This window comes from Pseudophryne corroboree, chromosome 4, assembly GCF_028390025.1.
Source record: "Pseudophryne corroboree isolate aPseCor3 chromosome 4, aPseCor3.hap2, whole genome shotgun sequence".
NCBI lineage: Eukaryota > Metazoa > Chordata > Amphibia > Anura > Myobatrachidae > Pseudophryne > Pseudophryne corroboree.
The window spans coordinates 847743600-847878461 of NC_086447.1; the positions used below are offsets into that span (position 1 = coordinate 847743600).

The 134862-nt window shown below is 46.7% G+C and overlaps 1 protein-coding gene across 5 annotated transcripts; it reads left to right on the top strand.

The window, feature by feature from the left end:
• The first annotated feature begins 17234 nt into the window (after positions 1-17234).
• On the top strand, positions 17235-121604 carry RTN4 (reticulon 4). Of its 5 annotated transcripts, XM_063918636.1 has the most exons (9): positions 17235-17862; positions 38645-38701; positions 39591-41768; positions 105564-105771; positions 113553-113691; positions 117762-117831; positions 119046-119092; positions 119181-119239; positions 120516-121604. In XM_063918636.1, exons 1-9 carry the CDS (start codon positions 17478-17480, stop codon positions 120556-120558), a joined length of 3186 nt encoding a protein of 1061 aa, XP_063774706.1. In that variant the 5' UTR covers positions 17235-17477; the 3' UTR covers positions 120559-121604. The 5 variants fall into 5 exon arrangements, with proteins under 5 accessions (XP_063774706.1, XP_063774707.1, XP_063774708.1 ...); XM_063918637.1 differs by lacking the exon at positions 39591-41768 and having other exon boundaries at positions 17254-17862; XM_063918638.1 differs by lacking the exons at positions 38645-38701; positions 39591-41768 and having other exon boundaries at positions 17256-17862.
• Positions 121605-134862: the final 13258 nt, after the last annotated feature.

A 134862-nucleotide genomic window follows, 5' to 3' on the forward strand; every position in this document is an offset into this window, starting at 1 on the left:
GTGTGGCACTCCCCCAGCCCCCCGAACAGTGGCCAGGTCTCCTGTAGCCGGTCCGCTGCCCTCCTCCCAGCCAGCCTCTTACGAGTGAAGTGGGTGGAAACGGTGGCCGATGAGGGTATTCACACTGTATTGCATCATTGTAGCCAAACCCCTGCTGTACAATGCTGGTTATCTAGGCACTGCATAGCATTGGGGGGCACAGCCACACACCGAGCACGCCCACATACCACCCCGTGACTGAATCCACGCCCCCCCCCCCCCCCCCGTCCGCACCAGCTCCTGATGTGCCGACCTGGCTACCAGGAAGTCAGCAATTGTGCATTGCAGCTGCATAGGGGAACGCAGTCACAGCCTCAAACACTCCCCCAAAATGATTGTGATACACCTGAGTTTTTGCCTCCACTCCCATTATCTCCCCCAAGAAGGCCCTTATTCACTGTGTGAATAAATCCTCTCTGCGACTGCTATCACAAGACCGCCTGTAATCGCTCATCTGTGGAAAAAAATCAGGATTACATACATCTCTGAATCAGGCCTGAAGATTGGAGGTTAAAAATATATCATAATTCCAATATTTTTTTATCAATTAATAATTATATACAGGACAGCGCTACCACTAGGCAGTTGCCTAAAGCGCAAAGATATAGAGGACACCTAAACCCTGGATGAGTGACATCATAAATAAACAGCGAGAGGTGACTTTGAGATATTCCTGTCTGGCTTACTCCTGAAACTTCATATTCTAAGTATGAAGAATTGTAACTTTTTACTGGTAGAGTCGTTCACCTGGATTCTGCTGAAATGGACTGAAAATATGCAGCAGAGAAGATGACTCACTGGTTGTCTGCCGCACCTCTATCTGAATACCAGAGCGTTTTCTTGACTTTGTTTGGTTTATATTGATGCTTGCATAAAAATAACAAAGCGTTCAGACATTTTCAATATTCCTTAACGAATAAAAATAACATGAATAACTGTGAAATAAAAGTAAAAAAACACCAATATACGCGTGTAGCACAACAGCTTGTACAAATAAATCAAACATATACATAAGGGGTGTGTATCATTAGGTCGACTAGAATTCGACAGTTACTAGGTCGACCCCATATGGTCGACACACAATAGGTCGACAGGGTCAGAAGGTCAACAGGATCAATAGGTCGACATGTAAAAGGTGGACACAAAAGGTTGGCAGATACAAAAAGTCGACAGTCAAAAGTCTGACATGGAAATGGTCAACACAGAAAAGGTCAAACAGTTGTTTTTGGACGGGTGTCATTTTCTATGTTAAAGCAGTGTGACCCCAATTAGTGTATTGCTTTGCCTGCAACGCTTTGGGCAAGGTGCCTCGCTCCTCTACTGCTGTGCCCGCCACAGGTTACTATTCCCAGTTGAAGTCTATGTGCATGGTATATGATGAAAAAGAGTTGAAAATAAAGATAAAAATTAAATTTGTGGACCACTGTCATGTCGACCATCTGCACCTGTCGACCTAATTAAAGTCGACATAACTTAATGTCGCCCATATGGGGTCAGTCTATTGACTATCAATCTAACATTCGGAACCCATACATAGTATGGCATTTCTGCACAATAATTCCCCAACTGCATAGACAATGTCTATCAAATATAGGCTGACCAACTTGCTGCCTGGCTCCTCTGACATCTCCACTATCATCATGGGTGATTTCAGTATTGCTAATGATAGTCCAAAATCTGCTGCTTATGCCTCCAAATTATTCTCTCTAACCTCCTCTCTCGGCCTCTCCCAATGGACTGACTCATCAGGAGGGCCACTGCCTTGATCTAGTATTCACCAGACTATGCTCAGTTTCTGAATTCACTAATACCACTTTCCTTCTCTCGGATCACAACCTTATCACCTGCTTGCTCTCCTCCATTACTTCAAACTCAGTGTCACTGAAGTCCTCCAACCCTCCTCAAACCCAAAGAAATATTAACGCAATTAATTTTCAAGAACTTTCCACCTCACTCCAAAAACTGCTTTCACCTATTTCTGCATTCACTTCATATCACACCTAAATCAGACTCTAGAAATAGCCCTTGACCAAGTGGCTCCAGCTACCCATCACACTCCACGTAGGCCTAGATGTCAACCGTGGCACTCTAAATTAACAAGGCACCTACAAAAACTGTCACATAAAGTTGAATGCCAGTGGCTTAAATCTCATATTTCAAGTGACTTCCTCACATAAAAGACTGTCTAAACACTCTTATCGTAATGCCATGGACACTGCCAAACAAACATATTACCAAACTCTCAGCTTTGCTCAAGCCTCTAACCCAAATGACTTTTTAATACATTCAAATCACTTCTCAACCCTCCCTCATCCAACCCACCAGCCACTATCAAGGCCTACTCAATTCCCTACCTAAACCCTCTGGCACTTTCTCTTCATTTGATCCCACAAATTAAGATGAAGTATCAACACTCTTCTTATCCTGCTACTCTACTACCTCTCCTCTTGATCCTATACCCTCACAAATAAATAAATCTCTGTCTCCTATGCTCATCCCAAACTTAACTAACATCTGCAATCTCTCTCTCTCTCTCTCTCTCTCTCTCTCTCTCTCTACTGGTATCTTTCTTTCACTGTTCAAGCATGTCGTGATTACTCCCTTGACTCTCCAAGCTACTTGAGAAACTTTCACCTCACATACTTTCTTAACTCACACAACTTATTGGACCCACATCAGTCAGGCTTTCGTTCCCAACACTTCACAGAGACAGCACCGACTAAAGTAGTGAATGATCTGGTCACTGCGATGTCTAAAGGCCATTACTCCTTATTCTTCTAGATCTCTCTGCTGCTTTTGACACTGTTGACCACTCTCTTCTCATACAAACACTACAATCCCTAGGTCTTCAGGACACAGCCTTTTCTTGGTTCTCATCCCACCTACCTAATCGCTCTTTCAGTGTCCGCTTCTCTGAATCCACCTTCTCTTCGCTACCTCTTTCAGTTGAAGTTCCGCAAGGCTTATTCTTAGGTCCTCTGCTTTTCTCAATCTATACCTCAACTTTTGGTAAACTAATCAGCTCTTTTGTGTTTCAGTATCATCAGTATGCAGATGATACTCAAATTTACCTATCCTCCCCTGCTTTGTCTCTATCTGTATTGGTCCATGTCACTGAATGCCTTTCTGCTGTTTCATCTTGGATGTCATCTCGCCACCTCAAACTTAATAGTTCCAAAATAGTTCTATCACTGTTGAGAACTCAACAATCAATCCTACCCCACAAGCTTGCTGCCTAGGTGTCTTCCTTGACTCTGAACTGTCCTTTGTTCCCCACTTTCAATCTGTCTCAAAATAATGTTACATGCATCTAAGAAACATATCCAAAATATGACCATAACTGTACCTTACACAAGAAACTGCAAAAACTCTAATCCATGTTCTCATTATCTCCCACATCATTTATTGCAATTATCTTCTTACTGGTCTTACCAAAAAGAGACTCGCACCACTACAATCCATTCTGCGAGGCTAATCGGCAGACCCACTATGTCAGTCCCTCCATTGGTTACTTGTATTCTACCATATTCAATATAAAATACTTTTACTCACACACAAGGCCATTAACCAAAATACACCTATGTACATCTCTTCATGTATCTCAAAAAATATCTCCCAACCCAACTTCTTCGCACTTCACAAGATCTAGGTCTCTCATCCATACTCATTACTTACTCCCATGCACGATTGCAGGACTTTCTTCGGGTTGCACCCACTCTGTGGAATGCCCTACCACACACAATAAGACTCTCCTCTAGTCTCCAAAGTTCAAACCTTCAAGCGTTTCCTGAAAACTAAACTATTCAAACAAGCTTATCAAATTCCAGAACCGCTCACATAACCTTCATAAGCTTTCCTATCCAATTATATCCCCACTGTACACATGTCTTCCACATATTTTCTCTTTCTTCACTTTCCCATCCTCCTGACCCTGGTTCATCATTGCTATGATGTGATATCATGCATCCCACCGAGAACCTTTGCAATCTGGTGGACAACTATGCACCTATCCTTGTGTATCAATGCCTATTTTCCTATAGATTGTAAGCTAGCGAACAGGGTCTTCCTACCTCTATGACTGTTTGTTTTTATCCAGGCTTGTTTTATCATTGTGTCCAATTGTAAAACGCAACAGAATTTGCTGCGCTATATAAGTAACTGTTAATAAATAAATACTAAATACTGTAGCTTGTCCACTACTCCCACATACAGTTTATCTATAAATGACTGCATCATTGTTAATAGACATGCTTACATATGCAGTGCATACATGTCAGCAGGATCAGGCTCATTCCATAGCTGTGATAGCACTGACATTCTTTCCATAGCGAACCCGACATATGAATAGCTCAGAATGGCAGCTCATCCAACAACAAATGGCTTTGTACAAACATTATTCTACTTCCAAACAAGCGACATCTTTGTGTCAGTCAGCTATGATAATATTTAAATTGATATACTGTCTAGAGACCATGTTCTATAATAAGAATGCGTGAGGAACAGAATGACATATACATGTTGTACAAATCAGATTTCTTTTGTTATCAGGGCTGGGGAAGCTACTGTTTCTATGATATAATTATATAGCCTGGGGATTCTGTTTCCAGGCAGTGGGAGATGGAGATATTGACAATATTGCATACAAGAAATCCTGCAAAGCATTCCGGGAGGAAGTTGTACGATCTGTGTGTCATATCACTATACAATATTTTTATACCCAGTGCTGAGTTCTTTCTTTAATAGTGCTTTAATGCAGATGTTTCTTCACCAACTTGGGCTAAAAGTACTATAGAAATATCATCATCATCATCATCATCATCATTTAAGTCCTGCACATATGGGGGCTTTTAATTCCAGATGCAGTTGTCTTAGAGGCAAGATGTTTATTGCTCAAAAAGACCCTTACAGATATTGCTTGTGGGTTTCTGTTATGCACACCAGTGCCAGCAGGAAAGTACTGGTGTCAGAACTGTTATGCACTCCAGTGTCTGCAGGAATGTACTGGTGTTTGAACTGTTATGCAAAACAGATGGACTCACAGACAAACTGGGGGATATGACATAACGTACACAGAAGGTGATAGGGTAACAAAATACACACAAAGTGAACAGAGAAGCCCAGAGGCTAAGGAACTGGGTATCTCCCTTGTATTAGAACTGCTAAGATGGAAAAAGCAAGATGTTGTGTTTTAATACGTAGAGTACCCGAAATGCTGTTGCTAAGGGCAACAGCAAAACCCTAAAGGGTTACCAACGGGTGTGGCAGTAAACTCCTTGGTCAGAGATGGAATGATAGACACAAGGAGAATCTCCACAATCCTAATTCTCACTTGCAGTGCACAGGTTTTAGCTTACTGCCACTAAACTGACCCCTGACACCTAGCACAGTGAGACAGGATTAGACAGGCAAGTCTTAGAATACAGCCGCAAACTTGCTAAGTTCACAGAGTAGTAACAGAACCCCAGCAAGCTAAACGACTGACTCCAGTCTTACTGCTAGGTCTGGATTGGCAGAGTGTAATACCAAATTCCCAGGCCTATTTGCAGTAAGCAACAAACAAATACAAAGCTACACAGTACTGGCTAACGTTCATGAACTGACTAACCAACAAAGATTCAGCAGCATCTGCTTACCCTGAAAAGAGGCCTTATAAAGCAGGTGCTGTCCACGCCCCACTCAGACCTCACAGACTGTGAGCACAAAAACCAGCACCGGATCCCCTGCCGTGCACAGAGCCTATAACCACTGCACAGCAAAAGACCCGAACCGGAGTATCAGCTGCGCTCAGGTTACTCCACTAGCACTTGTCTCCCGGTTGCCATGACGACGTGGCAGCACAGGGCAGGAGACCCTAACAGTACCCCCCCTCTGACGAGGGGTCAAAGAACCCCTACCACCGGGTTTATCGGGGAACTGCGAGAAGAAAGAGCGTATCAGTCTGGGGGCATGAAGATCACAACTGCGCACCCACGACCGCTCCTCCGGGCCATACCCCTTCCAGTGCACCAAAAATGACAGCCGACCCCGAACCACCTTGGAGTCAAGAATCCTTTCAACAACAAACTCCCTCTGGCCACGTATCAGAAGAGGGGAAGGTCTTCCACTGGAAGAAGGATTACTAATCGCCCGTTTTAAAAGGGAACAATGAAATGTTTTATTGATACCCAAAGAACGGGGCAGATCTAACTGAAATGCCACCGGATTGATAACCCTGGTGATCTTATAAGGGCCGATGAACCGGGGCCCTAACTTATGAGATGGCTGTCTCAACTTCAAATTCTTGGTAGACAACCAGACGAAGTCTCCTAATTTGAAGCTGCAGGGTCTTTTCCGCTTATCAAAAACCCTTTTGGTCACTAATGACACAGACACAAGGGCTTTCTTCACTTTCCGCCAAATACCTCTAAGGACCGAAACCACAGAGGAACCACCAGGCGTGGAGTCCAGGGGGTCAAAAGAATTGGCCTTAGGATGATGCCCATACACACAAAGGAAGGGAGAGATCCCTGTAGCAGAGTGAGCCGCGTTGTTATAGGCAAACTCCGCCATGGACAGATGAGCAACCCAGTCAGTCTGACACTTGGAGACATAACACCTGAGGAACTGCTCCAAGGACTGGTTCACCCTTTCAGTCTGCCCATTAGACTGCGGATGGTAGCCTGACGACAAGCTGACAGAAATCTGGAGATCGGAACAAAATGCCCTCCAGAATTTGGCCACAAACTGGGATCCGCGGTCAGAGACCACATCAAGTGGCAACCCGTGGAGACGCACAACATGCAGCATAAATAATTCAGACAGGCGTCTGGCTGATGGCAGCCCAACCAGTGGAACGAAGTGCGCCATCTTCGAAAACCTGTCAACGACAACCCAGATGGCTGTCATCCCCGAGGATTTGGGCAAGTCCACCACAAAATCCATTGAAATGTGGGTCCATGGCTTAGATGGGATAGAGAGTGGATGTAATGGGCCAACAGGAACCCCTCTAGGAGTCTTATTTCGGGCACAGATGTCACATGCCCGAACCCACTGATCCACATCCTTAGCCACCGAGGGCCACCACACCGCCCTAGATAGCAACTCCCGAGTTCTGGCAATACCCGGGTGACCTGCCGACTTCTTGGCATGGAATTCCAGGAACACTCGCTGTCTTAACCTAGGAGGCACAAACAAAAGACCTACCGGAAGGTCTGGAGGAGCCTGCTCCTGTGCTCTAAGGACTAATGATAAGAGGTCCTGGGTAATGCCCACTTTAATACATGATGGGGAAACAATGGGCAACGGCTCCTCGGTGGTCTCCTGGATTGGAGCAAAACTCCGCGAGAGCGCATCAGCCTTGATGTTTTTTGACCCAGGGCGATATGTTATCAAAAAATTAAAGCGAGCAAAAAACAAAGCCCATCGTGCCTGCCTGGCATTGAGACGCTTCGCTGACTCTAAATATGCCAGATTCTTATGGTCAGTGAGAATTGAGACCACAAACTTAGCCCCCTCAAGCCAGTGTCTCCACTCCTCGAGTGCATCCTTAATAGCCAACAATTCCCGGTTACCCACGTCATAATTCATCTCGGCAGGCGAAAATTTACGGGAAAAGTAAGCACAGGGATGAAGGCGATTATCAGACACTCCCATCTGAGAAAGCACTGCCCCAATACCCATCTCAGAGGCATCCACCTCCACCACAAAAGGACGCTCTGGATCTGGGTGTCGCAGCACCTTGGCCGAAACAAATGCCCTTTTGAGACGGGCAAAAGCCGCTTTAGCCTCACAAGACCAGTGAGCAACATCCGCCCCTTTCTTAGTGAGTGCCACCAAGGGCGCCACTATAGACGAAAATCCAGCGATAAATCGTCTATAAAAATTCGCAAAGCCCAGGAAACGCTGAAGCGCCTTCAAACTAGTGGGCTGCACCCAATCCAGGACTGCCTGTACCTTGGAACCCTCCATTTGGAAACCTTCTGGGGAGATAATATATCCTAGAAATGCGATTTGCTGAACTTCAAATTCGCACTTCTCCAGCTTCGCCCCAAGCCGGTGGTCTCTGAGTTTCTGGAGGACTAAGCGTACATGCTTCCGATGTTCCTCCAGGGAATGGGAGAAGATTAGGATGTCATCTAAGTATACAACTAAGAATCTATCCAAATATTCCCTGAGCACATCATTCATGAAATCCTGGAAGACTGCCGGGGCATTACAGAGCCCAAAAGGCATCACCAAATATTCATAATGCCCTGAGTGGGTATTAAAGGCAGTCTTCCATTCATCCCCCTCTCTTATTCGGATTAGATTGTACGCACCGCGTAGGTCAATCTTAGAAAAAATGGTGGCAGTACGAAGCTGGTCAAACAAGACCGAAATGAGAGGCAGTGGGTATGAGTTTTTAATCGTGATACGGTTCAATTCCCTGAAGTCGATGCAGGGTCGCAACGAACCGTCCTTTTTACCCACGAAGAAGAACCCCGACCCAACTGGAGACTGTGAAGGTCTGATAAATCCCTTAGCCAAGTTCTCCTGAATGTACTCTGCCATAGCCTGAGTCTCAGGACGTGACAGGGAGTACAACCTGCTCTTGGGAAGCTTAGCATTTGGCAACAAATCAATGGCACAGTCATAGGGGCGATGGGGAGGTAGTACCTCTGCAACTTTTTTGGAGAACACGTCCGCAAAATCTGCATAACACCCTGGCAATCCTGGCAAACTTAGCTGCGAGAGCCTGACTGGAAGGCTCAAGCAACTCCTGAAACAATCAGTACCCCAACTAAGAATCTCCCCAGAGACCCAGTCAAATTGAGGATTGTGGGCCCTTAACCAGGGTAACCCCAACACCAATGGGGCAAAAGTACAGACAGTCACATAAAAGGACAATTTTTCAGAGTGTGTGGCTCCAATAAACAAATAAATCTGGCTAGTGCAAGAGGTAATTTTACCTTGGGATAATGGTTCCCCGTTTAACCCACAAATCTCAATTTCCGATGCCAAGGGTACTAAGGGAACAGAGTGTTTCAGGGCGAATTGGCGGTCCATAAAAACCCCGTCGGCCCCACTGTCCACAAAGGCCTCAGTCTTGACAGTTTGACCGAGGATCTTCAAGGTCACCGGAATGATAAAAGTCTTCTTGGGAAATTCTGACTTCTGGCCTGACAGGATATTTCCCATCACCCTCAGGCCCTGAAGTTTTCCGGCTTTTCTGGGCATGATACTACCACATGACCTTTATTCCCACAGTACAAACACAACCCCTGCTGTCTCCTCCGCGTCTTCTCACGCGAGGAGAGGCGGGTAGCCCCAATCTGCATAGGCTCCTCAGAAAATTCCTCAGAGTCTGAGGTTCCCTTGGGAAGGAAGGAAATCTCAGTCTCCCTTTCAAGCCTACGCTCTCTCAGCCGTCTATCCACCCGGATGGATAACTGCATGAGCTGATCCAAGCTATCAGGCAAGGGATATTGTACCAGTTGGTCCTTTATCTGGTTAGAAAGACCTCTTCGGTACTGGTGTCTCAGGGCTGGGTCATTCCACTGGGTATCATGGGCCAACCTCCGAAACTCCGTACAGTAAACCTCAACTGGCCTTCGCCCTTGCTTAAGGATCGAAATCTGAGCCTCGGCTGAGGCCGTCTTGTCAGGGTCATCATACAACATGCCCAGTGCCGTAAAAAAAGCATCAACACTTTTAAGCGACGGACAGTCAGGCTGCAACCCATATGCCCAGACCTGTGGGTCTCCTTGTAGCAAGGAAATCACTATGCCCACCCGCTGAATCTCCGACCCAGAAGACTGAGGCCTAAGCCGGAAGTATAGCTTGCAGCTCTCCTTGAAACAAAAGAACTGCGAGCGATCTCCAGAAAAACGATCCGGGAGATTTACTTTCGGCTCCTTAACCCCTGCAGGTGCTGCTGCTGCGGGAGCTCCGCCAGCAGCCTGGGAGGTGTGCATTTTAATGGACAAATCATTAAATTGTCGAGTCAGGACCTGCACCTGATCGACCACCTGTTGCAACATATTTTGAGGGGTATGCTCCATATTCCCACAAAATTTCAACAGGAGTATTAGGCTGCTGAATATGTTATGCACACCAGTGCCAGCAGGAAAGTACTGGTGTCAGAACTGTTATGCACTCCAGTGTCTGCAGGAATGTACTGGTGTTTGAACTGTTATGCAAAACAGATGGACTCACAGACAAACTGGGGGATATGACATAACGTACACAGAAGGTGATAGGGAAACAAAATACACACAAAGTGAACAGAGAAGCCCAGAGGCTAAGGAACTGGGTATCTCCCTTGTATTAGAACTGCTAAGATGGAAAAAGCAAGATGTTGTGTTTTAATACGTAGAGTACCCGAAATGCTGTTGCTAAGGGCAACAGCAAAACCCTAAAGGGTTACCAACGGGTGTGGCAGTAAACTCCTTGGTCAGAGATGGAATGATAGACACAAGGAGAATCTCCACAATCCTAATTCTCACTTGCAGTGCACAAGTTTTAGCTTACTGCCACTAAACTGACCCCTGACACCTAGCACAGTGAGACAGGATTAGACAGGCAAGTCTTAGAATACAGCCGCAAACTTGCTAAGTTCACAGAGTAGTAACAGAACCCCAGCAAGCTAAACGACGGACTCCAGTCTTACTGCTAGGTCTGGATTGGCAGAGTGTAATACCAAATTCCCAGGCCTATTTGCAGTAAGCAACAAACAAATACAAAGCTACACAGTACTGGCTAACGTTCATGAACTGACTAACCAACAAAGATTCAGCAGCATCTGCTTACCCTGAAAAGAGGCCTTATAAAGCAGGTGCTGTCCACGCCCCACTCAGACCTCACAGACTGTGAGCACAAAAACCAGCACCGGATCCCCTGCCGTGCACAGAGCCTATAACCACTGCACAGCAAAAGACCCGAACCGGAGTATCAGCTGCGCTCAGGTTACTCCACTAGCACTTGTCTCCCGGTTGCCATGACGACGTGGCAGCACAGGGCAGGAGACCCTAACAGTTTCGCAGCTTACAGATGTTCAGCAGAAATACAATCATTCTAGATGTCACATAAGATATACACACTCAGGGTTTGCAGGTTTTTATCCTGTTACAATACATGATACCACAGGGGGTAAGTCCACCTTGTAGTTTTTATTTTGTTCTTTATTTTATTTGAACATAGTCCTGCAGTGATGTAGTGCAGGGGTGCTGGGAGCAGAACTCCCAGTCACCAGCGGCAGTTTATACACTACCCCTGGTGCAGTGCGCTGAGGTTTAACTAGTGCTACACTGGGAGCCGGGTAACCCGGGCACACGTCCCCGGTGCAGTGCACACGCCCCCTACTGCTTGTCTTTTTTCAGCACTTGGCGTACTGAGAGCTGGCACTCCCTGTCTCCCAATGTGTGGCCAGTCAGCTTTGCTGTTCTGTAATGCTGGGGCGCTAAACTCCGGTCCCCAGCGTTTGGCACACAGACACTCCACTGCCTAGCCATGGCCAGCAGCTGGCATGGAGCGATGGGGATTTCGCTCTTGGGGTGCTGGGGAGCCTGCATTGGACTGGGATCCGGCCAAAATTGCTCCCATGTTTTCCATCCCGTCCCATCTCCTCCGGTCCTTGTCTCCAAATGCTTGATGTCAAATTGCCCATCTGTATCCCTTTCCTTTTGGCACCCTCCCCCCATCCTTCAAATAAAACTCGGTCGCCAACATTCTAAAGAGCACCTACATTGACCCCTCCTTTTATTACCCTCACATCTCTTTCCTCCTCTATGACACCAAGCTCGTTGAGCAAAGGTGTACAGCTGCCTCACCTTCCGCCTCTCCACCCATTCCCTTCTTAGCCTTCTCCAAGCTGGTTTTCAGTCACTTCACTCCTCTGAACCTGCCCTCACCAAGGACACTAATGACCTCCTAACGGCTAATTCCAAAGACCACTTCTTTATTGTAATACTCTTCCATATAACAACCGCATTGACAATATCTGTATTTGTTGTGGGCACAGGATTGGGACCACAGGAAGGGGTGGGTGGAATTGGAGGATATGAAATTAGGTGAACAATGACACTTCTACTGAATCAGTACTACCTTCAAGATACTGAGAGGAAGTAGAACAGAATAATACTAAGCAAGGTTCTGGTGTGCTACCCAGCAATAGTAGTAACACTACTGTGGCCTAGAATACAGTATATAAATCTGGATGGCTGGTGCTCTGTGTTGTGGTGGGGTCCAATTAGGGGCAAGGTTTTGGCCACAAGACAACCTCACGCCAAATTTTGGTGTACCATGGGTATGTGCGCTCTCGATACCCGCGGTATCCAATAAAAAAAATTGTTTGCGGGTTTTTAGTAACCAATATCCCCATGGGGCGAGATAAAAGGAAATATACAAATGAAAATACACTCCTGGCAGGCAAGATTATACCTAATGGTAGTTTTAGTTTTTAATGAGAGAACTATAATTAAACATTAAAATACTCATACAGGCAATCAAAATCCCATTATTTTTCTTTCATAGCTTTTTAAAGTATACTTTCAGGTTCGATTTAAACAAATCATCTGCCTTAAGTTGATAATGCTAACTGAACCCACTTTTTTTTGCACCCAAAAAAATATTACATATGTAGTAAAGGAATGTATAATGGGGGTCATTCCGAGTTGTTCGCTCGCTAGCTGCTTTTAGCAGCATTGCACACGCTAAGCCGCCGCCCTCTGGGAGTGTATCTTATCTTAGCAGAATTGCGAACGAAAGATTAGCAGAATTGCGAATAGAAATTTCTTAGCAGTTTCTGAGTAGCTCCAGACTTACTCAGCCCTTGCGACCAGCTCAGTCCTTTTCGTTCCTGGTTTGACGTCACAAACACACCCAGCGTTTGCCCAGCCACTCCCCCGTTTCTCCAGCCACTCCTGCGTTTTGCAACTCGAACGCCTGCGTTTTTCCGCACACTCCCATAAAACGGCCAGTTTCCGCCCAGAAACACCCACTTCCTGTCAATCACACTACGATCAGCACAGCGATGAAAAAGCTTCATTATGCCGTGAGTAGAATACGTAACTTTTGTGTAAAATAACTAAGCGCATGCGCTCTGCGAACCTTGCGCATGCGCAGTAAGCGACTAATCGTATTATAGCGAAAATCGGCAACAAGCGAACAACTCGGAATGACCCCCAATGAACTCTTGGAGTCAGGCAAAATTGATCAAACATTTTTTTTTACTGGAATCTCAATATTTTGATTGACAAAGGGTTCAAAAATGTCAAAGTGATTAGGCACTGATATGTGAATTCTTTTCCGGGTACATCTCAGAAAAAAAACAGAGCATCAGTAGTGGCATTTCCCAGCTATTTTTTTAAACTTTGACTCCTATATCTCAAAAACTGTGAGGCCTAGATAAGGACAAAATTGACATGGGTTAGTAGCTATGCTGTAGTATCAAGTGTACAAAGTATCATGAAAATATGAGTTGGTGGTTGTCATGCCTGGGTGAACTGACATGGAATGACCCGGCCATTTATCAGTCTTTATCCATCTCCACTTTATCACATTTTAAAGCTTAATAAATTTGGGCCAATGTTCTACACATTGGCATTTATTTTCTTTATCCACCCGCTCATGATATCCCCATTCTGGAGTCAACCATAAGGTGTTCTATGAATAGAGTCTACACCAAAAACCTCTAGACTATCGATTGGGACGGTCAAAACTAAAGATACCTTTATGGGCTTCACATCATCCAACACTTGTCACAACTGAGGGCCTGAGCTGACGGGAGGCAGCCTCAGTTGTAGGGGCTGAGATGTAACGGAACCTGGGAGGTTGTATCAGACCCCTAGACATGTAAGTAACATGTAGAATAACTGCCCGAAGGCGTGACCACGACAACCAGGATAAAAGTCAATGATGTTTATTATGACAAACTCCGTAACACAGCAGCAGTAAAAGGAAACATAAAAGTCAACAGAGGATAAATACAATTCCTGGGTACTACAGGGTGGCAAGGGCCACAGGCACTGGTAGTGTGAGACAGTTCTTATAATCTTCTAGTTGGAAAGTCCTTACCAGGCCTGACTGTAGCAATGGAGAGAACCCAGGATTGTACCAGCTGATGTTCCAGGAAAGGCTGGGCTGCTGAAGGTAAAACGGCTGCTGTGGATACTGGCTGGAACCAGACTGTTGTTGGTACGGAGTGGATACTGGCTGGAACCAGTTAAATAATAAATGAACTTGAGAGCGATGAAATAATAATGAAGTTTGGAGTTTGAGAGCGGTGAAATAATAATACCGGTGGAGAGTGGTAAACTGCAGAAAAGGACACCGGCCCTTTAAGAGAAGCTATACACTGCTGGAAGCTGGGCTGGAAGCAGGTGATTGTTTGAGAGCGGTGAAATAATAATACCGGTGGAGAGTGGTAAACTGCAGAAAGGACACCGGCCCTTTAAGAGAAGCTGTACACTGCTGGAAGCTGGGCTGGAAGCAGGTGATTGTTGTAACTGGAAACAGGTGAGTCCAGAATGGATCGGAGAGTCAGGCTACACCGCAGATGGAATGCTGGTGCGGGTCTCTATAGCAGAAGTCTGGAGACAGGAGCTGGAACCTGGAAGACAACCACAGGAGAGAGACAAACTGGAACTAGGTTAGACAACCAAAGCACTGACGCCTTCCTTGCTCAGGCACAGCATACTTATACCTGCAGCAAGGAAGGGGTTGGCTAGGCAATTATGCAAATCAACAATACAGACAGCAGATTGGTGGAAATAATCAGATGACAAAATCCAAGATGGCTGCGCCCATGCAGACACTTGGAGGGAAGTTTGGTTTGTAATCCATGTGAGAATTGAAACAGTAATGGCGACGCCGGCCACAGGAGACAGGAGACGCCAGACTGACAAGCGCACATTTAACCACGCGGGCACAGCGGAGGCCGCGGCTGATGAAATCACCACTCTGACATTCTGCATGTGGAAACTCAGGAACAGCGGGATCCGGTCCTGGAACGCTGAGCCAGCCTTAGGAGGCATCTGAAGGGTAAGTAATGGCGTCCAGATACCCGGATCGTGACAACACTATTGTGACTGGGGTACGCTTTTCCATTTCACCTTAGATGTTAAATATACTTTTATATGCTCCCTTCGTTCCACAATCACAGTGAGTGGCCCATTTGATACCACGGGGATACTTAACACATAAGTATATGATCGGAGATAATGGGCCGAATGTAATGGGTTGCGAGATGACATCGCAAGGGAAAAAGGGATCTGCATGAGAAGCACCTAAAGTTGAAATTCCATGCAAAGGAAAAAGCCTATGACAGGAATGTATATAATTACTGCATTATATCTGTTTATGCCTGAATAGGTTTGCCTAATTGATCTGTATTATTGATGCAATATTGTGGGTGTATCTTAGAAGGGAGCGCCTGGAACAATTGATACACAATTTCTTTGTGTTATTGCTCACTGGGGTGTGGGAAGCGCCCCACAAGTGTACTAATTGTTAAGGCAGACCCCATTTTGCACACCAGAAAAAATAAAAAATAAATTCTCGGGTGCATAGTTGCTGACCGTGGGGAAGGGGTAGGGAAGTGGAGCACAGGAATGAGAAGAGAGGAGAGAGGAATGAGGATGAGGGGGAGCTCTACAATGTATATAATGGGCTCTGTCAGGCATAATGTGTGTAAGAGGCTCTACCAGAAATAATGTATATAAGGGGCTTTACCAGGCATACTGTGTGTAAGGGAGCTCTACCAGAGATAATGTATATAAGGGGTCACTCACTCCCAGCTGCTCCATAAAGTTCCTTACAGGTACAAGTGACCCGTCTAAGGTGGCCATAAATTAGGGGCGCCAAACTCAGATTTTATCTTTCCCCCTCAACTGAAAAACGTTTTGACGCCTGTTACCCATCCAACCAGACTACACCATACTATGGTCACTGTTACTACTGATCCTGTTACATATAGTCCACTTCCTTTATTCCTAACTTACTGACTGATCCAGGCATGGCGTGACCTGCTGGCACACTGTCAGGATCAGTGAGGCACCCACAAAAATGTCACAGTAAGAATGGCAAAAATCTGGACATGTGAGCTATAGTAATGGCCAGTGGCGGCTTCTACCTCGGGGCTTCAGGGAGGCTACCGTTGCCCACAGCGTGCCTAAGCAGCACTGTGAGTGAAGGGGAAACAAAACTGAGACTTGCGCGTGTGCACAAGCCCCTGGCTGCAGCCCTGGCTTAGAAACACATTACAGATAGCAGTGTATGTGCACAATCTCCCCCGTGGCTACCAGGGACTGCATCGGCTGCAGCCACTAGAAGCATATTAGAGTAGGCAGAAAGGCAGGGAGGTGGCTTCCCAGCAGATAGAGCAGTACTTCCAAAGGAAAGCCGCTGCAATTACTGGGGGCTCACTATTGGTGGTGTAATTTTACTGGTGGAATTGTGCTGCCACTGGGTATAGCAAATAAAAGGTGGCCACTCAGGGTGCACAGGTGTGTGCACCAAAGCAACCTAGAAGTCGAAAATTCCCCCCATCAAATAAAGGGAGCTACAATTCATATAATATAAACAATACATATATGACACTTCTATTGCTGCCACTGGTAATGGCTAACTTTGTTTTTTTCTTGTTAAAAAAGGAGAGTAAATTGATCATTGTATGGCGCTACAGAACCCTTGTGGTGCCTTATAAACAGGCTGAACTTGCTATTGCACTACATATGATCACACATACGTTATCATTGGCTTTAATAATTGAGGGGCTCAGTGGGTAAGAGGCACATGCTACATATACATGAATTTTTTTTTTTTTTGCTGCCATCAAGTAGCTTTTGCATATCTAGTTGAAATGGGGCCCATGCTACTTTGTTGCAAGAGCCTCTTTCCCACTGAGCCCCCCAGTTGTCACTCATCATATAAACTGTAAACTGCTGGCACACACAAAGCAATGGCTTCTTTTCACAAGCACTGAGCACATGAGCCTAGCAGCAGCAACACATCAGCTGAGCTCACTCTCTTTGAACCCCAGCAATGGAAAGCAGCAAGGCTCCAAGAGCAAGAGGCTAGCTGCACCGCCTGTCTTTCGAATACACTGAGGCGTAGCAGACCATGTCGGTGTCCATGGCAACCACCATTTCTCCTCAGCCTCAATCTCTGATTGGTCAGTGATCCCCCCCAGATCCCACCCCCGTAACCTTCCAGGTCTCCTATTGGCAGGCAGGGCTGTCAGGTAGCAGGCGCCCGGCGCTGTGGCTGGTTGTCTCCTCTCCTGCGAGGAGGGGAGAAGCATCGCCGCCGCCGCCATGATTGCTGCTCCTGGCAGAGCCTGAGTCACCAGGGCGTGCCTCCCTCATCATCCTGTATTGTTATCGGCGCTCTCCTCAGACGGGTGGCGCACTTCTTCTCCCCGGCAGCCGGCATCCCACCACCACACGCAGCTCCCGCCGGTCCCTCAGCAACCGACAGCCGCCATGGAGGACCAATCCTCGCTTGTCTCATCCAGCCGCGCCGGCCAGGATGCTCCCGAGACGCCGGAGGAGGAGCACTACGGGCGGCGGTGGACTGATATGGACGACGTGCTGGACCTGACCGGGGGAGCCGGACAGTTCTCTCATCACCCCACCTTCTCCATCTCCCCACCGGTCAAGCCCGCGGAGGAGGACGACGAGGAGGACCGGAGGAGCTACTCAGACAGCCTGGAGCCGTCACCGGAGGACGAGGAGCCCGACAGCATCGGCAGCAGCGTGCGTGTCGCACCGGCCATCACCCCCAGCGCGCCCCTGGCACCGGCCATAACCCCCAGCGCGCCTGAGGAAGAGCCCCACCGGCCGGCCGCACCGTCATCCGGCTCAGTGGGTAAGTGAGGGGCAGGCGCCCACCCTGGTGAAGGTCACGTCCCTCTCATGGGCACTGTGAGGGGGCCCCATATATATATATAATTGTGTGTATTATTTTGTACATATATATATAATATACACCCCCCTCCCCAAGTGTGCTGCCATCTATACCCCCCCCCTCCCCTCTTCCCAGTCAGCTCCAGGGTGCCAGAGGCGAGGTCATTGCATGCACAGATGTGGGAAGGCAATGGCCAGATGTACTTATTAAATGCCTTAACATAAGGGTAGGCCACAGTTGTGCTGGTAGGCATGCTGGGATTTGTGGTTGCCTAGCAGCTGGAGTGCCACACGTTGCCTACACGTGCTATAACGTTGCGCAGGACTCATAATCAGATGTGCTAAGCCTTGGAGAGAGATAAAGTACCAGCCAATCAGCTCCTAACTTCCATGTTACAGGCTGTGTTGGAAAAATGATAGTTGTGAGCTGTTTGGCTGGTACTTTCTCTCTCCACTTTATCACACTGCAAGTCTTAGTACATCTCCCCCTTCAGTCTTGGAGTGGATGCTCTCCATTTGTTTCACATTATAGTTAATACCTATTTTCCAAATAGGGTATTGCGCTGCTGAACCTGTATGACAGCCTGCTAAGTGGAAAGCACATGTTAGACTCCTAATGTAAAATAAACCTATATATTGATGGGTTTGCAGATCAGAGACTAGTAGAGCACAATTGGGTGAATATTCACATACGGAGCTGATTAGGGGTCAGACGTAGGAGATGGCAGCGAGGGTGGTAATTGAAATGCGAGGAGTCGGAAATCAGAATATAGCTGGCTTATGCCATGAGGCAGGAACCAGATGTGTCTGCATGCCCCTCCTGCTCTCCAACATGTCTGCCTTACTGCAATGGACGTTCTGTCTGAGCTCCATCCTTGCAGAACGCTGGCAGCCCACATCTGCCCTGTGCCAAGTACCTGGCGGCCATGTTTCTATAATGGGTGGTATGTGGCCAGTGAGTGTGCATAATAGATATCGCGGGGTGGGGTCTGATGTGAGCCAGCTGCTGGGAGAAACCTGATTCATTGCTGAGGAAGTGTCGGCTGTGACAGGCTCCCTCATCCCTTCTGTTTGTTCATCTGTTTCATCATTATACTCCAGTAGGTGTCTGTGACCTACACATTTATTATTTTTATTTTGGATAGTGTAATATTTGGGTTAATATCCGGTATGGTTTTTAAGTTGCACAATAATTCTGCAACACTACAGTAATTCAGTGGCATGGGGAAATACTGGTTACAATGCACATCATAAACGACAAAGTTGTGTTTTTCCCTTTTTAAAAGCTAGTACCTAGCAGAATATGAGAAAATGCAGTTTGGTCATAGCTATGTAGTTGATAAGTTCCACTGAGAAAGTAATTAACGCTTGAACCATGTGTATTTGGAGCTGGTAACATTCCCACGCCACTTTTTTTTTTTTTTTTTGCAAGCTTTTACCATTATAAATGGGCGAGTATTAAATTTGGAGTAAGCCTGCGTTGCCATAAGTGATGGGGAAGTAACTTGACTCAATAGTATTATGCATCGACAGAAGGTAAATATAGGCGGTACCCGTTACACAGAGCGCCACACAAACCAACAGACTAATTGAATACGTATTGGATATATAAAACTCAATAATCCCTTTTATACGTGGAACAATTCTTTTACAGAATGTCTTCTTCTACTCCCGTACCATCAGCACATGGGGAGAAAACAGATGATACAACATGTGTGGTACAGTAATTTTAATCACACATATAGACACAATGAATACAAATAGTATAAAACATAGAACAGTGAAATCCTGAGTGCTATTGGTTCTGTGAAAAGACTGCACAATTACCAGAAAGGTATGAGAACCGGTGGAAAACAGTTCTCAACCAAAGCTCTTTAATATATCACCAGTCTGGTCTTCCCGGGTGGACGATCTGGGATAAGTTTCTGGCAAAGGTCCGGTCCCCCACGTCTCCAAAGCAGAAGTTCCGGTATGCACTGTTCATGTAGAAGAAGACATTCTTGGAAAGAATTGTTCCACGTATAAAAGGGATGTATTATTGAGTTTTATATATCCAATACGTATTCAATTAGTCTGTTGGTTTGTGTGGCGCTCTGTGTAACGGGTACCGCCTATATTTACCTTCTGTCTATACCAAGTGTACCGGAGAGACACTTTCAATAGGTATTTTGTTTATAGAGCAGCCTACTCTGCGCAGATTGTCTCAACATCACTTAGAGTTCTTCTTGTATAAAGTATTATGCATCGGTGCACAGTGTTTGAGGTGTGTACACACGGTGTGATTTTTCTTAAGATTTTGACACTATTGTCAAAATCGTAAGAAAGTATAGTGCATATCTCACCATGTGTATATAGTGTTCACTCTAGGATTTTTTTAGGGCAGGGTGCTGATCACGGGGAGGGCACATTTTTCATTCGTGAGGGCACATTTTTCATTCGTGAGGGCACATTTTTAAGTTAGAAGGGCCAAATCAGGTACATACTATAATGCTTGGTGCTCCCATTCCTATAGGTGAAAGCATGGACAGTGCGCGCCGGAGGCGTGCAGCAAAAATTTAGGGGAGTTGTTTCGTGGGGAAGGGGCGTGACCACATAATAGTACCAAATCACATTATACCACACAATAGTGCTGCTTATACACATTGCACCAGGTAGAACCTCCTATACACACTGCGCCAGGTAGAGCACGTTATACATATTGCGCCAGATAGAGCACGTTATACACATTGCACCAGGTAGAACCTCCTATACACACTGCGGCAGGTAGAGCACGTTATACATATTGCGCCAGGTAGAGCACGTTATACACATTGCACCAGGTAGAACCTCCTATACACACTGCGCCAGGTAGAGCACGTTATACATATTGCGCCAGATAGAGCACGTTATACACATTGCACTAGGTAGAACCTCCTATACACACTGCGCCAGGTAGAGCACGTTATACATATTGCGCCAGGTAGAGCACGTTATACACATTGCGCCAGGTAGAGCACGTTATACACATTGCACCAGGTAGAGCACGTTATACACATTGCACCAGGTAGAACCTCCTATACACACTGCGCCAGGTAGAGCACGTTATACATATTGCGCCAGATAGAGCACGTTATACACATTGCACCAGGTAGAACCTCCTATACACACTGCGGCAGGTAGAGCACTGAGGCACACTGCACCAGGGAGAGAACATTGAGGCACACTGCACTAGGGAGAGAACACTGAGGCACACTGCACTAGGGAGAGAACGCTGAGGCACACTGCACTAGGGAGAGAACACTGAGGCACACTGCACTAGGGAGAGAACACTGAGGCACACTGCACCAGGGAGAGAACACTGAGGCACATTGCACCAGGGAGAGAACACTGAGGCACATTGCACCAGGGAGAGAACACTGAGGCACACTGTAACAGGGAGAGAACACTAGGAGGAAGGGGAGGACGGGCACAGGGCAGATGCAGAGCGGCACTCACAGTTGCGGAGGAAAGCGCTGTGCCGGGTCAGCGGGGTCGGTCTCTTGATGCTGACGGCGGAGCCCAGGTCAGCGCGCAGCGCCATGGTGAGGGGGAATCAAACCATGCCGGAGGACTGGCGGGAGACACCGCAGGCTCTGATTGGCTGCTCCTCCCCACTGCACGCTGGCCCTGTCTCCGCCTTCAGCTGAGAGCTATCAGCGCGGCGGGGGGGAGAAGTGCCAGCGCGGCGGGGGGGAGAAGTGCCAGCGCGGCGGGGGGGAGAAGTGCCAGCGCGGCAGGGGAAAGAAGTGACAGCGCGGCGGGGGAAAGAAGTGACAGCGCGGCGGGGGGAGAAGAGCAGTCCTTAGCAGGGCGGGCACAAACGGGCAGGGCGGCATTCTGTCACTCAAAAAAGGGGCAGGGCGCAGCGCCCTGCAAAAGAAGCTTAGAGTGAACACTATGTATAGTCCTTGCGATGCCGATTGCACGGTCCCGGGGGATTGGCATCCGAAGGACAAATAGACTGTAGATGCAGCCCAACATTGACTATATTGGGCCGGCCCCGTCGAATAGTCAATGTCGGGCATACGGCGCATCGCGCCATGTGTACACGCCTTTAGATTACAGCTGTGATGGTAAAATACAGAGAGTACTTGCTCTTACTGGATGACTCTTCAGTACAGCGCGTTTCTCTGCAGTATCTTGATGAAGTTCTGTAGGGTCCAGCAATAGTGAATTGTAAATGAAAATGAATAATATTATTATTAATTTTATTTTTCACCGTGCATACAAGGGCCGCAATGTAATGAAGTCAAAGTTTGGTGGCTGTGCGGTGTGCTGGCCGAGCTCTGACCTTTCTCTTTTTTTTTTTTTTTTTTAAAGGGATAATCCTGTACAAGAATAAATCATGCCAGGTAAATGATTGCCCCTTATTAAAAAAAAAACAAAAAAAACAAAGTCAGAGTTTCACCATCATCCTGCTCGGACTTCATTACATCCTGCCCGGGGTTATCTATGTGTGTGTGTGTGTTATGAGAGGAAAAAAATAAATGTATTTAATTTTTTGGCTACACATACACCTTCGAATAGCCGCAGACATACACCTGTCTGCTCACAGACTGTTTTGTTGTGCCTGTTCGTTTAGATGGGTTTAGCAGCTTTGCATAGCTAGACCCCGTTCTTTTGGGTGTGACAAGTACGATAATTAATATGCGCCCAAATAGAGCAACAATTTTGAAAAAATATATACATTGGGGTCAATTCTATTCTCCGACAGTTGAATAGCGCCGGGAATTAGCTCCCGACGCTATTCAATTCAGCTCCAGTTAAGTCGACGATGGCCCGTTCTCGCCGACTAAACAGGTTGAATTGTAGGGAGAACGGGCATTCTCCGGCGCGAGGCTGATTCCCGACAGAATCAGCCTTGCGCCAGCCGCGCGGCAGCGCTTTTGTCTGGTTTCTTCTCACATCCTCCGGGGGTGAGAGGAGAATTCCCGATAATTGGTGTCACTTGGCGTTGTATTGAATAGTGACGGGTTCTACAGTAACTCCCGGCGCTATTCAACTGTTGCTGAATAGAATTGACCCCATTGTCTTGAATTCATTTTATTTGTGTCAAATGTAGGACTCTTGGATATGTTGTTTTTCAGTTGATGTTTGTGTTTTGTTTGTTGGTAGAGTTCTTTGTGTGGAGAGGTCATCCATCCTGTCTGGACCACCTCTCTCTACACCTGCTGTACAAGTTACCATTTGTTGTTAATTACATATGAAATGTTGATATTCTGGTTCAGTGTGAAGTCTGGAAGGCACAGGAGAGTTACCAGTTAGTTTGCTGTATTGGTTTTGACCAAGTTTGATGTGACAAGATGGTCAGCGTCCTGGCCGGACAGAGAGCAGAATCATCGGCTGTGATGTGGTGGAAGTGTGTGTGGCCGCTTTCCATCTCTGTCCTGGTATTCTGTTACGTCCTGTTGGCCTTTTGAGAGGCATGAATTGCAATCTATGCTTCCAACTGCGTGGCTACACAGTAATCACCACTCTGGTGAGTAATTGGGATACAGCTGGCAGAGGTTTCAGCAATGAAACCGTTATTAACAGTTGTTATTTATATAGCACACACATATGACGCAGTGTTTTTTACTGAGAATATTTGCCCATTCACATCAGTCCCTAATCCAGTGGAACATTTCATCTGTTCCTTGCTGCGTGTGTGTGTTTGTGTGTGCGCACGCACGTCCGTCCGTCCGCCCGCCCATGAATTTTTGTTTAATCCAGTTAACCTACATGCATTTTTTTTGCATTGTGGGAGGAAACTGGAGTACCTGGAGGAAGCAAACATGGGGAGAACATAAAAACTCCCCACAAGGACTTGGTTGGATTCCACCCCAGGATTTCAGTGCTGTGGGGCAGTAATGCCAACTATTACACTAGCCGTGCTACCATACGCTATTTGGAACAAGGATTCTCGGTCTTGTTTTTACCCAGTAGTTAGTTCAGATGCAAGGGAGGGTTCTACCTGTTGAAGACTTCAAAATACTGTAAGTTACAGGTCTGTATCAAGTATTTGTAGACTTTATTTGAGGGGTGGGGGGGGGGGATTTCAATTGCGGGTGAAGGGAGAGAGTCTCCACTGCTGCGGTGGTTAAATGCCAACAACGGCACGGCATCTCGCTCCCCTCTTCCAGCCGAATCCTCCCGTAATTGAATTCCCCAACAGTTGTCTTTGCTTGATTGGAGTGTAAATGGTGCAGGATATACAGGTTGAGTATCCCATATCCAAATATTCCGAAATACGGAATATTCCGAAATACTGACTTTTTTGAGTGAGATTGAGATAGTGAAACCTTTGTTTTCTGATGGCTAAATGTACACAAACTTTGTTTAATACACAAAGTTATTAAAAATATTGTATTAAATGATCTTCAGGCTGTGTGTATAAGGTGTATATGAAACATAAATGAATTGTGTGAATGTACACACACTTTGTTTAATGCACAAAGTTATAAAAAATATTGGCTAAAATGACCTTCAGGCTGTGTGTATAAGGTGTATATGTAACATAAATGCATTCTGTGCTTAGATTTAGGTCCCATCACCATGATATCTCATTATGGTATGCAATTATTCCAAAATACGGAAAAATCCCATATCCAAAATACCTCTGGTCCCAAGCATTTTGGATAAGGGAGACTCAACCTGTACTTGGTATACATTTGCACACACTAAGGGGTACTTTGCAAATATTTACTGTTAAAACTGGGTACAAGATAAAAGAAAGTTGAGGTACTCTAAAATAGAACATGCAGCCGTTTCTTTGTAGGCCTTCTGGTAATTCATACAGCAAAACATGACTGCTGGGGAAAATGGATATTCTGTGTTCTGGCAAATAGACCTGTTTTACCTTAACAAGGCATCTAGCTTTGGATCACTGTAGTCATTGGCTCCTGTCCCGTAGCAGCATTGTTGTGGCTGCCGCAGGACTGACAGTACACGAGCACAGCATCATTTCCTGCATTCAGCTGTGACTTGCACTTAAATTGCAGCACCTTGTGATGTACAGTATATCGGCTTTCTGGTTATGTGTAACAGAATCTAGCGCGTCTCACCAAATTAATTGGATGCAGTTTCCATGGGAACGTTCCCATGATCAAGATGCTCGTGTTGCACATGTGTAATATTGGCTGAACTTTGTAAACCCCAGCATCTATACTCTAGGTGCCTCTGTTCGTCTTGGTAATCTCTTACTGGATTGTGTGTTCTTGTATTTTATCAGTTAATGCAGATATAAAAAAAATTCCACACCTCATTTAAGGGTCAATAATCACACTAGCCGAATGGGGTTTCTGAAAGTGGTACATTTATTATTTTCCCTTTTTTAAATAAGGTGCACTGCATGTAAACTAGTTTGTAGTGCCATGAAGTGACAGATTAATGGGGCACAGTATGTTTCTGCTACACAGCCTGAGAGCCATACACGAGGGGGGCTGTACTGGATGAGGTCTGTCCATATCTCCGGGAATATAACTGCTCATAGGCTAATAGCAGTCTACTTCTAATGGTATTTACCAACATGTCTGGTTATGTCCCTTTCCTCTTTTTTATAGAGCAATTGCTGGACTTGTAGTACTTTTGGTGCCATGCTCTGCTTACGGGTCTGCAATAGTAAATTAAACCATAGATAAATATCAATGAGATGCAGTTAAAATACCGGTTCTCGGGATCCCGGCGTTGAGGAGACCGACGCCGAAATCTCAACAGCCATGAAATACCGCCGAATGGAATCCCGACCTCTGCAGGGTATTCCCACTCGGTGGGTCCATGCCACCAACCGAGTGGGAATAGAACCTGTGGTGAGCCACTGGGCCAGAAGCGCAGCGAGCCCGCGAGGGGACTCTCTTCCTGGATTCCGACCGACGGAATGCCACTGTCGGTATACTGACAGTACGAAATAGAAATCTACAACCTTCTAATGAGTGATTTTATATTCAGTATAAATCTTAGAACTTTGGGGGACATACAACTCAGAGATGGACATTTCTTGTCTTTACACCAAGGTCATAGCCTTGTAATGGCCTGAACTAACAATTCCGTTGGTGCAGGATATCTGTAGATCTAGAAAATTCTATATTTTTGAGTTGCAGAGATCAGATTTAATTTTCCATTATTGTTGTATCCAGTAAATCCTTTCTTTACCATAAGATTACCCCATTTCCCCCATCTCCCTTTCAAGGCTGCAATCTTCCCGATTGACCAGCAGGCCTCCGGCTCTCCCCTGGGTTAATGGATTGCCGTGTCTATTGTGAAACAGTTGAGTTTTTGGGTACATGTTTAAAATGACGACCTCTCTGGTTTCCTGTTCCCGGTGTACGTACAGACGCTATGCACATTATCCAGGAAAGCTATCAAGTGCAACGCAGGATGCTGAAGTGCTGCAGGATCTCCTTTCATTCTTATTAGGCTGGGGACTGACAAGTGTCTTGTGTTTTAGTTACACAGTACATATTTAGCACTTTTTCTTTGAACAGAAGGTAAAGTTATAAAGAAGAAAGTAGCCTGGACTCTAGCATTGGATTTTAATACTAATTATAATCAATTTCATTTTTTTTTTTTCCTCCCCCTAACCGAAGGTCCATTAAACCAAAAATACAGCTCAAACTTTTGCGGTAAAGGAGACGTTTGTCAAATGCATAATGTTTGCTTGTATTTATTTTACTCCAAGTTCTTTTCCTTATTAGCCAGCCAGGCACATAATTGTTCCCTGCAGTGTCCTTGGAAAGGGTGGTGTCATTGGAAGGTTGCCCTTTTGGCTGTAGAAACACGGCATTCATAGTAAATGATTGGGAGTGATGGAGAAATGTTCAGCTGAGCACAGGGGCTACTCGAGTGCATCTGCCCTAACTACTACTGTGTCTCGTCAAGGGAGCGAGTGACTTTCACTGATGTAGAGTTACTAGTTTCAGATGTGTTCATATTACAGTATAGAATATTAGGATTGTTGGAGTGCAGTTGCCACAAACGGTGTAAACGGCAAAGTAGGAACATTAGGGTGGATATATAATAAAGGTGGCGATTGCCCTGATCCTGGGAGGTTACAATCTTACTTACTTGCGTTTATTTTGGGGCAGCGGGATATCTGTGCAAGGCGAGTGTAGAGTGAGTAAGCTTCAAGAGAACAGGTGGGTGGATAGATTGTTTAGTGCCTGAGAGAATCTAATTTGGCATGGTAGGGAATCCCATGAGTAATAAGTAATGGTAAAGGAGGATATAAGGATGGAATTCAATTGTTTGTGGCAGCTGTCAGTGCCAGGCGACTGATAAAGACATTCAATTGTTGCTCCGTTGGGGTGCTCACAGCTGCTGGCATTTCTGCCCACAGCCCCCTGTTTTTGCGAGAAGAAATGTGTGAAAAGTGGCCTGTTTGGGAACACTTTTTGCATCACGCCCAGCACTTTACACGGCTAAACCTGGCACTGCAGGACGAGATCAGTGTGTTGAATAGCACCCCCTGATATCCCTTTAGACAGGAGATCGGGCGTGTATAAACAATTGAACTGCCTCCTTTGAGTGAATTAGGGTGGGAGGTTTGAGATGTAGAAAAGGGTGGTGGTCACGACTTTCTAAATGAGGAGGAGCATCTATAATTGGAATCTGGAGTTTATGGGGAGCCAGTAAGAAGGAGTACACTAGACCAGTGGTTCTCCATTTTCCCAACAGGTCATGTTTTGAGGATTTCTGTCTGTGGGAGCAGGTCTGATAATTACTGATCCAACAAAATAGATTAACTTGCCTGTGCATGATTAAAGAAATCCACAAAACATGAGCAGCAATCACAAATTTTTTTAGCAGAATCTGAGATTATCCCCCCCCAAGTTTTCAGGATTCCCCAATCCATCAATCTGCACCCATATGTTACAGAAATGTTTCAGTGATTTGCAGATAGTTTTTCAGCAAATACAGATCTGCCAATCTTGAAAGGCTCATAATTTTATTAGAAACGGTCTACAAATCTGCTGATTGTTACCATACACTAGCAATCTACAGAGCCAATTGATCTGTGAAATCCAACATGTTGGACAGAATGTAGTTATGTTACCGGCAGTCAAGAGACCACCTGTCACTGTACCGGCTCTGGAATCCCAAGTGCTGGACAGCCGGTCAGTCGGCATGCCGACTAACGGACTATTCCCGCTCTGTGGGTGTCCACGATACCCATAGAGTGGGAATAGAACCTGTGGCGAACCACTGAGCCCGCAAGATGTTTTGTTACGCTCGCCCCCCCCTATCCGGCATTATGGCGACCGGGATCCTGGGGTCGGTATTGTGACCTCCGAGATCCCAAACGCTGGTCTCCCAATAGCAATTCGTGTTGGACAACCTGATTCACCAAACCTAATGACTTTTTGGCTGGAATCTGCTATCTATGAACCCCATACATTGCAGATTTATTTACACAATCATCTGTAAAACTGCAAATGACCCTAATTGATTGCTGATATATGGGGGCCTTTACTTGAGGACTGGAGTGGAGAATCTCTGCAGTAGCCGTGAATAACATAGAGGGAGATGGGGAATGTCAACTAGAAGATTTAAATAGCCAAAATAGTAAATGTCTCCAAACGTGGGTGGTGCAGGGGTTTGGTTGCAGCTGGTTATAGTGGCATTGCCTGGCGACATTTTCTAGGTGGATGACCATGATTTTTCTTTACATTTTTATTTATAACTTCGGAAATAAATGAACTCCCTCGGTCCAGGTGGAGAAGGCAGTAATCTAATTCTGTTACATCTCTCCAGTCATCTTTCCATGTTCGTGACCACCTGTTTCACGGGGTGTTCAGCTAGCAGAGTCTCTCCTTGATCTCTTGTTAGATGCTCAGATCTCATGTTTTAATGATGGCTATAAAAATAAATAAATAAGAGAAACAATTTTAGAAGTCAAATGTGTGTGTCAGGGGAGATGATGGCAGCGTGCACCTCTCCTGCCACTTTGTGCTCAGTCCGGCGGCAGCGTGTCTCAGCTGTCAGGGCAGGGAGGAGAGTGCAGCTATGTCTGGCGGCAGCGGCCTGTAGGCTCTCAAACCAGCCGCCGTTGCCGGTCCGTGAGCTCCGATTGGCTCACAAACCGGCAGCTGGTTTGAGGTCCTACACGCTGCTGCCCGGCATAGCTGCACTCCTCCCTGCCTGGCCCCTGACAGCTGAGAGACGCCGCTGCCGGACTAAGTAGTAAGGGGCAGGAGAGGCGCACGCTGCTCTCTCCTCTCCTGACACACACACACCAGCGACCAGCGCAGTGTGGTGTGGGGCAATGTGTATCACGTCCCATTTTAATTAGGCACGCTCTATGTGGCATGTGGCCACACCCATTTTGGGGGGGCAGGCTAATTTTTAAGTTGATAATTTTTGCATGGACCCTGAAGGATTTTATAAATATCCAAATGGCCCTTGGTAGAAAAAAAGGTTCCCTACCCCTGCTGTAATTGCTGCCAAAGGTGCATCAACAAAAGTATTGAGCAAAGGCTGTGAATACTTATGTAAATGTGATTTCTTAGTTTCTTATTTGTAATAAATTTGCAAAAATCACAAACTTTCTCACGTTGTCATTATGGGGTATTGTGTATAGAATTTTGAGGGGAAAAAATTCATTCCAGTTTGGAATAAGGCTGTAATGTAACAAAATGTGGAAAAAGTGAAGCGCTGTGAATACTTTCTGGATGCACTGTATATGCTCTGCTCTTGGTGTTTAATTCTCCTGTAAAGGTAAACTCTGGCAGGTTGTCATATTTGCTGGTGTTGTCAACATGAGTATGTACCCTTGAAAACCTTTTACCTGACTTATTGTGCTTATGTAATAGCCAGCAATGCAGGCTCTGTGTAAATTCCAGCCAGTGTGTCTGTATTTTTAAAGCAGCAATTATTTATTAGGCAAAACAAGCCTGGTTTTGCTTTGTGAATGATTGCCACTTTAAAAAAAGTCTGCTGAATTTCTGCACAGGCTGCATCTCGCAGGATATTACATAAGCCCCTTTGTCTCTTAGCGGAATTTAAGTTATAAGGAACCCTTACACTTGGGTTCCCCCCACACTAGTTCTAGAACTCTATCCCTGTTGCTGCTGCCAGTGTGTGTATCCTAGATCTGTTAGTCTTGGCTGCAGAACAGCATGGAAAACTGTCTTTTGTTTGTGTTTAGCTTTCCTAATCTTGTGCCGACTTTGAAGAAGTGATGAAACAGTCACATGTTGCCGACATCCTATTCTCCTGTGCCCTGATGTCCATATTTAAATGATCATATTTGGGAAGTGTCCATGCTTTTATGCGGGAACAAAGAAACCTTGTTTTCTAATGTTTGCAATTAGAATATTATACAATGGGGAGGTTACATTGCTTTGCATAGTTTCCAGCGGACTGCATTGTGCTGGCTGTTACAGCTTCTTAATGAGCTGGCTGCTGGTTGTAGATGGGGGAGACTTAAGCTATGCAGGTTTCTTTGGCTTTTTTTTCTCTTTGTTTTTGGAACACTATACAAAGAGTTTACTACTTCTAACGGCTGTATGTTGTGTAGCTGCTCTTGCTGAAGAGACCGGTGTCTGTTTAATTGCCCATTTTTCGAGATACTTTTGTCAACTGAAGGACACTGTTGTTTTGGTGTTTGTAATCGGCTGTTACCCATAATCCCTCCCAACATCCTCCACCAATGTGCTACACGTCCTGGACTTATTTACCGCACCCAGGCTAGTGAGCATGGGGTTGAGGTGGCATAAAAAGAAATAATGTGGTTTTGCTATGGCTCTTCCTGACACCTATAGGCTTTAAGTATTGAGTAGAATATTGGGTTCACCGAAGTGGCAATTTTGTCACTAGTATAATGTTAATATGTACCTGAAACAACACCTCTATTATACGAATGTAACTAGACACTCATTTGTAAAAGGCACTGCCCTAATAATCTCATTCTCCAGTTTGACAGTGCCATACTCCCATACACGATTAATCTTGTAGATTTTAAAGGGAAATTCCATGTCTTTGTTTTAAAGGAAAAAAATAGAATCCCAAAACAAAAAACAAAGTGGGGGGGATTCACTAGATGGTGCAAGAAGGAGCCATTCAATCGTTGCTCTTTTCGGGCACGTTTGACCACAGGTCGACTTATTTCACCTTGCTGCCCCCCCCCCCCCCCCATTAAGCAGCGCTACTGGGTAAACAATCTGTGTTTTTCTCCAGGGTTATAAAGCGCTGGGGTGTGTGCTGGCATACTCTCTCTCTGTCTCTCCAAGGGGCCTCAGGGGGAACCTGTCTTCAGTAAAGAGATTCCCTGTGTGTGTGAAGTGTGTCGGTACGTGTGTGTCGACATGTTTGATGAAGGCTCACCTAAGGAGGAGGGGGAGTGCATGATGGTCAGGTCGGCAACGCCGACACCGGACTGGGTGGATATGTGGAATGTCTTGAATGCAAATGTAAATTTACTACATAAACGATTAGACAAGGCTGAAGCTAGGGATCAGTCAGGTAGTTAGACCATGCCTGTCCCTGTGGCACCAGGACCTTCGGGGTCTCAAAAACGCACCATATCCCAGATCACTGACACAGATACCGACACAGAGACTGACTCTAGTGTCGACTATGAGGATGCAAAATTACAGCCAAAGGTGGCGAAAGGTATTAGTTGCATGATTATGGCCATTAAAGTGGTTTTGCATATCACTGAGGAACCCCCTGTCCCTGACACGAGGGTACACATGTATAAAGGGAAAAAGCCTGAGGTCACTTTTCCGTCCTCATTTGAACTAAGCGACTTGTGCGAAAAGGCTTGGGAATCTCCAGATAGGAGACTACAAGTTCCCAAAAGGATTCTTATGGCGTATCCCTTTCCACAAAAGGACAGGATACAATGGGAATCTTCGCCGAAGGTAGACAAGGCGCTGACACGCTTATCCAAGAAGGTGGCACTGCCTTCTCAGGATACAGCTTCCCTCAAGGATCCTGCTGATCGTAAGCAGGAGGTTACCATGAAGCACATTTACACACATTCCGGTACTATCGTTAGACCGGTTATGGCATCGACCTGGGTGTGTAGTGCTGTCGCAGCATGGACAGATTCCTTATCTACGGAACTTGACACCCTAGATAAGGATACCATTCTAATGACCCTAGAGCATATCAAAGATGCTGCTTTATATATGAGGGATGCTCAAAGAGACATTTGTTTACTAAGCTCCAGAATAAATGCTATGTCTATTTCTGCTAGGCGACCCCTGTGGACCCGACAGTGGACGGGGGATGCCGACTCAAAGCGGCATATGGAGTCGTTGCCTTACAAGGGGGAGGAGTTGTTTGTAGAAGGCCTCTCGGACCTTGTCTCTACTGCTACGGCCGGTAAATCGAATTTCTTACCTTATGTCCCCCCGCAGCATACTAAAAAGGCACCTCATTATCAAATGCAGTCCTTTCGTTCCAATAAAAGCAAGAAGGTACGGGGATCGTCCTTCCTTGCCAGAGGAAAAAGCAAGGGAAAAAAGCTGCATGCAGCTAGTTCCCAGGAGCAGAAGTCCTCCCCTACATCTGCAAAGTCCACCGCATGACGCTGGGGCTTCCCGGAGGGAGTCAGCTCAAGTGGGGGCACGTCTTCTATTTTTCAGCCAGGTCTGGGTTCACTCACAGGTGGATCCCTGGGCTATAGAGATTGTTTCGCAGGGATACAGGCTGGAATTCGAAGACGTGCCTCCTCGCCGGTTTTTCAAATCTGCTCTGCCAGCTTCCCCGTCAGAGAGGGAGTTAGTGTTGACTGTAATTCAAAACTTGTATCTTCAACAGGTGATAGTCAAAGTTCCTCTTCTCTAGCAAGGAAAGGGGTATTACTCAACCCTGTTTGTGGTCCCGAAACCGGACGGTTCGGTCAGGCCCATTTTGAATCTAAAATCCCTGAACTTGTACTTGAAAAAGTTCAAGATGGAATCGCTCAGAGCGGTCATCGCCAGCCTGGAGGGCTGGGATTGGATGGTGTCCCTGGACATAAAGGATGCATACCTTCATGTTCCGATTTTCCCTCCTCACCAGGCGTTCCTGAGATTTGCAGTACAGGACTGTCATTACCATTTTCAGACGTTGCCGTTTGGGCTTTCCACAGCCCCGAGAATTTTCACCAAGGTAATGGCGGAAATGATGGTGCTCCTGCGCAAGCAGGGTGTCACAATTATCCCATACTTGGACGATCTCCTCATAAAGGCGAGCTCTCGGGAGAAGTTGCTGGACAGCGTGTCGCTGTCGGTGAGGATGTTGCAGGGGCACGGCTGGATTCTCAATATACCGAAGTCCCAGCTAGTCCCTACAACGCGCCTGACCTTTCTGGGTCTGATTCTAGACACAGACCAGAAAAGGGGTTTTCTTCCGATGGAAAAGGCTCAGGAGCTCATAGCCCTGGTCAGGAACCTATTAAAGCTAAAAAAAGGTTTCAGTGCATCATTGCACGCGTGTCCTGGGGAAGATGGTGGCATCGTACGAGGCCATCCCCTTCGGAAGGTTCCATGCGAGGACCTTTTCAATGGGATCTACTGGACAAATGGTCCGGGTCCCATTTACAAATGCATCAGAGGATCACCCTGTCTCCCAGAGCCAGGGTATCTCTCCTGTGGTGGCTGCACAGTGCTCACCTCCTAGAAGGCCGCAGGTTCGGAATTCAGGACTGGATCCTGGTGACCACGGATGCAAGCCTCCGAGGTTGGGGAGCAGTCACACTGGGAAGAAATTTCCAAGGTCTCTGGAGACTGGTCTCCACATCAACGTCCTGGAGTTGAGGGCCATATACAACGCCCTACGCCAGGCGGAGGCATTGCTTCGGGACAAACCGGTTCTGATTCAGTCAGACAATGTCACGGCAGTGGCTCATGTAAACCGCCAAGGCGGCACAAGGAGCAGAGCGGCCATGGCAGAAGCGACCAGGATTCTTCGCTGGGCGGAAGGCCATGTAAGCGCCCTATCAGCTGTATTCATCCCAGGGGTGGACAACTGGGAAGAGGACTTCCTCAGCAGGCACGACCTGCATCCGGGAGAGTGGGGACTTCATCAAGAAGTCTTTGCGCAGATCGTGGGTCGGTGGGGACTGCCTCAGATAGACATGATGGCGTCCCGTCTCAACAAAAAGCTAAAGCGGTATTGCGCCAGGTCAAGAGACACTCAGGCGGTAGCGGTGGACGCTCTAGTGACACCTTTAGTGTTCAGATCGGTCTGTGTGTTCCTTCCTCTACCTCTCATACCCAAGGTGTTGAGAATAATAAGACTAAGAAGAGTAAGAACAATCCTCATTGTTCCAGATTGGCCACGAAGGACTTGGTATCCGGATCGGGATCCGGATTGACAGTCGACAGTAACTAGGTCGACAGTGTCTAGGTCGACCACTATTGGTCGACAGTAACTAGGTCGATGGGGTGTCTAGGTCGACAGGGTCTTTAGGTCAAAAGGTCAACACGAGTTTTTCACAATTTTTTTTTTCTTTTTTTTTTTTTTGAACCTTTTCATACTTAACGATCCACGTGGACTACGACTGGAACGGTAATCTGTGCCGAGCGAAGCAAAGGCACCATGCCCAAAGCATGGCGAGCCATGCGAGAGGATGCGGTGCACTAATTGGGGTTCCCGGTCACTCTACGAAGAAAACGACACCAAAATAACGTTAAAAACTCACGTCGACCTTTTGACCTGTCGACCTAGAACATGTCGGCCTAGACACCCTGTCGACCTAGTTACTGTCGACCAAAAGTGGTCGACCTAGTTACTGTCGACTTTCAATACCACACCCATCCGGATCTGCAGGAGTTGCTCACAGAAGATCCGTGGCCTCTTCCTCTAAGACAGGACCTGCTGCAGCAGGGGCCCTGTCTGTTCCAAGACTTACCGTGGCTGCGTTTGACGGCATGGCGGTTGAACGCCAGATCCTAGCGAAAAAGGTATTCCGGAGGAGGTCATTCCTACCCTGGTCAAGGCTAGGAAGGACGTGACATTGAAACATTATCACCGTATATGGCGAAAATATGTTTCTTGGTGTGAGGCCAGGACTTCTCCTACGGAGGAGTTCCATTTGGGTCGTCTGCTTCACTTCCTGCAAACAGGAGTGACTTTGGGCCTAAAATTAGGGTCCATAAAGTTCCAAATTTCGGCCTTATCCATTTTCTTTCAAAAGGAATTGGCTTCTCTTCCTGAAGTACAGATATTCGTGAAGGGGGTGCTGCATATTCAGCCTCCTTTTGTACCTCCGGTGGCGCCGTGGGATCTTAATGTGGTATTAAGTTTCCTCAAGTCACCTTGGTTTGAACCACTCACAACAGTGGAGTTGAAATATCTCACTTGGAAAGTGGTCATGTTGTTGGCCTTGGCTTCTGCGAGGCGTGTTTCGGAATTAGGGGCTTTTATGTGACAAAGCCGCTATCTGGTTTTCCACGTGGATAGGGCAGAATTGAGGACTCATCCTCAATTTCTGCCTAAAGTGGTCTCTTTTCATATGAATCAACCTATTGTCGTGCCTGTGGCTACACGGGACTTGGAGGATTCCGAGTCCCTTGATGTGGTCAGGGCTTTGAAGATTTATGTGGCCAGAACAGCAAGGGTTAGGAAAACTGAAGCGCTGTGTGTTCTGTATACAGCCAACAAAGTTGGCGCGCCTGCTTCAAAACAGACTATTGCTCGCTGGATCTGTAACACGATTCAGCAGGCGCATTCTATGGCAGGATTGCCATTGCCTAAATCGGTTAAGGCCCATTCCACTAGGAAGGTGGGCTCGTCTTGGGCGGCTGCCCGAGGGGTCTCTGCATTACAGTTGTGCCGAGCAGCTACTTGGTCGGGGTCAAACACCTTTGCAAAGTTCTATAAATTTGACACCCTGGCTGAGGAGGACCTCCTGTTTGCTCAATCGGTGCTGCAGAGTCATCCGCACTCTCCCGCCCGTTTGGGAGCTTTGGTATAATCCCCATGGTCCTTACGGAGTCCCAGCATCCTCTAGGACGTTAGAGAAAATAAGATTTTACACTTACCGGTAAATCTATTTCTCGTAGTCCGTAGAGGATACTGGGCGCCCGTCCCAAGTGCGGACTTCTTCTGCAAGACTTGTATATAGTTATTGCTTACATAAGGGTTATGTTATAGTTTCATCGGTTTAGACCGAGACTATGTTTGTTCATACTATTAACTGGGTAGTTATCACAAGTTATACGGTGTGGCTGGTATGAATCTTGCCCTGGGATTCCCAAAAATCCTTTCCTCGTACTGTCCGTCTCCTCTGGGCACAGTTTCTCTAACTGGGGTCTGGAGGAGGGGCATAGAGGGAGGAGCCAGTGCACACCCAGAGTCCAAAGTCTTTCTTAAAGTGCCCATGCCTCCTGCGGAGCCCATCTATTCCCCATGGTCCTTACGGAGTCCCAGCTTCCTCTACGAACTACGAGAAATAGATTTACCGGTAAGTGTAAAATCTTATTTTTCCTACTCTGCTTTGATCAGCTCCATTGAAGTGGTGTCAGAGGAATGTCCTGCTTTGTTCTTAAGTCAGTAGAGATTAATCAGCTCCTGGCATTGTGATTCTTATTTGCTTACATTTCCATATGGTACTGAGGGATTTATGTATACCTTGTGGTCGATTCAATTCGGCAACAGTTGAATAGCGCCGGGAGTTTGCTCCCGGCGCTATTCAATACAGCGACGACTGACCCTCAATTGTCGGGACTTCTTCTCTCATCCCCGGGGGATGAGAGAAGAAACCAGACAAAAGTGCTGCCGCGAGGCTGATTCTGTCGGGAATCAGCATCGCCGCGGGTAGTTAAGTCGGAGAATGCCCGTTCTCCCGACAAAACCACCTGTTAAGTCGGCGAGAACGGGCCATCGCCGTCCTTACTGGAGCTGAATTGAATAGCGTCGGGAGCTAATTCCCGGCGCTATTAAACTGTTGCCGAATTGAATTGACCCCCTTGTGTTTATTTTTCTGTAGGACTTTTATAGGGAGAATTCAATTGTTTTGCCGATTTTGGTGCGCATGCTGTATGCACCAATTATTTCTGCTTGTGATCCCTTGAGGTGGCGAGCAGAAATGTGTGAGTAGACATACTTTTGGGTGGCCAGACTGCAGGTTTGGTAGCGTGACAAATGGTTTACACGGGTTTAGTTGCTTTTTGTCGGTAAATCCGATGCATTTAGCCGTGATGCAGCACTAGCACTCATCCAGGAAACCATTAAATAGCTCAGCCAGGTGCCCAATTCTCTATTCAGTTTTTAAATCTTGCAACAAAGCTGTTGAAATTCGCCGGTTTGGTAAATGGAGCCCTGACAGTTACACCAGGGAGCGGAGTATGGTGGGCTCCTGCGGTAATGCTATCCCAGGGAGTATCTGTGAGTGCAGCTGACAAAAGATAGCTGTGAGCCTGTGAAATATTTGTGTACTGGGTTATCGGTCACTGGAATACACAGATCAACATTTCTTACTATAGCAACTCCTGTAGCATGTTTCTGTCCATAAGTTATTGCTTGCGATTCCGAGAACATGGCTATCTTTTCCTAAAAGTAGGGCATTTGTTGGTTACATTTTATTTTGCATATATTAGGTTCTTGGCTTTCTTCCCTTTTTTTTTATTTTTAAAAAAAAATTCTTCGTAGTTGAATGCGCCAGTACCCAGCAAAGGTGAGGTGGGTTACCTCCTGCAATGGTGTGAATCTTGTTTTAGTTCTTGTAGGTGTGGTGTTTTTTTTGTTTGTTTATGCCTGCACTTAATTCAAATCTAATTGAATTGCTACCAAAGCCTGAGGCTGTATATTTGCCTGCTGTCTTTCTTCCAGATCGCCAACCTAGCAATCTTGTCATGTCTCTGTTGTGGGCACTGAAGGTTTACATTTTTATATTTTGCATTTATAAAACTTTTTGAACAATAGTCTTTAATATCACATTATCTTGCAACATGCTTATCTGCTAGACCCGAATAAAACTTGTTATACAATACAGGATTACTGCAGTGCCTTTTGGGTGTATTTCTTACAGAGATTTCCCATACACATTGGGTGAGATTCAATTGTCATAACGCCGGCAGCCACTAGATGGTGTCCAAGCGGAGCTATTCAATTGTAGCTCCGTTTGGGTGCTGGCGCCTGCATTTCAGCTTGCACCAACCCCCCAGCTCACCCCGAGTGTCGGCGAGCTGAAATTCACAATAAGTGAACTGCTTGGGCGCCCAAATGGCACTTACTGTGATCATGGCCTGCACTTTGGTCGGGGTCGTTGCCTAACGCTGCTAGACCCGACCTGTATGGGTGCAATCAGCATGAGAAACAGATGCAATTGAATATCGCCCCTGCAATATCCTGCCACTTTAGATGGGAGATTGGGCGCAATAATCACGATATTACCGCCCAATGAACGACTAGCCAAAAGTAAAGTACCAAATAAGCCCAAATTTTACTTCCGCAAATCACATAAGAGATAACTATAAACTCAAACGTATCGATGTCTCTGGATTACATTCCCCATCAGTTCAGGAAACTGCCAGGCACCAATGGCGTATGCATAGATCAGTCTGCTAATACCACTGTACAGGAAATGGGATGATTGCTGTCTCAATCTCTGCGTCTGCTATTTGGGGAGGCAAGGTGTAAAATATTTCAGACTGTTGTGAACCACTCCACAGCAAATAAATTATAGTATAATCCTATAATCTAATTATGATGCTAAACATTGTTCTTTGTTTTTGTTGACTTGTGGTGTCTTCTTTTTATTGCATGTCACTTAGCAGTTTTATCTCTGCTGAGGTCTTGTTTTGTTTGTTTTTCAGATGTGAACCTCTTTCCTCTTCCTGCTTCATCTGCTCCTCTGATGCACTCCTCTGCAGGCAAGTTCTTCTAAGCTACTGACACTGCTTTTCCTCTGTTGTCTTCTCTTTATTGGCCAACTTGGATCCACTTTTCTAACTGTTCATGGGGGAAAGAAGCCTATTTTTAACCAAAAGTATTGGAGTATACCATTCATCTCAGACTCTTCAATATGTTTTTAAATATATTTGAATCTTCCCCCCCCCCCCCTCCTGTATGAGCATCTAGTTGTTTTTAGTACACTCCTCTCAATGGCAAACCATGTATCACTAGCATAAAATTCCTTTGAACTTGATTTAAAGCGTACCTGTCATTTGGACACACAGGAGGAAACCATGCTTAGGGTTGCACTAATAGAATGTAGCCTATCAAAATACTTGGAGCTAATGACATCCACATAACATGGGCGCTAGTGCAACCGTGGTTCAACAGCTTAAGTGACTGCATTCTCAGCGAGTTGATCTGTATTGCATCCCATTAGGAAAGTAATAATGTGGGAGGAGCTCCAGCTGTTTTTATAATGAAGCTGGAGGAAATACAGATGGTCATTTTTTAAATTTTAGCTTTTTTGGGGTTTAGTTACTCTTTCATTAAAGAGGAATAAAATAAAAGGAGCCAAAGTTGAATCTTAGGTGCTTTCTCATCCAAGCTCTAGGAAGATTATGATGTGCTCATCCTGGTGGGTCCAAGGCTCATGCTCTTGGGCACAGGTACGCTGTAGTGATGAACATTTAAAAACAATTTGTTCACAGAAGGCACCATCCAACTTCCCCCTGAACTGTATTTTTTAGTTTTTGTTCCTTCGTGTTCACTTTGTTTTTCAAAATAATTCTGTATCTTTTGCTCTTTCTTCTAAATGTTTTGCTCCTGTCTGCTACTGATATCTTCCCTTTCTGTTCGCCGCCACAGCCCATGTAATGGATTTCCAGCAGCCTTCTGGTACTGTGTCGGCTGGCCAAGAGGAGCTCTCATCTCTGCTGCTTCAGTCTACTTCCCTTCCTCCTTTGTTTCCTCTTTCTCCTGATTATTCTAAAGATCGTGCTTTTCCTGCTGACTCTACTGCACCTGAAGCTTTGCAAGGCACCGTTAGTGATGTGTATGCGCTATCACAGTCCTTAGCGGGCTCTTCTGTAGTGGGGAAGTTTGGTCATGACATGGAGACTGACTATTCTGAAGTAGGCTACAAGCACGCTCCAGGTGACACAAAGGAAGACTTGATCTTTTCTGAAAGGGGTCATGCTGTTGAACACCCCACGTCACAACCTGAGACTCTGTATGGAGACTACACGAAAGTATACACGCAGTCTGCTAAGGAAACGTTTTCTGGAATGCTAAAATCTGTGGGGCCACCTCATGAAGAGTTTGCAGATTTCAAAGAAGGTCAGGATGAACAGTATGTTGATTTCAAGCCATTTATGGGCACAAGGGCTTATGAAATGGATTATGAACCTAAGTACGTGGCTGTTGATCTTAAAAGTAATATTAGTGCTTTGAATTTTGAGTCTATTGTAAAGCCAGAGGAAAAATATAGCGAAGAAAAGGATCTAGACCTATCTGATGATATTTCGCCAGTGTCGCCCGATGCCATCTCTGATTCTTCAAATTATGAACCTTCTGCTCCTTTGCAACAAACCAGTCCTCTGGGCTTTCCAGCGAGTCCAGCTTCTGGGAACAAGACTGATGAGGAGAAAAAGATGGAAGGAATTGAAACTCGCATGGCTTTTTCTCACCTAGGCTCAAACATTGCGACCGTTAACCCATTCTTTGAACCCGTTGACCGAGAAGGTGGCTATGTCACAACTCAGAGTGCATCTGGGAATGCCGTAACACAGGTGCCTAACAAGCCAGAAGGGCTTACCCCAGATATTGTGCAAGAGGCATATGAAAGTGAAGTCTACGAGACTGGCATACCAAAGCTTGCTTACGAGCCTAAAATAGATCTGGTTCCGACTGCTGCTAAAACCTCCGTGGAGAATGTTAGTCCGACATTACAAAACACACCTCTATTTGAAGATTCAGATGCTGTATCCTCACCAGTTTTGCCTGATATTGTCATGGAAGCACCTCTAACGTCCGCCCCTGTTGGTTTAAATACTATGGCACCCCAGCCTGATGTTTCCCCAGTCAGACATGTGACCCTTGTCAGTGAGGAAAAGATCAAGTTTGAATCTGAAAAGCCACCATCGTATGAAGAAGCTACAAATAAAGGGAGTGTGCAAGATCAACGCGTTCCTGCACCTGTTAAGACCAAGGAGGAGTCTCCAGTTGAAGAGCCTGAAACACCCTACATATCCATAGCATGTGACTTGATAAAGGAAACCATACCGGAACAGTTGGCAAAAGATTTTTCAAAGGCACTCAAGACCGAGTTTGACTCCCACTTTACTCCACACTTTGATGACAGCTCTCCAGAGTCTGAACAGAGTGAACCATCCTACAAACACTGGGAGGCAGAAACTATCAAAAAGGATTCAGCCACAGCTGTCCTAGGCACTGTAAAGTCACAAGACTTTACTCCAGAAAAGGAACCTGAAAGTATTCCAAAGTGGAAAGAGCTTCCTCCCAGCAAAGCCTACCTAGAGTCTTATCAGCCCACGTCCTATCTCTCAGAGGATACTGATCTTCTAGCAGATGAAACGGTTACCAATACGTCCAATCAAGAGAAGCCTTTGCAGATGGAAGCGTTTGGAAAAGCTGTATTTTCTGAAGATTTGTTGCCAATAACGGCACCATCGCATTTTGGAAAGCCCGCTGCTGTTGCGTTTGCAGATGAAATCGTTCCGAAAGTTCCCAGAGGTGAGCAAGTTAAAGAGAAAGAAGGTAGGCAGCAGGAAGACCGTAGTCTGAAAGATCAGCCCAAGAAAAAGGAAGATACGCAGGACAGAGTAAAAGAAAGCATTCCAAGCTCTGATAAGGGTGGTCATGTTAAAAAAGAAGCGTTTGGGACAGAGCTTGACGAACCGGTCTCCCGGCCTCTGCCTCCTGCAAAGGACCCAACCATTGGCACTCCGTCCAGTAAAGAAAAGCAAGAAAGCAAAGATCCTTCGGTTCCTGCTCCTTTGGTCTCTTGTACTTTCCAGACTTCAGGTAATGATTTGTGTGTTCTGCATGTTGCATATTAATCTGATTTCTCTCTCTGTCATTGGTTGTCTGGGAGAATGTGTTCAGGGTGCTTGTTCTGCACTACTTCCTTGTTCAGGCTTTGCTTGATCCATCTTCAAGCAGTTGTCTTGGATGGAAAGTGAGCGAGTTGTTTTCTCCATAAGCAAGCTCTATAAACAGGGCACTGTGCTCCGTTGTCATGAGCGTGCTGTCTGTCATGTGTCAGGCAGTGCCAGGCATATAATCGCATCAAAATGCAAAAGGGAACGGTGACAAATGCAAAATAAGAGTATGGTCACACAGTAGGTTTCAAGAGTAAAAGCTCACGAACATTCAGTAAAATCAAAGCAGTACAGATAGCTGCAATTTAATACGGTTACGCTGGTGCTGTTATGTACTGTTCTAGTAGAGATGTCGTCCTTTACCCATTTCACAGCTTTCGTCTTGAAAAAGAAAGCGAATGGCCAATGGTAGATTTATAGAAGTGTTGATTTTTTTTAAATTTTATTTATTTTTTGAATGAGGACACTGTAGCCCCAATTAGACGTACTTTGGGATTACAGGGTGCCTACCTTACGCTTGTTGTTGGTGGGGATATTCTCTGCAGCTGTTACCTGGCTGATGTCTGTGAATTATGACCAGACTGCCTGCCATAGTGTGCTAGGGAATCTTTATATTTTTTTTGTCAGAATTATAGTCTCTGTACACCTGTGTGAAGTGCAGCGTTAGCCACTTAAATTGGTTTGTGGCAGGAGTTTTGTCAAAAATGAGGCAAATGTGCTTCCCTTTTCGGTCACATTATTACATGTCAATAAATTGATCTTGGTAAGTTTGTTTGATAGGGCACCTATGTTTCTCTAACGTCCTAGTGGATGCTGGGGACTCCGTAAGGACCATGGGGAATAGACGGGCTCCGCAGGAGACTGGGCACTCCAAGAAAGAATTAGGACTACTGGTGTGCACTGGCTCCTCCCTCCTCCAGACCTCAGTTAGAATCTGTGCCCGGACGGAGCTGGGTGCATTTTAGTGAGCTCTCCTGAGCTTGCTAATAAGAAAGTATTTTGTTAGGCTTTTTATTTTCAGAGAGCTTCTGCTGGCAACAGACTCTCTGCTACGTGGGACTGAGGGGAGAGAAGCAAACCTACTAACTGCAGCTAGGTTGCGCTTCTTAGGCTACTGGACACCATTAGCTACAGAGGGATCGTACACAGGAACTTAACCTTGGTCGTCCGTTCCCAGAGCCGGCCCGCCTTCCCCCTCGCAGAGCCAGAAGACAGAAGCCGGCGGGTGAAGCAAGAAGACGTCAAAATCGGCGGGCAGAAGACTCCTGTCTTCATATGAGGTAGCGCACAGCACTGCAGCTGTGCACCATTGCTCCCACACTAACCCACACACTCCGGTCATTGTAGGGTGCAGGTGGCGGGCGCCCTGGGCAGTAATTGAGTACCTCCTGGCAAAATAGGGCATATATACAGCTGGGCACTGTAATATGCATGAGCCCCCGCCATTATTTTTACACAAAATCGCGGGACAGAAGACCGCCGCTGAGGGGGCGGGGCTTCTTCCTCAGCACTCACCAGCGCCATTTTCTCTCCACCGCTCAGCTGAGAGGAAGCTCCCCAGGCTCTCCCCTGCAGAAGCACGATAGAAGGGGGTGAAAAGAGAGGGGGGGCACATAAATTTGGCGTAAAAACAATATATACAGCAGCTACTGGGTTAACACTACGTTACTGTGTGATTCCTGGGTCATATAGCGCTGGGGTGTGTGCTGGCATACTCTCTCTCTGTCTCTCCAAAGGGCCTTGTGGGGGAACGGTCTTCAAATAGAGCATCCCCTGTGTGTCGGTACGTGTATGTCGACATGTCTGAGGTAAAAGGCTCCCCTAAGGAGGAGATGGAGCTAATGTGTGTGAGGGTGTCTCCGTCGACAACGCTGACATCGGTTTGGATATGTGTAAGTGCTAAGGTGAATTTATGGCACAAAAGATTAGAGAACAGACAGGAAATCTAGCCATGTTTGTCCCTCTGTCGCAGAGACCTTCAGAGTCTCTCAATGCTCACTATCCAAAATAATAAACACTGATATCGACATGGAGGTTGACTCCAGTGTCGACTACGATAATGCAAAGTTACAGCCAAAATGGCAGGAAAGTATTCAATAAATATGATTATTGTAATAAAAGATGATTTGCATATCACTGATGACTCATCTGTCCCTGACACAAGGGTACACATGTTTAAGTGGAAGAAAGCTGAGGTAAATTTCCCTCTTCTCATGAGAAAAAAGAGTGGGAATCTCCAGACAAGAGACTGCAGTTTCCCACAAAGAATTCTCAGGTAGTATCCTTTCAGCAATAGGGCCAGGATACGATGGGAATCTTCCCCTAGGGCAGGCATGTCCAAACTGCGGCCCTCCAGCTGTTGTGAAACTACACATCCCAGCATGCCCTGACACAGTTTTGCTGTCAGAGAATGATAAAGCTGTGTCAGGGTATGCTGGGATGTGTAGTTTCTCAACAGCTGGAGGGCCGCAGTTTGGACATGCCTGCCCTAGGGTGTCACAAAAGGTAGCCCTGTCGTAACAGCTATTCTCAGGGATCCTGCAGATAGCGTGCACATTCTGGTACACTACTCAGACCGGCGATGGCGTCGGCATGGGTTTATAGCGCTGTGGCAGCGTAGATAGTTACCTTATCAACAGAGATTGAGACCCTAGTATGTAGATATATATAGATATAGATATATATATATATATATATATATATCTATATATATCTATATCTATCTATGTGATAGCAAAAGAATGCCGCGCCACTTGTGATATTACAATTCCCAAATAGTTCAATGAACACTCCCAGTTATTTGGGCGTCAGCTGTCCCCTAAAGAAACGGCAATGGTAGGTTGCCGCAAAAGAGAGATAGGGATACCAGATAGGGGTTCCAAGCGACCTAAGGTGTTTCTATATGACCAAATAAATTATGTCAATATATTAAATATATATATAAAAATAGTTTATAAAAAAGTTAGTTTATAAAAAAAAAAAATATTTCTCTAACGTCCTAGTGGATGCTGGGGACTCCGTCAGGACCATGGGGAATAGCGGCTCCGCAGGAGACAGGGCACAAAAGCAAGCTTTTAGGATCACATGGTGTGTACTGGCTCCTCCCCCCTATGACCCTCCTCCAAGCCTCAGTTAGGTTTTTGTGCCCGTCCGAGCAGGGTGCAATCTAGGTGGCTCTCCTAAAGAGCTGCTTAGAAAAAGTTTTTAGGTTTATTATTTTCAGTGAGTCCTGCTGGCAACAGGCTCACTGCATCGAGGGACTTAGGGGAGAGATTTTCAACTCACCTGCGTGCAGGATGGATTGGAGTCTTAGGCTACTGGACATAGCTTCAGAGGGAGTCGGAACACAGGTCACCCTGGGGTTCGTCCCGGAGCCGCGCCGCCGATCCCCCTTACAGATGCTGAAGATCGAGGGTCCGGAAACAGGCGGCAGAAGGCTCTTCAGCCTTCATGAAGGTAGCGCACAGCACTGCAGCTGTGCGCCATTGTTGCTACACACTTCACACTGAACGGTCACGGAGGGTGCAGGGCGCTGCTGGGGGCGCCCTGGGCAGCAATATTTAATACCTTTGATGGCAAAGAATACATCACATATAGCCATTGAGGCTATATGTATGTATTTAACCCAGGCCAGATATCTCAAAACCCGGGAGAAAAGCCAGCCGAAAAGGGGGTGGGGCTTATTCTCCTCAGCACACAGCGCCATTTTCCTGCTCAGCTCCGCTGTGAGGAAGGCTCCCAGGACTCTCCCCTGCACTGCACTACAGAAACAGGGTAACAAAGAGAAGGGGGGCATATTTTGGCGATATTTATATTTCTCTATCGTCCTAGTGGATGCTGGGGTTCCTGAAAGGACCATGGGGAATAGCGGCTCCGCAGGAGACAGGGCACAAAAAGTAAAGCTTTTCCAGATCAGGTGGTGTGCACTGGCTCCTCCCCCTATGACCCTCCTCCAGACTCCAGTTAGATTTTTGTGCCCGGCCGAGAAGGGTGCAATTCTAGGTGGCTCTCATAAAGAGCTGCTTAGAGAAAGTTTAGCTTAGGTTTTTTATTTTACAGTGATTCCTGCTGGCAACAGGATCACTGCAACGAGGGACAGAGGGGAGAAGAAGTGAATTCACCTGCGTGCAGGATGGATTGGCTTCTTGGCTACTGGACATCAGCTCCAGAGGGACGATCACAGGTACAGCCTGGATGGTCACCGGAGCCGCGCCGCCGGCCCCCTTGCAGATGCTGAAGTAAGAAGAGGTCCAGAATCGGCGGCTGAAGACTCCTGCAGTCTTCTAAAGGTAGCGCACAGCACTGCAGCTGTGCGCCATTTTCCTCTCAGCACACTTCACACGCAGTCACTGAGGGTGCAGGGCGCTGGGGGGGGGGGGCGCCCTGGGAGGCAAATGTAAACCTATATAAAGGCTAAAAATACCTCACATATAGCCCCCAGAGGCTATATGGAGATATTTAACCCCTGCCTGTATTCACAAAATAGCGGGAGACGAGCCCGCCGAAAAAGGGGCGGGGCCTATCTCCTCAGCACACGGCGCCATTTCCTCTCACAGCTCCGCTGGTCAGGACGGCTCCCAGGTCTCTCCCCTGCACTGCACTACAGAAACAGGGTAAAACAGAGAGGGGGGGCAAATTTAATGGCAATATCTTGATATATATAAAGCAGCTATAAGGGAGCACTTATTATAAGGCTATCCCTGTCATATATAGCGCTTTTTGGTGTGTGCTGGCAGACTCTCCCTCTGTCTCCCCAAAGGGCTAGTGGGTCCTGTCTTCGTTTAGAGCATTCCCTGTGTGTCTGCTGTGTGTCGGTACGTGTGTGTCGACATGTATGAGGACGATATTGGTGTGGAGGCGGAGCAATTGCCAAATATGGGGATGTCACCTCCTAGGGGGTCGACACCTGAATGGATGCCTTTATTTATGGAATTACGGGATAGTGTCAACACGCTAAAGCAGTCGTTTGACGACATGAGGCGGCCGGACAATCAATTAGTGCCTGTCCAGGCGCCTCAAACACCGTCAGGGGCTGTAAAACGCCCTTTGCCTCAGTCGGTCGACACAGACCCAGACACAGGCACTGATTCCAGTGGTGACGGTGACGAATCAACCGTATTTTCCAGTAGGGCCACACGTTATATGATTTTGGCAATGAAGGAGGCGTTACATTTAGCTGATACTACAGGTACCACTAAACAGGGTATTATGTGGGGTGTGAAAAAACTACCTATAGTTTTTCCTGAATCAGAAGAATTAAATGACGTGTGTGATGAAGCGTGGGTTGCCCCTGATAAAAAGCTGATAATTTCAAAGAAATTATTGGCATTATACCCTTTCCCGCCAGAGGTTAGGGAGCGCTGGGAAACACCTCCTAGGGGTGGACAAGGCGCTAACACGCTTATCAAAACAAGTGGCGTTACCTTCTCCTGAGACGGCCGCACTTAAAGATCCATCAGATAGGAGGATGGAAAATATCCAAAAAAGTATATACACACATGCAGGTGTTATACTACGACCAGCTATAGCGACTGCCTGGATGTGCAGTGCTGGGGTAGTTTGGTCAGAGTCCCTGATTGAAAATATTGATACCCTGGACAGGGACAATATTTTACTGTCGTTAGAACAAATAAAGGATGCATTTCTTTATATGCGTGATGCACAGAGGGATATCTGCACACTGGCATCACGGGTAAGTGCTATGTCCATTTCGGCCAGAAGAGCTTTATGGACGCGACAGTGGACAGGCGATGCGGATTCAAAACGGCATATGGAAGTTTTGCCGTATAAAGGGGAGGAGTTATTTGGAGTCGGTCTATCAGATTTGGTGGCCACGGCTACAGCCGGGAAATCCACCTTTCTACCTCAAGTCACTCCCCAACAAAAAAAGGCACCGACTTTTCAACCGCAGCCCTTTCGTTCCTTTAAAAATAAGAGAGCAAAGGGCTATTCATATCTGCCACGAGGCAGAGGTCGAGGGAAGAAACAGCAACAGGCAGCTCCTTCCCAGGAACAGAAGCCCTCCCCGGCTTCTACAAAAGCCTCAGCATGACGCTGGGGCTTCTCAAGCGGACTCGGGGACGGTGGGAGGTCGTCTCAAAAATTACAGCGCGCAGTGGGCTCACTCGCAGGTAGATCCCTGGATCCTGCAGATAATATCTCAGGGGTACAGGTTGGAATTAGAGACAGATCCACCTCGCCGTTTCCTGAAGTCTGCTTTACCAACGTCCCCTTCCGAAAGGGAGACGGTTTTGGAAGCCATTCACAAGCTGTACTCTCAGCAGGTGATAGTCAAGGTACCTCTTCTACAACAAGGGAAGGGGTATTATTCCACTCTATTTGTGGTACCGAAGCCGGATGGCTCGGTAAGGCCTATTCTAAATCTGAAGTCCTTGAACCTGTACATAAAGAAGTTCAAGTTCAAGATGGAGTCACTCAGAGCAGTGATAGCGAACCTGGAAGAAGGGGACTTTATGGTATCCTTGGACATCAAGGATGCGTATCTTCACGTTCCAATTTACCCCTCACACCAGGGGTACCTCAGGTTCGTTGTACAAAACTGTCACAATCAGTTTCAGACGCTGCCGTTTGGTTTGTCCACGGCACCTCGGGTCTTTACAAAGGTAATGGCCGAGATGATGATTCTTCTTCGAAGAAAAGGCGTATTAATTATCCCATACTTGGACGATCTCCTAATAAGGGCAAGGTCCAGAGAACAGCTAGAGATGGGATTAGCAATATCTCAAGAGGTGCTAAAGCAGCACGGATGGATTCTGAAAATTCCAAAATCCCAATTAATGCCGACAACTCGTCTGCTGTTCCTAGGGATGATTCTGGACACGGTTCAGAAAAAGGTTTTTCTTCCCGAGGAAAAAGCCAAGGAGTTATCCGACCTGGTCAGGAATCTCCTAAAACCAGAAAAGGTGTCTGTACATCAATGCACGCATCTTCAGATGCACCTGCGGATAACCCTGTCTCCAAGGACAAGGGTATCTCTTCTGTGGTGGTTGCAGAGGGCTCATCTATTGGAGGGCCGCAGATTCGGCATACAGGATTGGATCCTGGTGACCACGGACGCCAGCCTGAGAGGCTGGGGAGCAGTCACACAAGGAAGAAACTTCCAGGGAGTGTGGTCGAGCCTGGAAAAGTCTCTTCACATAAACATTCTGGAACTAAGAGCAATCTACAATGCTCTAAGCCAGGCGGAACCTCTGCTTCAAGGAAGACCGGTGTTGATCCAGTCGGACAACATCACGGCAGTCGCCCATGTAAACAGACAGGGCGGCACAAGAAGCAGGAGTGCAATGGCAGAAGCTGCCAGGATCCTTCGCTGGGCGGAGAATCACGTGATAGCACTGTCAGCAGTGTTCATCCCGGGAGTGGACAACTGGGAAGCAGACTTCCTCAGCAGACACGATCTTCACCCGGGAGAGTGGGGACTTCATCCAGAAGTTTTCCACATGCTAATAAACCGTTGGGAAAGACCAATGGTGGACATGATGGCGTCTCGCCTCAACAAAAAACTGGACAGGTATTGCGCCAGGTCAAGAGATCCGCAGGCAATAGCTGTGGACGCGCTGGTAACACCTTGGGTGTACCAGTCGGTGTATGTGTTTCCTCCTCTGCCTCTCATACCAAAGGTATTGAGAATCATACGGCAAAGCGGAGTAAGAACAATACTAGTGGCTCCGGATTGGCCAAGAAGGTCTTGGTACCCGGAACTTCAAGAGATGGTCACGGACGATCCGTGGCCTCTACCTCTAAGACAGGACCTGCTTCAGCAGGGACCGTGTCTATTCCAAGACTTACCGCGGCTGCGTTTGACGGCATGGCGGTTGAACGCCAGATCCTAAAAGGAAAAGGCATTCCAGAAGAAGTCATTCCTACCTTGATTAAGGCAAGAAAGGAAGTCACCGCGAAGCATTATCACCGCATTTGGCGGAAATATGTTGCGTGGTGCGAGGATCGGAGTGCTCCGACGGAGGAATTTCAACTGGGTCGTTTCCTACATTTCCTGCAATCAGGATTGTCTATGGGTCTCAAATTGGGATCTATTAAGGTTCAAATTTCGGCCCTGTCAATATTCTTCCAAAAAGAATTGGCCTCAGTTCCTGAGGTCCAGACTTTTGTCAAAGGAGTACTGCATATACAGCCTCTTGTGGTGCCTCCGGTGGCACCGTGGGATCTAAATGTAGTTTTAGATTTCCTCAAATTCCATTGGTTTGAACCACTAAAAAATGTGGATTTGAAATATCTCACATGGAAAGTGACTATGTTACTGGCCCTGGCGTCCGCCAGGAGAGTATCTGAACTGGCGGCTTTATCTTATAAAAGCCCTTATTTAATTTTCCATTCGGATAGGGCAGAGCTGCGGACGCGTCCGCATTTTCTCCCTAAGGTGGTATCAGCGTTTCACCTGAACCAGCCTATTGTAGTGCCTGCGGCTACAAGCGACTTGGAGGACTCCAAGTTGTTGGACGTTGTCAGAGCTTTAAAAATATACATTTCAAGGACGGCTGGAGTCAGAAAATCTGACTCGCTGTTTATACTGTATGCACCCAACAAGTTGGGTGCGCCTGCTTCTAAGCAGTCGATTGCTCGTTGGATTTGTAACACAATTCAACTTGCACATTCTGTGGCAGGCCTGCCACAGCCTAAATCTGTTAAGGCCCATTCCACAAGGAAGGTGGGCTCATCTTGGGCGGCTGCCCGAGGGGTCTCGGCATTACAACTCTGCCGAGCAGCTACGTGGTCAGGGGAGAACACGTTTGTAAAATTCTACAAATTTGATACCCTGGCAAAGGAGGACCTGGAGTTCTCTCATTCGGTGCTGCAGAGTCATCCGCACTCTCCCGCCCGTTTGGGAGCTTTGGTATAATCCCCATGGTCCTTTCAGGAACCCCAGCATCCACTAGGACGATAGAGAAAATAAGAATTTACTTACCGATAATTCTATTTCTCGGAGTCCGTAGTGGATGCTGGGCGCCCATCCCAAGTGCGGATTATCTGCAATACTTGTACATAGTTATTGTTAACTAATTCGGGTTATTGTTTAGGGAGCCATCTTTCAGAGGCTCCTCTGTTATCATACTGTTAACTGGGTTTAGATCACAAGTTGTACGGTGTGATTGGTGTGGCTGGTATGAGTCTTACCCGGGATTCAAAATCCTCCCTTATTGTGTACGCTCGTCCGGGCACAGTACCTAACTGGAGTCTGGAGGAGGGTCATAGGGGGAGGAGCCAGTGCACACCACCTGATCTGGAAAAGCTTTACTTTTTGTGCCCTGTCTCCTGCGGAGCCGCTATTCCCCATGGTCCTTTCAGGAACCCCAGCATCCACTACGGACTCCGAGAAATAGAATTATCGGTAAGTAAATTCTTATTATTTAAAGCGCATATAACAAAAACAACACCTTTTAGGGTTGTTTATATACATTTTATAGCGCTTTTGGTGTGTGCTGGCAAACTCTCCCTCTGTCTCCCCAAAGGGCTAGTGGGGTCCTGTCTTCGATAAGAGCATTCCCTGTGTGTCTGCTGTGTGTCGGTACGTGTGTGTCGACATGTATGAGGACGATGTTGGTGTGGAGGCGGAGCAATTGCCGGTAATGGTGATGTCACCCCCTAGGGAGTCGACACCGGAATGGATGGCTTTAATTATGGAATTACGTGATAATGTTAGTACATTACAAAAGTCAGTTGACGAAATGAGACGGCCGGAAAACCAGTTAGTACCTGCTCAGGCCTCTCAGACACCGTCAGGGGCTGTAAAACGTCCCTTACCTCAGTCAGTCGACACAGGTACCGACACAGATGAATCTAGTGTCGACGGTGAAGAAACAAACGTATTTTCCAATAGGGCCACACGTTATATGATCACGGCAATGAAGGAGGCTTTGCAGATCTCTGATACTGCAGGTACCTCAAAAAGGGGTATTATGTGGGGGGTGAAAAAACTACCTGTAGCTTTTCCAGAATCAGAGGAATTGAATGACGTGTGTGATGAAGCGTGGGTTAACCCAGATAGAAAACTGCTAATTTCTAAGAAGTTATTGGCATTATACCCTTTCCCACCAGAGGTTAGGGCGCGCTGGGAAACACCCCCTAGGGTGGATAAAGCGCTCACACGTTTATCAAAACAAGTGGCGTTGCCGTCTCCAGATACGGCCGCCCTCAAGGATCCAGCAGATAGGAGGCTGGAAACTACCCTGAAGAGTATATACACGCATACTGGTGTTATACTCCGACCAGCAATAGCCTCAGCCTGGATGTGCAGTGCTGGGGTAGTGTGGTTGGATTCCCTGACTGAAAATATTGATACCCTGGATAGGGACAGTATTTTATTGACTCTAGAGCAATTAAAGGATGCGTTTCTTTATATGCGAGATGCTCAGAGGGATGTTTGCACTCTGGCATCGAGAGTAAGTGCGATGTCCATATCTGCCAGAAGAAGTTTATGGACGCGACAGTGGTCAGGTGATGCGGATTCCAAAAGGCATATGGAAGTATTGCCATATAAAGGAGAGGAATTATTTGGGGTTGGTCTATCGGATCTGGTGGCCACGGCAACTGCCGGCAAATCCACTTTTTTACCTCAGACCCCCTCCCAACAGAAAAAGACACCGTCTTTTCAGCCGCAGTCCTTTCGCTCCTATAAAAACAAGCGGGCAAAAGGACAGTCTTATCTGCCACGAGGCAGAGGAAAGGGTAAGAGAGGGCAGCAAGCAGCCCCTGCCCAGGACCAGAAGCCCGCCCCGGGTTCTACAAAGCCATCAGCATGACGCTGGGGCTTTACAAGCGGACTCAGGAGCGGTGGGGGGTCGACTAAAGATTTTCAGCAATCAGTGGGCTCGCTCACAGGTGGACCCGTGGATCCTGCAGATAGTATCTCAGGGTTACATGTTGGAATTCGAAAGATCTCCCCCTCGCCGTTTCCTAAAGTCTGCTTTACCAACGTCTCCCTCAGAAAGGGCGACGGTATTGGAAGCCATTCACAAGCTGTATTCTCAGCAGGTGATAGTCAAGGTACCCCTCCTACAACAGGGAAAGGGGTATTATTCCACACTATTTGTGGTACCGAAGCCGGACGGTTCGGTAAGACCTATTCTAAATCTGAAATCCTTGAACCTGTACATACAGAAATTCAAGTTCAAGATGGAGTCACTAAGAGCAGTGATAGCGAATCTGGAAGAAGGGGACTTCATGGTGTCCCTGGACATAAAAGATGCTTATCTGCATGTCCCAATTTACCCCTCACACCAAGGGTATCTCAGGTTCGTGATACAAGACTGTCATTATCAGTTTCAAACGCTGCCGTTTGGTTTGTCCACGGCACCTCGGGTCTTTACCAAGGTAATGACCGAAATGATGGTTCTTCTACGAAGAAAAGGCGTATTAATTATCCCTTACTTGGACGATCTCCTGATAAGGGCAAAGTCCAGAGAACAGCTGGAAGTCGGTGTAGCACTAACCCAAGTAGTGCTTCAACAACACGGGTGGATTCTGAATCTTCCAAAATCTCAATTGACCCCGACAACACGTCTGCTGTTCCTGGGAATGATTCTGGACACGGTTCAGAAAAAGGTGTTTCTCCCGGAGGAGAAAGCAAGGGAGTTATCCGAACTTGTCAGGAACCTCCTAAAACCAGGAAATGTGTCGGTACATCAATGCACAAGAGTCCTGGGAAAGATGGTGGCTTCTTACGAAGCAATTCCATTCGGCAGATTCCATGCACGAATATTGCAGTGGGATCTGCTGGACAAATGGTCCGGATCGCATCTGCACATGCATCAGCGGATAACACTGTCACCAAGGACAAGGTTGTCTCTCCTGTGGTGGTTGCAGAGTGCCCATCTGTTAGAGGGCCGCAGGTTCGGCATACAGGACTGGGTCCTGGTGACTACGGATGCCAGCCTACGGGGCTGGGGAGCAGTCACACACGGAAGAAACTTCCAGGGTGTATGGTCAAACCTGGAGACGTCTCTTCACATAAATATACTAGAGCTAAGAGCGATCTACAATGCTCTAAGCTTGGCGAAACCGCTGCTTCAGGGTCAGCCGGTGTTGATCCAGTCGGACAACATCACGGCAGTCGCCCACGTAAACAGACAAGGCGGCACGAGAAGCAGAAGAGCAATGACAGAAGCTGCAAGGATTCTTCGCTGGGCGGAAAATCATGTCATAGCACTGTCAGCAGTGTTCATCCCGGGAGTGGACAACTGGGAAGCAGACTTCCTCAGCAGACACGACCTTCACCCGGGAGAGTGGGGACTTCATCTGGAAGTTTTCCACATGATTGTGAACCATTGGGAAAAACCAAAGGTGGACATGATGGCGTCTCGCCTCAACAAAAAACTGGACAGATATTGCGCCAGGTCAAGAGACCCTCAGGCAATAGCTGTGGACGCTCTGGTAACACCGTGGGTGTACCAGTCAGTGTATGTGTTTCCTCCTCTGCCTCTCATACCAAAGGTACTGAGAATTATACGGAAAAGGGGAGTAAGAACAATACTAGTGGCTCCGGATTGGCCAAGAAGAACTTGGTATCCGGAACTTCAAGAGATGCTCACGGAAGATCCGTGGCCTCTACCTCTAAGAAGGGATCTGCTTCAGCAGGGACCTTGTATGTTCCAAGACTTACCGCGACTGCGTTTGACGGCATGGCGGTTGAACGCCGGATTCTAAAAGATAAGGGCATTCCAGAGGAAGTTATTCCTACCTTGATTAAAGCTAGGAAGGAAGTGACCGCACAATATTATCACCGCATTTGGAGAAAATATGTTGCGTGGTGTGAGGCCAAGAAGGCCCCAACGGAAGAATTTCATTTGGGTCGATTCCTACATTTCCTGCAGGCAGGATTGTCTATGGGCCTCAAATTGGGGTCTATTAAAGTTCAAATTTCGGCCTTATCAATCTTCTTCCAGAAAGAATTGGCTTCAGTGCCTGAAGTACAAACTTTTGTCAAGGGTGTACTACATATACAACCCCCAATTGTGCCTCCAGTGGCACCGTGGGATCTAAACGTAGTTTTGGAATTTCTCAAATCTCATTGGTTTGAGCCTCTCAAATCGGTAGATTTGAAGTATCTTACATGGAAAGTAACCATGCTATTGGCCCTGGCTTCAGCCAGGAGAGTTTCAGAGTTGGCGGCTTTATCGTACAAAAGCCCATATCTGATTTTCCATTCGGACAGGGCAGAACTGCGGACACGTCCTCATTTTCTCCCTAAGGTGGTTTCGGCTTTTCACTTGAACCAGCCTATTGTGGTGCCTGCGGCTACTAGCGACTTGGAGGACTCCAAGTTACTGGACGTTGTCAGAGCATTGAAAATATATATTTCAAGGACAGCTGGAGTCAGAAAATCTGACTCGTTGTTTATCTTGTATGCACCCAACAAGATGGGTGCTCCTGCGTCTAAGCAGACGATTGCTCGTTGGATCTGTAGCACAATTCAACTTGCACATTCTGTGGCAGGCCTGCCACAGCCTAAAACTGTAAAAGCCCACTCCACAAGGAAGGTGGGCTCATCTTGGGCGGCTGCCCGAGGGGTCTCGGCATTACAACTTTGCCGAGCAGCTACGTGGTCAGGGGAGAACACGTTTGTAAAATTTTACAAATTTGATACTCTGGCTAAAGAGGACCTGGAGTTCTCTCATTCGGTGCTGCAGAGTCATCCGCACTCTCCCGCCTGTTTGGGAGCTTTGGTATAATCCCCATGGTCCTGACGGAGTCCCCAGCATCCACTAGGACGTTAGAGAAAATAAGAATATACTTACCGATAATTCTATTTCTCGTAGTCCGTAGTGGATGCTGGGCGCCCATCCCAAGTGCGGATTGTCTGCATTACTTGTACATAGTTATTGTTACAAAAATCGGGTTATTATTGTTGTGAGCCATCTTTTTTAAGAGGCTACTTCTTTGTTATCATACTGTTAACTGGGTTCAGATCACAAGTTGTACGGTGTGATTGGTGTGGCTGGTATGAGTCTTACCCGGGATTCAAGATCCTTCCTTATTGTGTACGCTCGTCCGGGCACAGTACCTAACTGAGGCTTGGAGGAGGGTCATAGGGGGAGGAGCCAGTACACACCATGTGATCCTAAAAGCTTGCTTTTGTGCCCTGTCTCCTGCGGAGCCGCTATTCCCCATGGTCCTGACGGAGTCCCCAGCATCCACTACGGACTACGAGAAATAGAATTATCGGTAAGTAAATTCTTATTTTTTTATTCTTGTTTCACAACACTATAGAGTATAATAAAAAATACAAAATACAGTACCAATAAGTATAATACAATAAAAATTCAGTTTCTCTAGGAGATGACTGTTTTAAAAAAGGGCAATTTGATATGAGAAAGCAATCTCAAATAAAGTGCAAATAGTCTGTGCAAAATAAGAGAATAGTTTTTTTTAAAAAGTCTTAACTGATGTAGCAGGAGGTCTCTGGGTAAAGGCCCAACGCGTTTCGTCTCTTGGACTTCTTCATGGGGTATATTTAATATATTGACATAATTTATTTGGTCATATATATATATATATATATAGATATAGATATAGATATAGATATAGATAGAGAGAGAGATATATATATATTAAAGATGCTGTCTTAAGAGATAGATATATTATATATATAAATAAAACATGCCCAAAGAGACATGAGTATACTGGGTCCTAGAGACAAAGCTATGTTGATTTCTGCTTGACGTGTCCTGTAGAATATGCAATGGACAGATGGTGCCGACTTAAGAGGCATATGGAGATTGTGTGGAGAAGGGTTCTCGGGCCTGGTCTCCACAGCTATAGCTGGTAATTCTGATATTTTGCCGTATATTTCTGCACAGCCTAGGAAAGCACGACATTGTCGAATGCAGCCTTTCGAACAAAGAAACCATAAAGTCCGAGGTGCGTCCTTTCTTGCCAGAGGCGGGGGCAGAGGAAGGAAGCTGCACAACACAGCTAGGTCCCAGGAACAGAAGTCCTCCCAGGCCTCTACAAAAATCCACCGCATGTCGCTGGGGCTCCACAGGCGGAGCTAGGCCCGGTGGGGGCACGCCTGCGTAAATTCAGCCACAAGTGGGTTCACTCCCTGTTAGATCCCTGGGCAATAGATATTGTGTCTCAGGGATGCAAGCTGGACTTTGAGGAGATGCCCCCTCACCGATGGCCCGGCCAGCTTCCCCCTTAGAGAGGGAATTAGTGTACAGGCAATTCACAAATTATATCTCCAGCAGGTGGTGGTGCAGGTTACCCTCCTTCAACAGGAAAGGGGTTACTATTTCACAATGTTTGTGGTACCGAAACCGGACGGTTCGGTCAGACCCATTTTGAATTTAAAATCCCTGAACATTTACCTGAAAAGGTTCAAGTTCAAGATGGAATCGCTCAGAGCGGTCATTACAAGCCTGGAAGAGGGGGATTTTATGGTGTCTCTGGACATAAAGGATGCTTACCTGCATGTCCCCATTTATCCACCTCATCAGGAGTACCTCAGATTTGTGGTACAGGATTGTCATTACCAATTCCAGACGTTGCCGTTTGGTCTCTCCACGGCACCGAGAATATTTACCAAGGTAATGGCGGAAATGAGGGTGCTCCTGCGAAAGCAGGGAGTCACAATTATCCCATACTGGGACGATCTCCTCATAAAGGTGAGGTCCAGAGAACAGTTGCTGATCAGCGTAGCACGCTCTCGGGAAGTGTTACAACAGCACGGCTGGATTCTGAATATTCCAAAGTCGCAGCTGATTCCTACGACGCGTCTGCCCTTTCGGGGCGTGATTCTGGAGACAGACCAGAAGAAGGTTTTTCTCCCGATGGAGAAGGCTCAGGAACTCATGACACTGGTCAGAGACCTCTCAAACCAAAATGGGTGTCGGTGCATCACTGCACGCGAGTCCTGGGAAAAGATGGTGGCATCTTACGAGGCCATTCCCTTCGGCAGGTTCCATGCGAGAACCTTTCAATGGGATCTGTTGGACAAGTGGTCCGGATCACATCTACAAATGCATCGGCTGATCACCCTATCCCCCAGGGCCAGGGTGTCTCTTCTGTGGTGGCTGCAGAGTGCTCACCTTCTCGAGGGCCGAAGATTCGGCATTCAGGACTGGGTCCTGGTGACCACGGATGCAAGCCTCCGAGGGTGGGGGGCAGTCACACAGGGAAGAAATTTCCAGGGTCTGTGGTCAAGTCAGGAGACTTGCCTTCTCATCAATATCCTAGAACTAAGGGCCATATACAACGCCCTAAGTCAAGCGGAGACCCTGCTTCGCGCTGATTCTATCAGACAACATCACCGCAGTGGCTCATGTAAACCGCCAAGGCGGCACAGGGAGCAGGGTGGCGATGGCGGAAGCCACCAGAATTCTTCGCTGGGCGAAAAATCACGTGAGAGCACTGTCAGCAATGTTCATTCCGGGAGTGGACAACTGGGAAGCAGACTTCCTCAGCAGGCACGACCTCCACCCGGGAGAGTGGGGACTTCATCAAGAAGTCTTCACACAGATTACAAATTGATGGGAACTGCCACAGGCGGACATGATGGCATCCCGCCTAAACAAAAAGCTACAAATATTGTGCCAGGTCAAGAGACCCTCAGGCGATAGCTGTGGACGCTCTAGTGACACCGTGGGTGTTCCAGTCGGTTTATGTGTTTCCTCCTCTTTCTCTCATACCCAGGATGCTGAGAATCATAAGAAAAAGAGGAGTGGGAACAATACTCATTGTTCCAGATTGGCCAATAAGGACTTGGTATCTGGAACTGCAAGAAATGCTCACAGAGGACCCATGGCCTCTGCCTCTCAGACAGGATCTGTTGCAACAGGGGCCCTGTCTGTTCCAAGATTTACCGCGGCTGCGTTTGACGGCATGGCGGTTGAACGCCGGATCCTAGCGGAGAAAGGTGTTCCGGATAAAGTTATTCCTACGCTGATACAGGCTAGGAAAGACGTGACAGCAAAACATTATCACCGTATAGGGCGATAATATGTTGCTTGGTGTGAGGCCAGGAAGGTTCCTACAGAGGAATTCCAGCTGGGCCGTTTCCTTCACTTCCTACAGTCGGGAGTGACTATGCGCTTAAAATTAGGGTCCATCAAGGTCCAGATTTCGTCCCTATCCATTTTCTTTCAAAGGGAACTGGCTTCTCTTCCTGAAGTTCAGACCTTTGTAAAGGGAGTGCTGCATATTCAGCCCCCCTTTTGTGCCACCAGTGGCACCTTGGGATCTTAACGTGGTGTTGAGTTTCCTGAAATCTCACTGGCTTGAGCCACTTAAGACCGTGGAGTTAAAATATCGCACGTGGAAAGTGGTCTTGCTATTGGCCTTAGCTTCGGTTAGGCGTGTGTCAGAATTGGCGGCTTTGTCATGTAAAAGCCCCTATCTGGTTTTCCATATGGACAGGGCAGAATTACGGACTCGTCCGCAATTTCTGCCAAAGGTGGTGTCATCTATTCATTTGAACCAACCTATTGTGGTGCCTGCGGCTACTCGTGACTTGGAGGATTCCAAGTTACTAGATGTAGTCAGGGCTTTGAAGATTTATGTAGCCAGAACGGCTGGAGTCAGGGAAACTGACTCGCTGTTTGTTCTGTATGCATCCAACAAGCTGGGTGCTCCTGCTTCAAAGCAAACTATTGCTCACTGGATCTGTAACACGATTCAGCAGGCTCATTCTGTGGCTGGATTGCCGCATCCAAAATCAGTTGAAGCCCATTCCGCAAGGAAGGTGGGTTCTTCTTGGGCGGCTGCCCGAGGGGTCTCGGCATTACAGCTTTGCTGAGCAGCAACTTGGTCGGGTTCAAACACTTTTGCAAAATTCTACAAGTTTGATACCCTAGCTGAGGAGGACCTTGTGTTTGCTCATTTGGTGCTGCAGAGTCATCCGCACTCTCCCGCCCGTTTGGGAGCTTTGGTATAATCCCCATGGTCCTTACGGAGTCCCCAGCATCCACTAGGACGTTAGAGAAAATAAGATTTTACTCACCGGTAAATCTATTTCTCGTAGTCCGTAGTGGATGCTGGGCGCCCGTCCCAAGTGTGGACTTCTTCTGCAATACTTGTATATGGTTATTGCTTAATAAAGGGTTATGTTATGTTGGCATCAGGTTGGCTGATGCTCTTGTTGTTCATACTGTTAACTGGATATGTTATCACAAGTTATACGGTGTGATTGGTGTGGCTGGTATGAGTCTTACCCTGGATTCCAAAATCCTTTCCTTGTACTGTCAGCTATTCCGGGCACAGTTTCCTTAACTGAGGTCTGGAGGAGGGGCATGGAGGGAGGAGCCAGTGCACACCAGTAGTCCTAATTCTTTCTTGGAGTGCCCTGTCTCCTGCGGAGCCCGTCTATTTCCCATGGTCCTTACGGAGTCCCCAGCATCCACTACGGACTACGAGAAATAGATTTACCGGTGAGTAAAATCTTATTTCTCTGACGTCCTAAGTGGATGCTGGGGACTCCGTCAGGACCATGGGGTTTAGCGGCTCCGCAGGAGACAGGGCACAAAAGTAAAAGCTTTAGGATCAGGTGGTGTGCACTGGCTCCTCCCCCTATGACCCTCCTCCAAGCCTCAGTTAGATTTTTGTGCCCGGCCGAGAAGGGTGCAATCTAGGTGGCTCTCCTAAAGAGCTGCTTAGAGTAAAAGTTTGTTAGGTTTTTTATTTTCAGTGAGTCCTGCTGGCAACAGGCTCACTGCTACGAGGGACTTAGGGGAGAGAAGTGAACTCATCTGCGTGCAGGATGGATTGGCTTCTTAGGCTACTGGACACCATTAGCTCCAGAGGGAGTCGGAACACAGGTCTCACCCTGGGGTTCGTCCCGGAGCCGCGCCGCCGACCCCCCTTGCAGATGCCGAAAAGTGAAGGTCCAGAAACGGCGGCAGAAGACTCTTCAGTCTTCATAAGGTAGCGCACAGCACTGCAGCTGTGCGCCATTGTTGTCAGCACACTTCATAGCAGCGGTCACTGAGGGTGCAGGGCGCTGGGGGGGGCGCCCTGGGCAGCAATGATAGTACCTTATTCTGGCTAAAAATACATCACATATAGCCCCTGGGGGCTATATGGATGTATTTAACCCCTGCCAGGTCTCAGAAAAACGGGAGAAGAAGCCCGCCGAAAAGGGGGCGGGGCCTATTCTCCTCAGCACACAGCGCCATTTTCCCTCACAGAAATGCTGGTGGGAAGGCTCCCAGGCTCTCCCCTGCACTGCACTACAGAAACAGGGTTAAAACAGAGAGGGGGGGCACTTATTTGGCGATATGTATATATATATTAAAATGCTATAAGGGAAAAACACTTATATAAAGGTTGTCCCTGTATAATTATAGCGTTTTTGGTGTGTGCTGGCAAACTCTCCCTCTGTCTCCCCAAAGGGCTAGTGGGGTCCTGTCCTCTATCAGAGCATTCCCTGTGTGTGTGCTGTGTGTCGGTACGTGTGTGTCGACATGTATGAGGACGATGTTGGTGAGGAGGCGGAGCAATTGCCTGAAATGGTGATGTCACTCTCTAGGGAGTCGACACCGGAATGGATGGCTTATTTAAGGAATTACGTGATAATGTCAACACGCTGCAAGGTCGGTTGACGACCTGAGACGGCCGGCAAACAAATTAGTACCTGTCCAGGCGTCTCAAACACCGTCAGGGGCTGTAAAACGCTCATTTACCTCAGTCGGTCGACACAGACACGGACACTGACTCCAGTGTCGACGGTGAAGAAACAAACGTATTTTCCTTTAGGGCCACACGTTACATGTTAAGGGCAATGAAGGAGGTGTTACATATTTCTGATACTACAAGTACCACAAGAAGGGTATTATGTGGGGTGTGAAAAAACTACCTGTAGTTTTTCCTGAATCAGATAAATTAAATGAAGTGTGTGATGATGCGTGGGTTTCCCCCGATAGAAAATTATTGGCGGTATACCCTTTCCCGCCAGAAGTTAGGGCGCGTTGGGAAACACCCTTTAGGGTGGATAAGGCGCTCACACGCTTATCAAAACAAGTGGCGGTACCGTCTCCAGATAGGGCCGCCCTCAAGGAGCCAGCTGAGAGGCTGGAAAATATCCTAAAAAGGTATATACACACATACTGGTGTTATACTGCGACCAGCGATCGCTTCAGCCTGGATGTGCAGCGCTGGGGTGGCTTGGTCGGATTCCCTGACTGAAATAGAGCATTTAAAGGATGCATTTCTATATATGCGAGATGCACAGAGGGATATTTGCACTCTGGCATCAAGAGTAAGTGCGATGTCCATATCTGCCAGAAGATGTTTATGGACACGACAGTGGTCAGGTGATGCAGATTCCAAACGGCACATGGAAGTATTGCCGTATAAAGGGGAGGAGTTATTTGGGGTCGGTCCATCGGACCTGGTGGCCTCGGCAACAGCTGGAAAATCCACCTTTTTTACCCCAAATCACATCTCAGCAGAAAAAGACACCGTCTTTTCAGCCTCAGTCCTTTCGTCCCCATAAGGGCAAGCGGGCAAAAGGCCAGTCATATCTGCCCAGGGATAGAGGAAAGGGAAGAAGACTGCAGCAGGCAGCCCATTCCCAGGAACAGAAGCCCTCCACAGCTTCTGCCAAGTCCTCAGCATGACGCTGGGGCCGTACAAGCGGACTCAAGTGCGGTGGGGGGTCGTCTCAAGAGTTTCAGCGCGTAGTGGGCTCACTCGCAAGTGGACCCCTGGATCCTACAAGTAGTATCCCAGGGGTACAGACTGGAGATTCGAGACGTCTCCCCCTCGCAGGCTCCTGATGTCTGCTTTACCAACGTCTTCCTCCGACAGGGAGGCAGTATTGGAAACAATTCACAAGCTGTATTCCCAGCAGGTGATAATCAAAGTACCCCTCCTACAACAAGGAAAGGGGTATTATTCCACACTATATTGTGGTACTGAAGCCAGACGGCTCGGTGAGACCTATTCTAAATGGGAAATCTTTGAACACTTACATACAAAGGTTCAAATCAAGATGGAGTCACTCAGAGCAGTGATAGCGAACCAGGAAGAAGGGGACTATATGGTGTCCCTGGACATCAAGGATGCTTACCTCCATGTCCCAAATTGCCCTTCTCACCAAGGGTACCTCAGGTTCGTGGTACGGAACTGTCACTATCCGTTTCAGACGCTGCCGTTTGGATTGTCCACGGCACCCCGGGTCTTTACCAAAGTAATGGCCGAAATGATTCTTCTTCAAAGAAAAGGCGTCTTAATTATCCCTTACTTGGACGATCTCCTGATAAGGGCAAGGTCCAGAGAACAGTTGGAAGTCGGAGTAGCACTATCTCAAGTAGTTCTACGACAGCACGGGTGGATTCTAAATATCCAAAATCGCAGCCGTTTCCGACGACGCGTCTGCTGTTCCTAGGGATGGTTCTGGACACAGTTCCAGAAAAAGGTGTTTCTCCAGGAGGAGAAAGCCAGGGAGTTATCAGAGCTAGTCAGGAACCTCCTAAAACCAGGAAAAGTGTCAGTGCATCATTGCACAAGAGTCCTGGGAAAAATGGTGGCTTATTACGAAGCGATTCCATTCGGTAGATTCCACGCAAGAACTTTTCAGTGGGATCTGCTGGACAAATGGTCCGGATCGCATTTTCAGCTGCATCAGCGGATAACCCTATCTCCAAGGACAAGGGTGTCTCTCCTGTGGTGGTTACAGAGTGCTCATCTTCTAGAGGGCCGCAGATTCGGCATTCAGGATTGGATGCTGGTGACCACGGAGGCCAGCCTGAGAGGCTGGGGAGCAGTCACACAGGGAAAAAATTTCCAGGGAGTGTGATCAAGTCTGGAGATTTTTCTCCACATAAATATACTGGAGCTAAGGGCAATTTACAATGCTCTAAGCTTGGCAAGACCTCTGCTTCAAGGTCAGCCGGTATTGATCCAGTGGGACAACATCACGGCAGTCGCCCACGTAAACAGACAGGGCGGCACAAGAAGCAGGAGGGCAATGGCAGAAACTGCAAGGATTTTTCGCTGGGCGGAAAATCATGTGATAGCACTGTCAGCAGTGTTTATTCCGGGAGTGGACAATTGGGAAGCAGACTTCCTCAGCAGGCACAACCTCCACCCGGGAGAGTGGGGACTTCATCGGGAAGTCTTCCACATGATTGTGAACCGTTGGAAAAGACCAAAGGTGGACATGATGGCGTCCCGCCTGAACAAAAAACTGGACAAGTATTGCGCCAGGTCAAAAGACCCTCAGGCAATAGCTGTGGACGTTCTGGTAACACCGTGGGTGTACCAGTCGGTGTATGTCTTCCCTCATCTGCTTCTCATACCCAAGGTATTGAGAATTATAAGACGTAGAGGAGTTAGAACTATACTCGTGGCTCCGGATTGGCCAAGAAGGACTTGGTACCCGGAACTTCAAGAGATGCTCACAGAGGACTCATGACCTCTGCCGCTAAGAAGGGACTTGCTTCAGCAAGTACCATGTCTGTTCCAAGACTTACCGCGGCTGCGTTTGACGGCATGGCGGTTGAACGCCGGATCCTAAGGGAAAAAGGCATTCCGGAAGAGGTCATTCCTACCCTGGTCAAAGCCAGGAAGGAGGTGACCGCACAACATTATCACCACATGTGGCGAAAATATGTTGCGTGGTGTGAGGCCAGGAAGGCCCCATGAAGAAATTTCAACTCGGTCGTTTCCTGCATTTCCTGCAAACAGGAGTGTCTATGGGCCTCAAATTGGGGTCCATTAAGGTTCAAATTTCGGCCCTGTCGATTTTCTTCCAGAAAGAATTGGCTTCAGTTCCTGAAGTCCAGAAGTTTGTCAAGGGAGTACTGCATATACAACCCCCTTTTGTGCCTCCAGTGGCACTGTGGGATCTCAACGTAGTTCTGGGATTCCTAAAATCACATTGGTTTAAACCGCTCAAATCTGTGGATTTGAAATATCTCACAGGGAAAGTGACCATGCTGTTGGCCCTGGCCTCGGCCAGGCGAGTGTCAGAATTGGCGGCGTTTGTCTCAAAAAAGCCCATATCTGATTGTCCATTCGGACAGGGCAGAGCTGCGGACTCATCCCCAGTTTCTCCCTAAGGTGGTGTCAGTGTTTCACCCGAACCAGCTTATTGTGGTACCTGCGGCTACTAGGGACTTGGAGGACTCCAAGTTGCTAGATGTTGTCAGGGCCCTGAAAATATAGTTCCAGGACGGCTGGAGTCAGGAAAACTGACTTGCTGTTATCCTGTATGCACCCAACAAACTGGGTGCTCTTGCTTCTAAGCAGACGATTGCTAGTTGGATGTGTAGTACAATTCAGCTTGCACATTCTGTGGCAGGCCTGCCACAGCCAAAATATGTAAATGCCCATTCCACAAGGAAGGTGGGCTCATCTTGGGCGGCTGCCCGAGGGGTCTCGGCTTTACAACTTTGCCGAGCTGATACTTGGTCAGGGGCACACCCTGACTGAGGAGGACCTGGAGTTCTCTCATTCGGTGCTGCAGAGTCATCCGCACTCTCCCGCCCGTTTGGGAGCTTTGGTATAATCCCCATGGTCCTGACGGAGTCCCCAGCATCCACTTAGGACATCAGAGAAAATAAGAATTTACTTACCGATAATTCTATTTCTCGTAGTCCGTAGTGGATGCTGGGCGCCCATCCCAAGTGCGGATTGTCTGCAATACTTGTACATAGTTATTGTTACAAAAATCGGGTTATTATTGTTGTGAGCCATCTTTTCAGATGCTCCGCTGTTATCATGCTGTTAACTGGGTTCAGATCACAGGTTGTACAGTGTGATTGGTGTGGCTGGTACGAGTCTTACCCGGGATTCAAAATCCTTCCTTATTGTGTACGCTCGTCCGGGCACAGTATCCTAACTGAGGCTTGGAGGAGGGTCATAGGGGGAGGAGCCAGTGCACACCACCTGATCCTAAAGCTTTTACTTTTGTGCCCTGTCTCCTGCGGAGCCGCTAAACCCCATGGTCCTGACGGAGTCCCCAGCATCCACTACGGACTACGAGAAATAGAATTATCGGTAAGTAAATTCTTATTTTTTTGGATGTCTTTAATGTGCAGTTAAGGCAGTGTATAGCTGGTATTGTAAGTGCGTTGGCCAGTGTGTAAATTGAGTGTTCCCTGGATATCTGAGCATTGCTCATAATGAGGTTTCTTTTCTGCTTCTTTTTTTTTTATTTTTTTTAAATAGTATTTATGTCCATCACCAAATTTAGTCCTAAATTAAGTAATGTATGAGCTGTCTAACATACCTCCTAATTAGCGTACCAGGTGGATATGCTCTCTGTACACAGCTTAACGCTTCTGTTGGTTTTACAAATGACATTAGCAGTTGTGGCGTTTGGCACTGCTCCAGGATTGGGCTTGTGGAGCGTTAGCAGTTTGGCACTCTTGTGTGGGTATATGGTGCCACCTGCTGTTTAACAAGAGAAACTGTAGCTATCATTATTTTACTAGTGGTACGCTATTGTAAAGATATACACGGAGGCTTCAACTGTAAAATTACCAATTTAAAATATAAAAAAAAAACAATGAATAGTTAAGATGAATAAATGGCTAAAATAAGTGGGGATGGGAGCAGAGTAGATTGTATGAAGTTGGCTGGGGTTTGCGTGAAATTGTTTGCTCCAGCTTGTAAGTGCTTTCATATTGTAGGTGTTCTATGATAGATGACATGTATGTGAAACGGGGGAAAGAAGTTCTTCTCCCTTGTGTAGACTTTATGCTGTGTTCTGCTTTATATAAGCAATAGATTTGACAGCTGAAATACAGATTATGGCTCTATGTAATATAAGCCATGACATCGCTAAACAGATTAATATTACTGTATGTGCCGAACTATAGTCCCACCTCTGTACATATAGTGGTATACAGTGCCGGAAATGGAGTCTAAAATCAGAGAAATTGGACCATTGAAATTACAGAAGAATGGCACAGTGAAAGATTTGTCAGTGCAGTTGTAATTGGGGCATGTCACTGTAGCTGGTTATACGCTGCAAAAATAGTAATGGGCCAAATAATGTTTAAGCATGTTAGAAATTGGCTTGGCTTAAGAACAAGTTAAATCTGCCCTCTGTGAAAGGAACGCTGAGCAAGACGTGCAAAGGATAAACTGATTTACTGTGGAGAATCCAGCACTTCTAAGGCATGCGTTTCCAAAACAGTGACCGAGCCTTGGTAAGTATTGGATATCTTTCTGCCCCATTTGGGTTAATGAGGGTATTTAAATCCGCGCAAAATGAAGCTTCTGGGATGAGCGTCCGGAGCTATTCAATTGCCCACTGTGTAAACCCATGAATAGTGGATTTCTGCTATACCTTCCAAAGGTGCGAGCAGAAATATGTGCTTCGGGGGTAGTCTCCATTTTACTGTGTGCGCTAACTGCATCACGCCAAACATTTAATGTGGGTATACACTGATGCGACGACAGATGATCCGAGGGCTGACATATTGAGCGCCCATACTCAAAGTGACCCAGGGGAAGACCGCCTGGTATGCCGCGCCCCCCTTCCCCCAGTGCTGCATGGAATCATCAGCCAATTCCCCTGATCTTTTGAACATGCAGAAAGATCAGGGGAAGCGACGGATGACCCCACAGAAGCACGCCATGCAGTCTGATCGATCTGGAGTGGAGCACGGAGTGATGTTCCCGGGACAATCGTATGACCTCACGAGCTCTGAACCAAATCCCAACGTTTCTACCTTTTTAAAATAGGGACTTTGCACTTGCTCAGAGTAGGAAAATTGAGTTTTGTGTTGAAATTGTTGCTAATAAGTTATTGCAGCTAACTGAATAGGGTTTTTTTGCGGTTTTCAGTGAATTAGCAAAAACAGGTTATCGTGGATAATTGAATAACCCCCCCCCCACACACACACCATCTGTGATACGAAATCTGCACACATACGTAGAACTATACAAATTAAAATACTACCCTAATGGTAATTCATACAGACAATCAAAATCCCATTTTTCTTGTATAGCCTTTTTAAAGTATACCTTTTTTAAAGTTGAATGTAAACAATAAAAAGGACATAACTTATCTGCCTTAGGTTGATAATGCTTATTGAACCCACGTCATACTTTTTTTTTTTTTTTTTTTTTTTCTTTCTTTTTTTTGCACATAAAAACAGTCAAGGAATGTTTAATCAGACTCTGGATGAACTCGATTTCTCGTCGGCCACTAGATGGCACCCAAACATTGCTATTCAATTGTAGCTCTTATTTATAGGTCGCCAAAAGGGATCCGCAGCGCCCATTACACAGTACATAATCAAATGAGCAAACAAGAAAACAGCACTTACAGTACAAGACAATATAGGACGGGTATAGAAATCCAGGGGTTACTGTAGGTGCCATCAAAGGGAGTATGGAGTTTACTATCTATATAATATTTTTATTTAATTTAACCTATCTGGTGGTCTCCCAGGCTCTCGATGGTCTCCCATCCATCTTGCCACTGGGGGTTGGGCTGCTGGGAGGTGCAAGGGCTGCTGGGAGATGTAGTTCTCCCAGCATTCGGCTCCAAGAGGGATAACACTGCGGGAGACACACACGCACACACACTCACTAACTACATGCTCACCGCTGTTACAGAGGACTGCTTCCGATGCTGGACGCAGAAGACTCCGCTTTGGAAGGTGAATAATTGCTGACTCAGCTAATTGGAAAATTTCAGTTGGTAAGCTGTGAGTTTATGCCAGTAGTGAACCTGGTCCTGTACACACGCTCCCAGCTTCTGGCTTATGCACCTAGTGACCCTGGTCCTGTACACACACTGCCATATTCTGCCTTATCGGCCTTGTGAACCTGCACTTGTATGTGCACGGGCTGGCTTATCCGTATATAGTGAACCTGGTCCTGTACACTGCTCCTGGATTAAGCGCGTAGTGAAAATGAAGATCACACCATCACACCATGGGCCGGATGTACTGGACGATGAGACGGCCAAAGCTCTGAGATTCTGTATGAACTCATAGGTTTTTGTGTTTTTCTCTGACGTCCTAAGTGGATGCTGGGACTCCGTAAGGACCATGGGGATTAGCGGCTCCGCAGGAGACTGGGCACAACTAAAGAAAGCTTTAGGACTACCTGGTGTGCACTGGCTCCTCCCACTAAGACCCTCCTCCAGACCTCAGTTAGATTCTTGTGCCCGGCTGAGCTGGATGTACACTAGGGGCTCTCCTGAGCTCCTAGAAAGAAAGTATATTTAGGTTTTTTATTTTACAGTGAGATCTGCTGGCAACAGACTCACTGCAGCGAGGGACTAAGGGGAGAAGAAGCGAACCTACCTAACAGGTGGTAGTTTGGGCTTCTTAGGCTACTGGACACCATTAGCTCCAGAGGGATCGACCGCAGGACCCGACCTTGGTGTTCGTTCCCGGAGCTGTGCCGCCGTCCCCCTTACAGAGCCAGAAGCATGAAGAGTCCGGAAAATCGGCGGCAGAAGTCTTCGGTCTTCACCAAGGTAGCGCACAGCACTGCAGCTGTGCACCATTGCTCCTCATGTACACCTCACACTCCGGTCACTGATGGGTACAGGGCGCTGGGGGTGGGCGCCCTGAGGGCAATATAAGACACCTTGGCTGGCAAATCATCACAATATATAGTCCCAGGGCTATATATGTGATAAATTACCCCTGCCAGAATCCATAAAAAAGCGGGAGAAAAGTCAGCCGAAAAAGGGGCGGGGTTTCTCCCTCGGCACACTGGCGCCATTTTTTCTTCACAGTGCAGCTGGAAGACAGCTCCCCAGGCTCTCCCCTGTAGTTTTCAGGCTCAAAGGGTTAAAAAGAGAGGGAGGCACTAAATTTAGGCGCAATATATGTATACAAGCAGCTATTGGGGGAAAAATCACTCAGTTAGTGTTAATCCCTGCATTATATAGCGCTCTGGTGTGTGCTGGCATACTCTCTCTCTGTCTCCCCAAAGGACTTTGTGGGGTCCTGTCCTCAGTCAGAGCATTCCCTGTGTGTGTGCGGTGTGTCGGTACGGCTGTGTCGACATGTTGGATGAGGAAGGTTACGTGGAGGCGGAGCAGAGGCCGATAAATGGGATGTCGCCCCCTGTGGGGCCGACACCAGAGTGGATGGATAGGTGGAAGGTATTAACCGACAGTGTCAACTCCTTACATAAAAGGCTGGATGACGTAACAGCTGTGGGACAGCCGGCTTCTCAGCCCGCGCCTGCCCAGGCGTCTCAAAGGCCATCAGGGGCTCAAAAAACGCCCGTTACCTCAGATGGCAGACACAGATGTCGACACGGAGTCTGACTCCAGTGTCGACGAGGTTGAGACATATACACAATCCACTAGGAACATCCGTTACATGATCTCGGCAATGAAAAATGTGTTACGCATTTCTGACATGAACCCGAGTACCACATAAAAGGGGTTTTATTTTTGGGGAGAAAAAGCAGCCAGTGTTTTGTTCCCCCATCAGATGAATGAATGAAGTGTGTAAAGAAGCGTAGGTTCCCCCGATAAGAAACTGGTAATTTCTAAAAAGTTACTGATGGCGTACCCTTTCCCGCCAGAGGATAGGTCACGTTGGGAGATATCCCTTAGGGTGGATAAGGCGCTCACACGTTTGTCAAAAAAGGTGGCACTGCCGTCTTAGGATACGGCCACCTTGAAGGAACCTGCTGATAAAAAGCAGGAGGCGATCCTGAAGTCTGTATATACACTCAGGTTATATACTGAGACCTGCAATTGCCTCAGCATAAATAGTGCTGCTGCTGCAGCGTGGTCTGATACCCTGTCAGATAATATTAATACTCTAAGACAGGGATAATATTTTGCTAACATAGAGCATATTAAAGACGTCGTCTTATATATAAAGGATGCACAGAGGGATATTTGCCGGCTGGCATCCAGAATTAATGCAATGTCCATTCTGCCAGGAGGGTATTAGAAACCCGGCAGTGGACAGGTGATGCTGCCTGTAAAAGGCACATGGAGATTCTGCCTTATAAGGGTGAGGAATTGTTTGGGGATGGTCTCTGGGACCTCGTATCCACAGCAACAGCTGGTAAGAAAAAATGTTACCTCAGGTTTCCTCACAACCTAAGAAAGCACCGTATTTTCAGGTACAGTCCTTTCGGCTTCAGAAAAGCAAGCGGGTCAAAGGCGCTTCCTTTCTGCACAGAGACAAGGGAAGAAGGAAAAAGCTGCACCAGCAGCCAGTTCCCAGGATCAAAAATCTTCCCCCGCTTCCTCTGAGTCCACCGCATGACGCTGGGGCTCCACAGGTGGAGACAGGTGCGGTAGGGGCGCGTCTCGGGAACTTCAGGGACCAGTGGGCTTGCCCACAGGTGGATCCCTAGGTTCTGCAAATAGTATCACAGGGATACAGGCTGGAGTTCGAGGCGACTCCCCCTCGCCGTTACCTCACATCAGCCTTGCCTGCTGCCCTCAGAGAAAGGTAGTACTGGCGGCAATTCACAAGCTGTACTTCCAGCAGGTGAAATCAAGGCACCCCTCCTTCAACAAGGCCGGGGTTACTATTCCAAAATGTTGTGGTACCGAAACCAGACGGTTCGGTGAGACCCATTCTAAAATTGAAAGCCTTGAACACTTATATACGAAGGTTCAAGTTCAAAATGGAATCGCTCAGGGTGATTATTGCAAGCCTGGAGAATTTCATGGTATCACTGGACATCAAGGATGATTACCTGCATGTCCCTATTAACCCTCTTCACCAGGAGTACCTCAAAATTGTGGTACAGGATTGTCATTACCAATTCCAGACGTTGCCGTTGGTCTGTCCCCGGCACCGAGGTATTTACCAAAGTAATGGCCGAAATAATTATCCCGTACTTGGACGATCTCCTTATAAAGGCGAGGTCCAGGGAGCAGTTGTTCGTCGGAGTAGCACTATCTCGGGAAGTGCTACAACAGCACGGCTGGATTCTGAATATTCCAAAGTCGCAGTTGGTTCCTACGACGGGTCTACTGTTCCTGGGTATGGTTCTGGACACAGAACAGGATAAAAAGGGTTTCTCCCGGAGGAGAAGTCCAAGGAGTTGTTGTCTCTAGACAGAGACCTCCTAATACGTATACAGGTGTCGGTGCATCAATGCACGTGAGCCCTGGGAAAGATGGTAGCTTCTTACGAAGAAATTCCATTCGCCAGGTCCCATGCAAGGATTTTCCAGTGGGATCTGTTGGACAAGTGGTCCGGGTCGCATCTTCAGATGCATCGGCGGATAACCCTGTCTCCAAGGGCCAGGGTGTCGCTGTTGTGGTGGCTGCAGAGTGCTCATCTTCTAGAGGGCCGCAGATTCGGCATACAGGACCGGGTCCTGGTGACCACGGATGCCAGCCTTCGAGGCTCGGGGGCAGTCACACAGGGAAGAAACTTCCAAGGCTATGGAAAAGTCAGGAGACTTCCCTACACATAAATATTCTGGAACTAAGGGCCATTTACAATGCCCTAAGTCAGGCTAGACCCCTGCTTCAACACCGGCCGGTGCTGATCCAGTCAGACAACATCACGGCGGTCGCTCATGTAAACCGACAGGGCGGCACAAGAAGCAGGATGGCGATGGCAGAAGCCACAAGGATTCTCCGATGGGTGGAAAATCACGTGTTGGCACTGTCAGCAGTGTTCATTCCCGGAGTGGACAACTGAGAAGCAGACTTTCTCAGAAGACACGACCTCCACCCGGGAGAGTGGGGACTTCATCCAGAAGTTTTCCAAGTGATTGTACACCGTTGGGAAAGGCCACAGGTGGACATGATGGCGTCCCGCCTCAACTAAAAGTTACAAAGATATTGCGCCAGGTTAAGGACCCTCAGGCGATAGCTGTGGACGCTCTGGTAACACCGTGGGTGTACCAGTCGGTGTATGTGTTCCCTTCTCTGCCTCTCTTACCCAGGGTAATGAGAATAATAAGAAGGAGAGGAGTAAGAACTATACTCATTGTTCCGGGTTGGCCAAGAAGAGCTTGGTAACCAGAACTCCAAGAAATGATCTCAGAGGACCCATGGCCTCTGCCGCTCAGACAGGACCTGCTGCAGCAGGGGGCCTGTCTGTTCCAAGACGTACCGCGGCTGCGTTGACGGCATGGCGGTTGAACGCCGGATCCTGAAGGAAAAGGGAATTCCGGAGGAAGTTATCCCTACGCTATTTAAAGCTAGGAAAGAAGTGAACGCAAACCATTATCACCGCATATGGCGGAAATATGTTGTGTACTGTGAGGCCTGGAAGGCCCCAAAGGAGAAATTTCAGCTAGGTCGATTTCTGCACTTCCTACAGTCAGGTGACTATGGGCCTAAAATTGGGTTCCATTAAGGTCCAGATTTCGGCTCTATCGATTTTCTTCCAAAATTGAACTGGCTTCACTGCCTGAAGTTCAGACTTTTGTTAAGGGAGTGCTGCATAGTCAGCCCCCGTTTGTGCCTCCAGTGGCACCGTGGGATCTCAACGTGGTGTTGGATTTCCTGAAGTCTCATTGGGTTGAGCCACTTAAATCCGTGGAGCTATAATACCTCACGTGGAAAGTGGTCATTCTGTGGGCCTTGGCGTCTGCCAGGCGTGTATCAGAATTGGCGGCTTTGTCATACAAAAGCCCTTATCTGTATTTTATATGGATAAGGCGGAATTGAGGACTCGTTCCCAATTCCTTCCTAAGGTGGTATCCGTTTTTCATGTGAACCAACCTATTGTGGTGCCTGCGGCTACTTGGGACTTGGAGGATTCCAAGTTACTGGACGTAGTCAGGGCCCTGAAAAGTATGTTTCCAGGACAGCTGGAGTCGGGAAAACTGACTCGCTATTTCTCCTGTATGCACCCAACAAGCTGGGTGCTCCTGCTTCTAAGCAGATGATTGCTCGCTGGATCTGTAGCACGATTCAACTTGCACATTCCGCGGCTGGACTGCCGCACCCTAAATCTGTAAAAGCCCATTCCACGAGGAAAGTGGGCTCTTCTTGGGCGGCTGCCCGAGGGGTCTCTGCTTTACAACTTTGCCGAGCTGTTACTTGGTCGGGTTAAAACATTTTTGTAAGAGTCTACAAGTTTGATACCCTGGCTGAGGAGGACCTAGAGTTTGCTCATTCGGTGCTGCAGAGTCATCCGCACACTCCCGCCCGTTTGGGAGCTTTGGTATAATCCCCATGGTCCTTACGGAGTCCCAGCATCCACTTAGGACGTCAGAGAAAATAAGATTTTACTCACCGGTAAATCTATTTCTCGTAGTCCGTAGTGGATGCTGGGCGCCCATCCCAAGTGCGGATTGTCTGCAATACTTGTTTATAGTTATTGCCTAACTAAAGTGTTATTGTTGAGCCATCTGTTGAGAGGCTCAGTTATATTTCATACTGTTAACTGGGTATAGTATCACGAGTTATACGGTGTGATTGGTGTGGCTGGTATGAGTCTTAACCGGGATTCAAAATCTTTCCTTATTGTGGCAGCTCTTCCGGGCACAGTATCCTAACTGAGGTCTGGAGGAGGGTCTTAGTGGGAGGAGCCAGTGCACACCAGGTAGTCCTAAAGCTTTCTTTAGTTGTGCCCAGTCTCCTGCGGAGCTGCTAATCCCTATGGTCCTTACGGAGTCCCAGCATCCACTACGGACTACGAGAAATAGATTTACCGGTGAGTAAAATCTTATTTTTTATAACACCAAACCTTTACAAGGCTAAACCAACCTGGTTTTGCCTTGTAAATGTTTGCTGGCTCAAAAAAATGTAAGAATTTTTCTGGAATCTCGGTGCCCCGGCCGTCTCGCACTACATTACATCTGGCCCGATAGGTTCCTTTAGAACATCCCATATTCTACTTTCCAGCACTTAAAATAACTACAGAATTAGCTGTGATGGGCTCATTCCCAATAATTACTAACACAAGAAGGGAATAGGACGTTGGGGGCGCTAGCTTCCAGTGTACTGTTTAATCATGCCTAGCCACACACATAGTAGGTGATTCAATTGTTTATTGCTCCCGTTTAAAGTGTCCGGGAGCTATCTGGACGACCAGCCCCGTACTGGCCGAGACGTCTGTGTTGTCACGCCCTAATGCATGGGATTAGCTGGTTTAAGTGGCTGATCCTGTGCCAAGTGCCGGGCTTGCTGCAGTTAAGGTGCGCCCAGCACTCTTCCCCAGCGCCAAACCCCTTTTATGCGTGGCTGTCTGCTCGCAGCTTAGGAGTGTTCTCGTAGAAATCCACGATTTGGTCGCACAGAACAATTTAATTACCTCCCCGTCACTGTAGACTGGAGCTACGTGAGTGATAAACAATTGAATCGGCCCCATGGTGTCTCACACATCATTGTTTCATGAATCTGATTTGTATTGTGAGCGGATTAGCAATTTCAGATTAGATCAACAGCCGGTCCCTGTGGGGAGATTAGAGAGTGACTGACTGAGGAACTCTGCAGTCCCCGTCATAGACACCGATTTCCCATATGCTGAATGCTTACATACAGTAACTTAATCCCCGGGTACCTGCAGTAGGTAATATATATGCTGGGGCCCTGAAGAAGTTTTTCTTCAAAATGGATTTTCAATAAAATGGTAACAAAAAGAAATGTGTAAAAAGATTTAGACTACAATGTGCTAACATCAGTCATTGCCACTGTGGGGCAGATGTATTAAGCCTGGAGAAGTGATGAAGCAGTGATAAGTGCAAGGTGATAACGCATCAGCCAATCGGCTCCAATATATAAATTGACAGGAGCTGATTGGCTGGTGCGTTATCTCCTTGCACTTATTACTGCTTTATCTCTTCTCTGCATACATCTGTCCTCCACAGTCCCAGATCATTGTGCAGATAACCACTGGTGCCATAGGTGACACTTCTTTGTCCTTGTAATGTTGTTTAGGTTGGGTAATGGAAATGTTCCCTTTGTGGGGATGGGGTATAAGCACCAAATATACATGTACCCAGCACAGTCCATATAACCACACCTACTGATACATTGGGAAGCAGGGTCAGGTTCTGGTGGTCTGTGTGCGTCCGTAAAATAATAACATACATATGCCATAGTCTGCCTCATTCCCCGAGACAGGGGGATTGTAAGAGCAACTAAATATGCTGGTGCTATAGAAGTAAATGTTCATAAAATCTATCAATTCCATTTTCCTGAACTAATATAGAGGGCGCAAAATCTTCCAAAGTGAGCTTTCCTTTAATGTGTGCTTCAGCCGCCTTCTCTCTCACGGGGTATTCATTTGTTTTTGGGTACTTGTAAGTAAAGGGCATCCGATGGGAGATATTGAATTGTTCCACAGATGGCCGCGAGTGCAGAGAACGCCCATAACTTAATGCACTTGTGCGTAAATTGCATCGGGTGTAGATGTGAAACAGCGGCCATACCTGGCTTCTGATGTTACATCTTAGTGTGGGATGAAGAATCACTCTATAGTTTACTTAAAATACAGTGGTAATTTATACAAAGTGATGCAGCTCTACAGGTAATTGAGCAGAGAAGTCTGTGACTTTGAGCCACGCAATACATTGTACTGTTGTCTGTATAAGGTTTTCCTCTGTGGCCGCAGCTATTTTGCGGTTTCCTGTGCAGCAGTCTGTGTGTATAACCAGACACAATTGTCGTTGGTCAGCCATGTGGGACGGGCTAATTAGCCTCTTTGGTTCTTGCTACATAAAATAATCTCTGGACCTAATGGGTTAAATTCTACTGTGTACATTGTCCATGCCTTTGCTTCCACATCTGTGAAGATTATACATGGTAAGAAAAAACAATTTGTGTTCCCTAATGCACACTGAGTGAGAAATAATAATACTACATAATAGTCAGATAATACGGAGATCTTAGTTGCGTATATCTGCAGATATAGGGTTAAGCCCCCAGGCCGTTCGGCAAGGCGTCTCCGTCACTGGGGGTCCCTAACACTAGGTATGGGTCCGGGGTGCAGGACCCCATCACGTCGGCTACCCCAGGTCAGCACACAAGTGAAAGTTAATAGGGGTTAATAAGAAGCACAGAAGTGCTATGTAAGTGAAGTGCGATTAAAAGAATACAAAAATATATACAAAGTGATAGGGAAAATCATAAGTGTTAATAAAGTGTTGGGGTGTGCCGACCTGAAGCCGCCCAGCCATACCGACACGGGCCACCGCACCCCACACCCACCCCATAAATAATTACATATATGTCTGGGTCTGAATGCCCAGTGTAAGGTCACATGATAATGGCTCCTACAAAATCTGAGATTATATATGGTACAGGAGACGGTCTCCCTTTAGAGGGGTGGTATTCAGTTTGCCGGCTGTTGGGATCCCCGCGCTGGAATCCCGGCACCTATTCTCCCTCTTGGGGTCCTCAACCCCCCTGGATGGAGAATAAATAGTGTAGAGCGGCACTGTGCCCGCAGCAGGGCATGCGCAGCGAGCCCGCAAGGGGCTCATTTGCGCTCGCCCCGCTGTCCGCATGCCGGTAGTAGGGATCCCGGCGCCGGTGTTCTGGCCGCCGGCAAACCATACTACACCCCTTTAGAGAGATGCCTGATTTATCTACGCATATCGGATCAGAGGCACCATATGCAAATACCTGTATATTATGTGGGGTGTTCCTGCTGCTTGCCCAGGGCTACAGCAGCTGTACAGTGATGAGAAGGTTTTGGAGAACAATTGTTCCTGTGGTGCTGGCTGGATTACATCACTATGCAGCACGCCCATCTTGCTGTCAGGTGACCCTTGAGCAGTGGAGCAGAGGGCAATCCGTCTGCTAGCCAGCCAGTCTGCAGTTCACGTCTGAGGCTTGGAAGCTGCACCAGCACTGCTAGGGGTATGCTGTAAGTCTGATAGTTACCAGCAAGGAGGTTGGATTACTGGGCAGCGATGGCATGTCAGCCGAGCAACTGGAAACAAAGAGGTAATTTTCCTACCACGCTGCCACATAATGCAGGAGGGCACAGCAGCCCATTGCTATACAGTCTCTCATAAATGGTTTAGCTTAATAGGTTTTAATCCGCTTCAGTGCTGAGGCTTGTGAGCGCACTTTAGTTTCTATGTAACCAGCCTTAATATGTATGTTACATCTCATTTTAGTGCAGCACACTATATATTCAGCAAGACAGTTGTGCACACTTATAAATGTAAGGGAGTATCATTGTGAATAGTTACTAAGGTTTTATTAGGTTCTTAACCTGAGACTCACAGGTGGAATGTATGGCTGTGTTGTAGGGGTCATGGAGAAATAGTCTAAGGTAATGTGTTCTCTTCTGACCCTGTTCAGCCTGATTGCTGGCAATGATGGGAGAGTGCGGCTGGTTTTGTGCAGATATTGCCCGGCTAGATTATTGCACGCTGCCCCTAAAACTGTTATTGTTTTGCTATTTTTGTTCTTTTTCTGTTGCTGATTAGTTATTTAGTAGATCTGAATAATTTTATATCTGCCCATGATCTGGAGTATATTAGTAGCCCGTAGCATAACCCATGATATGTCAGTAGAATAATGTATAATTGCACTGGTATATGCGGAAACTTAGTGTCTAAACGTCAATTGATTATTTTTCGCTGAAGGATCAAAGACCGACTTCGCTGAAGAGGCATTGATACAATCGAAACCGATCGTCTGTATTTATACCTGAGTGTTGTCATAACTATTAATACCTTATTTAATTTGTTAAGACTTAGTCCTGCCATGCAAAGGTCAGCCTGAGTATCTTGTATTACGCTCCTCTCCCATCCTGCTAATCTTATCAAGCTATCTAGAGCTGAATACAGATACTTTGTTGCTTTTATCTAATGGCAGACCTCTGGTATCGGGTGCAGCAGGTAATAAGGATTTGTGTACTGCAAATACAGAGCAGACAGGTTGCACAAGACTAGCTGGATATATGTATATGTGGTAATTGGTCAGTGTCTGTAGTTTTTGTGTAATTATTGTGTAGATGGGAAATGCAATAAAATATTGTAGTTGGCATGGTAGCAACAGTTGCCATTCTCCCCTCAAGGATTTTTCCAATCATCTCTTCATTCATAATCTTGCTTTCAGGCACACTGCATTAGGTCTTTAATAGAGATGCGGTTAAGATGCCGCCTGTTGGGATCCTAGCAGTCACATACAGATGCCGGAATCCCAACAGGGTCAGGAGATCAACGCTGCAATCTTGACAAGCAGCATCCAGACTATAAGTATAGCGGGTGGGTTAGGGGTGGGGGTTTAAGTCTGGGTGCCACCCAGGAGGGTTAGGGTTAAGCTGTGAGGAAGGGAGGGGTAGGGGGCGGGGACATACTTGCCCCTACCGGATTTCACATATCTAGATTCCGGTGTCTGTCTGTGACCGTCGGCATTCCGTCTGGCAGTCAATCATACTGAAACCCTTTAATATCCTTCCAGTGGAGCCAGCATGGAAACTATGGGACAGCTACAATTAGCCACCAGATGCACGTTTAAGAGTCCATTATGGCAGCTGATCGTTGCTCGCACCTCCGATAATTGGCTCTGAGACGCATCACGTAAAGCTTCCACGGATTGCTCACAGCTGATGGACTCTGGCCCTGGATAACATGATGCAACATGGTGTCATTTTTGCTCCACATGATCCTGGCTTACCAGTGGTCATACTGTCGTGCCAGAGAAAGCTTTACCATAGTTGCGGAATTATTTCCAGACCTTAAAATTGTTAGTAGTTTGGCCACTGACTGCATGATAGGACCTGTGAGGAATGGCCAGCTTTACATAGACCTGTTAACTTTAATTTTGCATTATATTTATTGGCTCTGTAAACACCGTCCTGTCCTTTCTTCATACACCTTCCCATCTCACTATTATTATTATCCTTTATATGGCGTCACAAGGGATCCGCAGCGCCCATTACACAGTACATAATCAAATGAGCAAATAAGAAAACAGCACTTACAGTTCAGACAATATAGGAAATGTATAGAAAACCAGGGTTTAGGTGCCATCAAGGGGAGTAAGGAGTATAAGATTGTGTAAGAAAAGGTAAGGCACATGAGGAAAGAAGTCCCTGCTCTTGCGAGCTTACAATCTAGAACACTTCTTACACACAATACTGACTCCCTCATCTGCCGTAAGGCTCCATTAAATTGGCCCTGTTAATTTAATGGAGATGAAAAAGGGTGGTGCCTCTGGCCTTATCCCCTTTTTCACCCGAAACCCTTTTTTTAGGCCTGTTAAATTGAAAGTGTTAATGGCCTCCTCAAGCTCCCCCCAAAATCCCACATTGCCTTCGGGGGATCAATTAGTAAATTTCGACAGCTAATTGAATGAATGTGTATGGGTCATTGGGTTGACATGGCGATGGTTAGTGTATGGGGCCCCTTAGGTCAACCGCTATTGGTCGACAGGGTTACTAGGTCGACATGACAAAAGGTGGATATGAAATTTTTGTAACTTTTTATGGTGTAGTTTTCTTTGTAGAGTGACTGGGAACCCCAATTAGTGCACCGTGTCCCTTGCATGGCTCGTCATGCTTCGGCCGAGGTTACCTTTCCCAATTGTAGTCCAAGTGGATCGTCAAGTATGAAAGTGCAAAAAATGAAGAAAAAAATTGCGAAAAACTCATGTCGACCTTTTGTCATATCAAACTAATGATCATGTCGACCAAGCAACCCTGTCGACCAATAGTGGTTGACCTAATGACTGTCGACCTAATGACCGTATCCTGAATGAATCCCTTAGTGAGAGATTTGTAACATATATTAGGTATAACGTGCTTTTTGAGATCCTCAAGTGGCTTATGTTAGTAATGTAACACGATTGCAATGCTGTACCTGTGGATGTATAATGCTTAGTACCACATACACAGTGGCCACTGTACTAAGTGCAACTTTCTAGTATTGCAACGGCCCCAGAACAGTCTGAATTTGCAGTGGCATAGATTAAACAAAGTGCTTGAAATATTCCTCTTCCATTCAGAACCCTGGTGACACGATGGCATCACGCAGCTGCTGCAGATTTCTCAGCTGTACTTTCATTTTGCGTATTTCCCATTCCGTCACATCCCATAGGTGCTCTAGTGTTCCGAGATCTTGTCCGTGTAGGCAATTGTTCCTGTAACCAGCTTGGCATCTTATCCTGCTGGAATGCCCATGGTCATCAACAAAGGTATGCTGTGACATTTGTACTATTGGGGTTACGGTGCTTAATATGTGCTAAAAATAACATCCCACACACACTCGCACACTATTACACCACCACTACAAGCCTGAAATAGTTGACACAAGGCAGATTGTCTTCAAATGGGTTAATCCCTATACTGGCTCTAGTTTAAACTCTCTCAACTTGTGAAAACTTTCACTTTCCTCTCTTTTTATACATCTACAGTGAGATACAGGGTGCAGAGGACTCGGCTTATGAGGGCTTTATAGTCTAGAGGGGAGGGCAATGTAGCAACAATAGGCGCTAGTGGGCTTGGAGCTGGTAGAACATGCAGAAGGCGTATAGTCTAGTGGAGGAAGGATAGGCTATAGTGAAGAGGTAGGTTTTGAACAAGTACTTGAATTAATATAAGTTTGGGGATAGTCTGGTCAGTAAAGGCCCATACACACACGGTGAAATGAGCGATGCATGCCAAATCTAGAGCCGCCTATAGGGACGGTGCATCAATGTCACAGACACCCTACACACGCAGTTAATTTCTAAAAGCACGGAACAAAATCTACCATGTTAAAAATTCCCAACTCGCCAATTCCGATAATTTTTGGATCGAAATCTGTAAATAAAGGATTTCCAATATGTTGGACTTTGCCAATATCCAAGTGAGGCATCTGGAGAATGGGGAATTGCCCTGATACTACCCTGATGTATGGGCTCCTTAAGGGTGTATTAACACTTTGGGGGGATTTTTTTTTTTTCCCCCTCCCTGTGGCGGCTTCTAGATGTCGCCCAACAGAACAGTTCAGTTGTTGCACGCTGAGCCGCAGGGAGAATCCTTTCAACTCGCAGTCACCACCCCTAATATCCCCCCACCCCGTGCTGACACGCTGAAATGTGAAAAAAGTGTCTTGTGTGTGATTTTCACGATCCTGCCCTTTAGTGGGGTTTAGCTGCTTTACGCACTAATGGGCGCGATAACTGGCTTCAATTGCATATTGCCTCTGATCTCCCATCACTTTATATGGGAGATCGGGCTGCCATGGAGAAGTCAATGAAACCTGATGATTAAGCAAATAGAGATGTATCCACATACGCCTGTCCTCAGACTCCACCAAATAGCCGTGTTTAGCATGCCATGCACTTTGCTACTTAGTGCACTAGGTACTTTGGTGCAGTTATTTGCAAACTAAGATGAAAGTACACTGTCTGGGAAGCATGCCAGTTGTCACGCGCTATATTGCCCATAATGGATAAATCTGTTCTCTACCATTTCATAGGTCACCGTGTAAATGCATTATTGCAGCCTACCTGGTAACACTGGGTGAGCTTCAAACGCTGTAACACTTGCCCACTGCATTTGACTGTGACATGCTTTTTAGTGTAACATTTATACTAGCTTAAGAGGTGAAGTCACCCATCTAAAATTATAACCCAAGTGTGAACCAGTACACAACTTGGCCATGCTGGGTGGCTTGTGGCATTCATTTACATGGTCAGTAGTGTGAGCCAGTGTTGTGAAATTGGGTATGCCTGTTTTGTACCCTATTCCTGGGTGAGCTCTGGTCACTGTTTTTAGATCCATTTGGGTTGGGGTTGTGTTATACCCCTTTCACACCGCACAAATAATCCGGTATTGACCTGGCATATTGCCGGGTCGACACGGGTCAGCGTGCGGTGTGAAAGGGGCATAGCTGAAATCCCGGTTCGCCTGACCTGGGAATAAAGCAGTGTTATACCCAGGTTGAATACCGGGTCAATGGCAGCGTAAAGGGGCTCCCGGGTCGATGGGACCCATCAACTACAGCAGGGAGAGGCAGCGCAGAGATGATCTCATCTCCCAGCGCCACCTCCACCCCATGCTGCTATGGCAACCCGCCCGACATATTGCCGAGTCTGGGAAGCCAGCAGCAGTGGCCAATGCCGGATCCCACCCGGGAAGGACCCGTTTCCAATTCCCGGGTGGGATCCTGCATTGGCAGTGTGAAAAGGGTATTACTGGCGGCAGGAATACCATCGGTTAGCATCTCGACGCTGGGAACCTGGCCGCAGAATGCCGGCAGGTGGGGAGGCGAGCGCAACAAAGCTCCTTGCGGGCTCTGTGGTGAGCTGCGCTTGCCACAGGTTAGATTCCCACTCAGAGTGTCGTGTACACCCACAAGTGGCAATATTCCCTGTTCGGGGTTTTCGACCGGGCGGGATGTAGGGGTCAGTATTATGACCGCCGGTCACATAACTACATCCAGTCCATTTAAGTAAAGTGACCAGTCACTTGTAAATTGTTTATTGAGCTGTTGCCTCATCTTAGTGGAGCCGTGGGAGTTGCAGGCTGAGGCTTTTTTGTTCCCTTTCTCATACGCTTTGGTGTACAGCACCAGCAAGCTGCAGAACTTTAAAATGGCTTGGTGGGCAAGGAGTGATGCCTTTGAGGCCAACGGCCACAATCCAAACAATGACAGCTTATTGGCAAACAGCAATATGTCACCTTTCGTAGAATCCCATACTACCCCTCTATGTAACCAAAATGAATTTCTCTTACGTCCTAGAGGATGCTGGGGACTCCGTAAGGACCATGGGGTATAGATGGGCTCCGCAGGAGATAGGGTACCTAAAAAGAACTTTGACTATGGGTGTGCACTGGCTCCTCCCTCTATGCCCCTCCTCCAGACCTCAGTTAGATCTTGTGCCCAGAGGAAAATGGGTGCACTGCAGAGAGCTCTCCAGAGTTTTCTGTGGAAAAATAATTTTGTTAGGTTTTTTATTTTCAGGGAGTCCTGTTGGCAACAGGCTCCTTGCATCGTGGGACTGAGGAGAGAGAAGCAGAGCTGGCTTATCAAGTTGGGCACTGCTTCTAAGGCTACTGGACACCATTAGCTCCAGAGGGAGTCGGAACACAGGTCTCACCTGGGGTTCGTCCCGGAGCCGCGCCGCCGTCCTCCTCACAGATGCCGAAGGTAGAAGCGGATAGAGAGATAGAAGACATCTTAGGCGGCAGAAGACATCAGATCTTTATGAGGTAAGGCGTGCAGCGGTAAGCTGCGCGCCATTGCTCCCAGTCTCACACACACAGAGCAGCACTGAAGGGTGCAGGGCGCAGGGGGGGGCGCCCTGGGCAGCAATAAACCTCACATTTTGGCACAAAACAGTGGCATTAGACTGCGGAGGCAGTAAATCGCTGATCCTCCGCCATTTTATTGAAAAATCACTGGGACCGAAGCCCGCCGTCGGGTGGGCGGGGCTTGATCCTCAGCACTAACCAGCGCTATTTTCTCCACAGAAGCTGCATGAGAGAGAAAACGCTGGCTCCCTGGTCTCTCCCCTGCTGAACACAGGCTGGAAAAAAGAGGAGGGGGGCACTTTGGCGACGCAGTGAGTGGGAATTGACATAATATATATAAAAAAGCGCTATCTGGATATATATATTTTCTTCCAGTGTTAAGCGTTGGTGTGTGCTGGCATACTCTTTCTCTGTCTCTCCTTAGGACCTGGTTGGGGTTTTGTCCCCTTATAGGTTAATCCCTGTGTGTGTGGGGTGTCGGTACGTGTGTCGACATGTCTGAGGCGGAAGGCTTCTCCAAGGAGGAGGTGGAGCAAATGAGTGGTGTGTCCCCGTCGGTTGTGCCGACTCCAGATTGGATGGACATGTGGCATACGTTGCATGCAAGTGTGGCATCTTTACATAAAAGGCTTGATAAGGCTGGTTTAGGGGGGACATCAGGCGGTCAATCCTCAGATTGGACCGACTCTCAGGGCCCGTCGGGGTCTCAAAAGCGCCCTTAACACAAGACACTACTACCGACACGGATTCTGATTCCAGTGTCGACTATGACGAAGTAAAATTGCACCCTAGGGTGACTAAAACCATTCAGTGTATGATTGTGGCAATAAGGGATGTGTTGCATATTGTGGATGAACCCTCGGTCCCCGACACAAGGGTACACATGTTTAAGGAAAAGAAACAGATTATTAATTTTCCCACATCTCATGAATTAAATGAGTTCTTTGGAAAAGCTTGGGAGACTCCGGATAAGAGACCGCAGATACCCAAAAGAATTTTTATGGCATACCCCTTCCCTAAGCAGGAGAGGGAGATTTGGGAATCACCCCTCACTGTGGACAAGGCCCTGACGCGCTTGTCCAAGAAAATGGCGCTACCGTCTCCTGACACAGCGGCCCTTAAGGACCCTGCAGATCGAAGGCAAGAAACTACCTTAAAGGGTATTTATTCTCATACGCGTGCTGTGTTAAGACAGACGATTGCGTTGGCATGGGTGTGTAGTGCAATTGCAGCTTGGACAGATGAGCTGACAGATCCATTTGATACTATGGATAAGGATACTATATTCCTAACTCTAGCCCATATAAAAGATGCAGTCTTATTTATGAGGGATGCTCAAAGGGACATTGGATTGCTAGCTTCTAGGGCCAATGCCATGTCTATCTCAGCGAGAAGATCCTTATGGACTCGCCAATGGACGTGTGATGCGGATTCCAAAAAACATATGGAAGTGCTACCCTATAAGGGTGATGTATTGTTTGGGGATGGGCTGACGGACCTGGTTTCCACAGCTACAGCAGGTAAATCAAATTTTTAACTATATACTCCCCAACAGCAAAAGAAAGCAACACCCTATCAGATGCAGTCCTTTCGGTCGCACAAGTCCAAAAGAGGTCGGGGATCCTCTTTCCTCGCCAGAGGTAAGGGCAGAGGCAAGAGAGCACCTGCTTCGGCAGGTGCCCAGGAACAAAAGTCCTCCCCGGCTGCTCCAAAAACCACAGCATGACGCTGGGACTCCCCTGAGGGAGTCCGCACCGGTGGGGGCACGTCTTCGACTTTTCAGTCAGGCCTGGGTCAGTTCGGACCTGAATCCCTGGGTGTTGGAAATAGTTTCCCAGGGTTACAAATTGGAATTCGAGGATGTGCCCCCGAACCGATTTTTCAAATCGGCCCTACCAGCTTCCACATCGGAAAGGGATGTAGTGTTAGCTGCAATTCAAACGCTGTGTATACAGCAAGTAATAATCAAGGTTCCCCTACACCAGCAGGGAAGAGGTTACTATTCAACCCTATTTGTGGTCCCGAAACCGGACGGTACGGTCAGACCGATTTTGAATCTGAAATCCCTAAACCTGTACATAAAAAGATTCAAATTCAAAATGGAATCTCTCAGAGCAATAATAGCCAACATGGAGGAGGGGGAGTTTATGGTGTCTCTGGACATAAAGGATGCGTACCTTCATGTCCCCATATATGCCCCCCATCAGGAATACCTGAGATTTGCTGTACAGGATTGTCATTACCAATTTCAGATGTTGCCGTTTGGACTTTCCACGGCCCCGAGGATTTTCACCAAGATAATGGCGGAAATGATGGTGGTCCTGCGCAAGCATGGAGTCACAATTATCCCATACTTGGACGATCTCCTGATAAAAGCGAGATCAAGGGAGAAATTGCTGAGCAGTGTGGCGCTCTCTCTGAGAGTGCTCCAGCAACACGGTTGGATTCTAAATCTACCGAAGTCACAGTTGATTCCGACAACTCGACTACCGTTCCTAGGTATGATACTGGATACGGAACAAATGAAGGTCTTTCTCCCAATAGAGAGAGCCCAAAACATCCAGAACATGGTCAGAGACCTGCTAAAACCGAAAAGGGTGTCAGTTCACCAATGCACTCGAGTTCTGGGGAAAATGGTGGCGGCCTACGAGGCCATACCCTTCGGAAAGTTCCGTGCAAGGACTTTTCAATGGGACCTTCTGGACAAGTGGTCCGGGTCCCATCTGCACTTACATCGGAAAATAACTGTCCCCAGGAACCAGTGTCCCTCCTGTGGTAGTTGCAAAGTGCTCACCTGCTGGAGGGTCGCCGGTTCGGGATTCAGGACTGGATCCTGGTTACCATGGACGCGAGCCTCCGAGGATGGGGAGCGGTCACACAGGGAAAGACTTTTCAGGGTCTTTGGTCAGACCAGGAGTCCTGTCTACACATCAATGTGTTGGAACTCAGGGCCATTTACAACGGCCTTCGACAAGCGGAGAGTTTTCTTCGAAACCTACCGGTTCTGATTCAATCAGACAATGTCACAGCAGTGGCTTATGTGAACCGCCAAGGCGGGACAAGAAGCAGAGTCGCTATGGCGGAAGCCACAAGGATACTTCGCTGGGCAGAAAATCATGTAAGCGCTCTGTCGGCTGTCTTCATTCCGGGAGTGGACTACTGGGAAGCAGACTTCCTCAGCAGACACGATCTCCATCCAGGAGAGTGGGGACTTCATCAAGAAGTCTTTGCAGATGTAACACGTCTTTGGGGAACTCCTCAAATAGACATGATGGCGTCACGCCTCAACAAAAAACTACGGAGGTATTGCGCCAGGTCTCGGGACCCTCAGGCAGTAGCAGTAGACGCACTGGTAACACAGTGGGTGTTTAAATCGGTCTACGTGTTTCCTCCTTCCTCTCATCACGAAAGTGTTGAGGATCATAAGACGAAGAAGAGTACAGACGATACTCGTTGTCCCAGACTGGCCTCGAAGGGCCTGGTACTCGGATCTACAAGAGATGCTCACAGTAGACCCCTGGCCTCTTCCTCTGAGGGAAGACCTGTTGCAGCAGGGGCCCTGTGTATTTCAAGACTTACCGCGGTTACGTTTAACGGCATGGCGGTTGAACGCCGAATCCTAGCAAAAAAGGGGATTCTGGAAGAGGTCATCCCTACTTTAATAAAGGCTAGGAAGGAGGTGACGATAAAACATTATCACCGTATCTGGCGAAAGTATGTGTCTTGGTGTGAGACAAAGAATGCACCTACGGAAGATTTTCATCTGGGTCGTCTTCTCCACTTCCTACAGACAGGAGTGGATATGGGCCTGAAATTAGGCTCGGTTAAGGTACAGATTTCGGCCCTCTCGATTTTCTTTCAGAAGGAATTGGCTTCTCTTCTCTTCCAGAAGTCCAGATGTTTGTAAAGTGAGTGCTGCACATCCAGCCCCCTTTTGTGCCTCCAGTGGCACCATGGGACCTGAACGTGGTGTTGCAGTTCCTAAACTCACACTGGTTTGAACCGCTTAATAAGGTTGAGTTGAAATTTCTTACCTGGAAGGTGGTCATGTTGTTGGCCTTAGCATCAGCAAGGCGAGCGTCAGAATTGGCGGCTCTCTCACACAAGAGCCCCTACTTGATTTTTCATGTGGATCGAGCTGAATTGAGGACACGTCCGCAATTTTTGCCTAAAGTGGTTTCGTCGTTCCATATGAATCAACCTATTGTGGTGCCTGTGGCTACCGGTGACCTGGAGGATTCCAGATCCCTGGATGTAAGGGTCTGGGACTCAGGGTCGACAGCAAAAAGGTCGACACACCTTAGGTCGACGCCAATTGGTCGACACACCTTAGGCCGACATGGACAAAAGGTCGACAGGAACAAGGTCGACATGAGTTTTTTTGGTGTCGTTTTCTTCGTAGAGTGACCGGGAACCCCAATTAGTGCACCGCGTCCCCTCGCATGGTACCTTCGCTCCGCTACCGCTTCGCTCGGCACAGATAACGATCCACGTGGACTACGATTGGAACGGTAAAGTATGAAAAGGTTCCAAAAAAGAAAAAAATCGTGAAACTCATGTCGACCTTTTTCCATGTTGACCTAAGGTGTGTCGACCAATTGGCGTCGACCTAAGGTGTGTCGACCTTTTTGCTGTCGACCTGGAGTCCGGATACCGGATGTAGTCAGGGCCTTAAAGATTTATGTAGCCAGGACGGCTAGAATTAGGAAAACAGAGGCTCTGTTTGTCCTATATGCGGCCAATAAGATTGGCGCTCCTGCTTCAAAGCAGACTGTTGCTCGCTGGATCTGTAGTACGATTCAACTTGCACATTCTGCGGCTGGACTGCCGCATCCTAAATCTGTAAAAGCCCATTCCACGAGGAAGGTGGGCTCTTCTTGGGCGGCTGCCCGAGGTGTCTCGGCTTTACAACTTTGCCGAGCGGCGACTTGGTCGGGGTCAAACACTTTTGCTAAATTCTACAAGTTTGATACCCTGGCTGATGAGGACCTAGCGTTTGCTCAGTCGGTGCTGCAGAGTCATACGCACTCTCCCGCCCGATTGGATGCTTTGGTATAATCCCCATAGTCCTTACGGAGTCCCCAGCATCCTCTAGGACGTAAGAGAAAATAAGATTTTAAACCTACCGGTAAATCTATTTCTCCTAGTCCGTAGAGGATGCTGGGCGCCCGTCCCAGTGCGGAAACTCTGCAAGACTTGTATATAGTTGTTGCTTACATAAGGGTTATGTTACAGTTGACATCGGTCTTGGACCGTTACTGTTGTTTTTGTTCATACTGTTAACTGGTTATGTATGTTCCAGGTTACATGGTATGATTGGTGTGGGCTGGTATGAATCTTGCCCTTGGATTGCTAAATCCTGCCTTGTATTGTCCATCTCCTCTGGGCACAGTTCTCTAACTGAGGTCTGGAGGAGGGGCATAGAGGGAGGAGCCAGTGCACACCCATAGTCAAAGTTCTTTTTAGGTGCCCTATCTCCTGCGGAGCCCGTCTATACCCCATGGTCCTTACAGAGTCCCCAGCATCCTCTACGGACTAGGAGAAATAGATTTACCGGTAGGTTTAAAATCTTATTTTTTGTGCCTTCATTAACAGTGCCGCATTGTGTACTTGGTAGGACAGATGCGCATGCCTTGTGACAGTGTGTAACCCTTTTGTTGCTGAGGGATTAGTCACCCCTGTGCTGAGGTCATTCAATCAATATCTGATTCCATTTTTTTCTTTTTTATGCAGCACTCACAAATGATACCTTTTTATAAGACTGCTTCATATTTTCAGTAAATACCACAAATCCTTTTGCGTATTCTAACACGAAAACTACATTTTACTTTTCACATCTCCATTCAAACTTACACTGCGCAGGGATATTAGTGGCCTAACAAGGGCTACCATTTTTTAAATTTTAAATATACTATCTGCATTAAATGTTCTTTTTAAACACAAGATAAGGGAGGTTTTGTCTTTTAGATCCCTTTATTACAGTACAATATAATTAGTGTGTATTGTTTTAGTTAATCTAGGACTGTATGGGGGATGACTGGCTGATCCTCTGGATATATATGTGAGGACAAGCCCTACTCGTCCTCAGCAGCTCAGAAGGCGATTCAGTAAGATGAAATGTATAGGAGGTGCAGCTGTGTAAAGCCTGTATTGTGCATTTTACTTCGCATCACCATAGTGGTGCTCAGGAAAATTGTGTGTTAAAGTGACATGTATATGGGTTGTGCGTGTACGGCACATCATATTTAATTGACCAGCCCCAAAAGTGACTATTTTACTTGCATTGAGCCGTAATTTATTCTTCGGAGGGGGGAGAATCCATTCACCACAATGTGTCTCATTCTGCACTTCAATACAACAGCCATACCTCGCTAAGTTTCCAGTGCACCTCTATGGTCAGTGATGGAAAAATGTAGCTTTGCCCCGACTATCCAGGGCCATTGCTCTGAAATGAATGCACCCTTTGGTGTCCTTGTTAAACTTTAATGTTTATATCTTTTTATTTTGTAATAGAGCTTAGTAGTTTATGGTAGGTATAGTGAGTGGGTAATGAGTCTGTATAGAGCTCTTCCCCCTCCCCCCTCTCTGCAGCCCATTGACTGAATGCTGTGGACAGTCTGGGGTGTGGGGGTGTGTTCTGCCCGTGGCTGAGTCACAGCAGGCAGTTGCGTAGGAAGTGAAAGGAGCTCCAGTCAGTCAGCTGTGGAAGGTCTCGGTGCATGTGTGCTGCCTCAGGATGGATTCCAGAGCTGGTCAGTGGGTTAGCCAGGCTCCGACCTGGGGCTGTAGCCATTGTTTTACTGCATGTTTAATTCCTTGCTAATCCCATGGCACTTTAATATTTCATGTCCCCATTTAGCACGCTCACATAGTAGCTCTGTGCATGCGTCCTGCTCACTCCTTTTATACTTTATTTATTCTTTTACTTATTTTATTTATAAGTAACAAAAAAGAAAACTAAATTCTGGGTGTTAAGTGCTGGTGCGAGAGACGGGGTGTCCCGCAGTGTGAGCTGTACATGGACGGTGTAGATGCAGGCTGCTATTTATAGTGCTAGCAGATGCCACTTCTGTTCCATCCTTACTTACCAAATGTCGCCGGCAGCAGCTGCCTTCTTTCACAGCTACTTTTTCTGACCTCCTAATTGCAATCCGCACTGTAAATGTGTTGCAGAGAACCCAAAGTAACGCGGGATGTCCGTATTTTGGGATAAAGTTGCAGCTTCTGGAGTGAAAAGCTTTTATAGTTTATTCTGTAGTCTCTGAGGCATCTCCTGACTGCATGTGCACTACTGTGGCCTGGTTTAGAATAACGTCTTGTGTTAGGACCCAACTGATTATTTCCTCCAAATTGTGTTTTGTTCTTGTTTTTTTTCTTGAATTCTTTGTTCCTTTTAGTGCTTGTTCAGTGGTAGATGTAGCATCTACATCTAATAGTCCTCAGGGGGCTGTAACAGCAGGGCACCATTAACATCTCTCCTTACGTTTAGAACCAGATTAATCCCTTTGCAGTGCAACTTTATGAAGTTTCTTTGAACTAGCATGCTGATCCTGAGGGGTCAATTCATGGGCAGATTTATTAAGCCTGGTGAAGTGATAAAGTGGAAGATAACGCACCAGCCAATCAGCTCCTAACTGTCATTTTTCAAACCCAGCCTTTAACATAGAAGTCAGGAGCTAATTGGCTGGTGCGTTATCTTCCACTGTACCACTTCGCCAGGCTTAATAAATCTGCCCCTAAATTAGGTGTGAGTTGGGTCCAGAGAGTTGTTCCCAAGGTAAACTTGCTCTGTGAGTTACACACTTTGATTTTTATGAGGAATTTTTTGTGTGTGTGTGTGTGTGTGTGTGTGTGTGTGTGCACCCTTGAGCAGGTGAGAAGGCAGGGCATTACTTTATCCTAGGGTTAAAATGTCGGGGGACAGGGCAGAACCTGTGGTGCATGCCTCCCAATGAATAATCCTGCACTTGGAGGGGTTTAAATAGCATAGTCTGGCCAATAATGACACGTCTTTCTCTAAAAGCGCAGTAATAGGTGAAATAATGTGGGACAGATACGTGGAGGTGTTATATTGATGGGAGAGGGATTTTGGAATTTGCAAATGGGAGCTGAAAAGGTTTTTTGTGTTGCCCCCCCCCCCCCATGTTTTTATTGAAACGCTGAAAAATCGCTTGACAGTTGTCTGTACTTGCATGCTGGAGCAATGTTAATTTGATTAAATGGGCTTGCTATCACTTTTTTTTCCAACCGTTTAATAACCAATGCAAAATCACCCATTTGGCACCTTTTAAGAACATCCAGTGCTTTCCTTATGGCCATTAACAGCCCTATATATGGTCCTGCTATCTTAGATGCCACCTATTTGGGGTCCATGGTCTTCCATGCTAGTTTGAGGCATACCTAAGGAGAAGGGACGTCTTTTCAGTTGGGTCTTCTAGTGCTAATATGAATTATAGTTACGTCTGTGGCTGGGGAAAACAGTAGGTGGAGCCATGCATACGCATAAAGCGAGGGTTATCACATTAGCATAAGGTAGTAAATATGGAAGACGTTCCGGCACTTTGTCAGACTTAGAATCGCAACCGCTGGTTAATGGACACTACATGAATTTGCCTGTTAAGAGACTTGCATGAATCTCTCACACCAGGTGACCTCTACCAACTAATATAGGTATAGTGGCCTAGGGAAATGTAATTCAGAGATATGAACTTGTCTTTATTAGGCAGAACTTACATTATGTTTTAAAAAAAACTCTTATTTATTTCCCACCGTTGGCTTCATACTGTGTTTTATAAAAGGAGTATAACCGGAAGGCCATGGTTTGAAGTAATCCGATCACTGGGTGTAATTTTGTGGCCACACAGGCTGCGGCATGTGTGCTGCCATGGTGTGAGGCTCCCAGTATCCCTTTAGTTATTGCCCATTCAGCCTCTCTTACTTCCATTGCAGATTACTAAACTTGAAATTCGTTTCTTCAGGGCCGTTATAAAGATTAGAAGTCTGCATGGTAGCATTTTCTCTATGCCATGTCTTCCCTGCAAATCATGTTCCCAGATTATTTGTTTTCCAGGACAGATCCTCTTCCTCCTCATTCACATGTCGGCCATAACAAGCGGGCCTGTTTATTATTGTGCATAGATGTTCTAGTCTATATCCCTAGCAGCCAACCAATCGGGTGATGTGCTGCATCACTGCTACTGTAGTCAGACTGATGCCCTTTGTACTAAATAAAACGTGTAAATGGTTTCCTATGTGACCGTCTGCTGTCTCCAGCTAGGCTGCTCTTCAAGTCAGGTCTTTTTGTGTTTGGTTTTATTTATACGGATTGGAAGGAAAATGCAGCTCCAGCACTTAACCTCCCCTTACTATTGAATATTCCCTTTATTTCTCTAACGTCCTAGTGGATGCTGGGGACTCCGAAAGGACCATGGGGGATAGCGGCTCCGCAGGAGACTGGGCACAAAGTAAAAGCTTTAGGACTAGCTGGTGTGCACTGGCTCCTCCCCCTATGACCCTCCTCCAAGCCTCAGTTAAGATTTTGTGCCCGAACGAGAAGGGTGCAATCTAGGTGGCTCTCCTGAGCTGCTTAGAGTAAAAGTTTAAATAGGTTTTTTATTTTCAGTGAGACCTGCTGGCAACAGGCTCACTGCATCGAGGGACTATGGGGAGAAGAAGCGAACTCACCTGCGTGCAGAGTGGATTGGGCTTCTTAGGCTACTGGACATTAGCTCCAGAGGGACGATCACAGGCCCAGCCATGGATGGGTCCCGGAGCCGCGCCGCCGGCCCCCTTACAGATGCTGAAGCAAGAAGAGGTCCATAAATCGGCGGCAGAAGACTTTCCTGTCTTCATAAGGTAGCGCACAGCACTGCAGCTGTGCGCCATTGCTCTCAGCGCACTTCACACTTCGGTCACTGAGGGTGCAGGGCGCTGGGGGGGGCGCCCTGGGAAGCAATGAATTTACCTTATTTGGCAAAAAATACATCACATATAGCTCCTGGGCTATATGGATGTATTTAACCCCTGCCAGTTTTCCAGAAAAAAGCGGGAGAAGAGCCCGCCGTGAAGGGGGCGGGGCCTATCTCCTCAGCACACAGCGCCATTTTTCCCACACAGCTCCGCTGGTAGGAAGGCTCCCAGAATCTCTCCTGCATCCTGCTACTACAGAAACAGGGTAAAAAAGAGAGGGGGGCACTTATTTGGCAAAAATAACAGATATAAGCAGCTATAAGGGATAGACACTTATTGTAAGGTTGTCCCTATACATATATAGCGCTCTGGTGTGTGCTGGCAAACTCTCCCTCTGTCTCCCCAAGGGGCTAAGTGGGTCCTGTCCTCTATCAGAGCATTCCCTGTGTGTGTGCTGGGTGTCTGTACGTGTGTGTCGACATGTATGAGGAGGAAAATGATGTGGAGGTGGAGCAATTGCCTATAATGGTGATGTCACCCCCTAGGGAGTCGACACCTGAATGGATGGCCGTAATTAAGGAATTACGTGACCGTGTCGGCACGTTACAGAAAACTGTTGACGACATGAGACAGCCGGCAGCTCAGTTAGTGCCTGTCCAGGCGTCTCAAACACCGTCAGGGGCTTTTAAACGCCCGTTACCTCAGTGGGTCGACACGGACACAGACACTGACTCCAGTGTCGACGGTGAAGAAACAAACGTATTTTCTCTATCGTCCTAAGTGGATGCTGGGGTTCCTGAAAGGACCATGGGGAATAGCGGCTCCGCAGGAGACAGGGCACAAAAGTAAAGCTTTTACAGGTCAGGTGGTGTGTACTGGCTCCTCCCCCTATGACCCTCCTCCAGACTCCAGTTAGATTTTTGTGCCCGGCCGAGAAGGGTGCAATTCTAGGTGGCTCTCATAAAGAGCTGCTTAGAGAGTTTAGCTTAGGTTTTTTTATTTTACAGTGATTCCTGCTGGCAACAGGATCACTGCAACGAGGGACAGAGGGGAGAAGAAGTGAACTCACCTGCGTGCAGGATGGATTGGCTTCTTGGCTACTGGACATGAAGCTCCAGAGGGACGATCACAGGTACAGCCTGGATGGTCACCGGAGCCACGCCGCCGGCCCCCTCACAGATGCTGAAGCAAGAAGAGGTCCAGAATCGGCGGCTGAAGACTCCTGCAGTCTTCTTAAGGTAGCGCACAGCACTGCAGCTGTGCGCCATTTTTCTCTCAGCACACTTCACACGGCAGTCACTGAGGGTGCAGGGCGCTGGGGGGGGGCGCCCTGGGAGGCAAATGAAAACCTTTAAAAAGGCTAAAAATACCTCACATATAGCCCCAGAGGCTATATGGAGATATTTACCCCTGCCTAAATGTACTAAATAGCGGGAGACGAGCCCGCCGAAAAAGGGGCGGGGCCTATCTCCTCAGCACACGGCGCCATTTTCTGTCACAGCTCCGCTGGTCAGGAAGGCTCCCAGGTCTCTCCCCTGCACTGCACTACAGAAACAGGGTATAACAGAGAGGGGGGGCAGAATAAATGGCAATATATTAATATAAAAGCAGCTATAAGGGAGCACTTAATCATAAGGCTATCCCTGTCATATATAGCGCTTTTTGGTGTGTGCTGGCAGACTCTCCCTCTGTCTCCCCAAAGGGCTAGTGGGTCCTGTCTTCGTATAGAGCATTCCCTGTGTGTCTGCTGTGTGTCGGTACGTGTGTGTCGACATGTATGAGGACGTTATTGGTGTGGAGGCGGAGCAATTGCCAAATATGAGGATGTCACCTCCTAGGGGGTCGACACCAGAATGGATGCCTTTATTTGTGGAATTACGGGATAGCGTCAACTCGCTTAAGCAGTCGTTTGCCGACATGAGGCGGCCGGACACTCAATTAGTGTCTGTCCAGGCGCCTCAAACACCGTCAGGGGCTGTAAAACGTCCCTTGCCTCAGTCGGTCGACACAGACCCAGACACAGGCACTGATTCCGGTGGTGAAGGTGACGAATCAACCGTATTTTCCAGTAGGGCCACACGTTATATGATTTTGGCAATAAAGGAGATGTTACATTTAGCTGATACTACAGGTACCACTAAACAGGGTATTATGTGGGGTGTGAAAAAACTACCAGTAGTTTTTACCGAATCAGAAGAATTAAATGACGTGTGTGATGAAGCGTGGGGTGCCCCGATAAACTGCTAATTTCAAAGAAGTTATTGGCTTTATACCCTTTCCCGCCAGAGGTTAGGGAGCGCTGGGAAACACCTCCTAGGGTGGACAAAGCGCTAACACGCTTATCAAAACAAGTGGCGTTACCCTCTCCTGAGACGGACGCACTTAAAGATCCATCAGATAGGAGGATGGAAAATATCCAAAAAGGTATATACACACATGCAGGTGTTATACTACGACCAGCTATTGCGACTGCCTGGATGTGCAGTGCTGGGGTAGTTTGGTCAGAGTCCCTGATCGAAAATATTGATACCCTGGACAGGGACAATATTTTACTGTCGTTAGAACAAATAAAGGATGCATTTCTTTATATGCGTGATGCACAGAGAGATATCTGCACACTGGCATCACGGGTAAGTGCTATGTCCATTTCGGCCAGAAGAGCTTTATGGACACGACAGTGGACAGGCGATGCGTAGAGGAGTTATTTGAGGTTGGTCTATCGGATTTGGTGGCCACGGCTACGGCCGGGAAATCCACCTTTCTACCTCAAGTCACTCCCCAACAGAAAAAGGCACCGACCTTTCAACCGCAGCCCTTTCGTTCCTTTAAAAATAAGAGAGCAAAGGGCTATTCATATCTGCCATGAGGCAGAGGACGAGGGAAGAGACAGCAACAGGCAGCTCCTTCCCAGGAACAGAAGCCCTCCCCGGTTTCTACAAAAGCCTCAGCATGACGCTGGGGCTTCGCAAGCGGACTCGGGGGCGGTAGGCGGTCGTCTCAAAAATTACAGCGCGCAGTGGGCTCACTCGCAGGTAAATCCCTGGATCCTGCAGATAATATCTCAGGGGTACAGGTTGAAATTAGAGACAGAGCCACCTCGCCGTTTCCTGAAGTCTGCTTTACCAACGTCCCCCTCAGAAAGGGAGACGGTTTTGGAAGCCATTCACAAGCTGTATTCTCAGCAGGTGATAGTCAAGGTACCTCTTCTACAACAAGGGAAGGGGTATTATTCCACTCTATTTGTGGTACCGAAGCCGGATGGCTCGGTAAGGCCTATTCTAAATCTGAAGTCCTTGAACCTATACATAAAGAAGTTCAAGTTCAAGATGGAGTCACTCAGAGCAGTGATAGCGAACCTGGAAGAAGGGGACTTTATGGTATCCTTGGACATCAAGGATGCGTATCTCCACGTTCCAATTACCCCTCACACCAGGGGTACCTCAGGTTCGTTGTACAAAACTGTCACTATCAGTTTCAGACGCTGCCGTTTGGTTTGTCCACGGCACCTCGGGTCTTTACAAAGGTAATGGCCGAGATAATATTTCTTCTTCGAAGAAAAGGCGTATTAATTATCCCATACTTGGACGATCTCCTAATAAGGGCAAGGTCCAGAGAACAGCTAGAAATGGGTTTAGCACTATCTCAAGAGGTGCTAAAGCAGCACGGATGGATTCTGAATATTCCAAAATCCCAATTAATGCCGACAACTCGTCTGCTGTTCCTGGGGATGATTCTGGACACAGTTCAGAAAAAGGTTTTTCTTCCCGAAGAAAAAGCCAAGGAGTTATCTGACCTGGTCAGGAACCTCCTAAAACCAGGAAAGGTGTCTGTACATCAATGCACAAGAGTCCGGGGAAAAAATGGTAGCTTCTTACGAAGCAATCCCTTTCGGCAGATTCCATGCAAAGGGATCTGTTGGACAAATGGTCAGGGTCGCATCTTCAGATGCACCTGCGGATAACCCTGTCGCCGAGGACAAGGGTATCCCTTCTGTGGTGGTTGCAGGAGGCTCATCTATTGGAGGGCCGCAGATTCGGCATACAGGATTGGATCCTGGTGACCACGGATGCCAGCCTGAGAGGCTGGGGAGCAGTCACACAGGGAAGAAATTTCCAGGGAGTGTGGTCGAGCCTGAAAAAGTCTCTTCACATAAGCATTCTGGAACTAAGAGCAATCTACAATGCTCTAAGCCAGGCGGAACCTCTGCTTCAAGGAAGACCGGTGTTGATCCAGTCGGACAACATCACGACAGTCGCCCATGTAAACAGACAGGGCGGCACAAGAAGCAGGAGGGCAATGGCAGAAGCTGCCAGGATCCTTCGCTGGGCGGAGAATCACGTGATAGCACTGTCAGCAGTATTCATCCCGGGCGTGGACAACTGGGAAGCAGACTTCCTCAGCAGACACGACCTTCACCCGGGAGAGTGGGGACTTCATCCAGAAGTTTTCCACATGCTATTAAACCGTTGGGTAAAACCAATGGTGGACATGATGGCGTCTCGCCTCAACAAAACACTGGACAGGTATTGCGCCAGGTCAAGAGATCCGCAGGCAATAGCTGTGGACGCGCTGGTAACACCTTGGGTGTACCAGTCGGTATATGTGTTTCCTCCTCTGCCTCTCATACCAAAGGTATTGAGGATTATACGGCAAAGAGGAGTAAGACTAGTGGCTCCGGATTGGCCAAGAAGGACTTGGTACCCGGAACTTCAAGAGATGGTCACGGACGATCCGTGGCCTCTACTTCTGAGAAGGGACCTGCTTCAGCAGGGTCCTTGTCTTTTTCAAGACTTACCGCGGCTGCGTTTGACGGCATGGCGTTGAATGCCAGATCCTAAAAGGAAAAGGCATTCCAGAAGAAGTCATTCCTACCTTGATAAAGGCAAGGAAGGAAGTCACCGCGAAGCATTATCGCCGTATTTGGCGAAAATATGTTGCGTGGTGCGAGCAGCGGAGTGCTCCGATGGAGGAATTTCAACTGGGTCGTTTTCCTACATTTCCTGCAATCAGGATTGTCTATGGGTCTCAAATTGGGATCTATTAAGGTTCAAATTTCGGCCCTATCAATATTCTTCCAAAAAGAATTGGCCTCAGTCCCTGAGGTCCAGATTTTTATCAAAGGAGTACTGCATATACAGCCTCCTGTGGTGCCTAAGGTGGCACCGTGGGATCTAAATGTAGTTTTAGATTTCCTCAAATCCAATTGGTTTGAACCACTAAAGAATGTGGATTTGAAATATCTCACATGGAAAGTGACTATGTTACTGGCCCTGGCTTCGGCCGGGAGAGTATCTGAACTGGCGGCTTTGTCTTATAAAAGCCCTTATTTAATTTTCCATTCGACATAGGGCAGAGCTGCGGACGCGTCCGCATTTTCTCCCTAAGGTGGTATCAGCGTTTCACCTGAACCAGCCTATTGTAGTGCCTGCGGCTACAGACGACTTGAAGGACTCCAAGTTGTTGGACGTTGTCAGAGCCTTAAAAATATACATTTAAAGGACGGCTGGAGTCAGAAAATCTGACTCGCTGTTTATACTGTATGCACCCAACAAGTTGGGTGCACCTGCTTCTAAGCAGTCGATTGCTCGTTGGTTTTGTAACAAAATTCAACTTGTACATTCTGTGGCAGGCCTGCCACAGCCTAAATCTGTTAAGGCCCATTCCGCAAGGAAGGTGGGCTCATCTTGGGCGGCTGCCCGAGGGGTCTCGGCATTACAACTCTGCCGAGCAGCTACGTGGTCAGGGGAGAACACGTTTGTAAATTTTTACAAATTTGATACCCTGGCAAAGGAGGACCTGGAGTTCTCTCATTCGGTGCTGCAGAGTCATCCGCACTCTCCCGCCCGTTTGGGAGCTTTGGTATAATCCCCATGGTCCTTTCAGGAACCCCAGCATCCACTTAGGACGATAGAGAAAATAAGAATTTACTTACCGATAATTCTATTTCTCGGAGTCCGTAGTGGATGCTGGGCGCCCATCCCAAGTGCGGATTATCTGCAATACTTGTACATAGTTATTGTTAACTAATTCGGGTTATTGTTTAGGAAGCCATCTTTCAGAGGCTCCTCTGTTATCATACTGTTAACTGGGTTTAGATCACAAGTTGTACGGTGTGATTGGTGTGGCTGGTATGAGTCTTACCCGGGATTCAAAATCCTCCCTTATTGTGTACGCTCGTCCGGGCACAGTACCTAACTGGAGTCTGGAGGAGGGTCATAGGGGGAGGAGCCAGTACACACCACCTGACCTGTAAAAGCTTTACTTTTGTGCCCTGTCTCCTGCGGAGCCGCTATTCCCCATGGTCCTTTCAGGAACCCCAGCATCCACTACGGACTCCGAGAAATAGAATTATCGGTAAGTAAATTCTTATTTTCCAGTAGGGCCACACGTTACATGATCACGGCAATGAAGGAGGTTTTGCACATCTCTGATACTGCAAGTACCACAAAAAGGGGTATTATGTGGGGTGTGAAAAAACTACCCGTAGTTTTTCCTGAATCAGATGAATTGAATGAAGTGTGTGATGAAGCGTGGGTTACCCCCGACAAAAAACTGCTAATTTCTAAAAAATTATTGGCACTATATCCCTTCCCACCAGAGGTTAGGGCTCGTTGGGAAACACCCCCTAGGGTGGATAAGGCGCTCACACGCTTATCAAAACAAGTGGCGTTACCGTCTCCAGAAACGGCCGCCCTTAAGGAGCCAGCAGATAGGAGGCTGGAAAATATCCTTAAAAGTATATACACTCATACTGGTGTTATACTGCGACCAGCAATCGCCTCAGCCTGGATGTGCAGTGCTGGGGTGGCTTGGTCGGATTCCCTGACTGAAAATATTGATACCCTGGACAGGGACAATATATTATTGACTATAGAGCATTTAAAGGATGCATTCCTATATATGCGAGATGCACAGAGACATTTGCACTCTGGCATCAAGAGTAAGTGCGATGTCCATTTCTGCCAGAAGAGGATTATGGACGCGACAGTGGTCAGGGGATGCGGATTCCAAACGACATATGGAAGTATTGCCGTATAAAGGGGAGGAGTTATTTGGGGGCGGTCTATCGGACCTGGTGGCAACGGCTGGGAAATCCACCTTTTTACCCCAAGTCACCTCGCAGCAGAAAAAGATACCGTCTTTTCAGGCTCAGTCTTTTCGTCCCCTTAAGGGCAAGCGGGCAAAAGGCCACTCATATCTGCCCCGGGGCAGAGGAAGGGGAAAAAGACTGCAACAGACAGCTTCTTCCCACGAACAGAAGCCCTCCCCCGCTTCTGCCAAGTCCTCAGCATGACGCTGGGGCCTTACAAGCGGACTCAGGCACGGTGGGGGCCCGTCTCAAGAATTTCAGCGCGCAGTGGGCTCACTCGCAAGTGGACCCCTGGATCCTGCAGGTAGTATCTCAGGGGTACAAATTGGAATTCGAGACGTCTCCCCCTCGCCGGTTCCTGAAGTCTGCTTTACCAACGTCTACCCCCGACAGGGAGGCGGTATTGGAAGCCATTCACAAGCTGTATTCCCAGCAAGTGATAATCAAGGTACCCCTCCTACAACAGGGAAAGGGGTATTACTCCACGCTGTTTGTGGTACCGAAGCCGGACGGCTCGGTGAGACCCATTTTAAATCTGAAAGCCTTGAACACTTACATAAAAAGGTTCAAGTTCAAGATGGAGTCACTCAGAGCAGTGATAGCGAACCTGGAAGAAGGGGACTACATGGTGTCTCTGGACATCAAGGATGCTTACCTCCATGTCCCAATTTGCCCTTCTCACCAAGGGTACCTCAGGTTTGTGGTACAGAACTGTCACTATCAGTTTCAGACGCTGCCGTTTGGATTGTCCACGGCACCCCGGGTCTTTACCAAGGTAATGGCCGAAATGATGATTCTTCTTCGAAGAAAAGGCGTCTTAATTATCCCTTACTTGGACGATCTCCTGATAAGGGCACGGTCCAGAGAACAGTTAGAGGTCGGAGTAGCACTATCTCAAATAGTACTACGACAGCACGGATGGATTCTAAATATTCCAAAATCGCAGCTGATTCCGACGACACGTCTGCTGTTCCTAGGGATGATTCTGGACACAGTACAGAAAAAGGTGTTTCTCCCGGAAGAGAAAGCCAGGGAGTTATCCGACCTAGTCAGGAAACTCCTAAGACCAGGCCAGGTGTCAGTGCATCAGTGCACAAGGGTCCTGGGAAAGATGGTGGCTTCTTACGAAGCGATTCCATTCGGCAGATTCCACGCAAGAACTTTTCAGTTGGATCTGCTAGACAAATGGTCCGGATCGCATATTCAAATGCATCAGCGGATAACCCTGTCTCCAAGGACAAGGGTGTCTCTCCTGTGGTGGTTACAGAGTGCTCATCTCCTAGAGGGCCGCAGATTCGGCATTCAGGATTGGGTCCTGGTGACCACGGATGCCAGCCTGAGAGGCTGGGGAGCAGTCACACAGGGAAAAAATTTCCAGGGCTTGTGGTCAAGCATGGAAACGTCACTTCACATAAATATCCTGGAACTAAGGGCCATTTACAATGCCCTAAGTCAGGCAAGGCCTCTGCTTCAGGGTCAGCCAGTATTGATCCAGTCGGACAACATCACGGCAGTCGCCCACGTAAACAGACAGGGCGGCACAAGAAGCAGGAGGGCAATGACGGAAGTGGCAAGGATTCTTCGCTGGGCGGAAAATCATGTGATAGCACTGTCAGCAGTGTTCATTCCGGGAGTGGACAACTGGGAAGCAGACTTCCTCAGCAGACACGATCTTCACCCGGGGGAGTGGGGACTTCACCCAGAAGTCTTCCACATGATTGTAAACCGTTGGGAAAAACCAAAGGTGGACATGATGGCGTCTCGCCTCAACAAAAAACTGGACAGATATTGCTCCAGGTCAAGGGACCCTCAGGCAATAGCTGTGGACGCTCTGGTAACACCGTGGGTGTACCGGTCAGTGTATGTGTTTTCTCCTCTTCCTCTCATACCAAAAGTACTGAGAATCATAAGGAGAGGAGTAAAGACTATACTCGTGGCTCCGGATTGGCCAAGAAGGACTTGGTACCCGGAAATTCAAGAGACGCTCACGGAAGACCCGTGGCCTCTACCTCTAAGACAGGACCTGCTCCAGCAGGGACCATGTCTGTTCCAAGACTTACCGCGGCTGCGTTTGACGGCATGGCGGTTGAACGCCGGATCCTGAAGGAAAAAGGCATTCCGGATGAAGTCATCCCTACCCTGATCAAAGCCAGGAAGGATGTAACCGTACAACATTATCACCGTATTTGGCGTAAATATGTTGCGTGGTGCGAGGCCAGGAAGGCCCCTACGGAGGAATTTCAACTGGGTCGATTCCTGCATTTCCTGCAAACAGGACTGTCTATGGGCCTCAAATTAGGGTCCATTAAGGTTCAAATTTCGGCCCAGTCGATATTCTTCCAAAAAGAACTAGCTTCTGTTCCTGAAGTTCAGACGTTTGTCAAGGGAGTACTGCATATACAGCCTCCTTTTGTGCCTCCAGTGGCACCTTGGGATCTCAATGTAGTGTTGGGATTCCTAAAATCACATTGGTTTGAACCACTCACCACTGTGGACTTGAAATATCTCACATGGAAAGTGGTAATGCTGTTAGCCCTGGCTTCAGCCAGGCGGGTATCAGAATTGGCGGCTTTATCCTATAAAAGCCCTTACCTAATTTTTTATACGGACAGGGCAGAATTGAGGATTCGTCCTCAATTTCTCCCTAAGGTGGTTTCAGCATTTCACTTAAACCAACCTATTGTGGTGCCTGCGGCTACTAGGGACTTGGAGGATTCCAAGTTGCTGGACGTAGTCAGGGCCCTGAAAATATGTTTCCAGGACGGCTGGAGTCAGAAAATCTGACTCGCTGTTTATCCTGTATGCACCCAACAAGCTGGGTGCTCCTGCTTCTAAGCAGACGATTGCTCGTTGGATTTGTAGTACAATTCAGCTTGCACATTCTGTGGCAGGCCTGCCACAGCCAAAATCTGTAAAAGCCCATTCCACACGGAAAGTGGGCTCATCTTGGGCGGCTGCCCGAGGGGTCTCGGCTTTACAACTTTGCCGAGCAGCTACTTGGTCAGGGGCAAACACGTTTGCTAAATTCTACAAATTTGATACCCTGGCTGAGGAGGACCTGGAGTTCTCTCATTCGGTGCTGCAGAGTCATCCGCACTCTCCCGCCCGTTTGGGAGCTTTGGTATAATCCCCATGGTCCTTTCAGAGTCCCCAGCATCCACTAGGACGTTAGAGAAAATAAGAATTTACTTACCGATAATTCTATTTCTCATAGTCCGTAGTGGATGCTGGGCGCCCATCCCAAGTGCGGATTGTCTGCATTACTTGTACATAGTTATTGTTACAAAAATCGGGTTATTGTTGTTGTGAGCCATCTTTTCAGAGGCTCCTTCTGTTATCATGCTGTTAACTGGGTTCAGATCACAAGTTGTACGGTGTGATTGGTGTGGCTGGTATGAGTCTTACCCGGGATTCAAAATCCTTCCTTATTGTGTATGCTCGTCCGGGCACAGTATCCTAACTGAGGCTTGGAGGAGGGTCATAGGGGGAGGAGCCAGTGCACACCAGCTAGTCCTAAAGCTTTTACTTTGTGCCCAGTCTCCTGCGGAGCCGCTATCCCCCATGGTCCTTTCGGAGTCCCCAGCATCCACTACGGACTATGAGAAATAGAATTATCGGTAAGTAAATTCTTATTTTTTAAGAGGTGTTCAGCTTTATAGCCTTTGGTTTATTTAATTTTTAAGTTTTAGGTGCCTCGTTCCAATCATAGTTCCCATGTAATGAAGGGAAATTTTTAGATGTTTTGTTCAGCGTCCTATATAGCAGTAAGACCCCACTGTCTATGGGAGGAATATGACCACGCCCAAATGAATATAGTCTGCATTAATGTTACTTATGAGCTTGTCTACTAAACACCCTGTTTATATTGCATTCAGCCAATCCTAATGTTTTCCTTTTTGTACTGGCTTCTAGCACTGGCCAAGCGTTGTAGAGTGTATGCACCATGGGGCGTTAACACCCTTTCTGCACTGAACGTTAAGCACACACCAGTAAGATGCATCTGGCGTTGGCTATGAGGACTGCAAAACTTGCGCCTACATATACTGGGTGTAAGTTTAGGATTGAAGGCTATGGTCGCAGCACAAAGTATGCAGTATTCTGTGCCCGTATGGCACAACTATACAGAGGCACTCCAGTGTTGGCAATCTACATCTCTGTCAAGTGTGCTCAGTTGTTGAAGAGGTTTCCTGTCAGGCCAGCGTTTCGGCTCTATATAATGGGTGCATTGAGACGGGTCAGTTTGGAAAACGTGACCCTGAAAGGGTGGATCGTTTCCCATTACTGCACATTGTGGGGCTGCTGGCATGGCGGGAATGGGCGCCTACTGCTGCTTTGTAGCATTATGTGCATAATTGGCATTTTCCTGTGCGTTATTCACCAGTGGGCCATGTTTATCTGAACTAAACCTTTAGTAGTAAGTGAAACACATTGCCTGGTGCTCCGTGTAATCCTGGCACATGGCTGTGCACTTCTGTGTGGTGTGTTTTCCCATTAACGCTTTTGTTGCCAGATCTGACAGTTTTTTGTCCTCCCATTCGTGTCTCCATTACTATAGCAGATAGAACTTCAGTGATATTAATTACTGATACTTTCATTGCTGAATCTGTCCATAACATTCTGTTTTATAGAGAGGTGGTGATTGTGAATGTCACGTTCTAATGGTTTCCCTTTCCTTTGCTAGTTGTCGACCTCCTGTACTGGCGGGACATTAAGAAGTCCGGAGCGGTGTTTGGAGCCAGCCTGTTCCTGCTGCTGTCTCTAACCGTGTTCAGCATCGTCAGTGTGAGCGCATACATTGCCTTGGGCCTGCTCTCAGTCACCATCAGCTTTAGAATATACAAGGGGGTCCTGCAAGCCATTCAGAAATCCGACGAAGGACATCCGTTCAAGTAAGTGTTGCGATGAAACCCGATGCAACAATCCTGCTAAATGTCCATTACAATATTCTGTCTTGTGCATAATCGTACTGTGTTCCATACTACATTCACAGAGCCTGTCTCCTATAAGCCGTAGGTTCCAGTGAAGCGCATCCAATCTATTCAGTGTAAATTTGTGACCTCACTGGAGCATTTAGTTCCTGGTGAATTGATTGAGCCCAGACTACATGGCTGCTTTCATTCTGGGTTGGCGATGTATCTTTATTTTATTATTATTATTTTTTTTAAAGATTTCTGTAGCTGGCCCATGGAACTTTTCTGTAATAGAATTTTGTAGCCCATGTAACTAATGTTGGTGTCTGTGCACGTGCGCTGAGTGTGGTGTATTGGACTTGGCGTCAGTAGGAAGAGATGCAGATACCATTTTATGGCAGTACACTTGTTTGTATCTTGTGTCTTCTAAATGAGTCACTTATCTTATAGATAAGTCAGTCAACATAACCTTATCTAATTCAGATCGTTGTTCTGCTGTAGTGACACCTTACTGCTCGGCAGAATAAAGGGCCCCGAACACTAGACCGATAATGGTCGTTTTCAGCCCAATTCGGACATGCAGCCCGATATTGGGTGAAATCGGGCATTTTCGGTGTGCTTTTCCCCCCGATCCGATACGTGTTCCCGTGTGCATCGGATCGTTATGCTGCACTCGTTATATGTCGGATCCCGCAGTAAATGGATGGGAAAGTAAAAGATACATCGTATACAAAAAAAACTGCATATGATATATCTAATACTATCCTGCTTCGCTGTCGCCGGCACCCCTACACACGGAGTGATGTTCAGCTTATTTCTAAGCAATCTGGTCAGATTGCTTAGAAATTAGCTGAACATCGCTCCATTTGTACCCCCCTTAACATATAGGATAGATGGATTTAGCAGTTAGCTGTTGATCGACATGTCTGATGTACAGGGCAAGCGCATAACGAGCACATTCGGAACACAATTATTTCGTGTTTTCTGCATTTACTGTACCCTTAACGTTTGCTTTGAACTACACATGCCAGATGGTGCTTCACCTATAATTTTCTCGCAGCTGGAGTCTTGTCGTGTGCTTACACTAGGCACTAAGTGTATATCCTCCAGTACTTAACCTGGGTCTAAAGCTATATACGGGCTTACCACAGGCAATTTAATAACTCGGGCACTTTACCAGGGTGTAAAGCTATCTCGAGCTTATCGACCGTGATTGAATAGCTTGGGGCACTTTGATCAGGAGCTAAAGCCACGATGAAGCCTGAAGCTAATCTAATCAGCCCAATTGTCATTGTCCGCTCTCAGATACTTTAGCGTGATACAGAAATTGTTCTTGTATTTATATGTAAGAGGAGACGGAACCAAGGCCAGACTAAAGCTTTCTCTTTAATGACTTTTCTTTTTATCAAGTACATGAAATAAATATTTGAGGACTTTATAACCTGTTTTGAAGACTTCGTTGATTAGTCAAATCCGCCTGGAAGTGTTTCAACCGTCTTTTTGGTTTACACTTTTTATCATTTATTTATTTTCTTTTATTTAAGTCTGAATGGGGATTGTGTGATTTAAGAGTATTGAGTCCTATTGGAGAAAGAGCGCTATATAAATAAAATTATTTACCATGAACTGAAGAGGCGGGAGGATGAAGGTCAATGCTACTAATTAGACCAATACGGAAATATCAACATGTAAAATAACATTGTTACTGTGATCCTTATGGCATAACACCTTCATCCTTTAAAAAAAAAAAGAGTAACTCCTCAGAAAATTGTTGCATAACATCTTCATCCACTTCAGTTACAGTATGTAATCCAAGCGTGTGTTGCTTATGTAATGTTATGTTACGTGTAATATGACAGTTACCGCCTCGCCCACAAATACATGTAATATAAATAAATGCAGCAGCTGGTGAACTTATTGATATTGAAGTCAATATTTGGCTAATGGGGAATGAATGGTTCTCTCTCTCTCTCTCTCTCTCTCTCTCTCTCTCTCTCTCTCTCTCTCTCTCTCTCTCTCTCTCTCTCTCATCATGGACAGTCTGTTAATGGTACAATCTTGGTTCACACACCAGACTTGTAAATCTCTTCACCTATTCCCTAGTTAAGAACGTTCTGAATTATCTTTCAAAAAGAACACTGTGCTGCAATCCAGTGAATGAACTTTAAACTGAGAATAAGCTTCGTTGCATCCATAACAAATTGTGCAACAATATTACATTTGATTTTGGTGTGGCAATGCTGTATTGACTTGCTACAAGAAATAATGGTTGCACGTATCACTAAAACACCTACTGGATGGCTTCTATTCTCCACACAGTCTTCATGCTTGGCCTAAATGCTGAGCAGCTTAATCGAAGTCCAGTTAGGCCACAGAGTGGTAAAGCTGAGCAACGTCTGGACATTTGGCGCTCCAGCCAGGCATTCGGATCTCAGGGGTCTGTCAGTGTGGTTGGATATAGACTGCACTCGCCGAGATAATAGTAGATCAAATAAAATGTTATGTTTTACATTATGTGCAGTTGAGCTCTTGCATGCTAATTGCACAAATAAAACCTAAATAGACCTTTTCTGTCCGTGTAATGGTCTTTGCCGTAAAATACAGCAGTGGGATCCCGCTCAATTGTTCGGGTGTGAGCACTTTTGGGGTGAATCGGGCTATTGTTGGTTGTTTAAATGCAGTGGCAATTCGCCTGGCCATTGAATTTTCCACTAAGTATAAGGCTAACACGTATTGCTGCCAATACTGCAGCATTCCTCATTGTAAGGAGGGGGAAATTCAATTGTTTGCGTCCGATCTTCCGTCTAAAGTGATGGGAGATCGCGGGCTAATATTGAATTGCCCTCACTTATCGCGCTGATCTCACCCAAAACACATAAACCCGACTAAAGTAATGGGCGTGAGCATGAAAAGGACCATTTGGGCGCCAAAACAGGTCTTTTACGAGCATTTCAGACAGGGGTAGCAAGCTGAAATGAACTTCTTGTGCCTGTCGGCAGCAACATTTGATTAGCTGCCGGCTGGTGTCGGGACCCGCAATAAGAATTTAATCTGGCCCTAAATTTGTCAATTACTATTTTGCTCTTTATGCTGTTTTGCTCTAAGGGAGCATCTCTGTTGTTTTTTGGTGATATTAGGCTGTCCTGCAGATGTGTGCGAGTGGCCATTATTTGTCACACCCAACTGCACCAGTTTTAGATGTGTAAAGCCACTAAACCAGTGCAGAGTATTGGGTGTTGCTGAACCTGCAGTTCTGATGCCTATTCATATGACGTTTGGTGAATTCTGTTCGCCACCTCAAGAGGGTGTGAGTAGAAATGATGGGCGTCTGCAAACTCTCACCTGTTGGCACAAACAATTGAATAGATTTTATGAGGTGCTGGTGCCGAAAAACAAATTAATACATCCTCTTAAAACTCTCATTATGATCTACCTAGGCTGGAAAAAAATCCTGGCTCCTTAGACTCGTAATGACAATCATTTTTGATCAGTCTAGCAAGTTCTTATAATAAACCCATGAAGTACTTTACAGAAATATATCCCGTGTGCAATTTAGGAAATAATTGGTTACTTACTGTGCCCAAACGTCCTCTATCTGAAAGCATGGCAGTAGCCTTAGGGCAGACTCAAATCAAGACCGGTCATATATTTAGCACTTCAGTAAAACTTTGCTGGCACTAAAATTAGCTATGACATGATATTTTCTAGAGCCCTGACCATATAATAGGTGCACTACTGCTTCAGTGAGCGAACGGCATCGCTAGGTTTTACTCTTCAAATGACGGATTCGCTAAAATTCCCTTCAGTATAGAGCGACGCAGCTTATCACATTACCCAGTAGGCATGCTAGTGACTATGGCGAGAATGATCAAAGCTTGTGCCAACCAATCAGTTGTCCTTTGTTTTCAAAGGGAAGCTGTTAAAATACCGGCAGTCGGGATCCTGGCGGTCACAATACAGATGTCTGAACCCCGATGAGGTGAAATGCAGCTGACACAGGCTACACTCTCTCTCTCTCTCTATCTCTTTTTCTTTCTCTCTCTCTCTCTCTCTCTCTGTCCACAACAGCCATAGATGGTGAATTTAATGTGTTGCGAGTGCAGCAAGCCCGCAAGGGACTTTCTAGCGCTCGCCCCGCTGCCGGCATTCTGGTGGACGAGATCCGGCTGTCAGGATCATGACAGCCGTCATCCCGCCCGCCGGCAAATCGTACATATCCCTTTTCAAATATAGCCTGAATGGTACTTTGAATGGTAGCCCTGATCCGTTTTCGGCAGATAAAACCAGCCGAGTATCATGATTAATGATGGTCATTATCGCGCTAGCCAGTTAGAGGCCATTTTCATCAGCCGAAAATGGACGCGCGGCCGTGCGATAACACGTCAGGTTATCGCGGCTATGGCAGCCTGCTTATCACGGAGTATGATTTGAGTGCCTGAGGCATGATCTCTGATAAGTGCCGGCATCAGGGGAGGAGCGTACCGCATCGGGGCAAATAGGATAGCCCCCGGCGATCCTATTAGCAGCGGTAAGGTACCTCTGTTAATAGGATACCCCCCTTTATCTCTCCAAGCTTTGACAAATCTTCCCCTCCTGTTAGGCTGATGGTTGATGCATCATCACTTTATATGTCTCCCCCAGACTCCCACAGTTATTACATGATGATGTGATATCGCCATCAGATGTCGCATGCAGCCAATGCTTCAGGCATTTGTAGCTACATGAAAACAACCAATTCTTACGTCTACCAGTATTAACCTTAATTATGATTGCATCAATTAACATTCCTACATAATGCTTCGTTTAAATACCATTGTATATTAAGACATATTTATAGGACACTACAGTTGTCAGTGGCCTTCTTTTAGCCGTACAGCTGCATAGCATAGATTACATAAAGTTGCCATTGTAGCTTACGGCATAGAAACTGACACTGCAGAATGCCCCATTGATGCCCTTATTTTAGTTGCACTGTGGGTCATCTCCAGCAAATTCCCCTTATGCAGACATACTCTACATGTTGCTCGGTTTAGTGAGAGCTTACGTAATTCTTCAAGGTCACCAGAGCAGTCAGGCCTGGACTACTTGTGCCAAAAATATCTATATTCTTTCTTACATTATCCCCCTCCCCCTGTTTCTGCCCCTCAGTGTATACGAGGCTAATTTGCTGGCTCAGAGCATAGATTTCCTGCTCCTTCCTATTTCATGGCATTTTACCCGGGTTTTCTGTCCGTTTAGAGGTTTATAACTGGAGCAGAGCCCGACAGCTGTGGAATAGAAGCATGGTGGCTACAAGGGGTGCGAAACGCAGGCATGTTAATTTCCAATGATCTCCTGAACCGCACATTTGTAGAGAGATCACGGAGCCCCTCAGAGATCTCATTTTACAGAGGACAGTTATTTTTGGCAACAAAGCTTACAGCTAGGACTTGATGCTGGTGTGGGAAGGAGCGCGCAGTGTTGTATAGCAAAACCCAAGTTTCACCCTGTAGATTGGCAATTTAGGATTTGAGAAAAGGATTTTCATTTATTTTATTGAAAGCTCAGTGTGTAACTGTTTGTGCTATGAGCAGTGTGTGCAATACAGGGCCTACTGTAGAGGTTCTGTCTTTTTCTTTGGTTTGTATAACTTACGGAGGTGGTCATGGTGACTAGAAAACAAACCCTGATAAACAATTAAACCATACGCATATGACTAGCCCCCATAATGTGCAGAGCTGAGCTTGTAATTCTACCCCAGCACTACGTGTTGTACCACGTAACAGCCACTTCTAATGACCAGCGCTGGGTCAGTATAAAACAGAGGGGCAGATGTATTAACCCGGAGAATGCATAAGGAAGTGATAAACCAGTGATAATGTGCAAGGTGATAAATGCACCAGCCAATCTGCTCCTAACTGTTAATTTACATATTGGTTCGTTTATCACCTTGCACTTATCACTGGTTTATCACTTCCTTATGCCTTCTCCAGGTTAATACATCTGCCCCAGTGCCCTGGCTCTTCAAACAGGAAAGGGGGGGGAATTTGTGTCCATCTACAGGTATGTGTTCTGGGAACAGCAGGCACATACAGGGCCTCACGGCAGGTATCCTACCTCTAGGGGAAAAAGATTTAAAAAAAACAAATTGCAGATTCACACACTATAATACTAAGCACTGCTAATCAGTATAGAGTTGGCATCTGTGGTTTCTTTTCTACCCCATCTTTCCCCCCCCCCCCCCCCCCCCCCAGCCCTCAGCATAACACCCCTTATTATGGTTGTAATTAGGGTGTGCAGGTTGTGCTTCCCCCAATTATACCTCTATCTTAGGGGTCGATTAAATTCTCCGACAGTTGAATAGCGCCGGGAATTAGCTCCCGTCGCTATTCAACTCAAGTTAAGTCGGCGAATGCCCGTTCTCCTGGACTTAACAGGTTGATTTGTCGAGAAAACGGGCATTCTCCGACTTAACTCCCTGCCATGACGCTGATTCCTGACAGAATCAGCCTTGCGCGGGCCGCGCGGCAACACTTTTGTCGGGTTTCCTCTCACATCCCCCAGGGTGAGAGAATTCCCGACAATTGAGTGTCACTTGGCACTGTATTGAATAGCAGAATTGAATCGACCCCTTAGATACTGTTTGCATTTGGCCTATAGGCCGCACATCACTGACAAATACGCGCCTCTGCAGAGTTATATGCGTGTGACGGATATTCTTGGGGAATAAGCACTTGTCGCCGTTATGGAAGGTACCACTATGTAGACCAATCTGATTGTGTCCTAAACTTCATTTATCTGTCTTTTCCTATTATAAGACTGATTACCATGAAAGGTGACAATGTATTTCCTAAGCTAAGATTTTATACTGTGTTTCTGTCCGTAAAAGACTGATATTGGATGAAAGCTAAATCACAGTTTGTTTTACGGGCATTTTCTTAAGTTACCACTATAGCTGTAGATTCGAAGAGGCTAATTAAATTGTTTTTATTGCAGCCGCCACTAGAACAATTCAGTAGTTCTATCGTTGGGCTCCCAGCATCCACAGGGGACACCGTTTTTCTCGCAGCCTCCAGAGGTGCGAGAAGAAATGTGTGCAAACTCTGCACTTTGAGCGTCCAAACAGTAGTTTGGATGCTCATAGCAGAACTTTAGACGGGTATAGCAGTTTTAGATAGCTAAAGCCGGTTAATTTGGGTGCGACATGCGCAATGTGCATGAGCGCCCAAACTGTTGACAATTGCTTGGGTGTCTAAAAAGTCCAGTTTAAACAGGATTTTATATTCCCAAAACAATTGAATCTGCCCCCAGTGCGTCCTTCAGGGCTGCCTTCCATTGTCTGCTGTCGTTATGCTCATGCCCTGCTGCTTATATATTGTCCATGTCCTGCAATGCTCTGTACTGTAACACTTATTTCTTCTTTTCTTCATACTGCTTCTGTACTCTTAGGCGCTGCAGACCCCTTGTGGCACCATAGGTAGCTTTTATTTATTTATTTATTTTTATCCAGTTTTTGTTTTTTTTATGGTGCTTTTGAAGTGTATACATTAAACCAATATCAGAGGAGAGCGATGGTGGGAATATACCTCACAAGGGTTACACATGTCTAAATGACAAAGTGCAGTATGAAACCCACCCTGTGCCATTTCCAGGCTAAATTAGCATATTGTTTTTCCTCCTAGTGGAGTTATATTTGTCAATGAGACCTCACAGAAGCAGAAGAGCTTCATTCAGAATATATCGTTCTCTGCCCTAATCAATACTCCACTTGTTGTCATCAGATCCTACTTAGAGTCCAATGTCGCTGTGTCTGAAGACCTTGTCCAGAAATATTGCAATGTTGCCCTGGGACACATTAACTGCACACTTAAGGAGCTCCGGCGCCTCTTCCTGGTGGAGGACCTGGTGGATTCTCTGAAGGTAGGCATCTATTATCCAGAATGCATGGGGGATCTCTGAGCTTTTCTGTTTGTTTTGGGTAAACATGTAAAATACAAAATTTAAATTTTGTTCTCATTGTTTCTCATACTGTTGCTAGCTTCCCCCTGATTAGATCATTTGAGATTGTGTTCACTAACCATACACCCCCCACCTCCTCATTTTTTAAGAGAGTTTCAGTGGATGTGGTTTAATTAATTCATTCATTCATTCATTCATTCAAAATCTCCTGTTTATTTAGTTTTAGACTCTTTACATTCCTGGTCCAATGTTAGTCTTCAGACGTTCACCACAATATAAGAAACCTTTAATGCAGTGTATAACTAAAGACGGTGATTATTTTCTTTTGGTCATTATGGCTTTCAGAACATTCTATAATATTTCTAGGTATGGGATCTCATACTTATACTTGGTAGACAAGTGTCCACCGCTGCTCATGCATTGGACTAGCTGCAGGTTGTTTTAGTAGGACGCGGCACCCTGCTAAAATAGCCTGCCTGTGCCTTCCCACCCACGGGCCGAAGTGGGAATAGTTACGGTTGCCGATCACTGGCGCCCTGCCTGCAGCCTAGCCTGGACACTGTTCCTCTATCCTAGTGTTGCCGTCTTCAGCACACATAAGATAGGACAGTAACGTCTAAGTTATCGGAACCAGTTTTTATGACTGTCCACGACTATTGCATGTTAGTCACGGGGCGGCACTGGTTCCATGACAATAGGCCAGCACATGAGCAGCCTGTGTCAGTACAGTGTAGCAGTGCTAGGAAGGAGTTCCCATGGGAAGGTGGTGACACATAATGATTGCTAATAGAATTGTGTCCTACAGAGAGCACATCAGGGCTGTGATTCGCTTACAGGCTGCTCTGTAACATGAAGACCTGTTGGCATGTGGTCAGTCCCCAGACTGCAATCCTATTCCTGGCTGCTCATGTGTAACCCAATGCATCGGTGGCCTGTGCATCTCTATGGAAGTGACTCGTCACAGTCAAGTCATCTTAAATCATGGTCTTGGGTTTCATCTAAAGGTCACTTACACATTTGGGCTTGTCGGCATCCAGGAGCAGCCTGATCAGACATGGAAAAGCCCCTGACTATTGTGTGGAGACTTTGTACCTTGCATCTGTGTTACAGGCATACGATATATGCTGGTCATCCTCCTATGTGTTTTCGTGTACGGTAATAAGGTATGACTTTGGTGGACATTGCTTAGTGCAGCTGCAAGTAGCACAGAGGTGTTCTCGTACATATGGCATCTTTATGCCATATGGCGTGACTAAGCGGTAGCCATTTTCTTTACATTTTGCATCTTAGTCACATCGCAGGTGTGTGGATTAGCCGCTTATGGTGGGCCGGAGACACTGGGCTGCGGCTTTAATGGTGAAGGAATTTATTCTACACACGTAAAGTTGCAGATGAAGAACGACGGAACGTGGCATAAGGAAAAGCGGCATTTGCTGCATCCTTTTAATAGACTCTGTTGCACACAGGTGTATAATAGTCACACACCCCAGTGACCAGTGTGCACTCGCAGTTTAGTTCCCTCCTACCAGTTGTTTTAATTATTTATGACTTTTTTTTTTTTTTAATATAGCACAGCAAATTCCGTTGCGCTTTACAATTGGAAATAACAGTGATATAACAAAACTGGGTAATAAACAGTCAAAGGTAGGAAGGCCCTGCTTGCAAGCTTACAATCTATAGGGAAATAGGCATGGTTACACAAGGATAGGCGCGATCTATTGCATAGTAGTCCACCAGATTGCAAAGGTTCCTGGTGGGCTGTATGGTATGGTCACACAGCAATGATGAACTGGGGTTGTGAGGAAGGGAAAGTGAAGAATGTGAGGATGTGTGTGGACTGTGCAGAGTGAATGCAATTTCATAGGAAAGTTTATTAAGGTTATGTGGGCAGTTCTGGAATTTGATACGCTTGCCTAAAGAGGTGAGTTTTCAGGGAACACTTGAAGGTTTGGAGACTAGAGGAGAGTCTTATTGTGCGTGGGAGGGCATTCCACAGAGTGGGTGCAGCCCGAAGAAAGTCCTGCAGTCGTGAGTGGGAGCGAGTAATGTGTGGATGAGAGACGCAGATCTTGTGAAGAGGTCGGGTTTGGAGATATTTTGAGATAAGCGAAGTGACATATGTTGGTGTAGTTATGCAAATAAGATGCACATTTTGGGCAAGTTGCAGGCAGCCTGGCGCACTGAGAGGGGCTGTGTGGTGCGACTAAAGCCACAGTGTAATAGGCCACGTCTGTATTTGTGCTGGCATACTGTAGCTGTTGTGTAATACCCTGTGTGTCGTCACTGTACCCTGTGAACCAGTTCAGTAATGAAACCATCTCTGATTTTAGGAAGTTGTGCAGTTGTATGAATAGAGAGCCTGAGTAAGACGCTAAACGGAGCATTTTCTGTCTGGCCAACAGAAGCGTGTTACTGTACTGCGGCCGCATACCTGCTGGTGTTTGGTGCATGCTCTTATTAATTTTTTTTTATTAGAGATCTTGGCAAAAATATTTTTTGTGACCACTGTCTGAGGCTCTGTACTTGCACATAATGCTATGACCCTCATGGTAACAGGCATTCCACGGGGTGGAAGAAATCTGCTGTACGATTATGTACAGGGAACAACCAGATACATTGTGCATGTGATCACAGGAAGTGATGTGTGGAGCTTGGTACAATGATGCACAGCAGAGGGGTGGTGGAGAGCTGTGATCAGAGGATTACGGCACTGGGATATTTTAGTTACAGCCCTTACACTCCACACTAATGTGCTACTTTACACCATAATCCTATGATTACAGCATACAAGTAGTTCAGCTTCATTTCTAGTACATTTAACAGGTTAATAGTGGCTGGAATATCAGAAAAGGGAACCTGGAAGTGTGACTCTTACATACTGTGGCCTCCGTTCCTCTGCTTCCTCTTCTACACTATCAGACTCTTGCTGAAGCCTCCACTCTGCTCTCAGACTGTAGTACATTGCACAGGCTGTGACTTGTGGGGGAGATGAGCGGATAACTGGTGGTTTCCTAGGCAAGTGGCCTATTCTGCAGAACGTCTCCCATTACTTCACTAGGAACGGTTATCCTCTCTGAGGCATAATGCACTTATATTGTGGCGGATGGTGTGGCTGCTGTGCACAGTGAATGGATCACTTTAGGAATGGACCTACAACTGTAGAATACAGTATAGGAAATGTTATTATCTAGAAAGTTCTGAAAGCCAGGAAGGGCTCATATAAAGGCAGTTGCTGATATTGTCATGCAAATCCACTCCTGCACCATGAGGAGCACTACTGAACATGGTGATGGGGATACAGCATTGTGGGGGGGATGGGGTGGCTAGCAGTCTGACTACCAAACATTCTGGATCCCACATCTGTTACACAGCTTCTATTCATGTATGTGCTAAACTAGGTGACAATTGTTCTGTGTTGCCTTCTGGTTCCTTCCCCATCCTGCTGTTGGTAGAGGATGATATTTATACTATGGTGCAGCTGCTTGGGGATATTGCTTAGTCTGCAGATTCCCTATATCAGTGACATACTCGGATCTGCAATAAGTCAGTTATACATTGCAGTGCAGGGAGAGCTGCTCTCTACACTATAAGTAACTGACCATTATGTAGAATGGATATCTTACTGACTATATTATGCCGCAGTAGCGGACAGGAATACGGGAAGCGCTGCCCCGAGGCTGGCTGATATGGTAGTGTCACACAGGTTCTTTTCATCCATTAAAGTGCTGCATCTCATCACTGATGTCTTTGTGCAGACACTTCAGTCACTATAGACGTTAGAGGCTGGCAGCAGCGCATTACGAGGCTCGGACTGGAACTGCCCTTCTGAGAGTCATTATGTGTTGTCCATATCTGTTACACCCTATAATCTATAGGAATAACTTTGCTGCATCTTCCTGGCTTACAATATGGCAGAATTGTTTGTGTGACACCACCATATCTGCAGTAACTCTGAGTGGGACATGGACTGTAAATTACATGTGATGTATGTTGGAGACCCTTAGTTTGCACAACTAACGTGATGTGTTCAGTTTGCAGTGTTGATGTGGGTATTCACCTATATTGGTGCCTTGTTCAATGGCCTGACCTTGCTGATCCTGGGTAAGTACTGTATGACTGTCTGTATTAATAGTTTGCATGCACATTGCCCCCTGACACTCCTTGTAGCCAAGCCACAATGATATTCTCTTTATAAAGTTCCCATCATTGCTTATACGTCAGTGCAGTGTTCCAGACAGGGCTGCAGGGTTTAGCTAAATGGCTAATAAATTACAAGTAATGACGTTCAGCCTCTGCACTGATCAGATTATAGACCTTGAGCTTGGCATTAAAGTCTCCATGTACTCTCATATATACCCAATTAGCTGGGTTACAGTCACTATTTTAATGTTCACCCTTCCCACTAATGCTGTGCTCCAGTCACCCATATTGGTTAGCAGTTCAGACGGCAGGTGGATGGTGACGTTGGACAGATCTAGTTTATTTACAGGTCAGATACGTGAATATCTAATAAGACTCTCTCTGTCCTCTGATCACCCACAAAGAGGTTGGTGTGTTTGGGCAGGTTAGTAAATCACATCACCCAATCGCACACTGATCTGGATTTTTTTTTTCTCTTGATTTCTCCTTCATCCAATAGGGGACACTAGACGCTAATGACAGTGGGGTATAGACGGGTGTATAAGTGGAGCCGGTACTTTAAATACAGTATATGAGTGATCGGCTCTTTTGGACTGTACGGTCATTTTGAGCGCACACTTTGCAATTTCAGTCTATTTGTCCGTTAAAACAAAAGTGAATGTGTGATTAGCTGAACTGCACAGTCCTGTGACCTATTAGCATGGCAAGTTTATTCTTAGCCGCTGTATTGTTCAGAGTAAAATGTTGATTTAAGTCTGAATGAACTATGCTTGTTATGAAGCCATCTCATCTTCTATTACTGGCCTTTTAGGAAACTTTTGATTTTATTAGCATTATGAGTTGAATGTTAAAACAGATGTTTATGGCAAAATAGGTTCATCCTGAGTTCTATGAGATGATAAGCTGTCTTGGTATCACAGCCCACTGTGTATTATGCGACTGTACAGAGAGATTCCTGTATGGTCTCCAGATAGTGCTCATTGCATTGGTAGAGACCGGTTCCGGCTCTGATATCAACCATTGACTGACTGACTCTGAAAAAAGTGTGTTTCTGTATAGCACCGAATGTCCCAATTTTGACCATTTCTGTAATTGCCTTATTAACATCAGCCAACCCTGCTTACTGCTGGGCGAGACATGTGGTGTAATACCTCTGTTTTCTGTTTCTGTTTCAGCGCTGATTTCCTTGTTCAGTATTCCAGTCATTTATGAAAGACATCAGGTATGTACATAGGCCAGTGTAGGGGTATTGCTAGAGACGGGGGATGGATACTGGAATAATTACATGTTCTACCTATTTTCCTTTACAGACTCAAGTTGATCACTACTTGGCGCTCATAAGCAAGAATGTTAAAAGTACAACAGACTTGTAAGTGTTTTATGACCTTTTGGTATACTGCTGATGTGACTTGCATATATGCCTGGTCTCTCTCTTCCTGCTGTCCACATGATTGATGGTTTAGAGAGCAGTTTGTGTGTGAGAGGGGTGAGACTAGGATGGCTGAAAGATGTGATGGCTTCCATCAGACTTTTCCCTGACTGACTGCTGCCGAGTATAAAGGCACATTAGTCCTGTACGCTCCCTGCCCTCACCATGCTGCCCTTCTACCCCCTTAACAAAGGTGTGGGTTAGTATGGTCTGTGCATTCAGGGTGCTCTGCGGAGATCAGGAGAACCTCCAATAGTAGAGTATAATGAGAGTAATGTTTGGCTGTGGTGACTAGGGAAATCCCACATTTCTCTTACATCCATAGGGGATACTGGGTTGCAGTTTACAGTGGGGTATAGACCAGTAAGTTTTCTGGAGATCTAGATCTATAGTACCATTTACTAAACATTTCCTAAGATACTATTTCAAATAATATAGTTCAAGCTAGATGTACTCTTTGGCACTACTACCACGACTAGGATGGAGCACTAGATAACTCAAAGTGGCTTCAGGAAGCACCTACTGCATATCACTGGAGCAAAATGCTTAATTTGGCTCTTGTGTAGATTAGAAGATGGCTAATGAGAAGTTATTTTCTCTGAAAGAGTAATGTGCAAAACTGATCCCATCCAGTCTGTCATATTAAGGGTCTATTCTGCAAATCTAACCCAAAGCTCGCATCTCTCTCTACCACTCTCTGGAGTGTGTGTGGTGGGATCGCTGGGTAATTGCTCTTTATGCTTACCCACTGACAGACACAGAAATAAATGGGTGCACATAGCAAAGCCGCGGAGTTCTGGGGAAAATCATATTGGTTAAATCATGTACTAGTATTGCATCAGCAACTATTAGTACTATTTATTTTTCTGGTGATGTCCTTTTAATTTGCTGTATCGGAACAGCATTGATTCACTCATAGCATCTGTAATAATAGGCTTACAGAGAGGAAGCTAATTCTTACACATGTCTATTGGCGTTCCGTGACTTCCGCTCCTCCTGCATCACCTATAACAAATGTAACAACCCGTATGTATAAAACTGTTCCCGAAGGCCTAATTATGTAGTTGTGGTGGGCCTGCAGCTTTCCCATCTGCATCTACAAGTGCCAGCATGGCTCTCTAATCGGTTAAAGAGCCACCTCTTGCCTCGGCCTGTTATACAGCAACGTGCTATATATTTGCAGCAGATGTTCATGTGTCTTTTCCTCTTTCCCTAGGATCGTCTCTAAAGTTCCTGGACTGAAACGCAAAACCGAATAACCGCTACTAATAAATAAACACAAGTTTGCTGCAGATACCAATAGGATCCTCTGAATTTGGGCGCTGTGGATTTGGATTACGTGGGTCAGGGCTTGACATTGCCGTGCAATTTCCCAGATCTCTACTTTTTTTTTATTCTTTGCAATGCAGTGTTTAAGGAAGAAACTGTTCTCTGCCATGTGTTTTATTCTAAGTATTGTAAGCTGCTATGTATGGGTTTGAAACTATTTTATTTTTTTCTGTTTCTCCTGTGTGAAGCACCATTTAATACAGAACTGTTTGTTCATAGCATGCTGTATATTGTGCTTCAGAAGTAGTCTTACTGCGCTTCCATGGGCGTGATGTTAACCAGCTCTTGCACTGTTCCGAACAATAAGTTGAGATTTCCACAATGAACCACGTTGGTGTAGACCAGGCATCCAATGCATTGCGCTCTGCACTTCCAGCACTGAGCCGGCTGCAAAACACAACCCCCCTTCCCTCCCCTCCCCTCCCTTGTATGTCATACCTAGAGACACCATGGCTTCTGGCCGGTATGATAGTAGCTATAGCTCGTGATTTTATTCTTTTTAATTGCCAATATCTATAGTGTTTTCGGAGAGCCCAGCTCTTTCAGTCCCCTCCCACAATGCTTTTCAATTTGTTTTTTGTTTTATTTGTAGAAGAAAAAAAAATCTGACCTTGTAACTGCTGGCTGTGATAGCACATATACGTAACGGAAATCTACTTCTAGAAACACTAGTGCGTAAGGAGCAACCGAATAATGTATACCAGTATAGGAATTACACGTTATCGCTCAGTTCTTTGTTTTTGTAATTTTTTGCGCAAACACATTTACAGTCACTTGAACTTTCTGTGGACCGAGTAGTAAAATGCTGCAAATTTGTTTGAGTGAAAAAGTCGAACTTGTTGCAAAAGAAAATATAAAGTGTTTCACAGATGCAGGTATGTGCGGAAGCAAGTCTTGGGAATGCATTGTGATAATGTAAAAACAATAAAAAGAACAAAAAAAATAAACAAGTATCAATAAAGCTTGTAGACCTTAACTTGTTTAAAATGTCTTACTGGCTCTGTTTTTCACTTTCCAAATAACACACGGTTCAGTATTTCCTGTAGACGACCTTGGTTTTCTCAAACATTTTCTGCTGTCACGCAACTCCATGTATAATAGTTTTAAAGGGGTTTCCAATCTTGATCACTATCATTGGTTTATTACAGGGGTAGGCAACCTGCGGCTCTCCAGCTGCTGTGGAACTACACATCCCAGCATGCCCTACCACAGGTTTGCTGTTAGGATGTTCTAAAACTGTGGCAAGGCATGCTAGTATGTGTAGTTCCACAGCAGCTGGAGAGCTGCAGGTTGCCTACCCCTAGTTTATTAAATGTACTGCTTTCGTGTGTCCAAACTATCTTCTGGGATTCAGTTGTTTTGTTTTTTTTCTGGGGGGGGGGGGGCGTTTACTTTATGTATTTGTCATCAGTTGTTTGTCATTGCTAAACTGTATTGGATACAGTTGCATCCAGAAAGCAGCTTGGTGGGGTTTCTCATAGCAACAAACTTATGCAACGCTGCCTGGTGATCGAATGGAATGGGTGCAACACACACAAGGATGGTAGGAATAAATTGCAATATTTGGTTCCTATACTATTGCCAAATGCTGCAGATGTTTAATAAATACTAGTTTTCTCTTATACGTCCTAGAGGATGCTGGGGGCGACATAAAGACCATGGGGTATAGTCTGGATCCGCAGGAGACATGGGCACTCCAAAGACTTTTCATTGGGTGTGAACTGGCTCCTCACTCTATGCCCCTCCTCCAAACCTCAGTTTTAGAAATGTGCCCAGGTCGACTTGATGCACTCTGAGGAGCTCTACTGAGTTTCTCTGAAAAGACTTATGTTAGGTTTTTTATTTTCAGGGAGATCTGCTGGCATCAGACTCCCTGCTTCGTGGGACTGAGGGGGGCAGAAGCAGAACCAACTTCCTCAGAGTTTCATGGCTCTGTTTCTGGCTGACAGGACACCATTAGCTCCTGAAGGGAACTGAACGCTAGCTGTGTCTAGATGCTCACTCCCACAGCACGCCGTCACCCCCCTCACAGAGCCAGAAGTCAGGAGACAGGTGAGTATGGGAAGAATGATCTTCAATCAAGTAAGTGACTGCTGAGGTGCGGCGCAGCCGGCGGGAGCGCAGCGCGCCATTGCACACAACACAGGCACTGCAGGGCGCGGTGGTGGGGGCACCCTGGGCAGCAAGAAAAATACCTCAAACTGGCTAAAAGGTGGCATAAGATGCCGCTGGCACAGCCCTACCCCCGCCAGTATACATATTGTCATGGATACTGAGGGGCGGAGCTTCTTCCTCAGGCAGCCAGCACACTACTCAGCACCATTTTCTCTCCTCAGGCTGCAGAGAACACGCTGGTCCTCTCCTCCACTTCTGACAAGTACAGGGTGCTATAAAGGGGGGGGGCACAAAGCGATTGTGGTGCATTTGATAGTGTATATTACTATTTAAAAGCGCTTTTGGGCTGTGGACATACTGTGTTCACAGGCAATACTGGCGCTGGGTTTGTGAACTGGCTGCTCCTATCCTGTGTCCCTCTGACAGATTTTACTGTGGGTCTGTCCCCAAAATAAGTCCCAGTGTGTCTGTGAGTCTGGTGTACACATGTGAGGCATGTCTGAGGCAGGGAGTTCCTCCCCGGAGGAAGCCATTTTAGGGACACAGAGTTGTAATGTGGTGGCGCTACCGGCACACCAAGAGCCTGCATGGGTGAAAGAGCTACGTGACAGTATGCATCTGATTAACCGTAGATTAGATAAGTCTGAATCTAAGGCTGCATGCTGGAGAAAATCTGTGGAAGATGTGATTTTTCAGGATGCTGTTATTCCTTATGCGGGCGGCCCCTCTGGGTCACATAAGAGACCATTTGCAAATGTTGTAAACACTGATACCGACACGGATTCTGATTCTTGTGTCGACAATAGTGAATCCAGAGAGATCATAAATTGGCAAAACGTATACAATATATGATTGTGGCTATAAGGGACGTGTCGGAGGTTACAGAAAGCACTCCTGTACCTCAGGAGAAAGCTTATTTATGTAAGGAAAAGAAATCCAAAGTCACGTTCCCTCCTTCGCACGAAGTAAATGCTCTGTTTGAAGGGATGTGGGTGAATCCTGATAAAAAATTTCGTATTCCCAAAAGGATTCACATAGTTTTTCCTTTCCCGGTTGAAGACAGGAAAAAATGGGAGTCACCCCCTGTGTTAGAAACTTTCCAGGTTGACAAAGAAGGTAATTCTCCCTGCTCCTGGCACGGCTTTAAAGAGCCGGCAGACCGCAAAATGGAAACAACATTGAAATCCATTTATGTTACCAATGGTACACTGCTCAGGCCCACTATTGCCTGCGCATCGGTGAGTCGCGCTATTGAAAAATGATCAGAAAGCGTGTCATCAGAAATGACACGATTCCTTAAGTTAGGGAATATCAAGGTCGCTGCTGCCTACATGCTGGAAGCAATGAAGGATATTGGACTCTTGAGTTTACAAGCCGCTACCATGGCAGTATCGGCTAGGCGGGCGTTATGGATTCGCCAGTGGAACGCGGATGCAGATTCCAAAAGAAACATGGAGGCTCTCCCATATAAAGGTGAGGCCTTATTTGGCGATGGCCTGGATGCGTTAGTCTCGGCGGCTACCGCAGGTAAGTCAACATTTTTGCCCTCTGCGCCTGCACCGGCAAAAAAAAACCTATCACCCGCAAATGCAGTCCTTTCGACCCAATAAATACAAAAAGGCGAGAGGTTCTCCCTTCTTTGCTGGTAGGGGAAGGGGAAAGAAGCCCACACCGGCTCCAGGTTCCCAAGAGCAGAAGTCTACCCCTAATTCTGCCAAATCCCCAGCATGACGCTGGAACTCCCTTGCGGGAGGCCGCTCGGGTGGGGGCACGTCTCAAACTCTTCAGCCAGGATTGGATTCTGTCTGGCCTGGATCCCTGGGTGTTGCAAATAGTATCCCAGGGATACAAACTAGAGTTTCAAGACGTTCCCCCATGCCGGTTTTTCAAATCAACCTTGCCAGCTTCTCCACCAGAGAGAGAAGCAGTAACAGCGGCAATCCAAAAATTATGTCAAGACCAAGTTATAGTCCTGGTACCGTTGTCACAACAAGGGCGGGGTTTTTATTCAAGCCTCTTTGTTGTTCCAAAGCCGGACGGCTCGGTCAGACCGATCCTAAATCTAAAAGATCTGAATTTCTTTCTGAAAAGGTTCAAGTTCAAGATGGAATCACTTTGGGCAGTGATTGCCAGTCTGGAGGAGGGGGACTACTTAGTGTCGGTGGACATAGAGGATGCTTACCTGCATGTTCCCATTTATCCTCCTCACCAGGCTTATCTGAGATTCGTGATTCAGGATTACCAATTCCAGATGTTACCTTTCGGTGTCTCCATGGCGCCGAGCGTATTCACCAAGGTGGTGGCGGAGATGATGGTCCTCCTTCGTCAGAAAGGAGTCAATATAATCCCTTATCTGGACAACCTCCTGATAAAGGTGAGATCCAGGGAGCAGTTATTACAAAACATATCCCTCTCCCTGTCAATACTCCAACAACACGGGTGGATCATAAATTACCCAAAGTCACAGTTGGAACAGACGACAAGGTTTTCTCCTCGGGATGATTCTGGACACAGAAGTTCAGAGTATTTCTTCCGCTGGAAAAGGCTCTGGAAATCCAGTAAATGGTAAAAAAGATATTGAAACCATCAAGTGTGTTGATCTATCAGTGCATTCGGTTGTTGGGGAAGATGGTGGCGGCCTACGAGGCCATACAGTTTGGCAGGTTCCATGCCAGAGTATTCCAGTGGGACCTGTTGGACAAGTGGTCGGGGTCACACCTACACATGCACAGAAAGATAATCCTGTCGTCAAAAACCAGGATTTCGCTCCTGTGGTGGTTGCACAGCTCTCACCTGCTAGAGGGGACGCAGATTCAGGACTGGGTCCTAGTAACTATGGATGCAAGTCTCCGAGGCTGGGGAACAGTCTCTCAGGGAGAAAACTTCCAGGGACGTTGGTCACAACAGGAAGCCTGCCTTCATATAAACGTTCTGGAGCTAAGAGCCATTTACAACGGCCTTCAACAAGCGGTACATCTTCTTCAAGACCGTCCTGTGCAGATCCAGGCGGACAATGTAACAGCAGTCACATACATAAACAGGCAGGGTGGAACGAAAAGCAGAGCGGCAATAGCAGAGGCGACAAAAATCCTCCGCTGGGCAGAAAAACATCTGTCGGCAATATTCATTCCGGGAGTAGACAACTGGGAAGTAGACTTCCTCAGCAGACACGATCTCCATCCAGGAGAGTGGGGCCTCCATCAAGAAGTCTTTGCAGAGGTGACAAGTCTTTGGGGAGTTCCTCAAATAGACATGATGGCGTCTCGTCTCAACAAGAAGCTTCAGAGATACTGTTCCAAGTCGAGAGACCCTCAAGCAGTAGCAGTGGATGCACTGGTGACCCAGTGGGTGTTTCCGTCAGTGTACGTTTTCTTTCCACTTCCGCTTATCCCAAAAGTACTCAGGATCATAAGAAAGACCAGGGTTCGAGCAATCTTCATTGCACCAGACTGGCCAAGAAGGGCTTGGTACCCAGATCTTCAGCAGTTACTCATAGGAGATCCTCTTCCTCCTCGGGAGGACCTGCGGCAGCAGGGGCCGTGTGTGTACCAAAACTTACCAAGGCTATGTTTGACGGCATGGCTGTTGAGTGCCGTATCCTAGCCAGGAAGGGTATTCCTGAGGAGGTAATCCCCACCCTTATTCAGGCCAGAAGGGGAGTAACGTCAAAACATTACCACCGTATTTGGAGAAAATGTGTCTTGGTATAAATCCAAGAAAGCTCCTACGGAAGAGTTTCACATAGGATGTTTTCTCCATTTTTTGCAGGATGGTGTGGAGATGGGCCTACGATTGGGATCAATCAAGGTCCAGATTTCAGCCTTGTCAGTGTTCTTCCAAAAACAATTGGCCTCTCTTCCAGAGGTACAGACCTTCGTGAAAGGGGTTCTGCACATCCAGCCACCATTCGTGCCTCCAGTGGCACCATGGGACCTTAACGTGGTATTGCAGTTCCTTCAATCGGATTGGTTTGAGCCTCTACAAAAGATAGCGTTGAAGTTTCTCACTTGGAAAGTGGTGATGCTTTTGGCATTGGCATCCACAAGGCGGGTGTTGGATTTGAGGGCCTTGTCTCACAAGAGCCCTTACCTGATTTTCCATAAAGATAGGGCAGAGATGCGAACTCGCCAACATTTTCTTCCAAAGGTGGTTTCTGCTTTACACATAAACCAACCTATTGTGGTGCTAGTAGTTACTGACACATTCACTGATTCAAAGTCTCTAGATGTGGTTAGAGCTTTGAAAATCTATGTTACTAGAACAGCTCGTATACGGAAAACATAGGCTCTGTTTGTCCTGTATGATCACAACAAGATTGGCTGTCGTTGCACGTTGGATTAGAAATAAGATTCAGTAAGCTCATACTATGGCTGGATTGCTGTTACCGATTTTTTTTTAAAGGCCCACTCCACTAGGAAGGTGGGCTCATCCTGGGCAGCTGCCTTGGGGGTCTCAGCATTACAACTTTGCCGAGCAGCTACTTGGTCAGGGTCAAACACATTTGCTAAGTTCTACAAGTTTGACACCTTGGCCGATGAGAACCTAAAGTTTGGTCAATTGGTGCTGCAGGCTCATCCGCACTCTCCCGCCCGTACTGGAGCTTTGCTATAGACCCCATGGTCTTGATGTCGTCCCCAGCATTCTCTAGGACGTATGAGAAAATAGGATTTTGATAATCTACCGGTAAATCCCTTTCTCCTAGTCCGTAGAGGATGCTGGGCGCCCTTCCCAGTGCGTACTTTACCTGTAGTTTTGTTTTTACAGTTACACAAGTTGTGTTATCTTGGTTTCAGCATGTTACTGCAATTAGTTCATGCCTGTTGGCGTGTGTTATGTTGAATGCCATGTGTGCAGCATGGTTGAGGGTGTGAGTTGGTAGATATTTCACCACTAGTTAAGTAATTCCTTTCCTCGAAATGTCAGCCTCCCTGGGCACAGTTCCTACAACTGAGGTCTGGAGGAGTGGCATAGAGGGAGGAGCCAGTTCACACCCAATGAGAAGTCTTTGCAGTGCCCATGTCTCCTGTGGATCCTGTCTATACCCCATGGTCTTGATGTCGTCCCCAGCATCCTCTACGGACTAGGAGAAAAGGTTTTCACCGGTAGGTTATCAAAATCCTATTTTAGAAATCTGACAAATTTTGTTTTTCTACACTTTCAGGGCCCGTTTCTGTGTAAAGCACGCATTTGGGTCGCACGTGCATTTCATATGGGGATTATCACTGTTTACGTTTAGGATGATTTGCGCTGAGGGAGGGGACAGGTTATCATAGAGTGCCGTTGGGGCGTGTCCATGTAATTTCAGCTAAGGTAGACTAGGATACAGACACACATGTACCTTTCACAAGGAGTATCTCTTACCTGTGCACAACATGCATGCCCTACCAGATAATGAAAGTATGTAGCTGCTTCTGATTGGCTGAAAGCATTGAGTTCCTTTCACTTCATAAATCCTTAGTGTGACTGCTATTTTATATATCTTTATAGCAATCTATTCACATCACTTCATTAATATTATTTTAACATTATAGCCACTGTACTGAAACTTTAATAGGATATTGCCAGGACAACCTGGATTGTGTGAATGGGCCGTGTGCCCCGAGATTATTCCTGGGACTCATCTGGGTATGCTGCGGTGTGAGAGGGGGGGGGAAGGGGGGGGGAACCACGTTACTATCCAGGTTTCGTTAATGCCTGTGTAACATTTATTTTGGGTTGACCCTAGTCATACAGACACACAACCTGGGTTGCCCTGGCAGTATCGGACCTAAAGCCTGTGTTCTTGCCTTGGTGTGAAAGGGACTGTAATATCCCTTTCACACCGCACAAATAATGCACATATTGCCGGGTCGACACGGGTCAGCGTGTGGTGTGAAAGGGGCATAGCCGAAATCCCGGGTCGCCTGACCCAGTAATTCTACCCGGGAATAAAGCAGTGTTATTTCTGGGTTGAATACTGGGTCAATGGCAGCGTAAACGGGCTCCCGGGTCGATGTAACCCAGGACCCGTTCACTACAACAGGGACAGGTGGCGCAGAGATGATCTCCCAGCGCTGCTGCTGGCTCCGCCCCCCTCACCGCTATAGCAACCCGCCCGACATATTGCCGGGTCAGGGAAGCCAGCGGCAGCATCCAATGCCGGTTCCCACACGGGAAGGGCCTGTTTCCAGTTCCCGGGTGGTATCCGGCATTGGCCGCGCTTCGTTCATAGTTGGTGCGTACACACTGAGCGATATGAACGATTTCTCGTTTATATTGCCCGCACCCATCGGCAAGTGTGTAGGGTGCTTTACTCAGATGTTTCAATTTGTCCTGGATGAAATGGATATTATGGCCTACAAAAAAATACAAGAACAGCGCTGGCACATTCACTTAAAAATTTATTGTTTTTTAATAACCCATATAAAAGCATTCAAATATGCAATATTTCATTTGATATAATTAAAATATACAATTCATATCATGTTACTATCTTTTGTTGCCAACCAGAGAATATTTAAACATTCCTAACTATATATAATATAACATGCAGCTGAAATACCTAAGCAGTCTCATCCAGCCCTATTGTCACAATTGTAACCTTTTTCGTCAATCTGCTACAATAGTGACTGATGTCTCAGTTGTAATTTGGTGCCTATATGACTATTTAGCAAACCTCCATTTATGTTTCAAGTAGCAGTTCTTTGTGTGCACAATTGATTAAAAAGCAGTCTCCACACGGAGTTTCCCCGTAAGCTTACGCTGGTATTAGATGATACGTCCAGCTTTATAATCATTCACAGTCCCCGCTCGTCAGAACCATGGGAATGTTCATCTACGTATTAATTTGCAGCTTTACACGTGCTTAAACACCTCTCCCGGCTGTCGCCTCCAAAACTAGCCTTATCCGGAGTCCACCGTATGATGGATAACAGGTAAGATGTCCAATCCTTTCCGTGTAAACAGCTGCTTCTGGCCGGCCCTTATTTCAAGTATCCAACTCTCCCTTGCAGTACATGTGACAAACGTGTTTCTCCGCTTAAAGTTCCGTCAGCGGCTTCATCAGTGTCTATATTATAGGACCAGCACAGGAGAGAAGGCGCTTGACCTGTAGCCCCTCCCCCAGCTCCGGGAGCCATCTACTCCTGGAGCTGCCTCACATTCTCCCTCACTCCCTGACTGAGACGCTGGGCGCCATTTTCTATGAGTTGCTGTAACTGGTCTCCGGGACTGCAGGGCAAGGTCTCATCTCTAAATCCGCCTGTACATCAGCGCTGTGATTTTACAGACACGTAAGTATTCTACATGTTATTAGTAAGTCAGCTTTACTTAAGAACAAGTGTACCTGTACCAGAATATATTGTACGAGTATTCTGATATATACATCCGGTCTCGGACCGCGCATTGTTTAACATTGTTATATATAACAAACCTCTCCACATTCAGCAATGCAGCAGCTAGAAGCATTGCTGAATGTGGAGAGGTACGATTACGGTTTTCTGTCCACAGTTTGATGTGATTTAGTGGAAAGCTGCTCTACGAGCTGTTTCCAATTTAATTGGTTCCAATACTATTGCTCTTAGAAACCTCCAAACCAAGTGGGGTTCAGTGGATAAGCATAAAATGAGTCGCATCTAATAATCGGTTGAATTGATATCCCATGTGGTGAAATCGAGTTCGATATCACTTTTTAAGTGTTTTTATTTGCCTTTTGAAGACACGCTAAGTTGCTTGTTCATACTGTGATTTTTTGATTATAAATTAAATACCCCTGATGAAGTCTGTAGGACGAAACGCGTTGGGTTAAGACAGCGATTTTGTCATTTCTTCAAGGAGGATTAATCATCATGTTGATATGTGACTGAAATGAATTGTTACCAACATCAATATCTGTATGAAACATTGACTGTCATTTTGGACATACTGTGATACAGCTAATTTTTACTGTGTTTTATAAAAATAAATAAGTCTATTTCTTATGACTATTTTATTGTACAAGTGAAAATATTGTTGACATACCAAAGAATACCACCAGCTCCCTGGGGAAACCTTTTTTCTTTGTTGTTCATAACCATTATACCCCGTCTAACAGGGGGTATTTTCCCTAAGGTGTAGCTCTATATACTGTTAGCGCGAGAAAGGTCTTATACTTTTTCTACACACATATACATATATATATATATATATATATATATATATATACACACACACACACACACTAGTCCAGTGCAGTTTTATTGTCTTACTAAAATAATTATCTGCATTGTCACTGTGACTGTGTGTGCCTGTATCTGCTGTGTGGATTTCACGTTCAGTGTATCCCAGCTATATCTATCACTCTATTCTGTACTCTTAGGGACTAGGTGTGTCAGGGTCCATATATAGTGCTTCACAGTATTTACCGTCAAGTGTATTCTACTGTGTACTCAGTCACATAATACTGGATTTATTCACTGGAGTTGTGTACTGTGTGCGCAGTCACATTGTACCGGATTTAGATGCTGGTGGTGTGTACTGTGTACGCTTTCACATACTAGGGGATTTATTCGCTGGTATTGTACTCTAGCTGTATCGTACTCATACACTCTGCGGTTACATTCACTAAAATGTCTAACACAAAAGGTGGGAAATCCACGGACGCTCCTGTATCATGCAGCGCATGCGCCAGGGATTTGCCTGAGGGGGAAGCTTTGAAGGTCTGTGTACTGTGTGCCATACATCTCCCAGTCAGTCCGCAGCGCCTGTAACCAATCAGGAGCCAACTTGGGTGGCGTTCTCAACTATACTCAATATGTTTGTGACACGCCTTACTATGGGTCTCCTGTGCTATTACAACCACATTTCTCTATCGTCCTAGTGGATGCTGGGGTTCCTGAAAGGACCATGGGGAATAGCGGCTCCGCAGGAGACAGGGCACAAAAGTAAAGCTTTCCGATCAGGTGGTGTGCACTGGCTCCTCCCCCTATGACCCTCCTCCAAGCCAGTTAGATTTTTGTGCCCGGCCGAGAAGGGTGCAATCTAGGTGGCTCTCCTAAAGAGCTGCTTAGAAAAGTTTAGCTTAGGTTTTTTATTTTACAGTGAGTCCTGCTGGCAACAGGATCACTGCAACGAGGGACTTAGGGGAGAAGAAGTGAACTCACCTGCGTGCAGGATGGATTGGCTTCTTGGCTACTGGACATCAGCTCCAGAGGGACGATCACAGGTACAGCCTGGATGGTCACCGGAGCCTTGCCGCCGGCCCCCTTGCAGATGCTGAAGTAAGAAGAGGTTCAGAATCGGCGGCAGAAGACTCCTCAGTCTTCTAAAGGTAGCGCACAGCACTGCAGCTGTGCGCCATTTTCCTCTCAGCACACTTCACACGGCAGTCACTGAGGGTGCAGGGCGCTGGGAGGGGGGCGCCCTGGGAGGCAAATGAATACCTATTTTGGCTAAAAATACCTCACATATAGCCTCCGGAGGCTATATGGAGATATTTAACCCCTGCCAGAATCCGTTAAGAGCGGGAGACGAGGCCGCCGAAAAAGGGGCGGGGCCTATCTCCTCAGCACACAGCGCCATTTTCCCTCACAGAAAGGCTGGAGGGAAGGCTCTCCCCTGCACTACAGAAACAGGGTTAAAACAGAGAGGGGGGGCACTAATTTGGCGTTAGAAATATATAAAAAAGATGCTATAAGGGAAAACACTTATATAAGGTTGCCCCTATATAATTATAGCGTTTTTGGTGTGTGCTGGCAAACTCTCCCTCTGTCTCTCCAAAGGGCTAGTGGGTCCTGTCCTCTATCAGAGCATTCCCTGTGTGTGTGTGTGCTGTGTGTCGGTACGTGTGTGTCGACATGTAGGAGGACGATGTTGGTGAGGAGGCGGAGCAATTGCCTGTAATGGTGATGTCACTCTCTAGGGAGTCGACACCGGAATGGATGGCTTATTAAGGGAATTACGTGATAATGTCAACACGCTGCAAGGTCGGTTGACGACATGAGACGGCCGACAAACAATTAGTACCGGTCCAGACGTCTCAAAAACACCGTCCGGGGTTTTAAAACGCCCGTTTACTTTAGTCGGTCGACACAGACACAGACAGGGACACTGAATCCAGTGTCGACGGTGAATAAACAAACGTATTCCTTATTAGGGCCACACGTTAAAGGCAATGAAGGAGGTGTTACATATTTCTGATACTACAAGTACCACAAAAGAGGGTATTATGTGAGATGTGAAAAAACTACCATAGTTTTTCCTGAATCAGATAAATTAAATAAAGTGTGTGATGATGCGTGGGTTCCCCCCGATAGAAGATTATGGGCGGTATACCCTTTCCCGCCAGAAGTTAGGGCGCGTTGGGAAACACCCCTTAGGGTGGATAAGGCGCTCACACGCTTATCAAAACAAGTGGCGGTACCGTCTATAGATAGGGCCGTCCTCAAGGTCCAGCTGACAGGAGGTTGGAAAATATCATAAAAAGTATATACACACATACTGGTGTTATACTGCGACCAGCGATCGCCTCAGCCTGGATGTGCAGAGCTGGGGTGGCTTGGTCGGATTCCCTGACTAAAAATATTGATACCCTTGACAGGGACAGTATTTTATTGACTATAGAGCATTTAAAGGATGCATTTCTATATATGCGAGATGCACAGAGGGATATTTGCACTCTGGCATCAAGAGTAAATGCGATGTCCATAACTGCCAGAAGATGTTATGGACACGACAGTGGTCAGGTGATGCAGATTCCAAACGGCACAAAGGTGTATTGCCGTATAAAGGAAGAGGAGTTATTTGGGGTCGGTCCATCGGACCTGGTGGCCACGGCAACTGCTGGAAAATCCACCGTTTTTACCCTAAGTCACATCTCTGCAGAAAAAGACACCGTCTTTTCAGCCTCAGTCCTTTCGTCCCTATAAGATCATATCTGCCCAGGGATAGAGGAAAGGGAAGAAGACTGCAGCAGGCAGCCCATTTCCAGGAACAGAAGCGTTCCACCGCTTCTGACAAGTTCTCAGCATGGCGCTGAGACCATACAGGACCCCTGGATCCTACAAGTAGTATCCCAGGGGTACAGATTGGAATGTCGAGAAGTTTCCCCTTCGCAGGCTCCTGAAGTCTGCTTTACCAAGGTCTCCCTCCGACAAGGAGGCAGTATGGGAAAAAATTCACAAGCTGTATTCCCAGCAGGTGATAATTAAATTACCCCTCCTACTACAAGAAAAGGGGTATTATTCCACACTATATTGTGGTACTGAAGCCAGAAGGCTAGGTGAGACTTATTCTAAAAAAATTTTTTTGAACACTTACAAAGGTTCAAATCAAGATGGAGTCGCTAAGAGCAGTGATAACGAACCAGGAAGAAGGGGACTATATAGTGTCCCGGGACATCAGGGATCCTTACCTCTATGTCCCAAATTTGCCCTTCTCACTAAGGGTACCTCAGGTTCGTGGTGCAGAACTGTCACTATCAGTTTCAGACGCTGCCGTTTGGATTGTCCACGGCACCCCGGGTCTTTACCAAGGTAATGGCCGAAATGATGATTCTTCTTCGAAGAAAAGGCGTCTTAATTATCCCTTACTTGGACGATCTCCTGATACGGGCATAGTCCAGGGAACAGTTGGAGGTCGGAGTAGCACTATCTAGGATACTGCTACAACAGCACGGGTGGATTCTAAATATTCCAAAATCGCAGCTGATCCCGACGACACGTCTGCTGTGCCTAGGGATGATTCTGGACACAGTCCAGAAAAAGGTGTTTCTCCCGGAAGAGAAAGCCAGGGAGTTATCCGAGCTAGTCAGGAACCTCCTAAAAACAGTGCATCATTGCACAAGGGTCCTGGTAAAAATGGTGGCTTCCTACGAAGCAATTCCATTCGGCAGATTTCACGCAAGAACTTTTCAGTGGGATCTGCTGGACAAATGGTCCGGATCGCATCTTCAGATGCATCAGCGGATAACCCTATATCCAAGGACAAGGGTGTCTCTCCTGTGGTGGTTATAGAGTGCTCATCTTCTAGAGGGCCGCAGATTCGGCATTCAGGATTGGATGCTGGTGACCACGGAGCCCAGCCCGAGAGGCTGGGGAGCAGTCACACAAGGAAAAAATTTCCAGGGAGTGTGATCAAGTCTGGAGACTTTTCTCCACATAAAT

Excerpts from the sequence above, each read along its gene's own strand:
- RTN4 (XM_063918636.1), top strand. The coding sequence starts at position 17,478 with ATGGAGGACCAATCCTCGCTTGTCTCATCCAGCCGCGCCGGCCAGGAT. Across the intron at positions 117,832-119,045 it reads CCTGACCTTGCTGATCCTGG|CGCTGATTTCCTTGTTCAGT; the intron begins GTAAGTACTGTA and ends TTTCTGTTTCAG. Across the intron at positions 119,093-119,180 it reads TCATTTATGAAAGACATCAG|ACTCAAGTTGATCACTACTT; the intron begins GTATGTACATAG and ends TTTCCTTTACAG.